The following is a 121,574-nucleotide window of genomic DNA, read 5'->3' on the forward strand; positions in this document are numbered from 1 at the left end:
AAGCAAAGCTATACGTGCCTCGGAACAGATACCAGGCCAAGGCATTGACCAAGTGACCAACTATTTTCTTGTATAAAATACGGTCAGTAAAACACAAGTCATTTTTATTTGACTGGAAAACAGTACCTTGTCTGTTAATCTGTTATCGGGCTTATTAGCTGTGTTGTAGCCGTGTTTCGTCTGTCAAGGACTGTGACTTCTAACTTTGATTTATTAGTCTGATGACAGAGACCCACTCCAGCCAAGAGTCTCTCTCGGGTTACAGTCTTAAAGATTTTTTCTCTCTCTCTCACGCACACACACAAAACACACGTACGCACACAAAACACACACATACAAAATACACACGCACACACACACGCACACATGTAATGTACCCTCGGTGTCACTACCAGCCACTCTGTCAATGACTAACTCTTCCGCTTCAGTCACTGATGTCATCCAATATATAACACCTGCATAGCAAGAATACATTTAAAGTTACACATGTACCCCGTTGCTTTCAAATGAATATTGAAACTGAATATTAATCTATTCTTCAATGTACAATATTTTACAATGCTGCATAGTTATCGGATAATACAAACAATTATAAAGTATTAGATTCGTTCCTCTCGCTCAACTTTAGGTTATATATTAGCTATGACTTAGTTTCAATTAATATTCTCATGTACTTCATTTAGTTTAACTGTCCTCTAATAAAACCTCATAAAAATGTCCCCTAAGTTCAGTAATTCTTCCTATTCTCACGTCTAAGACATGTACCGTAATGACACAACATATGTAAGATATCACATCGCAGACGCACGCTTGCACACACACACTCACACACACACGCACGCACGCACGCACGCACGCACGCACGCACGCACGCACGCACGCACACACACACACACACACACACACACACACACACACACACACACACACACACACACACACACACACACACACACACACACACATACACACACACACTATGTGTTATGCAGCCATGGTAACCATAAAATATCACTTCAGTTCAGGATTCCAATTGCAGAAACCTAGTAAGTCTCGAGGCATACTTCTGCAGTGAGATCATTCTACCTTTCCAAAAAACAGAACTAAATACATTATGACATTTGATAAGTCAATCAGTCTTTTTTTGACACTCACTCACCTCGCACATACAGTACATTAGTGACTGTCATATGAGTCAGTGTTACAGCTTTTTAATTCGCTTTGGTGCTATGTTCACAAATACAGTGGGGCAAAAAAGTTTTTAGTCAGCCACCAATTGTGCAAGTTCTCCCACTTAAAAAGATGAGAGAGGCCTGTAATTTTCATCATAGGTACACTTCAACTATGACAGACAAAATGAGAAAAGAAAATCCAGAAAATCACATTGTAGGATTTTTTATGAATTTATTTGCAAATTATGGTGGAAAATAAGTATTTGGTCAACAACAAAAGTTTATCTCAATACTTTGTTATATACCCTTTGTTGGCAATGACAGAGGTCAAACGTTTTCTGTAAGTCTTCACAAGGTTTTCACACACTGTTGCTGGTATTTTGGCCCATTCCTCATTGCAGATCTCCTCTAGAGCAGTGATGTTTTGGGGCTGTTGCTGGGCAACACGGACTTTCAACTCCCTCCAAATATTTTCTATGGGGTTGAGACCTGGAGATTGGCTAGGCCACTCCAGGACCTTGAAATGCTTCTTACGAGGCCACTCCTTCATTGCCTGGGCGGTGTGTTTGGGATCATTGTCATGCTGAAAGACCCAGCCATGTTTCATCTTCAATGCCCTTGCTGATGGAAGGAGGTTTTCACTCAAAATCTTACGATACATGGCCCCATTCATTCTTTCCTTTACACGGATCAGTCGTCCTGGTCCCTTTGCAGAAAAACAGCCCCAAATGTTTCCACCCCCATGCTTCACAGTAGGTATGGTGTTCTTTGGATGCAACTCAGCATTCTTTGTCCTCCAAACACGACGAGTTGAGTTTTTACCAAAAAGTAATATTTTTGTTTCATCTGACCATATGACATTCTCTCAATCTTCTTCTGGATCATCCAAATGCTCTCTAGCAAACTTCAGACGGGCCTGGACATGTACTGGCTTAAGCAGGGGGACATATCTGGCACTGCAGGATTTGAGTCCCTGGCGGCCTAGTGTGTAACGGCCTAGTGTGTAACTGATGGTAGGCTTTGTTACTTTGGTCCCAGCTCTCTGCAGGTCATTCACTAGGTCCCCCCGTGTGGTTCTGGGATTTTTGCTCACCGTTCTGGTGATCATTTTGACCCCACGAGGTGAGATCTTGCAAGGAGCCCCAGATCGAGGGAGATTATCAGTGGTCTTGAATGTCTTCCATTTCCTAATAATTGCTCCCACAGTTGATTTCTTCAAACCAAGCTGCTTACCTATTGCAGATTCAGTCTTCCCAACCTGGTGTCCTTTGACAGTTTCTGGTGTCCTTTGACAGCTCTTTGGTCTTGGTCATAGTGGAGTTTGGAGTGTGACTGTTTGAGGTTGTGGACAGGTGGCTTTGATACTGATAACAAGTTCAAACAGGTGCCATTAATACAGGTAACGAGTGGAGGACAGAGGAGCCTCTTAAAGTTACAGGTTTGTGAGAGCCAGAAATCTTGCTTGTTTGTAGGTGACCAAATACTTATTTTCCACCATAATTTGCAAATAAATATTTTTTTTTTATCTGGATTTTTTTTCTCATTTTGTCTGTCCTAGTTGAAGTGTACCTATGATGAAAATTACAGGCCTCTCTCATCTTTTTAAGTGGGAGAACTTGCACAATTGTGGTTTGTGGTATATTGTAAATTAGTCGATAGACCAAAATGAAAGAAAGTTCCAAACCTGTCTGCCAATAACAGCTAGTTTTCAGTTGTCGTCTCCTCACTCCAGACAGTGCTTGCAAAATTATTGCTTGAGAAATAGCTTTTTCCTAAGAAGCTTTTCTTGTTTATTTTTTTATTTTTTTATTTGAAATCAATCACAGCAAGTTATTTGTGAACCAGAAATAAAAATGGCTGCATGGGTTCTTTAAGCACACAACAACAACAACACAAGTCACATGTCTGGCGGGGACGCAGCTGCCTGACAGTAGGTGTGATAGGGACCCGCATGGGTACTCAAAGTTGCTCTGTTCATGGATTAATTGTGACGCCACTATTCTAATGAGGCCTTCGCTGTAGAAGTTCCCTAAGGGTGAGCAATGATAAGGTGATCCTGCCAGGCTGATCATTCCGTCCCCCTTCACAGTGCCAGGGAATGCTCTCTCTGTTACATAACTATACAATCAGCCTCAGCTGCTGGGAAGTGACACTTAAATGAACTGAGAGAGAGAGAGAGACAGAGACAGAGAGAGAAAGAGAGACAGAGAGAGAGCGAGAGACAGAGAGAGAGAGAGAGAAAAAAAAATGTTAAAACCAAGATCAGACAGAGGGAGGGATAATGATTGTGCTTGTGTGCATGTTCATAATGCATCCATTATTTTTTAGAGGGGGCACGAAGTATGTGATGGGGTGGTTGGAGAATATTGCATTTTTCAAACACACAAAACAACTTTTAAATACAGTTGAAGTCAGAAGTTTACATGCACCTTGTGAAATATCAGAATAATAGTAAAGAGAATGATTTATTTAAGCTTTTATTTCATCACATTCCCTGTGGGTCAGAAGTTTACATATATGCCATTAGTATTTGGTAGCATTGCCTATAAATTGTTTAACTTGGGTCAAATGTTGCTGGTAGCCTTACACAAACTTCGCACAATAAGTTGGGTGAATTTTGGCCCATTCCTCCTGACAGAGCTGGTGTAACTGAGTCAGGTTCGTAGGCCTCCTTGCTCGCACAGACTTTTTCAGTTCTGCCCACAAATATTCTATAGGATTGAGGTCAGGGCTTGGTGATGGCCACTCCAATACCTTGACTTTATTGTCCTTAAGTCATTTTGCCACAACTTTGGAAGTATGCTTTGGGTCATTGTCCATTTGGAAGACTAATTTGCAACCAAGCTTTAGACTTCCTGACTGATGTCTTGAGATGTTGCTTCAATATATTCACATTATTTTCTTGCCTCATGATGCCATCTATTTTGTGAAGTGCACCAGTCCCTGCTGCAGCAAAGCACCCCCACAACATGATGCTGCCACCACCGTGCTTCACGGTTGGGATGGTCTTCTTCGGCTTGCAAGCCTCCCCCTTTTTCCTCCAAACATAGCGATGGTCATTATGGCCAAACAGTTCTATTTTTGTTTCATCAGACCAGAGGACATTTCTCCAAAAAGTACGATCTTTCTCCCCATGTGCAGTTTCAAACCGTAGTCTGGCTTTTTTTAATGGCGGTTTTGGAGCAGTGGCTTCTTCCTTGCTGAGCGGCCTTTCAGGTTATGTCGATATAGGACTAGTTTTACTGTGGATATAGAAACTTTTGTACCTGTTTCCACCAGCATCTTCACAAGGTCCTTTGCTGTTGATCTGGGATTGATTTGCACTTTTCGCACCATAGTACATTCATCTCTAGGAGGCAGAACGCATCTCCTTCCTGAGCAGTATGACGGCTGCATGGTCCCATGGTGTTTATACTTGCGTACTATTGTTTGTACAGACAAACGTGGTACCTTCAGGCATTTGGAAATTGCTCCCAAAGATGAACCACACATGTGGAAGTCTACATGTTTTTTTTCTGAGGTCTTGGCTGATGTCTTTTGATTTTCCCATGATGTCAAGCAAAGAGGCAGTGAGTTTGAAGGTAGGCCTTTTAATACATCCACAGGTACACCTCCAATTGACTCAAATTATCTCAATTAGCCTATCAGAAGCTTCTCAAGCCATGACATCATTTTCTGGAATTTTCCAAGCTGTTTAAAGGCACAGTCAATTTAGTGTATGTGAACTTCTGACCCACTGGAATTGTGATACAGTGAATTTTCAGTTAAATAATCTGTCAGAAAACAATTGTTGGAAAAATGACTTGTGTCATGCACAAAGTAGATGTCCTAACCAACTTGCCAAAACTATAGTTTGTTAACAAGAAATGTGTGGAGTGGTTGAAAAATGAGTTTTAATGACTCCAACCTAAGTGTATGTAAACTTCTGACTTCAACTGTATGTGTGTACCTCTTTACCTGTTCAATTGTCATTTAAATGAACGATGGACATTGATTCTTTAAGAATCTTTATGCCTTTGGAGTACAACTGGCACACTGGTATATAGTGTCATAGCCAATAATTAAATACATTTTAGTCAATTGTGTATCTATTTATTGTCATTACATTTTTTTTAAAGAACAATCTAAATGTCTGTCAATCTTTGCATATATAGCTCTGTCTATGAATTTCCAACTTCATACAATTGATAGGTGGCTACGGATGTAGGATCTTAATTTGAACCAGTTTGCTACAGCAGGAATATATTCCTGAGCAACAGGAAATGTAAATTATGTGGATTGTAATTAATGGCCATTTTCGTTGGGGCAAATCAAGTCTGAAATTTCAAAGTGAAGATTAAACTTTTTAAAACTGAAAAGTTTGCATTTACTGAAAATTATCAACAACAAAAGAGTTATCAAAATAAGTATTACAGAGAAACAGCAAAACATTTGTTTATTTTTTCATCAAGAAGGAATCAATAGGCTACACAGCTTAATCAAATGAATTCACAAACATACCTCCTGCCCATCACTGGCAGCTAAAATCCAGTGTCACTCTACACTTTCTCTCCTCCACTGACGATACTGCAACTATTAGACTAGAGTATCTAGCATCTTGTCTAGGCACCTCTTTGCTCTGTGCACCTTGGAAGGAACCACTCACTAGGAGGAATAGAGGGGGGGGGGTACACTTTGCCTTGTCCAGTCAGTGTGCCCCCTCCACAAAATATATATTTTTTATAATTATGAACATGGGCTTAAAAATGAAGTTGAGTAATTAATTTAACATCTGAAAAATGTAAAAACAGGACAAATCTGAGGGAGCGTGTGGCTTTGCTCCCCCTATGGGCATGAATCCACCGTCTATGTTCAAAGAGACAGGCTGCTGCCGCGTTGAGAGATGTACCCTCACCAGTGTCATTCTCACGTAACATTACAGACAGCTGACCATCAAAACATCAACATCCTCATCCACACACCCCTGTGAACCCAGAGGGATGAGCACGCCCAGGACAGGCCAGGTCAGAGGCCATCTGTGTGGGGCGTGGCTCACAGCAGGCATGGCTGAGCCACAGTGTTGGAGCTGTGACCACACAATGCCGACATGTGACTGGGAGTTTAGAGCTCCCCGTGGACACATTAACCTTGCCAAACAAACAAACTGTAACGGTTTTCCTGTTGTGAAGGAGAAGCGGACCAAAATGCGGCGTGACTATACTGATTCATGTTTAATAACAAAAAAGGAATAAACACAAACACTACAAAAACAACAAACGTGGAAAACCAAAACAGTCCTATCTGGTGCAAACACAGAGACAGGAACAAATCACCCACAAACACACAGTGAAACCCAGGCTACCTAAATATGGTTCCCAATCAGAGACAATGACTAACACCTGCCTCTGATTGAGAACCATATCAGGCCAGACATAGAAATAGACAAACTAGACATGAAACATAGAATGCCCACTCAGCTCACACCCTGACCAACCAAAACATAGAAATATACAAAGTAATCTATGGTCAGGGTGTGACACAAACAAACAAACAAACTTGGTCTGCAGTATCAGGTTGCGACTTTATTTTCCATATCAACTTTACAATAGAACATAAGACACATGCTGCATCCCCTTCAACCCCTTCAACTCACGGAAACATCCCAAACGCTCTCACAATCTTGACATGTACTTAAAGTGACCTCCGCTGTTCATACAGACCCACACACTCACTCAAATTTGAGTCATTTTGTTACTAAACTCATCTCTGTAAACTTCATGAACTAAAACACACTAGTACCTCTTGATAAGCATGGTCCGTGAGGAAATTGACAACTCAAAAATGACTGAATTTGTTTACGACACATTTATTCCAAGGTAATCTCAACTACTGGTTTTAAAAGACTGTCTTGTGACTATATAAAACAAGTGCTGATAATCATGAGACAAAGTGCTGATGTGGAACAGGACAGCTGTGCCCTACGGGTTTCAGTGCTGTGTTTAACTGTGTCCACTGTGTTCCCTGGCGGAGACCCATAATGAACAGCCCAGGGAGTTGGGTAACTAACACGGTTTGGATGGATAAAAAAAAATGGCAGGGTGATAACCTCCAAAACTCTCCCTGATATACCCGAGGCCAGCTAAGTATGCCTAAACAGAAAAATAAGAAAACCAGAATCAAATTGGATCACGGTTCTGATGAGGAGAAAGGAAAGCTGTACATGTTTGTTCAAACCTCGGGCTCTACTAAATTTGAATGGCGGAAGTGCAGCGTTACAGAGTGATTGAAATGTAAAGGCAATGTTCCCGTGTTAGCAGAGACTGCTTTCACAGTAAACACTGCATATGTCTGTTCAATCAAAAATGACCTTTACATTTCTATTGCACAATTTGTAACACTTCAGCAACACAGATTGAATAGAGCCCCTAGTGTTTGTTGAAAATACTCTCCCAATTTGCACTGAGTACATTCAGAATCAGACATCCTAGTACTGCATACGCCCAACTCTGCAACATAAACTAAGCTCTGCCCCCTGTCTACTGTTTGAGGTCATTGCAGCTCCTGTTCTGTCTAGAAGTTGTCCTCTCTTCCGTTCCCATCTTCCTCATCCAGCCTCTCGTCCTCATCATCGCTCCCTTCTCCGTTCATGGTGCGGTTCACTCTGGCCAGTAGCAACGGCAGGTTGACGGCTAATGGGTTGTCCTCATCTTCATCATCAGTATCACGCTTGGGGTAGAAGCGTCTAGCCTTCGCCAAGAAGTCCTCAGCAGCATCCAGGTATATGAGACGATCCTATAGGAAAAGGAAAGAGAAGGGGAAGAGAGAGGAAGATGGAGGGTGAAAAACAAAGAGTGAAGGAAAAAGAGAAAAGACCCAAAGAGGGAAGGAAGAAAGAGTAAACAGAGGAAGAGGGGAGACATAAGAGTCATCATCATCAAACAGGAAGTGATTTGGAGAAAGAAGTGAAAGACATTATAACCATGAAACAAAATGAATGAATCTGTTAGATTCTGTTCTCACCAGGATGAAGAGGTATCTCTCAGGTGGGGCCTCCCGGGTGTTGAAGATCGATGTCTCAGAGTGGAGCGTGTGCAGTAGTGTGCGTGACGCCGAGGCGTTCTTCATACGGTCATACGACGCACTGGCAGACACCGTCAGCAGAGACTCCGCCTCCGCCATGAACCCTGAGCCAATGAAAGTTCACAGTTGCTGAGATGAGATTTCATTCATTTTGTCTTTCTCTCACTTACCCTTCCATTTGTTCTCCCTCATCCTCATTTTACCCTTCCATTTGTTCTCGCTCACCTAAATTCTCCAGGATCATCTTCCACTTGTCCCTGACCTCCCGACGCAGATCTCTCATACCCTCAATGTCCACACTCAGACGCCGGTGCGCCTACAGAGGGAAAGGGTGCAGGGTTACATACAAACAATATTAACCTAGTACACAACCATCACCACAAACACAGGTCAATCAACTAAGGTAAGCCTAACGTGAGATAGCAGCACACTCACCCAACAAACAGGAGACAACAGAGGACAGGCATGGTACCCAGTTGGATAATGTAGGTCTACATTATACTAGAGCGCATAAAATGCACCATCTCCTGGCTGATGGAGGTAAAGTGTTGTATGCTGCCCTACAAAAACCTTGTAGACAGAGTAGACAATCTAGCATAACTTCACGCTGCCTCTCTGTTCCCAAGATATCTCATTTTGTCCACCTCCCATTGGTCACAGACGTCAATTCAACGTCTATTCCATGTTGATTCAATGTAGTTTCATTGAAATTACATTGAAACAACGTTGATTCAACCAGTGTGTGCCTAGTGGGTTGTTCCCCCTCTTAGGAACCCAAACTCTCTGTTGTCATACAGTAAGTGTCCCCTGTCCCCCTCCCTGGGTCCCCCCTCTGGTACCAGCGAGCCCCTGCGGGTCTGGTTCCTGTTCTGGATGAGGTTGTACAGGATCCGGTCATCATCTCTCTCGGAGTGGCTCGGGTCGCCTGGCTCACTCCATAGGTTCTGTTCCTGTTCCCTTCGCTTCTTTGCCTCGCGGTCGAAGTACTCCAAAGTGTCAGGACTGAAACAAATAGACACACACACACACACACACACACAGAGGCGCGTGGTCTATCAGGGGAACATCAGGATGACTGAAGCTGTTATCAATTCAATAGATATAGAGAGGATCTTTGTTTGTTGGTTGGTTCCACACCTGTGTATTACACTAGTGTGACTAAATCTGGGGGCTGTGGATGGAGAGCATGACATCTCTCTCAAATCTATGGACTGGTGTGGAGAGACATAAGGAGGGGTGAGAAATCACATGAGGAATTGTGACTGTTTTTTTAAGCATCATATTGTGTGCCACGATAAGTGTGTGTAAGTCACAGGAGGTTGGTGTCCCCTTAATTGGGAGTAAGGACTCATGGTAATGGCAGGAGCAGAATAGATGGAATGATATCAAATACATCAAAACACGTTTGATGCCATTCCATTCACTCCGTTCCAGACATTACTATGAGCCGTCCTCCCCTCAGCAGCCTCCTGTAGTGGAAGTGTGTCAGGTTGTCATGGTGATGAGTGCGTATGTCATGGGCTGTCATGGCGATAAGTGTGAATGTCATGGCGATAAGTGTGAATGTCAGTGTGTCATGGCGATAAGTGTGTATGTCACTGTGTCATGGATTGCATACCTGATTAAAGGCTCCTTCTCCTCCTCACTTTCATCATCGCTACAGCAGCAGCAGCAACAGAACCGAGCACAGAACCTCTTGAAGGCAGCCCCCATCTCTGATGGAGAGACAGAGAGGGAAGTAGAGCAGTCGGAGAAGATAGTGTGAGAGCAGTTTGAGGTCTAGATAAGGTCTAGTGTCCAGATATGGTTAACATCTTCAAAACAAGAGGTGGCATACGGTACCGTTTTCCAAGTCCTATCCAGGTACAGGACAGGTAAGAAGGGGTAAAAAAAGGTCCTCTCCACCGGTGTAGTTGGTCCAACACACTATATCCACCTTTCTGTCTCCCAGTTCCCTGTTGTGGCTGCTGAGGATAGGTGACCCAGTGGTGTAGAATGAGGGCTCGGACCTGGAACCTTGGTCACACCCTCCGAGTTTGACTCCAAAACAATATCCACAGGAGTAAAGAGAAAAAGTTTGTCAAGCACTCACAGAGCTGTTGGAACACCCACGATTCTCACTCTGTTGATACCCTGCCTCCACACTGACAAAATTAGTTTCAATAAAAATATCTCAGTCAGACAGAAACCATTCTAAAGAGAGTCAAGAGTGAACAGGTCATTTTCAACTAGTTTCCAGACGCAAAAGTTACAGATCTATGGGCTCCAATCGACATCCACTCTGTATATACTGGTGTGGAATCCTCTTCTCATTCCAGGTCCTGATGTCTGAGGTACAGAAGAGGTAGCTAGCTAGGGTCTCCAAATCCTGGCCCAGAGACTTTCCTCCTGGATCAGAGAAGCTGGAAGAGAGGATGACCCGGGGAATGTCTCGCCACAAAGAGAGTACTGAGTAGCCTCTCCCCTCTTACTCAGATCACAGATCCACACAAGACCCAACTCAGTCACAGCCCAGTCATGTGAGCTGAACGATCCTCTGCCCCCAGCAGCAATAGCAAGGCCCTAGCTCCTGTACCCCCACTCTTATCTGCTTTATTCATCCAATCATATACACTTAAAACCACACACTCCACAGATGAAAGAAGCCTAGGCTACATATTTCAAACAAAACAAGCTTTTGTTTAGGGAATGTACTTCTTCGAAATAAAATATTTGTTGTAAGATGTCATCGCCCCTAGGCCAACAATCTTGATGTATTCTACACATAGTGGAAATGGTAAAATAGCAAATATATCAGAGAACCGTTTCATCAGTAAACAAGATATTCAGTGCCCCTATTATAAAAAGACTCTAGATTCTATCCATGCAGAATGGACCTCTTTTTATTCTAGACCTAAGGTACGCATGGTTCACAAAATTATATCTACCACACTCCAAAAGGCAAAAAAGGACAATATAGCAGATTGAAGTGGAACTGTTAACTTCTTATGGCTGGGAGGCGCTATTTCCACGTTCGGATAAAAAGCGTGCCCAGAGTAAACTGCCTGCTACTCAGGCCCAGAAGCTAAGATATGCATATTATTAGTAGATTTGGATAGAAAACACTCGGAAGTTTCTAAAATTGTTTGAATGATGTCTGTGAGTATAACAGAACTCATATGGCAGGTGAAAACCTGAGAAAAATCCAACCAGGAAGTGGGAAATCTGAGGTTTGTAGTTTTCCAAGTGATTGCCTATCCAAAATATAGTGTACATTTGGTCAAATTGCACTTCCTAAGGCCTCCACTAGATGTCAACAGTCTTTAGAACGTTGTTTCAGGCTTCTACTATGAAGGGGGAGCAAATAAGAGCGGTTTGAGTCAGGGGTCTGGCAGAAAGCCTTTAGTTTAGTCACGTGCCATGAATTTCAACCGGAATTGTCCGGTTGAAACATTATTGAAGTTTTAGGATAAAAACATCCTAAAGATTGATTCTATACATCATTTGACATGTTTCTTCGAGCTGCAATATAACTTTGACTTTTCGTCTGGACCTAGTGCTCGCGCCTTGTGCATTTGGATCACTGGACTAAACGCGCAAACAAAAATGAGGTATTTGGACATAAATGATGGACTTCATCGAACAACACAAACATTTATTGTTGAACTGGGATTCCTGGGAGTGCATTCCAATGAAGATCAACGGTAAGTGAATATTTATAATGCTATTTCTGACTTTTGTTGACTCCACAACATGGCGGGTATCTGTATGGTGGCTGAGCGCTGTACTCAGATTATTGCATGGTGTGCTTTTTCCATAAAGCTTTTTTGAAATCTGACACAGCGGTTGTATTAAGGAGAAGTATATCTTTAATTCTATGCATAACACTTGTATCTTTCATCAACATTTATGATGAGTATTCCTGTAAATTGATGTGGCTCTCTGCAAAATCACCGGATGTTTGAGGCAAAACATTACTGAACATAACGCGCCAATGTAGTTTGAGATTGTTGGATATAAATATGAACTTTATCGAACAAAACATACATGTATTGTGTAACATGATGTCCTATGAGTGCCATCTGATGAAGATCATCAAAGGTTAGCGATTCATTTTCTCTCTATTTCTGCTTTTTGTGACTCCTCTCTTTGGCTGGAAAATGGCTGTTTTTTTTGTGACTAGGCGCTGACCTAAAATAAATCGCATGGTATGCTTTCGTCGTAAAGCCTTTTTGAAATCGGACACTGTGGTGGGATTAACAAGTTTCTTTAAAATGGTGTATAATACTTGTATGTTTGAGGAATTTTAATTATGAGATTTCTGTTGTTTGAATTTGGCGCCCTGCACTTTCACTGGCTGTTGTCAAATCGATCCTGTTAACGGGATTTCAGCCGTAAGAAGTTAATGGACAGCTCCCATGACAGGGTGACTTTCATGTGAGGCCAACTTTAGTCAGTGTTATAATCATGATATAAAACACCTCAGCCTCAAGCATGAGCGCACAGAGAACCATACAAATTGTAGACATGGTGAGAAAGTGAGAGACTGGGAAATGGAGTGTGACCATGTTCATTAGGGAACGCAATAAGAAACTTAAAACAATAAGTGTTTCTTATTGAACATCCAGGTCTGACTAGGCGTAACATATTAAACGAAAATCCAGGATGATCATATCAGTATGACATGTCACGTTTGGTATGGTTACTTAACACCCAAGGTTACTTAAGCTAAAAATGAATGTAGTGTGGTTGGTTGGCCATATAACGTGAATGTCTAGCAAACCAAAGGTTGCTGTGGACAAGTCCAGGCAGTCTCTCCATGTTCTAGTCCTCTTTGTTCAGTTTGGCACCTAATGGACAAAACCCTGGATTTTGTATGCATCAACCCAATTAACAAACACAGTGGTTTAAAATCAACTGCTTGTGACCCCAGACACCTTCCCTGTGAAGTCTTCCTTTTAAGTGGAGTCACTCAACATCACAAGTGTACATTTTGTAAAATTGGGCCTTTCTATGTAGGCCTACAGGATAACCTACTCACCCAGGCATCTTGGACAGTTTGTTACAGGCTTGAGGGGGTTTACTGGAAAGGCTGAGAAATGGGAGTCAGGACGTTTCATCAATAACTAATTTCAACATTTTATTAGAGATTCGATGCGGCGTAATCTTCTGTTTAAAAAAAAGGTTTGTCAGTATCCTGTTAAAATTTTTGAAAACGATCATAAATTGACACTTTTGTAAATTATCTGCAGTTCGTATGATTTCAAAACATTATAACAATCACAGAAATGAAAACATACAAAACTGAAAAAGAAACGACCTTTAGCAAACAAGTGATATTGTATTAATAGACAAGTCCTAACAGTGAAAGAATAGTGTGGTCACAGTGACACTATGCCCATTTCTGTCACTGTGACAAAGGCACCAAACCAACCAACTGCTTTCTCAGCCCAATTATTAGTTAAGGGATTTACAGAACTAACTTAAGTGTGAAACTCCCACTCACACAGATGGCAAACTGTTCAAATTAACTTCAGACATTCTTTTTCTTCTTCATGGAAATCGAAGACCTTATTTTCACTTTCAGACAGCCCGTAAAAAAAATGTAACATTGTTTTTTTTTCCAACATGTTTTGTTTCTGTTCTGATACAATAATGATGTAGCTAAGCCTGTTAACTAGGGCCCTAAAATAGAGTGGAGCCAAAAACAGAACAAGTTCCAATTATGACTTTTTTTTTTACAGGAGTGCAATGCATGAGAGGGGAACATGAGTTCTCACACGTGTAATGTTCAATGACCTGACATACCAGACATTCAGCACTGCATCAACATGCACACAGCAGGCTGATGGCTGTGATATGCGAAGCAGCTTGCTTTGCCATCGAGGAGCTGGCATATTTTTTATTACATACAGACAGTAGAGAATCAGAACTCCAATTATAGTCAATTTCAATATTGCATCCACCACAATGATAAAATGTTTAACATAAATAATCATATTTAAATTTACTGACACTTCTCTATCTATAGTATGTCTGCAGTAAAGGCTTATTTCAGAAGGCTGCGATATATTTACCAATACAGTTACAACTTAGATCAACCATCATTAAGGGCAGATGGATTCCCTCTAGCTAAAAAGGCCACTAAAGGCTTGGCACAGACGAGTAGAGTATCTGAAACTCTTTATGAACCCATGAGCGACCGGTAAATCATCACAACCACCCATCTTGAGCTCCATTAAGTAGGTGGTCTCCTGTTGTTAGTAGATGAGTGGTGGTGGTGTCGCCCCCTACTGGCTGGAGGACCACAGCACTCCGACAGTCAGCTTCCAATGCAGTGAGGGTCAACGAGGACAAAAAGGGACACATTGTGGGTTCATCGTGTTCCAACAGCTCAATTTTTGTTCATAATGTGGTCATGTGTAGCGGTTTCCCCGGTTACAAGAGAAAGACAGTGAAGACAGTGTAAATAACAAGAAAAAAGCAAAACAGACAGTCTATGGCTAAAATAAATGTGCGGCAGAATAAGGCTCAGAGTTAGCGGTCTGATGCAGCAAACCCACAGTCATTGCACCAGTTCTCTCCCAGTGAGAGAGGAAAAAAAACCTACGCAGTCAAAAATACATCCACCTTCATCAAGTCTCATCAAGCATCGTCCTAATCCGACCACCATTACACTTTCAATACTGTTAGACTTCTTGGCTGGAGGGAGATGCATCCAGCACTAGTGTCCCAGTGAGAGAAACAGCAGAAATGTTACATAAAAATGTGTGTGACTATGTTTAAAAACAACATGGAGTACATGGGAGGGGAGGAACATCTCCTGTGACAGCCCCAGACCTCCTCACATCTAAAAGACCGGTGAAAGTGCAGACACAGCAGTCTCCCATTCGCTATGCTGTTGACTTTCCTCTAATCTAAGTAAGTTTGATTTCCACCATAATCTCAGGTGCACTTCCAAATGTAGGTGTTCATAAAAATCTGCAGTGACACCACCAAACCTGCGGTGGTGCTGTGGGTTGCAGGCATCAGCTTCCCTACAGGAAGAAAGTGAGAGGGCATCTAGTGAGTGGACCGTAGGTCAGCGATGCGCTGGCGTAGATGGGCCATAAACTCAAACATGGTGGCAGCCAGACTCTGGTGGATAAGGTAGCGGGGAAGTCGACCCTGAGACAAAACAAGATCAGACATGAAAGTTAAACTGCTTCTCCAGCCCACTGACAATACATCAAAGCAACAAGCACACACAAACCATCCTCAACAGGCTGTTCTTACCTTGAGGTCTGTGTTGAGCACCCAGATAAAGGTACAAACCGAGGGGTTACTGCTGGACTTCAGGACCACAAACCCTCCTGGACCATTCTCACCTCTAGGGAAGAGAAGAGAGAGGAGAGGGATGGATGGTAGGGAGGAGAGGAGAAGAGAGAGAGGGGGTAGGGATGGTAGTGTCACATATCAGCTAATTAGCATGAATGGTTTGGTTGACTTGATCTGCTTTCAGTATTGTTCCCAGTGAAATGAGTCTGTCTAGAAGCAAGGCCAGACCTGACATAGCGACTGTGTGGAGGCTTGGCGCCATGGTCGGTTGCCATGCCAGAAGAGATGTAGCAGTCTCGTTTGCGTTCCACCCGCCTCACATTCACAAAGTCCCTAAGGGATACAAGGGCATGAACTACTTTTACATTCAAAACATGGACAAAACGAGGATTGGCACCCTATATAAAATGGCACCCTATAGAATGTACTACTTCTGACCCAAAGTGCACCACATAGGGAACAGGGTGACTCCATATTCGAGGTAGTCCATGTTGTGTTGAGTTACCTGGCAGACACTACCCCCCCTGCTGCTCCGGAAGAAATATCGTACGACACCAGGGTGTTGTCATCCACCCTCTGGAGGATCTAAAGGAACAAAGTGAAAGCAATGTCAGCCTTTTGCATAATTTCTTTTTTCTCTCTCACCTTTATTTATTTAACCAGGTAGGCCAGTTGAGAACAAGTTCTCATTTACAACTGCGACCTGGCCAAGATAAAGCAAAGCAGTGCGACAAAAACAACAGAGTTACACATGGGATAAACAAAAGTAGTGAATAACACAATAGAAAAATCTGTATACAGTGTGTGCAAATGAAGTAAAGAGGTAAGGCAATAAATAGGCCATAGTGGCGAAGTAATTACAATTTAGCAATTTACACTGGAGTGATACATGTGCAGATGAGGATCTGCAAGTAGGATTACTGGTGTGCAAAAGAGCAGAAAAACAAAAACAAATATGGGGATGAGTTAGGTAGTTGGTAGGATGGGCTATTTACAGATGGGCTGTGTACAGCTGCAGAGATCGGTAAGCACTGGAAATGGAAGGCAGCCAATGAGGTGTTGGCTTTGGGGATGACCAGTGAAATATACCAGCTGGAGCACGTGCAACGGGTGGGTGTTGCTATGGTGACCAGTGAGCTGAGATAAGGCAGAGCTTTACCTAGCAAAGACTTACAGACGACTTGGAGCCAGTGGGTTTGGCATCGAATATTTTATTTTTTATTTTACCTTTATTTAACCAGGTAGGCTAGTTGAGAACAAGTTCTCATTTGCAACTGCGACCTGGCCAAGATAAAGCATAGCAGTGTGAACAGACAACACAGAGTTACACATGGAGTAAACAATTAACAAGTCAATAACACAGTAGAAAAAAAAGGGGGAGTCTATATACAATGTGTGCAAAAGGCATGAGGAGGTAGGCGAATAATTACAATTTTGCAGATTAACACTGGAGTGATAAATGATCAGATGGTCATGTACAGGTAGAGATATTGGTGTGCAAAAGAGCAGAAAAGTAAATAAATAAAAACAGTATGGGGATGAGGTAGGTGAAAATGGGTGGGCTATTTACCAATAGACTATGTACAGCTGCAGCGATCGGTTAGCTGCTCAGATAGCTGATGTTTGAAGTTGGTGAGGGAGATAAAAGTCTCCAACTTCAGCGATTTTTGCAATTCGTTCCAGTCACAGGCAGCAGAGTACTGGAACGAAAGGCGGCCAAATGAGGTGTTGGCTTTAGGGATGATCAGTGAGATACACCTGCTGGAGCGCGTGCTACGGATGGGTGTTGCCATCGTGACCAGTGAACTGAGATAAGGCGGAGCTTTACCTAGCATGGACTTGTAGATGACCTGGAGCCAGTGGGTCTGGCGACGAATATGTAGCGAGGGCCAGCCGACTAGAGCATACAAGTCGCAGTGGTGGGTAGTATATGTGCTTTAGTGACAAAACGGAGGGCACTGTGATAGACTGCATCCAATTTGCTGAGTAGAGTGTTGGAGGCTATTTTGTAAATGAAATCGCCGAAGTCAAGGATTGGTAAAATAGTCTGTTTTACGAGGGTGTTTGGCAGCATGAGTGAAGGAGGCTTTGTTATGAAATAGGAAGCCGATTCTAGATTTAATTTTGGATTGGAGATGCTTAATATGAGTCTGGAAGGAGAGTTTACAGACACCTAGGTATTTATAGTTGTTCACATATTCTAAGTCAGAACCGTCCAGAGTAGTGATGCTTGCCAGGCGAGCGGGCTGGAAGCGATCATTTCATTTTACTAGCATTTAAAAGCAGTTGGAGGCCACGGAAGGAGTGTTGTATGGTGTTGAAGCTCGTTTGGAGGTTTGTTAACACAGTGTCCAAAGAAGGGCCAGATGTATCCAGAATGGTATCGTCAGCGTAGAAGTCGATCAAAGAATCACCCACAGCAAGAGCAACATCATTGATATGTACAGAGAAAAGTGTCAGCCCAAGAATTGAACCCTGTGGCACCCCAATAGAGACTGAGAGAGGTCCGGACAACAGGCCCTCCGAGTTGACACACTGAACTCTGTCTGAGAAGAAGTTAGTGAACCAGGCGAGGCAGTCATTAAAGAAACCAAGGCTGTTGAGTCTGCCGATAAGAATACGGTGATTGACATAGTCGAAAGCCTTGGCCTGGTCGATGAAGACAGCAGCACAGTACTTACTGTCTTTTATCGATGGCGGTTATGATATCATTTAGTACCTTGAGCGTGGCTGAAGTGCACCTGTGACTAGCTCGGAAACCAGATTGCACAGTGGAGAAGGTACGGTGGGATTCGAAATGGTCGGTGATCTGTTTGTTCACTTAGCTTTCGAAGACTTTAGCAGAGCTGTTGATCGGGGTAGCCAGGTGGAAAGCATGGCCAGCTGTAGAGAAATGCTTATTGAAATTCTTGATTATCGTGGATTTATCAGTGGTGACAGTGTTTTCTAGTCTCTGGGAGGAGGTACTCTTATTCTCCATGGACTTTACAGTGTGCCAAAACTTTCGGAATTAGTGCTGCAGGATGCAAATTTCAGTTTGAAAAAGCTAGCCTTAGCTTTCCTAACTGACTGTGTGTTTTGGTTCCCGACTTCCCTGAACAGTTGCATATCACGGGGACAATTCGAAGTTAGTGCAGTACGCCACAGGGTGTTTTTGTGCTGGTCAAGGGCAGTCAAGTCTGAAGTGAACCAAGGGCTATATCTGTTCTTAGCTCTACATTTTTTGAAAGGAGCATGCTTATTTAAGATGGTGAGGAGAGCACTTTTAAAGAACAATCAGGCATCCTCTACTGACAGGATGAGGTCAATATCCTTCCAGGATACCCAGGCTAGGTCGTTTAGGAAGGCCTGCTCACAGAAGTGTTTTAGGGAGCTTTTAACAGTGATGAGGGGTGGTCATTTGACCACGGACCCATAACGGATACAATGACAGCTGAAATCCTGGTTGAAAACAGCAGAGGTGTATTTAGAGGGCAAATTGGTCAGGATGATATCTATGAGGGTGCCCATGTTTACAGATTTGGGGTTGTACCTGGTAGGTTCCTTGATAATTTGTGTGAGATTGAGGGCATCTAGCTTAGATTGTAGGACGACCAGGGTGTTAAGCATATCCCAATTTAGGTCACCTAGCAGTACGAACTCTGACAATAGATGGGGGGGGGGGGGGGGGCAATCAATTCACATATGGTGTCCAGGGCACAGCTGGGAGCTGAGGGGGGTCTATAACAAGTGGCAACAGTGAGGGACTTATTTCTGGAGAGATGGATCTTTAAAAGTAGAAGCTCGAACTGTTTGGACATAGACCTGGATAGTATGACAGAACTCTGCAGGCTCTCTCTACAGTAGATTGCAATTCTGCCCCCTTTAGCAGTTCTGTCTTGATGGAAAATGTAATTGGGGATGGAAATTTCGGAATTTTTGGTGGCCTTCCTAAGCCAGGATTCAGACACGGCTAGGACATCAGGGTTGGCAGAGTGTGCTAAAGCAGTGAATAAATCAAACTTAGGGAGGAGGCTTCTGATGTTAACATGCATGAAACCAAGGCTTTTACGGTTGCAGAAGTCAACAAATGAGAGCGCCTGGGGACACACAGGGCCTAGGTTAACCTCTACATCACCATCATACGGGCCACAACAACTTATTCAAATCATAACAAATTGGTTTTCACAGTAGGTCCACTGTACTAGGCTAAGCTTGTTTGTCTGATGACTGGTCATAAGAAAAAGAGGAGACAGGATAGTGCAGGTTACCTGGCAACCAGAAACAGTTTTGTTCCACTGGGCCATCTTCTCTGGCTGTAAGATCACCTCCTGGTACACCAGCTCTGCTGGACACTGCATGAAGGCCTGGGACAGACAACACACACAAACACATAGCTATAAATACAAAACCTATCAAACAGTCTAGTAAGACCTTGAATATACGATATACAGTGCCGTCGGAAAGTATTGAAACCCCTCAACGTTTTCCACATTTTGTTACATTACAGCCTTATTCTAAAATGGATTCAATCATTTATTCCCCTCATCATGCACTGTCAACTGTCAAAGTGTGTGCCTTTCCAAATCATGTCCAATCAATTGAATTGTAACCTTTATTTAACTAGGCAAGTCAGTTAAAGAACAAATTCTTATTTACAATGATGGCCTACACCGCCCAAACCTGGACGACGCTGGGGCAATTGTGCGCCGCCCTATGGGACTCCCAATCACGGCCAGTTGTGATAGAGCCTGGATTCGAACCAGAGTGCTGTAGTGACGTCTCTAGCACTGACATGCAGTGCCTTAGACCACTGCGCATCTAGAATTTACCACAGGTGGACTCAACTTCAAGTCTCATATTTATGTTTATCTTATATTTAAAAAAATAAAAGTCAAACAACCTGTTTTCGCTTTGTCATTATGGGGTAGTGTGTGTAGATTGCTGAGGAAAAATATGTATTTAATCCATTCTAGAATAAGGCTGTAACAAAATGTGGAAAAAGTCAAGGGGTGTGAATACTTTCTGAAGGCATATAGCCCAATGTGCCAAATACTTACACCAGACAAGCCACACGTTATGAAAGCAAAGGCCATACACAGAAATAAAGTGATGACCATGTACCTTGAGAATGAAGGTCTTTCCATGGAAGGGGATCTCCAGTGTGTACACAGAATCCCCCGCGTCCTGACAAAAGGAGAAACAACAACATATTAGTAACATCCAGTAAATCTGTCACTATTAAACCATCTTGTGTGTCCAACCCACAAACTAACAGCGTACAACAACAAGTAGCTAACTAGAAGCAACTGGCACACAGGTGTCACTCATTCCATGGAGGGCCAGGTGTCTGCTCCTCCCTTGTAAAGGTCACTGATTAGTTAGGAACTCCCCTCACCTGATTGTCTAGGTCTTAACCGGATACAAATTGAAAGGAAATAACAGAAACCAGCAGACACTCAGCCCTTCTTGGAATGAGTTTGACGCCCCTGAACTAGCCACTCACATTGTTCTTCTCAAACTTCCAGTTCTCCTCCTGGGCCAGGATCTGTTCCACCACGGCCATGGCCTCTTTACCCTGCCTCACCAGCTCCTTCTCCTGGGGGGAGACTGCCCTGCGACCCAGCCCCTCCTCATCCAGGTCCTCCTCAGACCCTGGCCAACATAATACAACAACACACACACACACACACACAGAGGTAGAATAGAGATTACAGTTAGGGAAGAGACAGCGTAAAGGTGAAACAAAGAGAAAGCGAGACATGGAAGATTGAGAAAGACATTGAGAATTATAAGGGAGAGAGAAAGGGAGATGTAGTGTGGTACCTGCGAGGGATTCAGGTGGAGAGTAGAACTGTCCTTCAGACACAGCACGTGGGTAGATCATGGAAGCTCGCTCCGACGCTGCGTTCACTGCTGCTAGGTAGGCTGAGGGAGATAGAGACCATAAAGGGAGACGTAAAAGACTATATATCTTCCTCTTCTCTTTGTCCATTCCATTATCCAATGCATCATTCCTTCCCTACTTGGGTCTGTCTACTACAACCCACTTCCTCATTCTGAGGGGATTTCCTGAGGGCACAAACCTTCTTCAAATCAAATGTATTTATAAAGCCCTTCTTACATCAGCTGATATCTCAAAGTGCAGAAACCTAGGAGGAACCAGGCTATGAGGGGTGGCCAGTCCTCTTCTTTTGAATATTCATGTGCTTTCTGGCAAAATGACTGAACAAACATGTCCAGGAGTTTCCACTGACCCATTCAAATGTATCCATCACTCTGTGACTCACCTCTCTCATCACCAGCCTCTATGGAGAGCACCTTGAAGTCCAGGAACCATGTCTCCAGCCACGCCACCACAAAGGAGGTGATGGGTAACACATAGCCAAAGGCATTCTGGGATAGCAGCTGTATGAGGAATGACATGTCAGTCTGAGACAAGTGGTATATATAGGCTACATCCCAAATGGCACCCTAATCCCTATTTAGTTCACTACTTTTGACCAGGGTCCATAAGGATCTAGTCAAAAGTAGTGCACTATAGAGGAAAGGGTGGCATTTGGGACTCTACCATACACTTGTGTGGACAGCCATATCCCATTTGAAGAAACACTACTACTTATGCCATTTCTGAGAAATTATGCTGAGCAGTATCTTGACAACAGCAACATTATGTCTGCTTCCCCTTCGTTATAAATAAATAGCGAAGAGATTGTAGGGGTGTGTGGCTTCAGGCTGTCGACACGGCGCGTAAACACAGAGGGCAGCAGAAAGGCTTAACTCAGATCAGAATAGATTTGAATGTATAATCCCCACCATGCTGAGTACACAGTAAAGGTCAACTGCAGACAAACTGACAATATATTAATGTTCTAATTGAATAGAGAAGTGAAAATGTGAAGTGGCTTTGAACACAAACAAGTGTGGAGCTCAGTCCAAACTGTTTCTGGTAAGAGGAGAGGGGGAGGCACTCACATTGGAGAGAATGACTTTGACTACAAGGAAGGAGCTGGTCACTAGAGTGGTGATCTATGAGAATGAAACACTGTTAAAAACAACAGCTGGTATTGGGTGAGAGCAGTCAGCCCACCACATATGACCATCAGTCCATTTAGGTACCAGTCTGTCGGTCCGTCTCGAGGAGCGCTCTTACCGCAATGACCCACCAGTGCCTCAGACGCAGAGCAGCATAGCCCAACTGGAGACACAGGAAACGAAACAAGGCAAGGAGCTATGGTGGAGAAAAAAGAAAAAAAAAGACAAACCAGAAAACAGTAAAACTAAAAAGTTATTCCCGTATGTGATCGTGAGAGCTGGCCATGACGACTTTGATTTCAATAAAGGCAAGCATCGGCAGGTGAATAACCGTGACAGTACGTTCAGTTCATTCAAACGTATGACTTTCTGACCCATTACAATTATAGCTTGATCGTTTACACTCACAAAGATGTCAAAGAAGGAGGACTGAAAGTTGTACTTGACAACCTCCAGCTCAAGGCTCTGCCAAATGGAGTTATCGATCTGCAGTGGGACAAAGCAAGAGTAGAACCATAGGTAAAACATGCAGCCAGAGGCAAGCTCTTTCTATTGCATACATACATACATACATACATACCATCATCATTAGGGGACCGCTGACATAATGAGAGAAAGTAACTGACACACACAGAGAGAAAATAACCAAAATAAACTGTTAACAGCTCTGCTGGGCATCTGACTAACAATCTTGTTCACATTTTTAAGGAAGTGGTAAAGAGATAAGAGCAATACACTGAGTATATAAAACATTAAGAACACCTGCTCTTTCCATGACAGACCGACCAGGTGAAAGCTATGATCCCTTGTTGATGTCACTTGTTAAATCCAGGTTAAAGAAGGATTTTTAAGCATTGAGACATGGATTGTGTATGTATGCTTTTTAAAGGGTGAATGGGCAAGAAAAAAAGATTTAAGTGCCTTTGAACAGGGTATGGTAGTAGGTGCCAGGCGTACCGGTTTGTGTCAAGAACTGCAACACTAGGGGCCTCCCGGGTGGCGCAGTGGTTAAGGGCGCTGTACTGCAGCGCCAGCTGTGCCACCAGAGACTCTGGGTTGGCGCCAAGGCTCTGTCATAACCGGCCGCGACCAGGAGGTCCGTGGGGCGACGCACAATTGGCCTAGCGTCGTCCGGGTTAGGGAGGGTTTGGCCGGTAGGGATATCCTTGACTCATCGCGCACCAGCGACTCCTGTGGCGGGCCGGGCGCAGTGCACGCTAACCAAGATTGCCAGGTGTACGGTGTTTCCTCCGACACATTGGTGCGGCTTGCTTCCGGGTTGGATGCGCGCTGTGTTAAGAAGCAGTGCGGCTTGGTTGAGTTGTGTATCGGAGGACGCATGACTTTCAACCTTCGTCTCTCCCGAGCCCGTACGGGAGTTGTAGAGATGAGACAAGATAGTAGCTACTAACAATTGGATACGACGAAATTGGGGAGAAAAAAGGGGGTAAAATTCAACAACAACAAAAAACACAAAAAAAGAACTGCAACACTGCTGTTTTTTTTTTTTACCCGTGTGTATCAAGAATGGTCCACTACCCAAAGGACATCCCGCCAACTTGACCGTGAACACGGGAAAGGGAAGGCCAGCATCCCTGTGGTCACTTTCGACACCTTGTAGAGGAAGGGGTTCTTAATGTTTGGTATACTCAGTATATACCCTGTGGTTCACACACACACAATATATACAATTGGCATAATATAGAACAGTGAACATAAGTACGGAGAGTGATACTGAGAAAGTAAAAAACAAGGGGCAGAGAACAACATGTGAGACACATGAGAGAAAGCAACAATAAAACAGGCTCCCAAGTGGTGCAGCGGTCTAAGGCTCTGCATCTCAGTGTTAGAGGCATCACTACAGACCATGGTTCAATTCCAGGCTGTATCACAACCGGCCGTGATTGGGAGTCCCATAGGGCAGCGCACAATTGGCCCAGCGTTGTCCAGGTTGTTCTTAAATGACTTGCCTAGTTAAATAAAGGTTACACTAAATAAAAAAATAAGAGAGTAGAAATAGATTGACAACGAGTGAACTCACATTGAGCTCGATGATCCACAGCAGGGAGATGAAGAGGAGGTCAAAGGTGACAAAGAGGCAAAAGGTGCGACGGACGTCCGAGATGACCTTCTTCTCCCCAGGTGGCACCACCAGGTAGTGGGGGGAGGGGAGGGATACAGTGGTGGAGTAGGACGCATTCAGAGAGGCGATGGCAGGAAGGCTCCCCCCAAACTCCCCATAGTCCACTCCGCCCGGCATTCCTACTGAGAAAGGGGCCAATCCACCTGAGACAGAGAGAGGGGGAGTAATGGTGAGGTGTGGCCAGTGAGATGATCTCTCAGAAGTGGATTAAGCCTAGTCCTGGACTAAAAAGCTAATTGAATGGAGTATATGTGTCTGGGAAACTGACACAGTGTTTAGGGATATAAGAAGAGGAAAATATTATCATGCACTACGTGGTCAAAAGTATGAGGACACCTGCATGTTGAACATCTCGTTCCAAAATCATGGGCATTAATATAGAGCTGGTCCCCCTTTTGCTGCTATAACAGGATATCTGGGAAGACTTTCCACCAGATGTTGGATCATTGCTGATGGGACATTCTTTCATTCAGCCACAAGAGCATCAGTGAGGTTGGGCGATTAGGCCTGGCTCGCAGTCGGCGTTACAATTCATCCCAAAGGTGTTCGATGGGGTTGTGGTCAGGGCTCTGTACAGGCCAGTCAAGTTCTTCCACACCGATCTCGACAAACCATTTCTGTATGGACCTCGCTTTGTGTACGGGGGCAATGTCATGCTGAAACAGGAAAGGGACTTCACTCGGCGGTCCCGTTCTGTGAGTTTGTGTGGCCCACCACTTCGCAGCTGAGCCGTTGTTGCTCCTAGACATTTCCACTTCACACTAACAGCACTTATAGCTGACCGAGGCAGCTCTAGGAGGGCAGAAATTTGACAAACTGACTTGTTGGAAAGGTGGTATCCTATGACAGTGTCACGTTGAAAGTCACCGAGCTCTTCAATAAGGCTCTTCAATACAATTGTCAATGTTTGTCTATGGAGATTGTGTGGCTTTGTGCTACATTTTATACACCAGGTCAGCAACTGGTATGGCTGAAATAGCTGAATCACTCATTTGAAGGGATGTCCAGTGGACTCCAATCAAGTTGTAGAAACATGTCAAGGATGATCAATGGAAGCAAGATGCACATGAGCTCAATTTCGAGGCTCATAGCAAAGGGTCTGAATAATTATGAAAATTAAGTATTTCTACTTAAATACATTTGCAAAAAATTCTAAAAACCTGTTTTTGCTTTGTCATTATAGGGTATTGTGTGTAGATTGATGAAGGGAAAAAATGAATTTAATCAATTTTAGAATAAGGCTGTAACAAAATGTGGAAATAGTAAAGGGGTCTGAATACTTTCCAAATGCACAGTACTGTATTCTAGTCAAGGCCATCTTATTCAACTATTGCTGTGCATATATTGTATCTTATGTTTTCTTCAAATATATAACATTTTCTATCCACATACTGCTTATACATCTCTCACACACACACACACACTTATTTATACTCCAGACTCAGACATGGCTTGTTCTAATATGTCTATATTTCTTAATTCCATTATTTTACTCTTAGGTTAGCTTGTATTGTTGTGTATTGTTAGATATTACAGCACTGTTGGAGCTAGGAACACACACATTTCGCTACACCAACAATAACATCTGCTAATTATGTGTATAGACGACCAGTAACATTATGATTTGGTCAGCATCAATGATGATATTCTATTCTAGACAGAAGATCATACTGAATTATTGCCCGATGATCTTCTGAATTTCCCAATACCCTGTTTGTAAGCTTTTAAATTGTATCAATCTGAACAGTTTTCTTTTCCAGTGATGAAGATATGGATGATGTCTCATAGTATGGTGGGGTATGCAAAAGTGGGTCAACTTTGAGCACCTTTATTTATCTCTTTGATGTTTTGGCATTCAGGTACAAAAAGTGCTGTCAAAAAGTGACTGAATTAAAATGTCAATACCGCACAAGGAAAACAGTGTTTTCAGTTTAAAAAAAGATGATAGATTTTGTCATAAGACAAGAGTTGATATTCACTGTGATGGCCGGTCCCACCCTCTAATAAAGTAAACAAGTTACTTTGAACAATCGACTGTTCGAGATAACAATAAATGCTGTTGATTTATCTGATTCTGAGTAGACCTATTTACACTATTGATTAACATGGAATTCATCAGTTGAAGACTAAACACAACACATTAGGCTAAATTACCCTCCTACAGACAAGCAACTTAACCCTGAGATCTGGCCTGTCAGATCCAAATTACATAAGTGACCAACTTGAATGAGTTATGCTCAGACAGTCATATCAAAACCAGTCGACATAAATCTCTGCAATAGAAATGGAACTAAAACTGTACAATAACTAGGTAACGTTATATAGCTAACTAGCTACCGTAGATAGCTAGCTGGTTAGCTAACTAGCTGACAGCTAAACTGAAACTGGCTAGCTACAACTGGCTTAGCAATACATGCAGGTTCCGTTTACGTACACACATGTAGAATTAGTACATAATACTGGGGGTGATATTTAATTGATATAGGCTTGCATTACAAGTGGAGCAAACAACAGTGCTAACGCTGTCTTTAGCATTACCATTAGCTAGCTAACAACATAGCCACAGTATACACCCCGTTATACACCCCATGAATATATTACAATTAAACATAAATAAATAGGATACAACTTTCACATCTGAACAATGACCACACAAAATTGGTTTGAATTTAAAAAAGGAACAACTGTAGTCCTGAGCCTTTAACTCACCTGATTTAGTACATCATCATCATCGACGTATCTTCCGGGAATACCTTCTACATGAAACGGGTCACTATCTCACTTCCGGTTTAGATTTGTGGTAATCTGGTTTTAATGTCTATGGTGGTACAATGTTAGCTATTTGTTTTTCATCTGACAGTAGCATTAGGCTGCTTAAGCTACAAATGCAATATTAAAGGACCTACCATTATATTTGTCTATTGTTGCAATAACTTATCAGTCCAATATAAATTAATTAGCATACTTTCTAGGAAGCCTATTTTTAATTTGTCAGTTGACTTTGCCAGTTTTGTTTTCCATGAGGGTGTTTTCTGGCATACTCCACTTGAAGAACATACCATCTGAGAAGCAACCATACAGACTTCCAAGTATCAGAATTCCTTCTGGAATGTGGGTCATGTTCATTCATTCCATCATAGGGTGTGAAATACTGACCATCTTGTGGCAATCATTTTGTGCGGTCATATATATTATTTTATAAAGTATATTTTCAAAGTTTTAGGATTTTAAGATTAGTTCCACACACCAGAACACACACACAAAGTAATTTCAAATCAGAAAAATGTGTTTATTTAGATAATGTTATTGTTGCTCACATTGAAATGTCTACATCTTTAACAAGTACAGAAAAAAGAATGAAGACAAAAAGTGGAATAAAGAAGAATAGTGCGATTAGAGTTCATTCTTGCCATGGCACTCGTCTATTGACCATAGAGGATAGATAGACTTGGAGAAGGAAAGTATGCTCACTCCAGCCAGACAATGGAGGGAGTAGGTGCCATATGTCTCAACACTTTGTCCAACAAAAAGAGAATCAAAACAACTACTATATATTAACAGTTGGTACAGATTGAGGCATTCAACTGTGACACTACAACAAAATGTATTCCGCTGACACAAGCAATCCTGCAGTTGGAGAACAGATGTGATGGAAATAAAGAAAACTGTTTATTAGGCTGACATTATCAATGAGTATATGATGATAATGACATTCTGAGGGTGAATATTTGCATATTCAAATGTGTCATTCCATTTCAGCAGGAAGAGAGAGAGAGAAAGAGAGTCACTATGTATTGTATTGTCTGTATTGTTTTTCATGAGAATATGAAAAACACTGTTTTCCAAGTCATGACTGAAAGGTTACTAAACATTGTGACAATTATTCAACAGAGAGAGACCATATACAGCTAAGTTGATTAATAGGTCTTTACACAGGAAATGATTTAAACAAACAAACATTAAGAATCTGATTCTGTATACAAAATTAATACATGTTTTTTTCTCACAAAAAAACTAAATTGGACTACTTTTACAAAAGCATGGCATCCTCACATACACCCCGAGTACATCATTGACACAAATAGCTTTGATGGGCACCAAAAATAACTTCAAATGCATCACAAATAAATGTTTCAAATGCATTACAAATCTAGATCATTTCAATTATATAGATGCATATTATCTGAAGGCCTATGCAGTGCACAGTTTATTGTATGTAAATCCATGTCGATATATACTCTCTGGTTATTCTACATCCCCTATCTTGCCACAAGATGGCAGCAGCTGCTCACTTCTTCCAAGAACAAGATCTCAATATGATTAGGCTGCAGAGATATCCAATCTAGGCCAGAGTGAAATTTGATACACATAATACAGGTCTTTGTGATTTAAAAGGAGCCTGTATTATCATATCTGCACAGTAATGGAGCAGCTTTAGAATATAGTCTGGACCGATAGTCAGAGACTAATGATATCTCCTCTGTGTGTGTGTGTGTGTGTGTGTGTGTGTGTGTGTGTGTGTGTGTGTGTGTGTGTGTGTGTGTGTGTGTGTGTGTGTGTGTGTGTGTGTGTGTGTGTGTGTGTGTGTGTGTGTGTGTGTGTGTGTGTGTGTGTGTGTGTTCTATACGGAAGCTGTTCATCAGCATTTGTCCGTTTACAGTTATTTTGAGTGTCATGTGTAGTTATTATTTCTAGCCATTATTCCATTGCTCTGTAACATTAATGAGCAAAGCTAGAAATTAAGAAGTGAATGAATGGTTCCCCTGACATGGAAGAGAAGACTAGCATTGTAGTGAGGGACCTCAAGGTCACAGTTACCTTGGTGATCTTGCCCTATCCACTAGTCTCATTAGTTCTAAGGAGCCACTCCTCACCTCTTCACAAGGGCAATATCTATTACACTCTCTCTCTCTCCCTCTCCCTCTCCTTCTCCCCTTCTAGAATAATGTACAGATTTTTTTGCTCACAGATTTGCTAACAGTACCTACATTCATTCAGTCATCCATTCATTTAATTTGAATATGCACCATTCAATCTTAGAAGCTCTCTTTCTCACTCACACGTTCACACATTAAACCACTCATTCATTCACTCAATCATTCACACATCTGCAACCATCCATCTCTCCCTTCATTTTTCTTTTGTTTAGTGTTAAAACTTTACACTTTTGCGCACTTTCTTTGCCTTCTCCTCTGTCTTTTCTTCTGTCTTTTCTTCTGTCTTTTCCTCTTCTTCCTCTTTCTCTTCCTCCTCTTCATCCAGCTTCTCTGATTGCTCTGTGGTGCTGGTCGCTTGGGGGTCTAAGGAGACAAGAGGTGATGTCAAAGAACAGCATCACACACTGGTCTCCTTCAAATCAAACCACTAACCTTTTACACAAGTAAGCTTGATGACTACTTAGATTTTGATGTTTCAGAAGACATGCAGGGAAGGTAAACAAACAGCACTAGGGAAAAGAGGTGAATCAATTTATGGGACATCATAATAACTCTACTCCCAAACCAGTCTATGGTAATCTGGTTCTACCTGTCATTTAATGGTCAGACATGTGCCTCCTGTGAGTGTGTGTGTAGAAATACATGTGTGTGGAACATGGTATACAGGTCTGAATCATACCAGTACATATGAAAGTTTCTTCTGCATAAATGTGCATGTGTATGCAGGCCTAATTAGGCAATTGCTCTCGTGAGGATAATCACACCCTACTTCAATGTATCTTTAAGAGTCCCTGTTTAGTGATGTGTGACACTACAGCCACTCTGCAGCCGTGTTTTGCTTTCAAACGACAGATTTACAGAAAAAAACGATGACAGTAATATCCAATGAAACAGCGTTTAACGATGCTACAGGAGAGATTTCACTCGGAAGCTCTGCCATCTGGGCTGGTAGCCCAGCATCAGTACTGATGCCAAAGAGAAAGCAGATAGACTGTTAGCTGTGGCTAAGCATCTCTGGCCCCCTGACTGGCACAGGGAGGTCTGCTGTGCTCTCTGATAGATTTGGTGGAGTGATGCTAATATGTGCTAATATAATACCACTGCTACTTGTCGCAGAGAAGAGTTTATCTGAGGCCCTGCTGTTTTGAACATGGCATAGTGCAACATTCATCCCATTTGACTTAAAAGTGGGCACTGAATAACAATGGCTATACACACAGCTAAACATGTAAGCCGGTTACACCATTGGTCAAAGCATCAATGTGATTATATGAGTGAGTGTATATAGTGTGTTACTAGTTGACAGTGTATGAAATCCCTATCTCACCAGCAGCTTTGGTGGGGAATCTCTCCTCCCTCTCCTCATGACAGGGGTAGTCGTCGTACTCCTCCCCCTCAAAGGGGTCTTCCAAGGGGGGGTAGACACCCAGGTTCTGCATGTGTGCCTCAGCCATCTTCTGGACGGCTGGACGCACACATACACATGATACACAGGAACACACACAGGGACAAAGGGAGAGAGGGATAGGTTGTTTTGGGTTTACCAGGCTTCAACACTGTCAACGTTACCATGTGTCATATGGGCTTTCAGATGCATGCCAGACAGACAGATAAGCAGCCAGCCAATCACCCAGCAAGACAGACAGACATACAGACAAATTTAAAGGCAGAATAGCCAGCACTTTCATGTTTTGTAGTAATGGACTGGTATAATACATGTGTGTCCTATATATACACGTCTTTACTCTTTCCTGCATTTGTTTTTATCCTGTCATTTCTCCTTTCTGGTCCTCTGTTCTTTTGCTCTCTAAAAAATGTTGACTCATCCTGCTCTCTCTTAATCCCACTCTGTCTAAGTCACCTTGGGGTGTCTCTCTCTCTCTCAGCTAATGAAGAATCGAATACTGATACAGGAATACCGACTGGGTTATTATAATAACACTCTACACGCATATAGTAATCCCCCTTTAATTCTTTAATTAACATCTACTGACAAGCCTCCAAATATATTTTTTTCTGGTCTTACTAGCACATGGTCTATGTTTATGGCTCGGCGTGAAACAACAAGTATGAAGCAACATTTAGAACTCACTCGGTCGGTCGGTCGGTCGGTCGGTCTGTACCCCTCTGTCTGTCTGTCTGTCGGTCTGTCTGTCTGTCTGTCTGTCTGTCTGTCTGTCTGTCTGTCTGTCTGTCTGTCTGTCTGTCTGTCTGTCTGTCTGTCTGTCTGTCTGTCTGTCTGTCTGTCTGTCTGTCTGTCTGTCTGTCTGTCTGTCCCCCTCTGTCTGTCTGTCTGTCTGTCTGTCTGTCTGTCGGTCTGTACCCCTCTGTCTGTCTGTCTGTCTGTCTGTCGGTCTGTCGGTCTGTACCCCTCTGTCTATCTGTCTGTCTGTCGGTCTGTCGGTCTGTACCCCTCTGTCTGTCTGTCTGTCTGTCTGTCTGTCTGTCTGTCTGTCTGTCTGTCTGTCTGTCTGTCTGTCTGTCTGTCTGTCTGTCTGTCTGTACCCCTCTGTCTGTCTGTCTGTCTGTCTGTCCCCCTGTCTGTCTGTCTGTCTGTCTGTACCCCTCTGTCTGTCTGTCTGTCTGTCTGTCTGTCTGTCTGTCTGTCTGTCTGTCTGTCTGTCTGTCTGTCTGTCTGTCGGTCTGTCGGTCTGTCGGTCTGTACCCCTCTGTCTGTCTGTCTGTCTGTCTGTCTGTCTGTCTGTCTGTCTGTCTGTCTGTCTGTCTGTCTGTCTGTCTGTCTGTCTGTCTGTCTGTCTGTCGGTCTGTCGGTCTGTACCCCTCTGTCTGTCTGTCTGTCTGTCTGTCTGTCTGTCTGTCTGTCTGTCTGTCTGTCTGTCTGTACCCCTCTGTCTATCTGTCTGTCTGTCGGTCTGTCGGTCTGTACCCCTCTCTCTGTCTGTCTGTCTGTCTGTCTGTCTGTCTGTCTGTCTGTCTGTCTGTCTGTCTGTCTGTCTGTCTGTCTGTCTGTACCCCTCTGTCTGTCTGTCTGTCTGTCGGTCTGTCGGTCTGTACCCCTCTGTCTGTCTGTCTGTCTGTCGGTCTGTCGGTCTGTACCCCTCTGTCTGTCTGTCTGTCTGTCTGTCTGTCTGTCTGTCTGTCTGTCTGTCTGTCTGTCTGTCTGTCTGTCTGTACCCCTCTGTCTATCTGTCTGTCTGTCGGTCTGTACCCCTCTGTCTGTCTGTCTGTCTGTCTGTCTGTCTGTCTGTCTGTCTGTCTGTCTGTCTGTCTGTCTGTCTGTCTGTCTGTCTGTCTGTACCCCTCTGTCTGTCTGTCTGTCTTGTCTGTCTGTCTGTCTGTCTGTCTGTCTGTCTGTCTGTCTGTCTGTCCCCCTGTCTGTCTGTCCCCCTGTCTGTCTGACCCCCTGTCTGTCTGTCTGTCTGTCCCCCTGTCTGTCCCCCTGTCTGTCTGTCTGTCCCCCTGTCTGTCTGTCCCCCTGTCCCCCTGTCCCCCTGTCCCCCTGTCTGTCTGTCTGTCTGTCTGTCTGTCTGTCTGTCTGTCTGTCTGTCTGTCTGTCTGTCTGTCTGTCTGTCTGTCTGTCTGTCTGTCTGTCTGTCCCCCTGTCTGTCTGTCTGTCTGTCTGTCTGTCTGTCTGTCTGTCTGTCTGTCTGTCTGTCTGTCTGTCTGTCTGTCTGTCTGTCTGTCTGTCTGTCTGTCTGTCTGTCTGTGTCTCTATCTGCAGCTGTATATGCTCCTTTGGTAATCCTGGATGATCCAGAGCTGCACAGACTCACACTCAGTGACTCACAGCTGTCTCTCTCTCTCTCTCTCTCTCTCTCTCTCTCTATACATATATATATATATGTGCATAGAAGCAAAACATGTGTATATAGTTCCATAGAAGAAATCCCTCTTGCACGTGTATACAGTATAGTACCTACTCTTATAAAGATACTCCAACTGATTGACATGACTTGTATTAATTATTTTGTCACGTGTGTCTTACCCCACTGCCCCCATTTCACAAAGAACATAATCAGGAGGCAACAGAACACTAAAGCAAGGTAAAGACAGTATCAACACAGGGAGAATTCACCACACAGAGGACATGTATACACTACTTACTCAGTCAGTTATACGCTTACCTTTCAGGGATGGTGGCTGATACACATTTGGGTTGACTCGCTTGGGCTTGAGTATCCCATTCTCTCCTACAATCCACTGTGGAAGGAAGAACCAGTTGAATGTAGCCTACAGTTTTGAAATAACGCAACCATTCACATGACTATAGGGTGACATGCAGTTATCCTCTGAGGCACTAGGGGGCGCTCTGTTACCTGATGGGTGGACTGATCATCCTCAGGGGAACACTGGTCTGCCACTCTGAACAGTGTTGCAGGTGTAGGCCGCCGGCGCCGGATCTAGACACGCACGAGAGAGAAGAAGAGAATCGGGTATTTGTTTTTTGGGGTGTAGTAAGCCATCTCATCAGCGCTTGTAATGTGTCCGGTTCTCCTAATTTGACTCCAGGCAAGGAGTCAAGTCTGAGTACTGTTGGGGTAGGCCAGGGGTCAGAGTTTAGGGGTCAACAAGAGATCATCAGAACAGAAGACATCCAATTATGTCACAAAGATCCCTTTTCTGCAGTCGATTGACCAAAGCGTCCTCTAGTGGCCTCATGGGTGCAATATTATTAGTATTTTTCATAATTTCATAAAAAACAGGGTTTTTTTCCACAAAAACTCCTGTGTTTCTATGTCAAATGGTTTTTGTTATATTTCAGTCTTCTGTGATGTTTATAAAGTGTAATATTGGGATGCAAACTCACATTTCAACTATATATATATATATATATATAAACTCTCTGTGTGACCCTGATTTAGCCCACTTAACAGAGCACCCCCCGGGAGAAATCAGTATCACTCTGAACTCTACTTTAGTCATTACATACATTGTACTTAGTACATGGTTGATATATACATTATATGGTACAAACATAGTTTGCCAATCAATATGCATGTGCCTGTGGCTATTCACTGCAGAACAGTAGTTTGATTCAAAACTATGTCACTCAAGCAAACAAGTCTGTGAGCATAAATTCACGCTTGCATATCTGCAAACAAAAATATGTAGAAATAAAACCTGCGACTAATTGATTTAAAAAAATTCCAGTGAGGGCCCTATAGTAGGTATTACTGCCCTCCTCTCTCCCCCTCTTCGCCCACCTCTTGCCACTCCTCTCTCCAGCCTCTCTAGACCAGTGGCAGGCAGACTGGAGCTCACTCCCCTTAGGCTTCCTGAGGCGGCAGGCAGCCTAGTGGTTAGAGTGTTGGGCCAGTAACCGAAAGGTTGCTGGATCGAATCTCTGAGCTGACAAGGTAAAACTCTGTTCTGCCCCTGAACAAGGTAGTTAAACCACTGTTCCCAGTAGGCTGTCATTGTAAATAAGAATTTGTTCTTAACTGACTTCCCTAAAATGACTATATGTACATTCTCTGTCCCAATGGGTAACCTGCTACCCACTCTAACTGGGTGCTCACAGTACGCTGCAGACGGCCCTCTCATTCTGTCAACACTGGCATTCTTAAGCTACAGTACAAGGTTCATTCATTTGACCATGGAAGGAATGCAGAGAGAGGGTCAAGGAGAACAGGGCCTTCTGTTCTGTAGTTTTAATTCCAGGTAGAACCCCACTGTGAAGGTTTGGCAACAACACTCACAGTGCATTGACTCGCGAACACAGTCTCCCACAGTCTAAATAGATCAAGCAGAAAACAGTTTGCAAACTAGCTGTGGTAAGTTGTTTTGGATACATGCATTCAGGTCAGATGAATAGTGCACTACTATAAGGATGGAAGCCTGGAAAGTCAAACAGAGAAGTTCATGACAAGTCTCCTCACTGGGCACACAATTGGGTAATATTTAGTACGTTGATTAATGAGATTCCAACCTATTTTCACCCACTCAAAAAGACAGCCAAAGGTTTGTTGAATTCCCAATGTGTTATCAATATTATTTTTAAACATCTAAAACAGAGGTTCTAATTTTTGGGGGGGAATATTACTAACAACAGATTAAATGACTTTTGGCCAAGGATCTGTGGAATACGGTAAACATATGTAAAACAACACAATGTAAAATGATGAATTAATCCAGTCAAATCAAATCAAATGTTATTTGTCACGTGCTTCGTAAACAACATGTGTAGACTAACAGTGAAATGCTTTCTTAATACTGGGCAACATAGGCCTGGGAGACTCACAGTGTTATTGGTATCCACGGTACTCCACCAATTGTACATTTTTCTATTCAATACTATTCCATAAATGCACTGTAATTTAAAACTGCAAAGTTGTCTCTCTGTGTTGAATTGCAGGATATTAGCTTTAGAGCAGCAACAGTAAAAAAAAACAACATCTGTCCCATGACAACATGTGTAGAATGACAGGAAATTAGATTGAAAACTGCTGAACATTTGAAATGTTCTTTCCCTGGGCCTGGGACTTGGTTCATCCAGCCATGTACTGCAGACGTCATAGTAAAACCTTTTGTAGGCTGTTGTTATCGCATTCCAGTTGTGTTCTGATTACGAACGGGTCTCTGATGAATTTGCAAACACAAAAGGGGTCCCCGGCCCCAAAAGGTACAACCAAATTCCAATGAAAAGATCAATGCCTTATATTTGGTTTAGTTGTCACTTATATTTGTGATCACTGCGCTTTCAACCATTTAAAAGCACATTCAAATTCAAAATGGGAATACAATGTTAGATGTTTTGTTTATTTCTACAACAAATGAATGTGTTATCACTGTGTTTGATCTAACAACATGACCAAATGACCTGGATTGCAGTTAGTTGAGAGGACATGGTGCAAGGGATCAATGCTGTTTGAGAGTCTATGCAGATTATTATAGCAGTTGTGAAGATTTCCACAGACCTGCAAACCTGAACATACACGCTTTCTATGATTACATAAAGAAGACATTTATTGTTACAGTAACCTCAAAATGTGGCCACTCATTTAAAGGTTGAAGAAATATTGTCACATTAGTTGGTAAGATAGCCTTCACATTAGGCTATTTGCTGTCTTACAAAAGTAATGTTGAATCGTGTTTGGTAGACAATGCAACCAAATATCAACTTTTTAAGGAGATGTATCTTCTGTATGGATAGCCCCATCGGTGCCACTGAGCCTGGTTTTAATTCCAGCTTGTCTTCAAATGAATTAACATATGTTGGATTCCCGTTTTCATTTCAACCAAAAATCAAAATACATATATTGATTTGACTTAATCTATAATCTTTAACTTTTATTTTTAGTTGAATGGAGAAGTGAATCTAACATATTTATTACTAGCACATTGGTAATAGACAGTGACAAATATTAAAGCTAAGCAGTGTTGGGCTTGGTTAAAACTCTGGATGGGAGAACTACGAGAAAGCTGTAGATCAAATCAAATCCAATGTTATTGGTCACATGCAGATGTTATTGCGGATGTAGTAAAATGCTTGTGTTTTTAGCTCCAACAGTGCAGTAATATCTAACAATTTCACAACAATACACACATATCTGAAGTAAAATGGAATTAAGAATATATAAATATATGGACGAGCAACGTCAGAGCGGCATTGACTAAGATACAGTAGAAAAGTATAGAATACAGTATATACATATAAGATGAGTAATGCAAAATATGTAAACATTATTTAAGTGACTAGTGTTCCTTGGTTAAAGTGGCCAGTGATTTTAAGTCCATGAACATAGGACAGCAGCCTCTAAGCTGCTCTCCAGTAGGAGGTGCTGCCCGGACTACTGCTTTCTATCTTATAGTGGATATTACGTCGAAGATGACGTTGCTTCAAAGGTGTAAATTAAACATATTTTATACAAGGTTTGTCTATGTTGAATATTGGTTACCATGACCACATAATCCTGTGGTTGAAATTTCACCTTCAAAACAACAGTTTACGCTGACGACTTTTTTCAAATCCAATGTATTTTCCACGTAGACAACAGCTCACAATACAGAAATAGAAAATCATAGACAAACTAACATAGACAACCCACCCAACTCACACCCTGACCATACTAAAACAAAAGACAAAACAAAGGAACTAAGGTCAGAACGTGACAGAAACCATGTTGATTTAACCCGTTTGTAACCAGCGGGTTCTCTCTAGACCAGCCAACCTTGGCCTGAACCTTTGCTCCTCTCTGTTTATGGTGCCACACAACATCAGTAGCACTTCTCTATTTTCCATGAAGTTGCTCTCTGGATGTGTTCGTGTTCGATCCTGTGGATCTCATTACTCTGGTTAACCAGGGCAGACAGGGTCTTCATCCCAAATGGCACCTTATTCCCTACATGCAGTAGAGCACTACGTTTGACCAGAGCCCCATGTGCCCCGGTCAAAACTCTGGTCAAAAGTAGCACACTATAGAGGGAATAGGGTTCCATTTGGTAAACATCCTGGGTCTGGGAGCTGTGCGTCGAAGCAAGCAGGTCACTGTTGCCAAAGCACAGGCTTGGTGGGCCACACAACACATCATAATCTCCTCATGAAGGTTCTGTATATGTATCCACACTTCCCCTCTATCCCTCACTCTCACTCTCACTCATCCCCCACTTCCAATTCCACCTCATCCTCTCCTCCCTTTATCCTGTTCACCCCACATATCATTCTTCATTCCTTGACAGTGACATGACATTATCCTCAACCCCACTCATCTGTTTCTTTACAACCTTCTCTCTCAACCTCCCCCTCTCTCTCCTATTGTTTTCCTCTTTGTCTCTCACCCATCTCTCTCCCCTTTCCCCACATCACCGGGCTGTGCGCACCGGGTTCTGTAATCTCATTATGGCGCTCAGTTTGAATGCCGTCTCTCCACACCTCCACACCCTCAGTGGGAGACATCCCAGCAGGGCCCCCTCACTGTGTGACCCCCTCCATCTCTCTCCACTGACATGGTGAGAGGCCCTGGTTGTTGCTGGGGCTGCTGCTGCTGCTGGTCAGCCTGGCTCATACCTGATATCTCTGCTGGGTAAAACCAACCCCCTTGCCTGCCCGCCTGCCTGAGGTAGTGGTGGAAGAGTGGGTAAGACAGAGCACAGCAGACCAGATGCTAACCAGGCCCATGTCCCAGCTACTATACTGGGATGCTTCGTGGTCTCATACATAGTACCAATCCAGGTATGTAGAGGACTCTGGTTTGACTCTCATAGTACCAATCCAGGTATCTTCCTAGGGCTCTGGTGTGACTCTCATAGTACCAATCCAGGTATCTTCCTAGGGCTCTGGTGTGAGCTCTGAGATGTCGCTGTTCTTTAGAGGAAGAGAGAGGAGAGAGAAAAGAACAGTGATGTAGACAGAGCAAGATAAATTAAAATAACAAATGTCAAGGGAGCCCAAAAAGGTAGAGAAGGCAAGCGGCATACACACACACAGAGAGAGAGAGAGAGAGAGAGAGAGAGAGAGAGAACGAGAGAGACAGGGGGATAGAGCAAGCGTATGTGTTTTTGCCCTAGAGCTGAAAGGGTGTTGCTGGATAATTGAGGTCATTATGGTATAATAAAAGGATTTATACAGTATGTGAGTGTGTGTGTGTGTGTGTGTGGACCCTCAGAGTGTGTGTGAGAGTGACTCAGCTCTTACTGACATCACAACTGGCCTTCCCGTGTTAATGAAGAGACGGTGACGTTTAACCCTAAACCTCTTTACCGTCACTACTACCTGTAGACTACTAGGACTGCTAGAGTGATTAATACTAGGGCTGCTAGAGTGATTAATGACTTCCTGTAATGGACCAATGAATGGCGTCAAGTTGCTTCCAGGAAAAGTTCACCATCGAGTATAGAGAAGGTGAGTATATACAGCTATAAACGCATAGAGGGGTCAGGGTGAGTAACAGCTATTGTGACAGGCATCAATGCACAGTGATTATGCACACATGCCATTTCCAAAGAATAATATGCACTGTATACGGGTCAAACACACAGACACACACCTGGCATTTCTCATACACACACACATCCGGCTGGGTGACGGTGGCAGCAGGGCAGATGACGGTGGGAAAGGCCAGATGACATAACACACAGCCACTTGTAATTTTCCAGTCTTTCAATCACCCCACTTCAGTAGTTACATAAGATCATCTGTGACCTTCACACTTATGCTTTTATACTGGGGCACAGCATGTGAGATTACTCCTGTTATACTTTACACCCCCACCCCTCTCCCCCCTCTCCAACTCTCCTCAGTTGCAGCCATTGTTCAGTATCCTTAAGTATCAGTCCCACTGTTTCTGGCCTCTCAGCAGCTATGCAGAGCAGGAATGCATCCCAAATGGCACCCTTTTCCATATTTAGTGCACCAGAGTGGGCCCTGGTCAAAGGTAGTCCACTATTTTGGAATAGGGTGCCATTTGGTACACAGACATGGGCTGATGATGAGCTGTCACAGGGCCACTCATGGGCTCCACAGGAGGGGCTACAGCCGGTATGTGTCCCCACAGGACTCTCTGTCCCCCACAGAGCCTACAAGCACAGGGGGAATATTACAGCTCTTAAGCTTCAAGAGAGCCAGGCCGTCATTATCAATAAGAAGGTGCTTGACTGACTCACCTGGTTAAACTAAGGTTAAATGAAAAGGAGACCTTATTTTAACAGAAGGTGGGTCAGATACATGCTGATCTAGGGTAGGTAGGTGTGTGTGTGTGTGTGTGTGTGTGTGTGTGTGTGTGTGTGTGTGTGTGTGTGTGTGTGTGTGTGTGTGTGTGTGTGTGTGTGTGTGTGTGTGTGTGTGTGTGTGTGTGTGTGTGCATCAGTGGAGGCTGCTGCGGGGAGGACGGCTCATAATAATAGCTGGAGTGGAGTCAATGGAATGGTATCCACCCCATTGACTCCATTCTAGCCATTATTATAAGCCACCCTCCCCTCAGCAGCAGTGTATATGTGTGTGTGTGTGTGTGTGTGTGTGTGTGTGTGTGTGTGTGTGTGTGTGTGTGTGTGTGTGTGTGTGTGTGTGTGTGTGTGTGTGTGTGTGTGTGTGTGTGTGTGTGTGTGTGTGTGTAGAGCTGTAGTGATGGTGAACGGAAAAAGAAAGCGTTTTGAACCTACTTAGATTTATGCGACTTTCACACCTCCCCCTTGGATGTGTCACATCTGCTCCTGCTACTCCCTCTGGTGTTCATCCGGTGTCTTCTTGACCTGCAGTTACTCCCCCTGTACACTCTCTCTGTCCCTCTCTGTGTGATTATGTGGTTGGAGACAGGTGGCCTAGAGTCAGAGCAGATCCCTACCAGCTGTAACTCGTTCCATAATCAAGACCTCTACAAATACTGTCCTGCCACTTCCACTCTGCCAGATCGTAAACTCTGCTCAGTCAGTTCATGATTCTAGCCAGTTATTATTACTCAAGATCCTGTTACTCTGCTGTGCCTGTTTCCCTGCCTGACACCGTTTATCCTCTCATTACAGTTACCGCTCTGTCTCTGGCTCCTGTTCCACATCTCACCACCCAACTACCTTGCTCTGGATTTTACTCATCACCACTACTATCTTGGATTCCCTTCAGGACCTGTTCTACTCAGCCAACTCCAACCTCAGTCTCCACATCTGGTTTTTCTGCAACTCATCCGAGCTAACCCAGATCTGCACTCCATATCTCTCTGTGCAACAATAAATATTTTGGTTAATTCATCCCTGTTTCCTCATCTGGGTCTGCTCTTGGGTTCCCCTGTGTCGCTCTGCTTAACAGTATGATCTGGCCAAGAGATGAACCCAGCAGACAGATTTTTTCCTGGGCCACTGTGGTGTGGGAGAGACAGTCACTTATCTGCTTCTTATACAGTGGATTCACAGATGAGATGAGGAAGGTCTGTGGAAAGGATGCTGCTAAACAACTTCTGTCCCTTTTGTCAAGGCTCCCAGAGTGTGGCTGAAATTACATGCGAGTTCCTGCAAACTCGCTGCAGAGAGCGGCTGGAATGACGAGGCCCTTCAGGGAGCATTCCGGAACGAACTCACTGAGACCCTCAAGGATGAGTTAGTGTCCAGAGAGAAGCCTGATGGACATGACAAACTCATTTCTCTCACTATCTGTATTGACAACCGTCTCCATGAGCGTTGGAGGGAGAGGGGAGGTAGGGTTGCATGTCCCATAACATCTGCTTCAGTGCCTTGCTCACTTTCTCCAACTGCATCACATCTCCAGGCATGTTCTAATCCTGAACCCATGCTGCTCGGCCGGACCCATCAATCTCCAGACGATAGGCAGTGGCGTATCAGTACTAGGAGCTGTCTATATTGTGGCCATGTTGGTCACCGGGTCTCCACTTGTTCCCTGTGTCCAGCAAAAGAGGGGGCTCAGCAGTAGTGGGGGATATACTATTGAGCCAAATCGCCTGCCCATTTCCCAGACACCTGCTTGAGGCCAATGTTGTGTGGCAGAGCCAGGCTTTTCCGCGGTCTGCTTTCATCGATTCCGGTGCCTACGAGCGCTTTCTGGACCGAGGGGTCGTTAATCAGTTGGGTCTGGACACTTTCGCTCACTTCACCTCTGGATGCCAATGCTCTCAATGGAAAGCTACTGTTCCTGTTATCCTGCGTCTCTCTGGAAATCACCAGGAAAATATCAGTTATCACATAATCGACTGTTCTCACTCACCTCTGGGCCATCCATGGTTAAAGCTACACAACCCACAGATTGACTGGTCCACCGGAAGGCTAATTACTTGGCGTACATTTTGTCATTCTAATTGTCTACATTCTGCCCTTCCTCCTGCCTTGTCTGCACCCCAGTCCATTCCAGAACCCCCAGACCTGTCTTCTGTTCCTCCAGAATATCACGGTCTAGCTCCTGTATTCAGTAAGCACCATCTCTGCCGCCTCATCGGCCATACGACTGTGCTATCGAGCTTAAGCCTGGAGCTCCCCTCCCTAGTAGCAGGTTGTATAACCTCTCTTGCCCTGAGCAAGAAGCCATGGAAGAATACATCCAGGACTCCCTGGCTGTCGGACATATCTGGCCTTCCTCTCCAGTGGGTGCTGTGTTTTTTTTTGTCAAGAAAAAGGATAGATCACTGAGGCCATGCATAGACTTCCATGGGTTGAACAGTATCACTGTCAAGAACAAGTATCCCTTGCCACTCATCAGTGCTGCTTTTGCCACCTCCATGGGGCCACAGTGTTTACTAAACTTGACCTCCGGAATGCCTACCATCTTGTCCGCATCAGAGAAGGGGATAAGTGGAAACCGGCGTTCAACACAACCACTTGGACATTTTGAGTATTTGGTCATGCCTTTTGGTCTCACTAACGCCCCTGCTCTTTTTCAGAGCCTTGTTAATGATGTCCTGAAAGATGTCATTGGGTGTTTTGTTTTTGTCTTTGTGGATGACATTCTTATTCTTTCGAAGGACCTTGAGGCTCACAAGCAACACGTTCTCCAAAGGATGTTGGAGAATAAGCTGTTAAGGTCGGAGAAATGTGAGTTTCATGTTTCCTCTGTCCTTCTTGGGTTACATTATTGCTCAAGGGCAGCTATGAATGGACCCTGCCAAGGTTAGGGCAGTCACAGAGTGGCCTGTACCTGGTAATCTGAAGCAGTTAGAGCGTTTCCTGGGGTTTGACCATTTTTATAGACTATTCATCCGTGACTACAGGCATTTGGCAGCTCCTCTCACCACTGACCTCCATTCCACTGGTCCCCTGAGGCAGAGGCAGCGTTCTTGGAACTCAAGCACCGCTTCACTTCTGCTCCAATCCTTACCCAGAACTCCAGTTCGCCAGAAGCTCCCACCTTGTGCCTTCTTGTCCCGCAAGCTCTCACCTGCAGAGAAATTGACATGGGTAACCGGGAACTCCTGGTTGTTAAGCTGGCTCTTGAGGAGTGGCGTCACTGGTTAGAGGGTTCGGTCATTCCCTTCATTGTGTGGACGGATCACAAAAATCTAGTCTACATCCAGACCGCCAATCGTCTTAACTCTCGGCAGGCCAGGTGGGCATTGTTTTTTTTTTGGGAAGATTCAACTTCACACTCACTTATCGCCCCGGATCTAAGAATACCAAGCCTGATGCCCTCTCCCGTCAGTTCACCGCAGAAAACACAAGTTCAGAGCTAGAAACATTATGGCATCGTTGCTGCTGTCTCCTGGGAGATTGAGTCCCCTGTTCGTCGGGCTCAGCTGAACCAGCCTGATCCTAGAAACGGTCCTTGTAAGGCTCTGTTTGTGCCAGATTCAGTTCGTTCTGATCTTCAATGGGCCCATTCTACTCACCTCACCTGTAACCCTGGCATGAACCGGACTGTCGCCTTCCTGCGTCAGCGATTTTGGTGGCCCACCATGGAGAGATACTTGGGAATTCATCTCAGCGTGCTTGGAACAAAACCTCCACCTGGTCTGCTTCAACCTCTTCCCATACCCAGTCGCCCCTGGTCACATACAGCTTTGGACTTAGTCACTGGCCTTCCCCCATCGAATGGTAACTCAGTCATCCTAACTATTATTGACTTTTTTTCTCAAAGCGGCTCACTTCATTCCCCTCTCCAAGCTTCCTTCATCCCGGGAGACTGTGGACCTGTTGGTGCCAACCAGGAGTTGGAAACTGAAACATGCTGTGTGAATTCGGCTAACCCTTCCTCCTGGAGTGCCAGCTACCCTGGGTGGAATATGCCCACAACACCCTCATCAACGCCTCATCAGGTATGTCTCCCTTTAAGTGTGGCTCTGAGTTACCAACCTCTCTAGTTCCCTGCCCAAGAGGTCGAAGTAGCAGTGCCCTCAGTCCATGATCACATGCGCTTTTGTCGCACCTGGAGGAGGGCCCAGGCTGACCTTTGTGCCTCCACCAGGACCCAATCTCAAGCTAACCGTCGACATGCTTCAGCCCCAGTCTACACTCCAGGTCAAAAGGTATGGCTTTCATCTAAGTACTTGCCCCTGAAAGTGGTTTCCAAAAAACTAGCTCCCCGATTCATTGGCCCCTTTAAGATTGATTGTGTCATAAACCCCTCAGCTGTTCATCTGAAACTCCCAGACTCTCTCAAAATTCATCCCACCTTCCATGTATCCTTAATTAAACCAGTCGGATCCTGTCCACTCCTGCAGCTGCTCCTCCACCCCCTCGGCTCATCAACGACCATCCTGCCTATACTATTCGGCGGCTTTTGGATGTGAGCCGTTGGGGCTGCAGTTGGCAGCATCTGGTGGACTGGGAGGGATACGGGCCTGAGGAGCCCTGCTGGGTGCCCCATCGTCACATTCTGGATCCCTCCCTCTTCCAGGATTTACATACCTCACACCAAGACAAGCCGGGCTGTGCGCCAGGTGTCGTCTGTGGAGGGGGGGGGTTACTGTCACATCTGCTCCTGCTACGCCCTCTGGTGTTCATCCGGTGTCTTCTTGACCTGCAGCTACTCCCCCTGTTCTCTCTCACCCTCTTTGTGTGGTTGGAGACAGGTGTGCTGGAGTCAGAGCAGATCCCTACCAGCTGCAACTCATTCCATAATCAAGACCTCTACAAATACTCAGTCCTGCCATTTCCACTCTGCTCAGTCAGTTCATGATTCTAGCCATTTATTATTACTCAAGATTCTGTTACTCTGCTGTGCCTGTTCCCGTGCCTGACACCATCATTGCAATTACTGCACTCCATATCTCTCTGTGTAACAAATATTTTGGTTCATGCATCCCTATTTCCTCATCTGGGTCTGCTCTTGGGTTTCCCTGTGTCACTCCGCTTAACAGGATGTTTCTATTCCGTTCTCCTAAAAAACCGTTGGCACAAATGGGCTGTGTGAGTCGACTCAGTGATGGTATTTTAATCAGTAGCATCGAGGTATGGAAGATTATACTGAGCTGGTAGGACCAAGTCAAACCTGCACTGGGCACAACAACCCTTCTCTGCTCCTCACTCCTGCATTCAATGTGTGACAATGACTCAGGTAGGATTCATATGCCATGGTTGACGTGTGTGTGTGTGTGTGATTTTGTGCTTGTGTGTGTGTCAATGCATTCAAAAGTTTGGACACCTACTCATTCAAAGGTTTCTTTATTTTTACTATTTTCTACATTGTAGAATAATAGTGAAGACATCTAAACTATGAAATAACACAGAATGTAGGAGTAACCAAAAAATGTTAAACAAACCTAAATAGTTTGTGAGATTCCTCAAAATAGCCATCCTTTGCCTTGACAACTTTGCACACACTTGGCATTCTCTCAACCAGCTTCATGAGGAAGTCACCTGGAATGCATTTCAAATAAAATTGTATTTGTCACATGTGCCGAATACAACAGTGAAATGCTTCCTTACAAGCCCCCAACAATGCAGTAAAGAAAAATTTAACAAATTAAAGAGCGCAGTAAAATAACATTAGCGAGGCTATATACAGGGGGTACCAGTACAGATTCAATGTGCAGGGGCACCGGTTAGTCGAGGTAATATATATATATATATATATATATGAGTTATGCATAGATAACAGAGTAGCAGCAGTGTAAATGGTGGGGAGGGGGGGGGGGGGGGGGCAATTCCAGTAGTCTGGGTAGCCATTTGATTAGATGTTCAGTAGTCTCATGGCTTGGGGTTAGAAGCTGTTTAGAAGCCTCTTGGACCTAGACTTGGCACTCCAGTACCACTTGCCGTGCAGTAGCAAAGAGAACAGTCTATGACTAGGGTGGCTGGAGCCTGACAATTTTTAGGACTTTCCTCTGACACCGCCTGGTATAGAGGTCCTGGATAGCAGGAAGCTTCGCCCCAGTGATGTACTGTGCCAAACGCACTACCCTCTGTAGTGTCTTGCGGTTGGAGGCCGAGCAGTTGCCATGCTCTCAATGGTGCAGCTGTAGAACCTTTTGAGGATCTGAGGACCCATGATAAATCTTTTGTCTCCTGAGGGGGAATAGGTTTTGTTGTGCCCTCTTCACGACTGTCTTGGTGTGCATTTTTGGACAAATAACGTCCCCAAAGTAAACAGGCTATTTTGTCAGGACAAGATGCTAGAATATGCATATTGACAGCTTAGGATAGAAAACTCTAAAGTTTCCAAAACTGTAAAAATATTGTCTGTGAGTATAACAGAACTGATATTACAGGCGAAAGCCTGAGAAAATCCAATCAGGAAGGGACTCTTATTTAGAAAGCTCTGCGTTCCTATGCGTCCCTATTGAGCAGTGAATGGGATATCAACCAGATTCCTTTTTCTATGGCTTCCCTAATGTGTCTAGTGTCACAATACATAGATTCAGGCTTTTATTTTGAAAAATGAGCCTGAACAACAACATTGTGTCAGTGGTCAGCTGGAGACTCTGTGTTTTGTGCGTAATAGACAAATGCGGCCATTGTTTCTCTCTTTCCCACCTGTCCCGGCTGATATATTATCGAATAGATATTTGAAAAACACCTTGAGGATTATTATTAAAAAAACGTTTGCCATGTTTCTGTCGATATTATGGATCTAATTTGGAATATTTTTCGCCGTTGTCGTGACCGCAGTTTCCGGTGGATTTCTCAACCAAACGTGAGGTACAAACGAAGGTATTACGGCTATAAAAATAATCTTTATGGGACAAAATGAACATTTGCTGTCTAACTGGGAGTCTCGTGAGTGAAAACGTCTGATTTTCGTGACCAAGCTGCCTGCTGCTAGCTAGGCATAATGCTATGCTATCGATAAACTTACACAAATGCTTGTCTTGCTTTTGGCTGTAAAGCATAATTTCAAAATCTGAGATGACAGGGTGATTAACAAAAGGCTAAGCTGTGTTTCAATATATTTCACTTGTGATTTCATGAATATGAATATTTTCTAGAAATATTTTTTGTCCGTTGCGTTATGCTAATTAGTCAGTTGATGACAATTCTTCCGGGTCCGGAGGGAGTTCCAAGAGGTTAACAAGAATGGAGCTTAGTGCGACTATCATTTGTTTTTCAACAGGACAATGACCCAACACACATTCAGGCTGTGTAAGGGCTATTTGACCAAGAAGGACAGTGATGGAGTGCTGCACCAGATGACCTGGCCTCCACAATCACCCAACCTCAACCAAATTGAGATGGTTTGGGATGAGTTGGATCACAGAGTGAAGGAAAAGCAGCCAACAAGTGCTCAGCATATGTGGGACCTCCTTCAAGACAGTTGGAAAAGCATTCCAGGTGAAGCTGGTTGAGAGAATGCCAAATGTGCAAATCTGTCATCAAGGCAAAGGGTGGCTACTTTGAAGAATCTGTTTTACACTTTTCTGGTTACTACATGATTCCATATCTGGTATTTCATAGTTTCTTCACTATTATTCTGCAATGTAGAAAATAGTAAAATAAATAAAAACTTTTGAATGAGTAGGTGTGTCCAAACTTTTGACTGGTACTGTATGTGTGTGGGTGTGTATAGAAAAAGAGAGAGTGTGAGGGTTAGCACCCCTTGCATTGCTGAGTGGGGTGCAGATCTGGCTGATGTGGGTTTGCTCTCCAGAGGCGGTCCTCGTAGATAGGCCAGCCTATTAAAAGACAGCAGTAGAACAGCCTAAACTAGATCTGAGGACCCCCAGTGGACCCTGCATAGGCGAGAGAGAGGCGCTCTCTAGCTAATGCTGCTAAAACTAAGCAGAGCTCTACTACATCATACCAGCCAACCATCTCTAAAGGGAGACACTATATCCACCCAGCACCTGTAATGCCAACACAACACAATGAGAGACACCCAACCATGTTATACTCCCCTGTCAACCCTAGGGGTCTGTCCTCCAGGTATATGGTAGGTACTACTTCATTACATTAGCCCATCTCATTAGCCCAGTGTGTGGCAGATCCCAGATATAGAGGTGGACACAGCACTTTGGTCCCATAAAACGGCATTCCATCCTTGTCTCTCTCACTGTAATGATTGGGCCATAATTAAACTCAAACGCATATAGATTTACAAGTGATTGATATACTATACAATTAGGATGCCCGGCCTCACACAGACACGCATGGGCTACACTGACCGGGAATAGTGTTTGCATATGTGCATAGCAACTTTTATGCAATTAAAAGTATACTTACGTGTGCAACCAGGCACACACTCACGACTGAGGAGTGACTAACCAGCCATCCAACCTAACACAACTCATTCAAATCTCTCTCTCCCACAAGCAGGTCAATATCCCATCTGCTACTATTTTCTCTCTCTCTCTATCTCTGTCTCTCTCTCTCTAATCCACACTTCAATCGCTGTCCCCCTCTCTCTCTTTAACCCCTTCATCTCTGCTCATCTCTGATTAAAAGCATATAGCTGCAAAGCCTCATTCACCCTCTGCTATCACAGCTCTGTGTCTGCCTGAACTCTAAGGCAGCAGGACTCACTCTATTCAATTCTTCAGTGGTATCACCCTTCCTCTCCGTGTCAGGCCCTGGAAGAGCCCAGACAAATGAAATGGTTGGACCTTTAGGTCGCGCTAAGTGCTAAAGGAAATGGACACAATAAAGTGACACGTAATCCTTCCCTTTGTGCGATTATTTTTCTATTAAGAGGCATTAGCAACGCGGCAACACTTCTGTCAAGAACAAAACCATCAAAGGTTTAAATCAAAAGCCTGGTGGTGCTGACGTGGTTTGGAAACTCAGCACAGACTGAAAAGTAATTAAATTATTTTGGTGACAGACAAAATATAATAGAGAAATAAAGAACATCTCTCTCCCTACTTGAACAGAATGCTGCTGGTATTATGAGCTTATGAACTAAAAAGAACTGAAACACAAGAGACATTGATGATCATCGTGTTTGAAGGAAGAGACGTACAGCACATGCGGGCTGCATGTGGATAGAAGATTGCAGGTTGGAACTTTGTGTAAACAAACTGAAATAGGGGGTCAAAGCATCCCTATAGCCAGAGCGGCACGTCTTGCTCTTCATTGTAGAGAGCTAATATTAATACTATGCATGCCAATCTGTCTTGGCTAAGAGTTGAGGAAAGACTGCCTCACTTCTTGTTTTCATAAGAAACATAAATTTTTTGGAAATTCCAAATGGTTTGCATAGTCGACATACACACAGCACTGACACACACACTTTGTAAGGATCGACACAGGAGATGAGAAGCAGGTACAGCGAGTGAAGGTTTATTAGCTAACAGACATGAAACGGAACAGGAACAGCGTCTGGACAGGAACACATAACAACAATTAATGCGGACACAGGGAACACCACAGAGGAAAACCTTAAGAGCCAGCTCGGGCGTGACAGCCCGCCGAGCCAGCTAGGGCGTGACAGCCCGACGAGCCAGCTTAGGCACCCCAGGTTCCATCGGCGGCAGCCCCCGGGTCCGACATCACCAACGGAAAAATAAAAAATCCCTGATGCTTCTTGTAGTGGTGTCTGCCTTCTGTAAGGAACGACGCAGAACATGAGAAGCAGGTACAGCGAGTGAAGGTTTAATAGTTGATGGACATGAAACGGAACAGGAACAGTGTCTGGACAGGAACACATAAGAACAATTCATGCGGACACAGGGAACACCACCGAGGAACAGACAGCTATACATGGGGTAATCAACAATGTGAAGGAGCCCAGGCGAGTCCAATGAGTGCTGCTGCGCGTAATGATGGTGACAGGTGCGTGTAAAGAAGGGTAGCCTGGCACCCTCGAGCGCCAGAGAGAGGGAGCGGGAGCAGGCGTGACACACTTACCCCACCAGACATGCCACCAGGGGTCTTTTCACAGTCCCCGGGTCCTGAACTAATTCAAGGAAATGTACAGTATTATTCAGAGCCATGAGTGCATGGAACTCCCATCTTAAATAGTGCAAGTGAACAGCAAACCTGGTTTCAAGAAACAAATAAAGCAACACCTCACGGCACAACGCCTCTCCCCCATGTGACCGACCTGTGTATGTACTGACATGTATGTCAGTGGAGGCTGCTGAGGGGAGGACGGCTCATAATAATGGCTGGAATGGAGTCAATGGAATGGTATCAACCACATGGAAACCACATCTTTGATGTGTTTGATGCCATTAATGTTTCATGTTTTTAAATGTAAATAAATTGGAAAGTATTTTGTCTGTAATGTATTTTTCGTTATGTGTCGGACCCCAGTAAGACGAGCTGTCGCCATTGATGTCGGCTAATGGGGATCCTAATAAATAAAACAAAACACCAGCATCCCCATACTGTCTCCATGTACCTCTTCTTAAACCTTAACACACCTACCTATAGGAACCTCAGCCCTTTTCTCTCTAGCTTCTCTAACATCTAAGAATCATATACAGTACAGTAGCTACACAGCTCTATTTTTATTTGTAATTTTTCATTTAACCTGTAATTAACTAGGCAAGTCAGTTAAGAACAAATTCTTATTGACAATGACGGCCTACCCGGGCGACGCTCTGCCAATTGTGCGCCGCCCTATGGGACTCCCAATCACGGACGGATGTGATACAGCCTGGATTCAAACCAGGGACTGTAGTGACGCATCTTGCACTGAGATGCAGTGCCTTAGACAGCTGCGCCACTCGGGAGCTCTATCATGTCACACCTCTGTCAGATCCACTCACACTCGTCACAGTGTCACAGTAGAATATATGATGATATCAGGCACCATTCACCGGGATTCGATGAGTAACCAGCAAACTTCAGAAGAGACAGGAAGTAATTATAGCTACTGGCAGTATGATGTCACACCTACCCCAGTGCCCATCATCACCCAACTGCCCACCCCACTACCCATCCTCACTGACCTGCCCACTGCACTACCCCACTGCTCAGTTAATTAGCCATCGGTCAACAGTCAGTTGAATACAAACACAGGACTGTTCCACTGTTTCACCTTCGTCCTTTCTTATACATACACTAAGGGGTCGATTCCATCCTCATCGTGGAAAATCTGCAGTATAGTGTGGTTGAAATGTAAGGGTTATTTCCGATTGAGCTGACATATGCATCGGGAACATTGCCTTTAAATTCCAATCGCGCTATACCTTGGATCAATCAATCAATCAAATGTATTTATAAAGGCCTTTTTACATCAGCCGATGTCACAAAGTGCTATACAGAAACCCAGCATAAAACAACAAACAGTAAGCAATGCAGATGTAGAAGCACTAGGAAAAACTCTAGAAAGGCAGGAACCTTGGAAGAAACCTAGAGAGGAACCAGGCTCTGAGGGGTGGCCAGTCCTCTTCTGGCTGTGCCTGGATGAGATTATAACAGTACATGGCCAAGATGTTCAAACGTTCATAGATAACCAGCAGGGTCCAAAATATTATTAGAATGATCACAGTGTTTGTAGAGGATGCATGAGTAAACATCCGTTGGCTTTTCATAGCCGAGCATTCAGAGTTAGAGACAGCAAGTGCGGTAGAGAGAGAGAGTCGAAAACAGCAGGTCCGGGACAAGGCCATGCCTTGAACAAAAGAGATCTCAGAGACCTAAGATGAAGAATTGTTGACTTGCATTAAGCTGGAAATGGTTACAAAAGTACCTCTAAAAGCCTTAATGTTCATCAGTCCACGGTAAGACAAATTGTCTATAAATGGAGAAAGTTCAGCACTGTCGCTACTCTCCCTAGGAGTGGCCATCCTGCAAAGATGACTGCTGGAGCTCAGCGCAGAATGCTCAATGAGGTTAAAAAGAATCCTAGAGTGTTAGCTAAAGACTTACAGAAATCTCTGGAAGATGCTAACATCTCTGTTTACGAGTCTACAATACGTAAAACACTAAACAAGAATGGTGTTCATGGGAGGACACCACGGAGAGCCTGTCCAAAGTAAACATTGCTGCATGTCTGAAGTTTGCAAAAGTGGATTTTCCACAGAGCTACTGGCAAAATATTCTGTGGACAGATGAAAATACAGTTGAGCTGTTTGGAAGGAACACACAACACTATGTGTGGAGAAAAAAAGGCACAGCACACCTAGATCAAAACCTCATCCCAACTGTAAAGTATGGTGGAGGGAGCATCATTGTTTGTGGCTGCTTTGCTGCCTCAGGGCCTGGATAGCTTCCTATCATCGATGGAAAAATGAATTTCCAAGTTTATCAAGACATTTTGCAGGAGAATGTTATGCTATCTGTCTGACAATTGAAGCTCAACAGAAGTTGGGTGATGCCACAGGACAACGACCCAAAACACAGAAGTAAATCAACAACAGAATTGCTTTAACAGAAGAAAATACACCTTCTGGAGTGGCCCAGTCAGTCCTGACCTCAACCAGATTGAGAAGCTGTGGCATGACTGCAAGAGAGCAGTTCACATCACATCCCAAGAATATTGCTGAACTGAAACAGTTTTGTAAAGAGGAATGGTCCAAAATTCCTCCTGACCGTTGTGCAAGTCTGATCCGCAACTACAGAAAACGTTTGGTTGAGGTTATTGCTACCAAAAGAGGGTCAATCAGTTATTACATCTAAGGGTTCACATACTTTTCCCACCCTGCACTGTGAGTGTTTACACGGTGTGTTCAATGAAGACATGAAAACGTATAATTGCTTATGTGTTATTTGTTTAATTAAGCAGACTGTGTTTCGTCTATTGTTCTGACCTAGATGAAGATCAGATCAAATTGTATGACCAATTTTGACAGAAATCCAGGTATTTCCAAAGGGTTCACATACTTTTTCTTGCTACTGTAAACCCAGACCCATGTAGGCAGTTATTGGTCCTGGTACTGACCCAACCCTCTGATCCACTCCTGGTAGGATCAGCATGACAGATCCAGAACCCCCACCACTGTTGTTTGCAACAGAGCTGTAAGATCATAATCCTTCTTCTCTCTCTCCCCTCAACGGAAATGGTACTGCTGTTATTGTCACAGCAGCAGGGTGCACTGCTGAGAGCCTGTAGCTCACAGGCTGACTGGCTGGCTGGCTGACTGACTGGAGTGGATGGGTAGTACAAGAGTGCACAAGACAACCTACTACGTAGATGTGCATGTTTAGAATAGGGCCTGAGATTATGTAAATTAATGCATTTTACTGAAATTATATTCAGAGGCATTGGGTCATAATTTCACAGGATATAATGTTAATTCCTATGGAGTTGACATTTAGATAGGCCGTGCTAGGTGTGATTTATGGAGAGCGCTGTTGCAGTGTTGTATATGTGTGTACCCAAATCCAACAGGCAACAGGGAACTCGTTTATCATAACACAGGGTTGGGTGGTGGCATTTTAACAGCACACACACACACACACACACACACACACACACACACACACACACACACAGACATGTTACATCATAATAAGCCCTCATGCTCTTGAAGTGCTCTCTGGTTGATCTTTTGATGACTGCGTACAGTGTCATCACACCACAAATCACTCTGCCTACTTTCAATATTTGTGCTTTACCTGTTTATACAACACCTGCAGACTCACAGAGGACAGGCACACACACACACAAGTATGAGTGCATACAGTCACACAAAAGGAATAGGTCTTCTATACTACACAAGAGAGAAACATTCATATTGACTACAGTTAAATAATGAGAGAGAGAAGCCACATGGAAAACATTGATCATAGGAAGCATGTAAAGGACAACAGAATGTCAATCAGCCTGAGTTTATTAATAGTCTATCAATGAGTTTCAATTAAAAAGAGGAGCAGTAGTAGTATGGGATTCAATTTCCTAATAGAATAAGATTGTATCTAGATATGCAAATGTACAACCTCACAGCCAGGGTTGGGGAGTAACTGATAACATGTAATCTGATTACAAACAAAATTATATTTTCAGTTACGTTGCCAGCAAAAAAGATTGTAATCAGATTACAGATGCTTTTTGAAAAAAGGATTACTTCTAAATTCTGAAAGGATGTTAGTGAAAAAATACATTATGACACCTTTCTGTTTTCTCAATGACATTCAATTCAGCACTGAAAAATGGCACAAGTTTGTTCCACCTGAGCGAGCGTGACCACAAGTCAGAGACCCCTAGGATGACACACCAAAATAATGTGTTTGATGGATCCTTTTTGTCTTCTTCGAATGCCTCTTAAAGGGAAAGTAATCTCAAAGTAATCTTAAAGTAATCAGATTACGTTACTGAGTTTGGGTATTCCAAAAGTTACCGATTACAATTTTGGACAGGTAACTAGTAACTGTAATGTATTACATTTAGAAAGTAACCTACCCAACCCTGCTCACAGCAGTGTGCACGCAAAACCCCATACAAGCTTGCACAAATACCTGCGCACACGTGCTGGACAGTAAACACACGCATGCTGAGGAACACTTGACAGTTGTAACAACAGACACAACCACAATACAACCAAATTACCTGGTCACTGTGGAGGGGAGTCGCATAGCCACTCCCTCCTAATCTATTTAAAGGACAACTGCACTTTGATTTGGCCTCACTTTAGATTTGGTTCATTAAGAAATGCTAGGTGCCATGACTGAATTGTCTTGTGTGTGTGTTCGCAGGTTGGAAGAGTTAGACAAATAATTTAGTCAATTAGCTTCAGTCGGCTGGTGTGCAATCGTGGCAAAATTGGTTTGACTTTGGATAGCCTATCTCCGGGGCTAGTTAGGGACCGTCGATAAATTACACAATGAAAATGAGACATTTTTATGTCGCAAACCTTGCAGTTTTGTCATGAAATGCTATCCAAATTTGTATAAGAATTTCTACAATTTATAGTTCGTTTGAGGTTTTAAGTCATTGAAATTTTGAGCTATTGGAATTTAATATATTGTCGCATGTACATTGTGTAATTTACCAATGGTCCGTATCCAGCCCCATAGTGATATCCAAAGTCAACCCAAATTTACCACTATCGGGTCACCTAAAGCTACACTCCGAATTGATGATTACTTGTGTGCTGCCAGCTGTGGGCAGGATTGAAACAAACCCAACCTTCATGTACGTTACGATGCAGTCAAGACCACAAGTCTCACAAAACTCAATTTTGGACGAGACTGACTTCATGACCAAAATGATCCTATTTACACTTTGTAGCGTGGCCAATTTTGACAGTAGAATAACGGTTTCTGACTCATATCTCATATCTAAATGAGAAGTTGTTTTTTAGGGGGCAGTTGCTCTTCAAGGTAGACATACGGACACACACTTCAAATTAACACAACAAAACAAAATGGTGGAGGTAAAAAAATAAATAAAGGCCTTATTGGTATGGACATGATTAAGCCATTGTTTCCTATATTTTTGTTGTGACCATAGTATATAATTAATAACAGCTGTTACTTTGTAAGGTATCACACAATTGGCCATCCATAGTGCTTTGATTACACCAGCCCAATCAATTCCACTGATGCTGTTATTGGTAACAAGACACTCCTCAACAAGAGCTCTGGTGATGATGTCACAGAGGGGGGGGGGGGGGGGGGGGGAGCACCGCCTTTGGTTGTGAATGAGGTAACTAATCTAACACCTTAATGAGCATAACATATTTCACTACTATTTTAATTGACTGGAATAGTCATCGTTAGAAACATCCCATTGGCAGATAAACTGCATCAACGAATCACCTCTGGATTAGAACCCACTCCGGTGACATGACGCACACATGCAGCCTAAATGACCATGATGTCTTACCAACTCAGAATGCTCTGTACTCTGGGCCCTCCACTGAGAAGCTCTGGTTGGGAGTGCATATTGACAGTCCATCAGATCCAGTGTTACCACACAAACACTCACTGAACCAAAGGTTGCTGTGTGATCCCCAGCCAGAGGAAGGGCACGTAACTCAGGAGAGTGAGATGGGGTGAGGGTTTTCACCCTTCCACCCCAACAGAGGCTCTCTATCCCATCTGCTGGATTCATTTTGATTGGACCTAAAATAGGTGACCGGGCGGTTGTTGCTCTTTGGTGTACTTTGATACCCTTGGTCCCCTGAGTTTATCTATCAATCCATAGGATCAGAGGTGGATTGACATTGGGATTAGTATGGAGAGGGCTCGTGTTGTGTGTTTAGTCCATAGACGGATGGGGCGGGCCGACTCACTGTGAGTGAATCAACTGGAGCCTCAGTCTGAACGATGACCCTAATCTGTGTCCATTATGAACATTCCCCCACACCAGTCCCTCCCAGAGCATTACATGGGGGAATACGGAGGTTAAACACACGCTGCCATGTGCTGTTGATCCAGTACTGTAGGCCACCACAATGACTTTTGTGACACAGGAGTTGCATTACATTTTTCCCTATTAAAATCGTATATTTCATTTGGGAAAATCTTAGAGCATGGATGAACACATCTAATGTTGAAACGACTGTCAATAAACACAAATCTTATCTGCATGAAGTTTCCCTAAAACAGATGTTGAGTGGTCATAGCCTACACGTGTACCAAGCCAGTGGACGTGCTGGGGTCTTGTCTAGTTGATCTGAGTGTTAAGTGTGAATGAGGCCATGGGGTAGGGCGACCAGACGTCCCCGATTTCTTGGGACAGTCCCCAATTTTAGTGAGCTGTCCCCAACCAGAGCTGTCCCCAGAAATGTCCCCGATTGGCCCTCAGAAAGAAAAAAGCAACTCTGGAGTTAAATTGAGTCTGATATTTCAATAATCCAACGCTGTATCCAATCAGATTTGCATGTAAAAATGTTGTCTGTCCCTGTACCAAACTTGTTTGCTCCCGTGGCTTCGCCATAGCCCTTTTATGAGAATGTTCAGCCAAACATTTGATCAGTGATACATTTTAACCACTGAACCAAACTTGAAAACTACTAGATAGTCTAGGATGGGTAATCCATCTCTGTGTTAAAATTACTACAAGTATTTGAAAGGACTATAGTGAAAATGTATTAAATATAGTTCCATGACATTGTTTTTATCATTTTTTTTCGCACCGCTAGCTACAACAGAATATGTACCCGGTTTTCATATCCAAAATGTGGTCACCTTACCGTGGGACATGTTTCTGTGCTCTTTCTCTCTCTCTCGCTCTCTCTCTGTGTGTTTGAGTCAGGTCCAGGGCACACTAGGTGTCAGCTATGGGAGCCGCTCTCACATTAAAACTCCCCAGGGCAGAAATCAGGATCCTGGACCCACTCCTACATTTACACATGTGCAAGCTAGCGCCTATGCAAACGACCCAACCACACAGAGACATTCCTCCATTAAAACAGTGACCTTTCAGAGGTGATCTGTGAGGGAGGCTGTGGAAAGTCGCTGTGCGGTCGGTCGTCATGGAAACAACCCTGCGGTAGTATGCAACCGGTCAGTGTGACCGTGCTGCTTGTTAAATCATGTTAGCTGTGCTTCAGGGTAAATGACTCCTATGGGCCTCTGCTAGTTTAGTATACTAACTGTACTGCAGTCTAGGTAGTTAGAGTTGAAAGCTGTCATTAAAACATAATTGAAGTGATTTGTGTATCAAACCCCTTTAGCAACCACTGGCCTTGAGTGTGTTTGTATACATGCGTGGATGTGTTTAATGCTAAGGGATAATGAGGGTCTCATTAACTATGCCCACCCCATTGTCCCTGGGGCCCCAAAACTAACCACTGCTAGATTGTATCTTCAGTAATACACACATCCTCCACTCTCCCCAAACTCCCTTTTGTCGTTCCTGTGACAGTATGTTTGTGTGGTATAGTAACTACACACACCTCTACACTCGCCCACAAACACACAAGTTAGCTCGTACACATGGGTACTTACATTAAATCACACACACACACGCACACACATGCGCACACACACACAAACAAACACAACTCACAGACAGCAGTCCCTGCATGGAGCCCCTCCCAGAGTAGAGTACAGTCAGCACCATTTAACCTGCACCTCTCTTTAGATGTGAATGTTACTGTGGACTTCACTGCAAACTATCTGAACTAGATGACCCCAGCCTCTGCTCTCCAGATGGGGGCACCAGCCAGACACGAAGCCCCATGGAGGGTGAGGGGGCAAGCCAGCCAGCTGCCCCCACAGGAGGCTCTGGCCAAAGGCAAAGGCCATGGTCAGCCTGCCTGCAGCTGCAGGCTGAGAGAAATAATCTATCACAACATCTGATGTAAGTGGAGATTGAGCAACAGTTCCTCTGAAGAAAAAGTCATAAAAACGTTGACTAACAGACTAGAGGGTTTTAACACTTCTCTAAGAGAGAGAGAGAGGGTTTCAGAGCTGAAGCAGAGAAGGCAGTTGGACAGGGAGAGGAGAGGGTCATGGGTTCACATCCCAAGATGTTTGAGTGCTGCAGTCGTGCCCTTGTGTCAGAGACTGTACAGTGTAAGTGATTCAATCAGGCTAAAGCATGGAGACGGTGCCCTGCCAAACTATTAGCTGATGTGAGATAGAGCTCTGTAACAGGGACAGCAGCTCAGGGAGCTGACACCAGACAGGTGAAAGTGAGAGAAAACAGGTTGTGCCTTTTTCTCTGCACTCCTTCATCGTATAGCGTTCTTGTCTTCCTCTCACTCTCTCTCACTCTCACTCTCTCTGCATCTTTTGAGGCTGAGCCACTGGCCTGGATCTCACACAGCACCAACCAACTCCTACTTTGACCCACTTTCTCCTGGACTAAAATGGAACACACCGTCAACAGGCTCCAGGGCCAAGGAGAAGAACCAGAATTGTCCCGTTCCATCTTTTATGACGACAGGCAAACGGCAGAAAAGAACCAGGGAAACAGACTCTACAAACTGAGCAGTGAATAGAAGAAGTGAAGTGAGAAGGACTAGCAGTCCAAAAGAAAAATCTGTCAGACCAAGACAAATATTAGTCACATGTATAATCATTAACTATAGTTCTGTGACTACAACGATATCACAAACCATGGTTGACTTTTATACGGTTTAACTGGCCAGAGTGATAACATTCAGCGACAACGGGACACGTAGTTAAATCGCCCGAAGAAAAAAGTATGAGAAACAGCCGAGAAGGAGACATGACAACACTTTATTCTCAACCATGTGGCAGAAGAAGACGGAGAGGATCAGGCCACAGATCAAGATACAAGAAAAAAAGAGAAGTCACAACGCAGTTAAGACTGACGGTCCAATATGGCATGGAACACGATGAACACACACACTCACACGCGTAGGTTAACTGAGGACAAGCTAAACACATACTGACTGTACACACACATACACTGTTCTACCCAGGTCAAACCAATTCTCTCACTTACCATCTCTACTTGCCGGGGGTCCAGTTGGGTGGGTGCCGAGGACTGCACAGCAAAGTGGATCTTCCTGCCCTCCTTGCACTCGTCCCCAACCTCATCCGACGCAGAGGGATCCATGGCTGTGTCTGTGTCCCAGGGGGGTCTCTCTCTCACCGGGCACCAAGCTCTGCTCCACTAGGCTCCCTGGAGGAAGGTCCCAACACAACACACTGTACAGCAGTCCTGCTTCTGCTGGGTCTACCTCTCACTCTCTCTATATATATATACACACACACCTCTCTCCCACTGTCTCCCTTCAAAAGCTCTCTTTGTTTATCTTTGTCGCTCTCCTCTTTCACTCACGGTCAGCTATTTCTCCTATCCTTTATCTCCCCTGTTCCCTCCCTTCTTCCTCTCTGCCTGTTTCTGTCTGACACTTACTCTTGTTTGACATTCTAGGTGGTGTGTGTTCATCTCTCTCTCTCCTCCCTCTCTTTCCCTCGCTCACAACCTGTGCAACAAGAGTAATTGAGACACGTCCTTACAGCTGGCAGAGAGAGAGAGAGAGAGAGAGAGAGAGAGAGAGAGAGAGAGATAGAGAGAGAGAGAGAGAGAGAGGGTGGGACAGAGGCAGGGAGGGGGCGGAGGAAGCTAGAGTGAGGGAGGGAAGAGAGAGGGGGAGGGATGGACCGGAGGGAGGGGAGTTGTGTTTTTGTATATATTTAAGCTGACGTTGATTTGTAATCAGAAAAAAAAAGATAATCTCATCCCATCAGCTGAGCCTCTTTTGGCCTCTGTTTGTGAATGAGAGATTTGTGCTCTCAGAGGGAGAGAGGGGGAGGAGAAAGAGAGAGAGCAGGGGGGGAGGAAACAGGGAGAAATAGAGACACAACGGGATATAGAGAGTGTAAAGGAAGAAAGAAAGGATGAAAAGAGAGGTGACCGAGCAAAACAAGGAATAAATAATGACAGATGCAGAGGAATCAGCATCAGGCATGGAGGCAGAGAGGCATGTGCTATGATTGGCTGGCTAATTGAGTGAACAGTGGTGCTGTGAATATCTGATGGTGACTCGTGGCATGCTGAGTACTCATCTAATGAATTTCCATAAAGAACAAAGATCTTAGGATGCAGGAAGAAGGTTAACACTCTCATTCCTGTTCTGTTCCACAGAGAGCTGCGAATCAGGCGCCGAGATGGTTCAACAGCGAACGTGCATAACGATGGGAGGAATTCCGATGTTACGTCATTGTTTTTACCACTGGTCCACAGAGTTCAACGTGCCGGTAAATTGTTTTTTTCAAATTGCCACTGTCTTGGAGCTAGATTCAGGATCATGTATACTGCGCAAAAGCCGGTGTACAATAACAAAAAAAGAGTAATGGAGAGCAATGTACAACATGGCGAACTGAGCAAACAAGGCATTCGTGGTAAGTACATGGGGGCTGCCATCTTTATGCACCTTTGCCACCAAAACAACATCTCGGACACATCAGCATGCAGCACGGGGAGAACCCACGACTTAGAAACATAACAAATAGTACATATTCCATTCATTACACAAGGCAGAGCGTAAAGTTCTGGCGGTTACAGGCAAGTCTAGAGTTAGAGTGGTGAGTGGGCTGGAACATAATGTTCATTAGAGGACTTAGTGTCTGGGGAAGCAGGAACAACAAGACGAGGCTGAAGCTTGGTAAAAGGTCGCAGTCACAGCATGGCAACAAAACCAGCTGTTCCAATGCCCAAGAGGAGAAAGGGAAATAGAGAGAGAGAGAGAGAGAGAGAGAGAGAGAGAGAGAGAGAGAGAGAGAGAGAGAGAAAACACGATAAAGGAGGGAGAGGGGGAAGTCCCAGTCAGGCCCAGGGTTATTTGTAGGACCATGCTGCAATTTCACTCGCAAGGCAGGAGGGGTTTTGGAAAGTGGAGAGTCAAGCTGGGTGTATTTGGCCCCTGGTCAGGGAAGGACTTTGGTTGTATTGGGTTGGGAGTGGGAGTGGGATGAGGGAGACAGCACGGCGGTTGGTGGAGGAGGAGTGCAACTAGGTGACAGGGGGGGGGCCAGTCAGAGGAGGAACGTTGCCAGTCATGTTATTCACTTTGCCTTGCTTACATGTGGGAGGACAGATCGGGAGTTCATCAGTGGGCTTTAGAGCAGCGATTCTCAACTGGTGGGTCAAGGGAGGTTTTGAACAGGTCACAGATGTCTGAGTAAAATATAAATATATATACTGTATATGTACACTGAACAAAAATATAAAAACGCAACATGCAATAATTTCAACGATTTTAACTGCATTACAGTTCATATAAGGAAATCAGTCAATTGATATAAATAAATTAGGCCCTAATCTATGGATTTCACATGACTGGGAATACAGATATGCATCTGTTGGTCACAGATACCGTCAAAGAAAGGTAGGGGCGTGGATCAGAAAGGTAGGGGCGTGGATCAGAAAGGTAGGGGCGTGGATCAGAAAGGTAGGGGCGTGGATCAGAAAGGTAGGGGCGTGGATCAGAAAGGTAGGGGCGTGGATCAGAAAGGTAGGGGCGTGGATCAGAAAGGTAGGGGCGTGGATCAGAAAGGTAGGGGCGTGGATCAGAAAGGTAGGGGCGTGGATCAGAAAGGTAGGGGCGTGGATCAGAAACCGGTCAGTATGTGGTGTGACCACCATTTGCCTCATGCAGCTCGATACATCTCCTTTGCATAGAGTTTATCAGGCTGTTGATTGTGGCCTGTGGAAGGTTGTCCCACTTCTCGTCGATGGCTGAAGTCTAGTAGTTGCTGCCTCTTGGATCCCCCTACGGGCCTTGGCCCAGGGGCTTCAGCCCCGGTAAGCCCCTGCATTACTCCTGCCCTGAGTTTGTTAACGTTCTTCATTAAGAATATCAGAAAACTTTTATTGGCCATGAACGAGGTGGGAATGTTGTTCCCATGTCATATAATTGCTACATTTACTATCAATATGGCATTACAAATAGTTTTCCAGACTGTATTTTGGCGATTATTTTTCATGATGCGAATATTGGGTCCAGCTGAGACAACCTGGTTCAATTTGGGTCCCGAGGCGAAAAATGTTGAGAAGCATGGCTTTAGAGGGGTTGGCTTCATCGCCTTCTCTGCACACATCTACCTCCTCTGTTAGCATGTAAGAGTGAAAGAGCCTGGGGCCATTCAGCTTTGATCTGGGCAAAATTAGAGAATACAAAAAAACAGAAATCCGCCATAAAACTCCTGGAATTGACCCTGGTAGCTGCAGGGCACACACATAAACACACACATAAACACACACATAAACACACACATAAACACACACAGAGAGAGAAGACTGCATCTCCTATGACAGACTGGACAAGTATGTAACTCTAACCTCTCCTAAAATGGGGCATCTCTGTCCATGTGACAGCCAATAGGGCAGGGGTTGACAGGGCTTCTCCCCAGAGTTATTACAGCCCCTCCAGAGGCAAGTTCAGCCATGCTCAGCTCAGCTCTGCTCTGGCTCAATGAGCTCAGACTAAGAAGAGTGGAGGTTTGAGAGCTGGTCCCATATAATGACGTAATAGTCAACTATAGAACCTCTGTGGCTGGTCCTGTTAACAGAGAAGATCATACGATGTAAAGAAATGTAGATACCTGCGTACATGGAGGTGGCAAGGCTATGGAAAGGTAATGGACCATTGAAACTATAATCCACAGCCCCACTCAGTCCGGTCCAAATCCTGCCCCACCCTAATTCCTCATGAGCGCCAGCCAAGTGTTCTGTTGGTAATAAGCTGAAGCACCTGGGGTTTGGACGTCAACAGCAAAGTAAAAATGTGAAATCATTCATTTCTAAGGATCACAGAGAGGCTTTGTCCCAGGACGGCAGGTGTTCTCATAATTCATAACAGGTCACACAGAAAGAGAGTGTTTATCAGTCCTCACTTAAACTCATCCCTCTGCTCTCCACCTACATTACCTACATCACTGACGCATCACAGCTGGCAAATACTAACCACGTGTTCACATCATACAATGATTCTGGTCATGTGGTCGTTATAGGGTTTGGGTAGGTAGCACTGGACAGGTGAGGCAGCTAGTTCAAATCCACCTGTGTATCTCCTGCCTTGCTCCTGGACTGAGGATGAGACAGACCATTGTTTAGGCACTATCTACTGGCCTGTCTGTCAGTACTGGGATGGCACTGTGGAAACCTGATGAATATGCATACGGTCATGCGTGCAAGTAGAAACACACACACACACACACACCATAATGGTATGTGATATGGTGACAATTGAGTACAAGCACCACTATGAGATCACAGACAGACGGACGGACGGACGGACGGACGGACGGAGAAGGGGAGAGCTAGAGAGAGGGAGTGAGAGAGAAGGGGAGAGCTAGAGAGAGGGAGTGAGAGAGAAGGGGAGAGCTAGAGAGAGGGAGTGAGAGAGAAGGGGAGAGCTAGAGAGAGGGAGTGAGAGAGAAGGGGAGAGCTAGAGAGAGGGAGTGAGAAGGAGAGAGACAAAGAAGGGGGGAGAGAAAGAAGGGGAGAGGAAGAGTGTGAGAGGGAGAGAGAGAGAACTAGAGAGAGTGAGATGGAGAGAGAGAGTGAGACGGAGAGAGAGAGAGTGAGAGAGTGTGAGACAGGGAGAGAGAGAGAGCGAGAGAGAGTGAGACAGGGAGAGAGAGAGAGCGAGAGAGAGTGAGACAGGGAGAGAGAGAGAGAGGGAGAGAGAGTGAGACAGGAAGAGAGAGAGAGAGCGAGACAGGGAGAGAGAGAGAGAGAGCAAGAGAGAGAGTGAGAGAGAGAGACAGGGAGAGAGAGAGAAGGAGTGAGAGAGAAAGATCTCAGATCTCAGGGAATTAGACCAAAGTTCTCAATTGGTACAAAATATATAGAGTACTGCACACACTACAACGACTTAGGTTTAAAAAATAAGCTCAACTGGACACCTTAATGAGGCAGTGAATGAACTGAGAGAGCGTATGCAATTCAAATTGAAATTTGGCTAAAACTAATTGAATGTGTCATTGAACCAATTGCACTTTATTGGCAGCGAGATGTGGATTCCACTTGCAAAACAAGATTTCACCAAATGGAACAAACACCCCATTTAAACCCTGCATGCAGAGTTCCGTAAGATTCTCCTATATGTCCAGAGGAAAACTACAAACAATGCATGCAGGGCAGAATTAGGCCAATATCCACTAATAATAAAAACTCAAAAAAGAGCAATTAAGTTTTGGAAACATCTAAAATACAGTGACTCCCTCTCATATCATTACCAAGCCCTGCAATACCAAGAGCTGAGCAAAGAAAAGAGCAAAGAAAAGAGTCCCCTCATCCAGCTGGTCCTGGGGCTGAGTTCACAAACCTGTTCTAACGCACTGAAGCCTCAGTCCCCTCATCCAGCTGGTCCTGGGGCTGAGTTCACAAACCTGTTCTAACGCACTGAAGCCTCAGTCCCCTCATCCAGCTGGTCCTGGGGCTGAGTTCACAAACCTGTTCTAACGCACTGAAGCCTCAGTCCCCTCATCCAGCTGGTCCTGGGGCTGAGTTCACAAACCTGTTCTAACGCACTGAAGCCTCAGTCCCCTCATCCAGCTGGTCCTGGGGCTGAGTTCACAAACCTGTTCTAACGCACTGAAGCCTCAGTCCCCTCATCCAGCTGGTCCTGGGGCTGAGTTCACAAACCTGTTCTAACGCACTGAAGCCTCAGTCCCCTCATCCAGCTGGTCCTGGGGCTGAGTTCACAAACCTGTTCTAACGCACTGAAGCCTCAGTCCCCTCATCCAGCTGGTCCTGGGGCTGAGTTCACAAACCTGTTCTAACGCACTGAAGCCTCAGGACCAGAACATCAAATCAATCAGAATAAAACAAATTACAACACAATCAAAACAAAACTACATTGCTTATTGGGAAACACAAACACAAGCACAAAGCAAAATGCAGTGCTATCTGGCCCTAAATCGACAATACACCGTGGCTAACTATTTGACCATGGTTACTGATCAAAACCTTAGAAAAAGTACAGGCTCAGTGAGCACAGCCTTGCCATTGAGAAGGGTAGACACAGGGAAAACTGGCTCAATGTAGAGGAAAGGCTATGCAACCACTGCACAACAGCAGAACCTGAGACAGAGCTGCATTTCCTGACAAAATGTCCAAAATATAGAAATATAAAACTACTAGAGTGTAATTTCCCCAAATTTGAAACACATATTTCAAGGTTCCAAAGACCTCTCTGATGAGAGTAGGCTACCCATCCTGTTGGGGGAGGACACAGAGAGCTGTGGGTTGGCAGCACACTAGATTGCTGCCTGCCATAAGATGAGGGACAGTGTCTGACAGACAAATCAACCTGCACATGTCCTCTACTGTATGCTTATTGTTATTTTGGTTATTTATGGTTAATGTTGTTACTGTTGTCCCGTTGACACCTTTGATTCTTATTATTTTCATATTGTAAATATCCAAAGTAAGCTTTGGTTATATGTACATTGTTAGGTCATGCCAATAAAACAAATTGAAATTTAAAAAATTGAGAGAGAGAGCATGAGAAAGAGAAAGCGAGAGAGAGATAAAGCGAGAGTGAGAGAGAGAGAGACAAACCCGATTTTGATAAACTCCCAAATATACATCACACCAGCAAGATTTGTGACCTGTTGCCACAAGGGCAACCAGTGAAGAACAAACACCTTTGTAAATACAACCCATATTTATGTTTATTTATTTTCCCTTTTGTACTTTAACCATTTCCTCATCGTTACAACACTGTATATATACATAATATGACATTTGTAATGTCTTTTGGAACGTCTGTGAGTGTAATGTTTACTGTTCATTTTTTCACTTTTGTATATTATCTACTTCACTTGCTTTGGCAATGTTAACATGTTTCCCATGCCAATAAAGCCCCTTGAATTGAATTGAATTGAGAGAGAGAGAATTAACAAAAAAACAGAGCAAACTAGAATGCTATTTGGCCCTACACAGAGAGTACACAGCGGCAGAATACCTGACCACTGTGACTGACCCAAAATTAAGGAAAGCCTTGACTATGTACAGACTCAGTGAGCATAGCCTTGCTATTGAGAAAGGCCGCCGTAGGCAGACATGGCTCTCAAGAGAAGACAGGCTATGTGCTCACTGCCCACAAAATGAGGTGGAAACTGAGCTGCACTTCCTAACCTCCTGCCCAATGTATGACCATATTAGAGAGACATATTTCCCTCAGATTACACAGATCCACAAAGAATTCGAAAACAAATCCAATTTTGAAAAACTCCCATATCTACTGGGTGAAATTCCAGTGTGCCATCACAGCAGCAAGATTTGTGACCTGTTGCCACGAGAAAAGGGCAACCAGTGAAGAACAAACACCATTGTAAATACAACCCATATTTATGCTTATTTATTTTATCTTGTGTCCTTTAGCCATTTGTACATTGTTAGAACACTGTATATATATATAATATGACATTTGTAATGTCTTTACTGTTTTGAAACTTCTGTATGTGTAATGTTTACTGTTAATTTTTGTTGTTTTTCACTTTATATATTCACTTTGTATGTTGTCTACCTCACTTGCTTTGGCAATGTTAACACATGTTTCCCATGCCAATAAAGCCCTTGAATTTAATTGAATTGAATTGAATTGAGAGAGAGAGAGAGAGAGAGAACGTGAGAGAGACAGAGATAGCTAGAGAAATTGAGACAGGGAGAGATAGAGAAAGAGAGCGAGAGAGAGACAGAGCGAGAGAGCGAGAGAGAGCAAGACAGAGCAGGAGACAGAGCGAGCGAGAGAGAGACAGAGAGAGACAGAGAGATAGAGAGAGTGCGAGAGAGAGACAGAGAGAGCGAGAGAGAGACAGACAGAGCGAGAGAGAGACAGAGCGAGAGACAGAGGCAGAGCGAGAGACAGAGAGAGAGAGAGAGGCAGAGCGAGAGGGAGAGAGAGAGAGGCAGAGCGAGAGGGAGAGAGGGAGAGAGGCAGAGCGAGAGGGAGAGAGAGAGAGGCAGAGCGAGAGGGAGAGAGAGAGAGAGGCAGAGTGAGAGAGAGAGAGGCAGAGAGAGAGAGAGAGCGAGAGAGAGAGAGAGAGCGAGAGAGAGAGAGAGAGAGAGAGAGAGAGAGAGAGAGAGAGAGAGAGAGAGAGAGAGAGAGAGAGAGAGAGAGAGAGAGAGAGAGAAAGAGATTATTGTACCATAAGGACTATTATGATGACAAAGCCAGACACTGAACATACTGAGAAAGTGAGCGCTCTGGCTCTGGCCTGGACCAATATCCATCTGGAATGTGTTAGGACAACAGGCACAACCGAATGATGGGATAATCCCTGGGAGACGGAGAAAGAGGGAGAGCGAGAGGAACAGAATAGGGAAAAAGGGAGAATCACAAAGCACATGTTGACATGGACCAGGTCCACTGTGAGAGGTGGATTACAGACGAGGCAGGGGGAAGAAGTGATGAAAAGATCCACGGCAGGAACACTTTGTGTCCAAAGTCCACCATCTACTGGTACAAAAGGAGATGCAGCAATGAAACAAACAGAAACCATGCCAGGATGCAGTGTCACTTAATATCCTACAGATGTCGCTTTTGCCTCATATTTGATCATTTGAATAAACCCCCGACACTGACATCTAGACATGGTACTGTAGCAGGCGGTGGACATTATGACAGAGGAGAGGAGGTGGCTGTGACTAAGGCAGTGATTTATTTAGCGCTCTCTCTCTCTCTCTCATTCTGTTCCTCTCTCTCTCCTTCTCTTTTTATCTCTCCCTCTCTCTCTACCTACCTCTCTCTCCCTCTCCTTCTCACTTTCTCTCTCTCTCCTCTTTTTCTCTCTCCCATTCTCTCTCTTTCTCCCTCCCTCCCTCTACACCCCCAAGCCCCTCACACATATCATCAATAATCTATGGGCCCTTGTTTCCACTGCCACAATTAATCCTCTATCGTTACTATAATTAAAAGGCAGAAATCCCATAAGATGGTTCAGCTTGGCCGGGCATGGTCTGGCACAGGAACTGATGAAGAATCCCTGAGCCACGCACACCCTGTAGCCACACACCCAGACACCCAGTCAGTCAGTCAGGCAGTCCAGACAGACACAGACAGACAGACAGACAGACAGACACGTAAGCAAAGCACAACGTAATGTGAGTACCTTTCACCACCTCCATACAGACACACATGGACCCACACACAGACAAATGTGGCTGGTATCCACGGCAGCCCGAGCCAGGCAGCACAGAGAGAGAGAGGTGGAGCTGTCTGATGCTGCAATTAGGACCACACTGTCTTGGTGAGCGGTGAGCGCACAGGGATGAATATTTCAGACTGGAGATCTCTATGGGCACCTATGATGTGTCCTGGCAGACCTACAAACACACAAACACAGACAGAGCTGCCAGGGCTGCCAGGTTTGTTGTATGCCTCTCAACTAGGCTACATTATCATTAGCGTCAAAACTGATACATGAGCTGAACCACAAACTCTGTATTCATAAACTCGCTCTTTTCTCTTCACTTCTTCAGTCTTTTAATGATTTTTAGGAAGCTCCAGTGCACACACACTCTTATGGGCACACAGAAACACACACACGCGCGCACATACACACAGATGAGCAGTAGCAGCACTCCCCCTGGTGTGTGTTCATTGTGGATGCTGGCTGCACACAGACCTCCTCCTGCCCCTTCATCCTCGGCCCCATCTCCACTTGATTTATCGCTCTCTAATACCACTGCACTAATTAGTCAAGTAATTAATTAATAGGCATTTGCATTTGTGCATATGCAATTAGGAGGCTGGAGAGAGGAGAGTGCAGATGGGGTCTGGGAGTCTGGCGGGGGAGGGTGTGTGTGTGTGTGTGTGTGTGTGTGTGTGTGTGTGTGTGTGTGTGTGTGTGTGTGTGTGTGTGTGAGTGAGTGAGTGAGTGAGTGAGTGAGTGAGTGAGTGAGTGAGTGAGTGAGTGAGTGAGTGAGTGAGTGAGTGAGTGAGTGAGTGAGTGAGTGAGTGAGTGAGTGAGTGAGTGAGTGCATGGAAGTTGCAGTGTAGGAGTTGCATCACAGACAGAAAAGTGAAATACGTGTAATGCACGTACAATGCAGCCAATGAGAGTCACAGTGTTGAAGTACATGTGAGTGTTGCACCTAAAGGACTACAACTAAAGGACTACACCTAAAGGACCACACCTTTATAGAGCAAACACCCATTGAAGTGTCTCTAAATTATAGTATATATTGGGTGGTCGTCAACAGACAATGATAACACCCAGGTGGTTCATAAGCTCGCACCACTGCATTTAACCATGGAAAGGTGACTGGGAATATGGCCGAATACAAACAGTGTAGTTATTCCCTCTGTAAGGCAATCAAACAAGGGAAATGTCAGTACAGAGACAAAGTGGAGTTGCAATTCAACGGCTCAGACACGAGACATATGTGGCAGGGTCTACAGTCAATCACGGACTACAAAAGGAAAACCAACCACGTCGTGGACACTGACGTCTTGCTTCCAGACAAACTAAACCCCAGGTGGGAAAGGTAGGAAACAACATCTCCACTTCGCTGATCCACAACACTGTGGCCCCACAAGGGTGTGTGCTCAGCCCCCTCCTGTACTCCCTGTTCACCCATGGCTGCGTAGCCATGCACGCCTCCAACTCAATCATCAAGTTTGTAGACAACACAACAGTAATAGGCTTGATCACCAACAACGACGAGACAGCCTGCGCTGTCAAGAGGCTGAAGAAATTTGGCTTGTCACCTAAAACCCTCACAAACTTTTACAGATGCACAATTAAGAGCATCCTGTCGGGCTGTATCACTGCCTGATACGGCAACATCACCACCCACAACCACAAGGCTCTCTCCAGAGGGTGGTGTGGTCTGCATAACGCATCACCGGGGACAAACTACCTGCCCTCCAGGACACCTATGCACCCGATGTTACAGGAAGGCCAAAAAGACCATCAAGGACGACAACCATCCGAGCCACTGCCTGTTCACCCCGCTACCATCCAGAAGGCGAGGTCAGTACAGGTGCATCAAAACTGGGACAGAGAGACTGAAAAAAAGCTAATATCTCAAGACCATTTTTATTTAACCTTTATTTAACTAGGCAAGATCAGTTAAGAACAAATTCTTATTTTCAATGACAGCCTAGGAACAGTGGGTTAACTGCCTGTTCAGGGGCAGAATGACAGATTTGTACCTTGACAGCACGGGGGTTTGAACTTGCAACCTTCCGGTTACTAGTCCAACTGTCTAACCACTAGGCTACCCTGCCGCCCCAGGATAGCCTGGACTGTTAAACAGCCATCACTAACACAGAGAGGCTGCTGTCTACATACAGACTTGAAATCATTGGCCACTTTAATAAATCAATCACTAGTCACTTTAATAATGCCACTTTAATAATATTTACATATCTTGCATTACTCATCTCATATGTATATACTGTATTTTATACCATCTATTGCATGTTGCCTATGCCACTCTGTCATTGCTCATCCAAATATTTATATGTATATATTCTTATTCCATTCCTCTACTTCGATTTGTGTGCATTAGGTAGTTGTTGTGGAATTGTTAGATTACATTTTAATATTGCTGCACTGTCGGAACTACAAGCACAAGCATTTCACTACACCCGCAATAACATCTGCTAACCATGTGTATGTGACCAATAAAATTCGATTTGATTTGATCTGACAAAATCCATACACACAAACACATTATTTTGCATAAACTCTTCCCAGTATTCTAATACCAATTTACAGCCACCATGTTTGTTGTCTCCTTTAGCCTGTCATTGGCTAAAACGATGCTGTTGACATTTGCCATTTCTTTTGGCAAGGTGATTTGAAGGACGATTGGGACTTGTTGAAATGCACGGGTAAGGCAAGCGTCCTCCATTCCGGCCTCACTAGTGCTGCTGAGGTAGGGCACCGATTTGGCTGGCAGCAGGGCGTGATGACGTGATGCCTTCCATCCCCCACCTTTGGAGTGGTGCCAGGATGCCATCCTCTCTCTCAGCCCGTCAGGGACTGGATGGGACACATTATCGAACGTGCAGAATCATGACCTCCGTAGCCACAGCTGTTGCCACACTACTGCTGACCCCACAGGTGACCCTCCCCTGGTGGGTGTCTAACTGGGATCTCTGGGGAGTTGGAGGAGAACCTGGTCCAAGGACATGAACCCATGGTGCTATTTTCTTGCTTCAAAATGTCCCTTTTCCCACCTCTCAATGGTGTGTCATTGCTGTGCCAATGGACAGACACACGCATGCCAACTTGGACCTGATGGTCACAGAGCTCGTTTTCCAGATTAAATTCACTAATGCCTGCCTAATGGTGAGATATTGGAGTTGGAACTTGGAATAGAGATAACTCAGAGATACCAATGACACAAGAAGTGGGGAAGAGAAAAGCAGGAATTCGCAGGCTTGCACCTCTCTTATTTATAACGCCATTGATTTGGTTAGTGTGCCAACGCTCCTCCCACTCTGGGCAACCGCACATATGCCAGCTCCAACCAACCCCTGGCCCCCTCCCTCACCGATCCCCGCCCTTATCCTGTCCCTGGTGGGGTCGCACACCTGGGCCCCATCGTTGTTGCTGTGCAGGAGGACTGGAGCTCGCTCGCCCCCAGGCCACCCTCAGCGTCTCACTCTGAAAACACCAGCGCTCAAACAACCTCGTCATCCCTCCTACACTTGCTCACGTCTAATCTCCGATCTCGTCTCACGAGCACCAATAAATAACAAACAATCAATAGGGTCTCAATAGCCTATATTTATCTGTATGTCTGTCTGTCTTTATTGAAGATGAGTGTCATAGATAATTCTGTCCGTAGAGTCTGCGCGCAATGCTATTTGTTTAGATTATTTCCCCCCCTGAATAGATCACTATAATGCCATTCAATTAGGTAAATAAATAGATGAACAATATCGCCTTCTGTTCCTAGGTCTGCAAATGCACCCCAACCCCCTCTCCTTCTCCTTGAGCACCGTTGTTTTATGCATGCTATCGTTTAACTTAACCCTTAGGTTAAATGTACAAAAATAAAAAATAAAGGCAAATACACTAATAATATCCGTTGTCTACAACAAACATTTTTGTTCGCCCACTTTTCTGTTTCCTCTCTTTCACTCGTATTGCCTCCGTCTCAGTTTCTCTCTTTTTCTGGCTGTGTGAGCGCGAGCGCAGTGACAGATGGCGGGGCCCTCTTCCCTCGGGAAGACAATCTCTCCGAATGCGGGCGCATGTCAATCACCGGCTCTCATGTGATGGTTCTTGCCAGTGACGTGCCAACCATATGGCCTGGCATCATAGCTGGTATGTAACCCTGCCTGGTAGCGATGCCACAGTCTCAGAGCGCGCGCGCGGATAGCACACTGAAAGCACCCTGCCGCACCTATAGGAGCGTTTGCTCGCGGTCCCAGAAGATGGTCTGAACTCACGCGCTTTCCACCCCTTCAAGAGCTCCCGCTGAGGTAAGTTGGAGTGTAAACAAATCGACGAGTGACCTTCCCAATATGGAAAGTAATTAATTTAATAAATAGAGATTAATAATGCAAGGTTAATTCGTGACCGTTTTTTTGGTGGATGTTTGTGCCTCTTGTAAACGTCTGTTTTGAATTCACTCAGCTATATGCCATTTTTGAACATTTGGATTATGGTGTAGCTCTGGTTCTTCGTTTGGCACGATGTTATGCTCCATTTGTCCTTCAACTTTTAACAGCGCGGACCTCCATTCTGTGTGTTAATTATAGGCTAGGAGTGCAATATAGTATTCCATGCTTATTTTGTTCAGAAAACAGCCATACACAAAGACAAGCTCTAGTTTACCGTCTATCTCTGCGACAATCGAAAAAATTGCAACAATCTTCCTCCTGAATTTAATTAATTTCTATAGTCAGACAGTATAAGGCATAAATTTGATTAGTGAAAAATACAAAATAAAACCTGTTTCCCATGCATGGACCCATGGACCCATGGACCCATGGAAACAGAGAGGTGAAGAGAAAGAGAGATACATAGGGAGAGAGAGGGGAGGCAGAATTATTCTTCACTGTCAGCTAATTATTTCTGCGTCTCATGGCTTAGAGAGAAGATTTATCGATGATTTTATCTGAATGTTCATCTTGGAGAAAAGGAAAGGGTGGATGGGGCGTTATTGAAAGTGAATGTACAGTAGGCTAATACGGACATTATTTATTTGTGTAGTTTTATCATCCATAATTATTCTATCAACAGCACAACCTTCTACATTCAAAATACATCGATATCTTCCCTAAATCACGCAAGCACAGGCCATGCAAGAGGAGATTATTGTTGCAACTTAAAGAAAATACAAATCTGTTTTCTGAAATGCATGTTTGATATATATTTAACGACTGCTAAAAGGATACAAGCAATTTCCATCTGTAATTGCAAACCTTTCCAACTAAAAGTGGTTTGGAATCGCTCAGTCGTGCATACTGAATTATGTGTGAAATATTTTTCTGGTAAGGTAGTCTACATGGTCTGTTAATTAAACGTTGTTTTTTTTTTTTTTTAAATGAGCAAATCTCCTGAGCCTGAAATTTCCAAACGAGATTTTGCCTCTGGCACACCCTCTAGATAATTAGCACCGTATTCCTCCTGGTTGACTTTGGGTCCACACAACATCACGTAGCCCAACCACAGTTCTCCAGCCTACCAGAGATACAAGAGATTTACAGTGATTTAGGGTGACAATTATGTTACTGGTTTGAGATGGTTTAAACTGTCCATCTATCATATCTTCGCACTGGTTATTTACATTCAAAATAATAATTGATAATTGGTGATAATTGATGCCATTTTCAAAAAGGCCTGGCTCAATCAACTTCGCATTTTTTGGGGATATAATATTTGGATGATATTCTAATTGGCGTTTCGGTAAGATATTTACACATTAAATCGTTATTGAGCGTCATAATAACAATGTACATTATTATGAATATTATTATTATTAGAATTATTTATTGGCAATCAAAATGGATCTTTGTGGATAATATTAACCCATGTTATATTATAGGGCTCTCTGGTAGGATATGTTGAGCGTGATTAGACAACAGCGGCTCTGCAGGTGTGGTAGAAGTCATCTCAATGTCACATTATACAAAACATACGATAGCCTATTAATTCAAATAATTTCCGATATCCACACACAATATTTTGTTATCTTCTGACACGATGATCAACACCGAGGTAGAGACACTGTACATATCCTCTTGCCAGGCTTTTTGTGGAGGTGGGTAGAGCGGTGGAATAGTGCTGGAATGTAGCCAGAAGTATGTGGGCGTCGGGGGGGAGTGAAAGTAGGGGCACGTTGCTTCACAGCGCGCCACACGGGTCTGTAATGTGGCCTCTGCTGTTGAGACCCGCTGCGCGAGGGCAAGGGGAGCACATGGACGACAGCAGGGAATTAAATAGGGGACCGGTTGGGCGATAGACCCGGGTGTTCACTGAAATGTTTCCGATGGCATGCTGTTTTAGTTCCTCCCAACACGTATAATTTCAGTCTTATTAGGCTATTCATGTCCTCTGCCTTTATCATGAAGAGATATTAATCCACATTTTAGTATTATCACATTGTTGTTGAATGCATTTCATTACATTCTTCTTTTTACCTTTAGCCCTTTTCTGATTTGAAATGTCCTCACACAACGTCCTTTATTTCTTTCAGTGCCGCAATGTTGACTAGGCTGTTCAGTGACCCGTCGCTGCTTCCCGACATGCATAAGTATTCGGCCTGGGCAGAGGACAGCGAGAGCGAGGACTCGAAGACCAAGGAGGATGAAGATCACTGCCGCGTGGGCGATGACGACATGGATGTCCCGGACCTGAGAAGCAGCCGGGCACATTCCGAGATCGGCGGTGAAGACGAGGACGACGACGAGGCGGATGAGGACGAAGGAGAGGACGGTGCAGAGGGGGACGGGCCCAAAAAACGGGGCCCTAAGAAGCGTAAAATGACACCTGCCCGTATCGAGCGCTCCAAGTTGCGTCGTCAGAAGGCAAACTCACGGGAGAGGACGCGCATGCACGATCTGAACTCTGCGCTCGACAATCTGCGCAAAGTCGTGCCCTGTTACTCCAAAACGCAAAAGCTCTCCAAAATCGAGACTCTCCGTTTGGCCAAGAACTATATCTGGGCCCTCTCTGAGATCCTGCGCTCCGGGAAGAAGCCTGATATTGTGTCCTACGTGCAGACGCTGTGTAAAGGATTGTCCCAACCCACGACCAACCTGGTTGCGGGTTGTCTGCAGCTCAACTCCCGAAACTTCTTAACGGAGCAGTGTCCGGAGGGGGGACGCTATCCCAGCTCCAACTCCTTCTCCATGCATCCTTACCCCTACCAGTGCTCCCGCCTCTCCAGCCCTCAGTATCAGTCTGGTTCCAACTCGCATCCCTTACGGACACAAGGGTACTGCTCAGCCTACGATTCACTGTACGGTGGCAGTGGATCTCCAGAATACAACAGCCCAGAGTATGAGGGGCCCATCTCCCCTCCCGTGTGCATCAATGGCAACTTTTCTCTGAAGCACCAGGGCACTACGTCCCCCGAGGTAGCCGAGAAAGGCTACCATTACTCTATGCATTACTCCGGCCTGGCCGGCTCTCGCCCCACTGCTGGCCACATATACGGTTCTTCAGGTGTGCGGAGCAGCATCCACTCTGAAAACGTATCGCCTTACCACGACATGCACCTGCACCACGAAAGGGCCCCCGTCCCCGTATACGATGAACTCAATGCGTTTTTCCACAACTGAAACGGCAGTAATATTGCCATGCGTGGGAGTCTTCTTGCAATCAACAATCAATTAGTTGCCCACCTTTGGCAAGGAGCGTGCACGGTCACCCCCCAGCCCCTACCCTAATACTTAGTCTTAAAGGACTATGACACCAGACACTGATCATTGCGGAAACAGCGTTTTATTTATTGTTTTTCTATGTCCTTTTATATAATTGTATTTATTTTGTTTCTATTCTGTGACGATGGGATGCTGTGAAAATGTTGCATTTGAAATGGAATGTGTACAGATTTGACGGTGATTGACGTATGGGTTATTATTGAAATTGCTAGATGAACAGAGTTAAAATGCAACCGCATAGTCACGTTTATAACATTGTAACAACCGATGATGCTGTAACTAATTTGGAAATAATAGCCTAATATGAAAATAGAGGATTCAATTAAGAAGCAAGCAGTGCACTTAAAAGCAAGCATGTCGCAGAGATAGGAAGATATATATTTTTTAAATGTCGGCAATTGGCAACAGCTATGTCAGAACATTAAACACATTTCACATCTATGCAAGAAATAGCCTACGCCAAACGAGTATACAAGGACCAACTATAGGCTATATCTAAAATAGTGTACATTAAATCATTCATTTAAATCTTCTCAACAATATACTTTCATTGCTTCTCAGCCCCTATTCTGACTTACCATAACACACACGGTGGGGAATTGCTTGACGTCTATTTTTGTTATTGAGGGACATGGATTCAAGTCACCATAATGACACAGAGAATACAATTGTCGATCCCTAGAATACCACCAATGGGTAAGGAAAAGCAAACACTACTTGGCAGAGTAGGCCTATAAGGCTAAAGCCAACATTTTAAATGAACGATTCTAAAGAAGCAGATATGGGCTCATGCTACCGGTTCCGGCTGGTCAAGTCCTTCTAATGTAAACGATTCGATGGTGTTTACGTTCATTAGATGAGGCTACCTTTAATGGATTTGCAAGTTTGCACTAGATTTTAGATTGCATTAAAATGCAATCGAAAATGGTTTAATGTAAGCCAATAGCCTTTGCCTTTATACATCTACTGGCCTTTATACATCTACAATCCTGTCAGTGACTGGACGGAAAATGGACAGGCCGACATTAAAATATGCTAAACACAATATTTCATGTCATACCACAGGAACAAATATGGCAAGTCAAGTAACTTTCTAAATCAATCGAGCACATTGACTTGTTGAATAGGACTATTTCTAAAAGTGTAAGGGCCAGGATTTAGCACTCAATTTCGAAATAGTCGAAGTTATATCAGAAGGTCTATATATTGCACTGAAATAACATGATTATTACCATTATTGTTATTATTATTTACAAACAGTTTTATTTAATGCATAATTTTGCCTATAATAACTAATCAATGCAAAAATTTCCACTAAGGGTCCCCAGAGTCGTCAATATGTGGTGCATTTTTAATTGAAAGTGAAAGTTGAAACTTTGTATTTAAACAATGTGTGTGTGGTTAAATAAAATGATAATACATGAACTTGCGCTACATCATTTCATTTTAAACCTATATCCAAGTTCTGTAAACGTTATCTTTTCTCGTTGAATTTGATCCATTACATAGTGTAAAACAAGTATATTCTGGCTAGCAGGTTAAATTATCAGCATAATAATCAACTACGTAAGGACTGTATTATATTCTTCCTATGATTATTCTCATCATTTGAAATGCTCTATGAAAAGATGACGCAGTGTGGCCTGGAAAAGAATGGGTTTACTATTTAACATCCCCATATCGTTCATGCTTTCGGTAAGTGCGTTGACGGATTACAAGAAGTAGCATCACTTGACATGTGACTCTAACAGGTTCGGCCGGCTATATCCAATGGTTTAATATGGCAGACATATCAATAAGTTGCTGTAAATCCCATTCTTCAATTAAGCTCACAAAAAGAGTTGCAGAATGAGTTCGAAACCATTTTCGAAAGACTTCCACTGTGGGAGATGCTAGCATTCCTAATGATTAGGCATGGAGGAAAGAACGGGCATTATAGGATCTAATCAACAGGCCAACACCATCTTTCCAGAACACAACGGACATATTACAAAGACAAATGTGTCAGCAAAGAAGCCCTGCAATGGACTCTAATGAGTTGAACAGCAAGATCTGGACAGATTGGGAAACGGCCCCCGGTTCTGCAGGCGAGCCAAAATCCCTAACAGTTACCAAAGGGCCTGCCTGAAGCTTTCGGGGATACCTAGGATGGTCAAATGATATGGTAACCGTTATAAGCCTAACAAATTCCTTTAAAGGGAGGGACTGCTATGACAACTAACTTCTAGATCAGGGGTGTGCAACTTTGATGTGGTTGGGGTCACAAAACATAGGAACTCATCATGAGGGGCCGCAGTGGCTCGCGGGTCTGCATACCCACATCCATACCCAGATGCAGTCAGAGCCGGTTCAAGTCTTTTGGCGCCCTCCCACCTTGCGAGCAATACATTTTAGCACCCGACTTTACAGCGAAGAGAAAAACTTTACGTTTTACAGTTCATTTCCTGAAATTTTACACATTTTGCCAGGGGGGTAGAGAAAATGTTGCCATTTTAAAGCAAGTTTGCGGGAATTCTACATATTTTCCAAGACAAATCTTTGCAGTTATGCAGTCTGATGATCAATGGTGCCCATCCCGGCTCTAGATCATGCGTTTGTGTGTTTTTCGGGCTTCTTTTGCGTTTGTGCATACAAGCAGCAGCCTGCTCCCTTTGAGCGCATGCCAGAATATTCTTGGCATCAAAGGTAAACTTGACTCAAACGGACACAAGAGTCACAATGCACGGGATAGAGGCAAATGGGCGGTGTATATGTATATGATATTATTTTTGAAAGGCGGAAGAAATACAGGAGACTAAAGCCCTATTCATTGACATTAAATTATCGAAAATTGTGGCCCAAAAAAAGCACGAAACACACGAGATTCCAAACTAGTAAAGGATACAATTTGTAATCAAAACACGGCATTGGAAAGAGGCTGAAATACTTCGGGCAGCCGAGGACCTTAATACAGCCCATGTACTCCATGTTGGAATGTTTTGGGAACAAGCAAAAGAAAGTCATGTATTTGCCACAGCGCATTTATTCAACCCCACCTTTATTTCTCCACACATTTCTCCATCATAACATCCATAACTTTCACACACACACACCGAGAGAGAAAGAGAGAGAGAGAGAGATAGAGAGGGACTTTTGTGAGTGCAATGTTTACTGTTAATTTGATATTGTTTATTTCACTTTTGTTTATTATCTATTTCACTTGCTTTGACAATGTTAACATGTGTTTGCCGTGCCAATAAAGCCCGTTGAATTGAGAGAGAACTCTGCAAAAATATCCTCCATGTACAACGTAAAACATCAAATAATGCATGCAGAGTAGAATTAGTAGAATTAGTAATTATCAAAATCCAGAAAAGAGCCTTTAAATTCTACAACCACGTAAAAGGAAGCGATTCCCAAACCTTCCATAACAAAGCCATCACCTACAGAGAGATGAACCTGGAGAAGAGGCCCCTAAGCAAGCTGGTACTGGGGCTCTGTTCACAAACACAAACAGACCCCACAGAGCCCCAGGACAGCAACACAATTAGACCCAACCAAATCACGAGAAAACAAAAATATAATTATGACACTTTGGAATGAATTAACAAAAAAAACTGAGTAAGCTAGACTGACCCAAACTTAAGAAAAGCTTTGACTATGTAAAGACTATTGAAAAAGGCTGCTGTAGGCATCCCTGGCTCTCAAGAGAAGACAGGCTATGTGCACACTGACCACAAAATAAGGTGTAAACTGAGCTGCACTTCCTAACCTCCTGCCAAATGTATGGCCATATTAGAGACACATATATCGCTCAGATTACACAGACCCACAAAGAATTAGAAAACATGCCCAATTTTGATGAACTCCCATATATACTGGGTGAAATACCACATTGTGCCATCACGGCAGCAACATTTGACCTGTTGTCACGAGAAAATGGCAACCAGTCAAGAACAAACACCATTGTAAATACCACCCATATTTATGTTTATATATTTTCCCTTTTGTAATTTAACTATTTGCCGATAATGTGACATTTGAAATGTGTATTTTTTTATTTTTGAACTTTTGTGAGTGTAATGTTTACTGTTAATTTGTATTGTTTATTTCACTTTTGTTTATTATTTAGTTCACTTGCTTTGGCAATGTTAACATATGTTTCCCATGCCAATAAATCCCTTAAATTGAAATTGTATTCCCTTGATGCAAAACTTTTTTCGTCGATTTTTGTTTGTCAGAAAATACAGTAGGCTTATTGTTTCAACTGAAATTATTTGTTTTTAATGAATATGGTGCATTCTTATGAGCTACATTTTGGGATTTTGAGTAAAATGCACTGAATGAACGTGTCTTTGAATGTGCAAACATGCTTTTCAAAATTGACTATCAACTAGTTGAATGGCCTCCCGCACTGTCTAATGCTTTTGGTATTGATGACTGCACTCAAATATTTATACGTTTCAGTTTTTAGCATAAGCACATTAACAACAGTAAAACATTCATATTCCTAAATATATATATCTTTTAATTCACACGGCTCCATCACTAGATAATAGCCAACTATCTCTCAAAATGTAATGGAGCATATAAGACATCGACTAAATTCACTGAGGGGATTATTTCCTGACTATCAACTATAATTAAAAACACATTGACATGTGCTGTAAAGTAAATATCGAAATGAGAAAATAAAATGTAATTTAAGAGACAACAGGCCTAGTCCCAAATACGATCATTGTCAGGCAGCTCGGGCGGTCTAATATTGTCGTCGCAACTCTTGAACTCTTCATGACGCTTATTCAATGCCATGATAACCTGAAGAAAAGAAAAAAAGAATGACATTCATTTGTATTATTTTTGAACACACGCGTGTGATTTTGAGGCAAGCCTTCTAGACGCACAATGCAAGGGGCAGCAGTTGCCCTCGCGCGTCCCTTGTGCATGAAACGATGCCACCCGGCTTGGTTTGGAGCGCTGCCCCGGGTCCCATATGTTCCTCAAAATGTCCAGGGTGCGATTAGCTGAGAACACTCCTGCTCACAGAAGAAAGGGAGCTGGACTTGGGCCGTGGAGTGATGATGACCGGCAGCAATGTAGGCCAGCACAGCCAACAGTATAAATTGAGAACAGCCTTGTTAAAAATATAATAAATAAAACACCATATATATGGACGAAATTCATTTTGTAGCCCCAGTTTTATCGTTATCCATTTGCATTAGAGGCTAGACTAAAACGGTGTGGCATTTGGACAGCAATCTTATTTGAACGTTTAGCTACATTTTACACAAATAGACTAAATACAAATATAAAAACGAACATTACTACATATCGGATATTAGCCTATAAAAATAGACAACTTTACTTAATCCCAAAAGCAGGCAATTTTGCACGCAGGAGATCTTCAGGTGCATGAAATGGGAATTAGTCTGATGTAGCCTAGGCTCAATCCAGTGCATTTATCTCAGTAATACTTGAGTTTGCTTATACAGTATATGTGTCTAAAATCATCTAGGCTATTTTTTAGGCTAGTCTATTCCTTTCTCTCGTTTCAAACCAAACACTGAGCACAATTCACTCGCGCGTTTCATTCTGCGATGACAGTGCGCGAGAGGACGTGAAATAAACCAAAGTCTAGGCTTCCTGGTCATTGATGCATTCCCTTACACGTGACTGTGATGTGACTAAATTGTTCCTTCACTCACTTTAGGATAATACAATTACCGGAACGATTTTGGCTATCTTGACAAACTGAATAAAACAGTTGTGTGCAGAAAGTTGAGTACTGCATGATGTATTGCATAAAAAGGGTTAAATAGCATATGATAATGCTATAGGCGTAGTCTATTCTTTAAAATGCGTTTTTAGGCAAATCAGCAAAAACCAAAGTGTGCTGGTGCGTTTATTGAGTCAGTGCAGGCGGTGGAGCAGGCTCGAGCCAGTTGGAGAGGGCATCTATCAAAATATTCCCCCGTCCGGCGTGAGGTGCGCGCTTTCCAGAGGCGGAAGTTGGCAGCCATGCAGAGCTGCGTGTGCCAAGTTCCTTAATGTTCCCCGGCACCAGCACGAGCTCTGGAGAGGACACCCGCGCGCCTCGCCGCTGCCTTGTGCCAGTTTGCTGGCCAAAGTGGCGCTGCTGGGAGGAGTCTGTATTTCTTTCCTAATTTCACGGCATCTGTTCATTATCCAGCACGTTTAAAAAGAAAGTTCTTATTCTGACTTCAAAACACACACACACCGAGTAAGTGCTGAATAAATTCTCTGGTGAAAATGTCTTCATGCTGTTTTTTGATCAATTGACATAGCAGGAATTTACATTTTGGGATTGTTAACGAATGTGTTATTTGGCTAAAACTTTGCATTACAATCATTCCCTTATTTCTGCTCGAACCACGACTGATGCCGACACCCTGTACAGAGTGGCAGTAGGCTACTCTTCTGCACAATGGAGAGAGCTCCTGATCTGGGCGAGTGCCTAGGCTATCCACGAGCTCGCACAGGTGATAGGATGGTTCCCACACGTCAATTCATATTCTTTCTAAACATTGATTTATTTTAAAAATATGTATGAAAATATTTTAGGCCAACGTAAACTGTGGCCTTACAGTAACTCCTCTCTGCCCAGGATGGTGTTTATTGTTGACCACCAGCAGCACAATCCTCAGCTCTGGGAGATTGAGGGAGTCACTGCAACAGAAATGGAATAGAGATCGTATTGAAGGCTACGAACTTCACAAACCGAACACACAGTATTCACGTGCCCTCTGCAAAGTGAGTGAATACATCTCGCTGTTTAAATTATCATGTGTGCCCACTCTTTTCTCGCTAAACTTGGTGGAAGATATCAAAGAAAAGTGTTTGTCCGACATAACAGGCAATATAGTGCGATTATCAAAATGTCACAAGTATCCTTAACTGGTGTGAATTCCAATTAACAAGTCTAAATATTAGAAAAGCAAATTAAACAGGAAACATTTAAGAACCTATTGGTCTACATATAATACTGTGTATCAATAAAATACAAATACATAATTGTTGTATGTCATTATCATAGGAGAGGGCTTTTTTTTTTTAGAAGAGACCATGATGCTGAAGGTAAGTAAAGAAAATCAACATCAGGTCATATCTAGTGCCATTGGACACACACACACACACACACACACACACACACACACACACACACACACACACACACACACACACACACACACACACACACACACACACACACACACACACACACACACACACACACACACACACACACACACACAGAGAGAGGGAGAGAGAGAAAGCTTACTTTAAATATCTTGCCTCTCACATAGTGAATACAAGCATGAACACAATCCGACACAGCCAGCCCCATGCATGCACTGCTCAGCCCCAGTGCCAGACTGTACGCCAGACAAGGAGGCAAGGCTGTCACTGGCAGGCGATTCAGTGGAAATTCCACAACATCTGTTTGTTATCGCACAATGGGGCACGGCGGTGGGGCACGGGGCGACGGGGGCAGACGAGGCAGAAGCTAAATGGAGAATCTGCTACTGTTGGACTGAATGCCAGTGGAGGAATGAGGAGGACAACAGGAAGGGTAGCAGGGTGGGTGACAGACAGGGGTGGAGATTAGGAGGGGTGCCAGGTAGGTTTGGAACCTTAGGGGGGTTGCCACATAGGTTTAGAGGTTTTGGGGACAATGCAGGCAGGGGTGTAGATTGGGAAGACACCAGGGAGGGTGAGGCCTATAGGGGACAATGGCTTGATAACTATAGTTTATTGTTTACTCTCTGCAGATGGATGCTTCCATCTGACAACTGTCAGTCATCTCTGTCGAGGGCAGTGTAGCTATGTTCTGGCTGGTCACCAGTTAGACCCTCCCTGAGATGGGCGTGTTTGAACCATGTTTAGGAGGTTAAGTAGGAGTGTGCATGGGGACACTGTTGGATCAGAGGGGGTAGCTGTGGGTTGTTGCTGGTCTGCACAGATGGCATGTGTTATAGGATTGTGTGTGAGTGTGCTCTTGCGTGCTTGTGTGTGTGTGTGTGTGATATGGTTGGATGATGCCACAGTCACATGGGTAGCAGTAATTGGCCTCCATATTGACCAGTTTGCAGTACTGGGGGGGCGGGCAGTCTCCCAGCTGGACCTGTCAGACAGCATCCCATCCACCTCACTGATCACCCCCCTGACGACCTCTCCACCATCTTCCTTTTCTCTTTTTCTCCATCCCTCCTGTCCTCTAGCACCTCTCCTTTCATCTCCTGTCTTCTCCTCCTCTCTTCTCCTCCCTTTCCTTTCCTCTCCTACCATTCACCACCTGTCCTTTCCACTCCTCTCCTCTACCATCTCAACTCTCCTCCTAGTCCTCTACCACCTCTTCACTCTTTAGTGTTCAGTTACATGTAGGTCACTAACAATAATATAAAAAACGTGTAATTAATGTTCCATGTATTACTGGACTAATACCGATGTCTCAGCTCTCTGAATACAGACAGATTGTGAAGGTTTGCTATGAGCAGTCTGAAGGCTCATCCCCAGCTAGAGGAAGCCATGCCCCGCCTTGGCAGCCGGGAGTCTCCAGGTACGTAGCAAGTCTCTCCATCGTCTCTCCTTCACTCTTATCAGCCAGGAAACATGGAGAGTTGGCACACACACCCTGGGAAAAGGGTGGGAACAACATGGGGTCGGGAAACACACACACAACCCTTCCCCTCGGCACAGACATGGGAGCCGATGCTGTCGCTAGGGATTCTGGGATGGCTGGCTGGCTTTGGGAGAGAGATGGGAGGACTACAGGAAAACAGTGCAGATGCAATAACTTAACAACAGGCCCACATGCTGTGTTACCTTCTGAGAGAGAGAGCGAGCGAGAGAGAGAGAAGAGGGGAGACATGGCTGGCAGACTGATACGAAGTCTTGTGCCAAGTAAAGTGCACATGGGAATAGGTGTGTGTGTGCTCTACATATGCATGTCAATGTATGTGTGTGCGTACGTGTGTGTGTGTTTCAGAGAGTGTTCATGTGAATATGGCCACCGAGTTGCGCTGTGTGTGTGAGTGTGTGATTGCACTAGTGCATCTGTATGTATGCTGTGTGTGCATGTGCAGGAAGGAAGGGGGGAGGAAGAGGGAGAGGATGGGGTGAGTGCACGTTTAAATTCTGTGACATCTGTTCATTACAAGTAGAGTGTGTTTATTTTTATACAGCGAGCCACAAGCAGAGAGCTCAATTGGCACCTCTGGTTAATGTAGCAGCCTGCCTCTACTGCACAGCAAATTAAATATTTAGTGGCAGACAGAAAGAATGAAGAAAGAGGCAAGGACGAAGGGAAAGAACGAGAGAAATGATAAGATAATGTGACAAAAATGCACACACACAAACAGGGATAAGCATTGCATCGCGCACTCAAAGTCCCTGTTCTAATTGAATTAAGCATGGAACAGAGTTTGACGAATCCAGAACTCACCCTAACACACTCCCATATGAGCAGTATGATGTGATGTGTCAGGACATAAATTACAGTTTGTGGTGAAAACAGGCCAGGGTGAACTAAAACAGGACAAAGGACGGAAAAGGCTAAACTATAGCTTGTGTTCTTGATTTGATTTCATATGATCATTCACATTCACACTCATTTACATGTGACTGATGCTCAACAGAGACAGACACTACAATGAACTGGGCCTCTACTTGCTTCTTCCAGCTTACAGGCCTTTCCTATAGGTGGATAGGAGCTGTTTGAATTGATGTCCCCTCTGCAGACTGGGGGACTGGAGAGAGGCCTGCTTGGCATGACTGAGGCTGATGCAAGCACCAACCACACCAGACAAACAATGTGGGACATTGTGGGGAGTTGGGACATTTCTCCCTAGATTGGTCCAGAACACACCCACTGACGGTGTGTGTGTGTGTGCCTGTGTATGTGTACGTGCATGTACTCACGTGTATGTGTGTGTGTAATGATGGGGTACATCAATGGGGATCTCTCCCTCCACTCAGGCTCCATCTACTCTAAGGAGCCTCTGCCCCCCCCCCCCCCCTGTCCAGTCCTACTCTCCTCCCCCCATGGGATGGCCTGCTCTGGAATGCCGCTCAAGGGGAAGAATCTCGCTGCAGGCACTCAATATGTCGCATGTGTCTGAGAGAAGGAGGAACAGAGAGAGGGAGAGAGAGAGACAACATGAGAGAGGAGGATGAAGAAGAAGAAGAGGGGTTATGATACAGGTAGTACCCTTAAAAGGACAATAATTAGGGTTGGGACAATACCAGTATCGCGATACTCGGTAGTATTGTGGCAAGGAACAAAACAGGAAGCAGATTTAACTTCTTTAGGAAAACAGCCATAAAGTTGGAAACAAACATGTTGTCATCCAGAGTCACATCACATGGTAGTAAACTGTAGCAGCAGCATATGTGATTAGTTAAACGGGTTAGTGCAAAAAGGGTCAATGCAGACAGTTATATAGTTAACCAAATAGCTACAGTTGAAGTCGGAAGTTTACATACATCCTAGCCACATACATTTAAAGTCAGTCTTTCACAATTTCTGACACTTAATCCTAGTAAATAATCCCTGTCTCAGGTCAGTTAGGATCACCACTTTATTTTAAGAATGTGAAAATGTCAGAATAATAGTAGAGATAATTATTTCTTTCAGCTTATTTCTTTCATCACATTCCCAGTGGGTTAGAAGTTAACATACAATCAATTAGTATTTAGTAGCATTGCATGAAAATTGTTTAACTTGGGTCAAACGTTTTGGGTAGCCTTCCACAAGCTTCCCACAATAAGTTGGGTGAATTTTGGCCCATTCCTACTGAATGAGCTTGTGTAACTGAGTCAGGTTTGTAGGCCTCCTTGCCCGCACACGCTTTTTTCAGTTCTGCCCACACATTTTCTGTAGGATTGAGGTCAGGGCTTTGCTATGGCCACTCCACTACCTTGACTTTGTTGTCCTTAAGCCATTTTGCCACAACTTTGGAATCATGCTTGGGGTCATTGTCCATTTGGAAGACCCATTTGCGACCATGCTTTAAACTTCCTGACTGATGTCTTGAGATGTTGCTTCAATATATCCACATAATTTTCCTACCTCACGATGTCATCTATTTTGTGAAGTGCACCAGTCCCTCCTGCAGCAAAGCACCCCCACAGTATGATGTTGCCACCCCTGTGCTTCACGGTTGGGATGGTGTTCTTCGGCTTGCAAGCCTTCAAACATAACAATGGTCATTATGGCCAAACAATTATATTTTTGTTTCATCAGACCAGAGGACATTTCTCCAAAAAGTACAATCTTTGTCACCATGTGCAGTTGTAAACCGTAGTCTGGATTTTTTATGGCAGTTTTGGAGCAGTGGCTTCTTCCTTGCTGAGCGGCCTTTCAGGTTATGTCGATATAGGACTCGGTTTACTGTGGATATAGATACTTTTTTACCTGTTTCCACCAGCATCTTCACAAGGTCCTTTGCTGTTGTTCTGGGATTGAGTTGCACTTTTCGCACCAAAGTACATTTATCTCTAGGATACAGAATGCGTCTCCTTCCTGAGCGGTATGACGGCTGCGTGGTCCCATGGTGTTTATACTTGCGTACTATTGTTTGTACAGATGAACATGGTACCTTCAGGCGTTTGGAAATTTCTCCCAAGGATGAACCAGGCTTGTGGAGGTCTACATTTTGATTTTCCCATGATGTCAAGCAAAGTGGCCCTGAGTTTGAAGGTAGGCCTTGAAATACATCCACAGGTACACCTCCAATTGAGTCAAATTATGTCAATTAGTCTATCAGAAGCTTTTAAAGCCATTAAATTTTCTGGAATTTTCCAAGCTGTTTAAAAACAGTCAAATTTGTGCATGTACACTTCTGAACCACTGGAATTGTGATACAGTGAACGATAAGTGAAATAATCTGTCTGTAAACAGTTGTTGGAAAAATGACTTGTGTCATGCACAAAGTAGATGTCCTAACCGACTTGCAAAAACTATAGTTCATTAACAATACATTTGTGGAGTGGTTGAAAAACAAGTTTTAATGACTCCAACCTAAGTGTATGTAAACTTCCAACTTCAGCTGTAACTGGACTAACAATTAAGCAGTCTTATGGCTTGGGGACAGAAGCTGTTCAGGGTCCTTTTAGTTCCAGACTTGGTGCATCGGTACCGATTGCTGTGCGGTAGAAGCGAGAACAGCCTATGACTTGGGTGGCTAAAGTATTTTACCATTTTAAGGTATAGAGGTCCTGGATGGCAGGGAGGCGTTGTCGTGCCTTCTTCACAACTGTGTTGGTGTCTGTGGACCATGAAAATCCCTTAGTGATATTGACACCGAGGAACTTGAAGCTCTCGACCCGTTTCACTTCAACACCGCCGATGTGGAATGGGGCGTGTTCGGCCCTCCATTTGCTGTAGTCCACGATCAGCTAATTTGTCTTGCTGACATTGAGGGAGAAGTTGTTGTCCTGGCATCACACTGCCAGGCCACTGACCACCTTCCTATAGGCTGTCTAATCGTCGCCGGTAATCAGGCTAACCACGTGGTGTCGTCAGCAAACTTAACAATGGTGTTGGAGTCGTGCGTGGCCACACGTAGGTGAACAGGGAGTACAGGAGGGTACTAAGCACGTACCCCTGAGGGGTCCCCGTATTGAGGGTCTGTGTGGCGGATGTGTTGTTGCCTTCCCTCGCCACCTGGGGGCGGACTGTCAAGAAGTCCAGGATCCAGTTGCAGGCAGAGGTGTTCAGCCCCAGAGCTTAGTGATGAGCTTGGAGTGCATTATGCTTTTGAATGGTGAGCTGAACAGCATTCTCACATACAGTGCATTCGGAAAGTATTCAGACCCCTTGACATGTTCTACATTTTGCTACGTTACAGCCTTATTCTAAAATGGATTACATTTCCACCCCCCTTATCAATCTACACACAATACCCCATAATGACAAAGCAAAAACAGGTTGAGAAATGTTTGCAAATTTATACTAAATAAAAAAAATACCGCATTTACATAAGCATTCAGACCCTTTACTCAGTACATTGTTGAAGCACCTTTGGCAGCAATTACAGCCTCGAGTCTTCTTGGGTATGACGCTACAAGCTTAGCATATCTGTATTTGGGTAGTTTCTCCCATTCTTCTCCTCAGATCCTCACAAGCTTTGCGAGGTCTGATGGGGAGCGTCGCTGCACAGCTATTTTCAGGTCTGTTTGATTGGGTTCAAGTCCGGGCTCTGGCTGTGCCACTCAAGGAAAATCAGATACTTGCCCCGAAGCATCTCCTGCATTGTCTTGGTTGTGTGCTTAGGGTCGTTGTCCTGCTGGAAGGTGAACCTTCACCCCAGTCTGAGGTCCTGAGCGCTCTGTAACTAGTTTTCAATAAGGATCTCTCTGTACTTTGCTCCATTCATCTTTCCCTCGATCCTGACTAGTCTCCCTGTCCCTGCCACTGATAAACATCCCCACAGCATGATGCCACCAACCACCATGCTTCACTGTAGGAATTGTGCTAGGTTTCCTCCAGACGTGACGCTTGGCATTCAGGCCAAAGAGTTAAATCTTGGTTTCATCAGCCCAGATAATCTTGTTTCTTTTGGCCTGAGAGTCCTTTAGATGCCTTTTGGCAAACTCCAAGCGGGCTGTCATGTGCCTTTTACTGAGGAGTGGCTTCCATCGGGCCACTCTACCATAAAGGCCTAATTGGTGGAATGCTGCAGAGATTGTTGTCCTTCTGGAAGGTTCTCCCATCTCCACAGAGGAACTCTCTAGCTCTGTCAGCGTGACCATCAGGTTCTTGGTCCCCTCCCTGACCAAGGCTCTTCTCCTCCTGATTGCTCAGTTTGGCCGGGCGGCCAGCTCTAGGAAGAGTCTTGCTGTTTTCAAACTTTTTCATTTAAGAATAATGTAGGCCACTGTATTCTTGGGGACCTTCAATGCTGTAGACATTTTTGGGTACCCTTCCCCAGATCTGTGTCTCGACACAATCTTGTCTCGGAGCTCTACGGACTATTCCTTCAAACTCATGGCTTGGTTTTTGCTCTGACATGCACTGTCAACTGTGGGACCTTATATGTACAGGTGTGTGCCTTTCCAAATCATGTCCAATCAATTGAATTTCCTACAGGTGGACTCCAATCAAGCTTTAGAAACATCTCAAGGATGAGCAATAGAAACAGGATGCAGCTCAATTTCGAGTCTCATAGCAAAGGGTCTGCATAAGGTATTTTTAATACATTTGCAAACATTTCTAAAATCTGTTTTTACTTTGATTATGGGTTATTGTGTGTTGAATGATGAGGATTTGTATTTATTTAATCAATTTTAGAATAAGGCTGTAATGTAACAAAATGTGGAAAAGGGGAAGGGGTCTGAATACTTTCCAAATGCAGTGTAAGTGTTCATCTTGTCCAGGTGGGAGAGGGCATTGTGGAGTGCAATAGAGATGGCATCATCTTTGGATCTGTTGGGGCGGTATGCGAATTCTAGTGAGTCCAGGGTGTCTGGGATGATGGTGTTGATGTGAGCCCTGACCAGTCTTTCAAAGCATTTCATAGCCACAGATATGAGTGCTACGGGGTAATAGTCATTTAGACAGGTTACCTTGACATTGTTGGGCACAGGAACTGTGGTGGTTTGCTGGAAACATGTAGGTATTACGGAATGGGTCAGTGAGAGGTTGAAAATGTCAGTGAAGACACTTGCCAGCTGGTCAGCACATTCTCTGAGTGCATGTCCTGAAAATCCGCCTGGCCTTGTGGCCTTGTAAATGTTAACCTTTTTTAAGGTCTTACTCACATCGGCTATGAAGAGCGAGATCACACAGTCGTCCGGAACAGCTGGTGTTCTCATGCATGGTTCAGTGTTGCTTGCCTTGAAGCGATTATAGAAGGCATTTAGCTTGTCTGGCAGGCTCGCATCACTGGGCAGCTCGCAGCTGGGTTTCCCTTTGTAATCCGTGATAGTTTGCAAGCTCTGCCACAGTGTCGGAGTCAGAGGTTGTAGTGGGATTTCTTATAAGCGTCTGGATTAGTGTCCTGCTCCTTGAAAGCGGCAGCTCTAGTCTTCAGCAGGTTTTTAAAGTACCAAAGGGTTTGGTCTGCTTCATGTTTTTATTTTTGCCATGGAAAAAAATATGCGATACTAGTATCGTCACAGCCCTAAATATAATATACATATATACTGTATATATTCCTTACCTGATCACATTACTAGATTAAAGGATTAAATGGATTAGATTAAAAGGGTTAGGACTTCAGTGGCAAGCTCCAAGAATCCAAGGACCATCGTTCCATGTTAATACACCTAATGTGTGTTGGGGTAATATTAAAGAAGACATTAGCATCCATCATTCACACAAGCAAGGCACCACTTAATTCATGCTCCCTCTTGCACTCTTCTCACACCACCCAAACACCTCCCACTTTCTCTCTGTAAATCAAAACAGGGCACAACTCACAACCTGGAACTTCCCTCCCCACTCTCTCCGTTAACTTTTCTCCCGTCATTGTGTCTCTACTGCCAGCCAGGACAGGAAATAGAAATGGGTTGAGAGAATGACAGGGTGTCAATCCTCGTCGCCACATCTCCCTGCAGCCCTTCTCTTCTTCAGAAGGCCAGATTAAGAGATTAGAGAGCAAGGCGAAGCGGTAAAGCTGGCTAATTCTCACCCAGACACAGAGAGCTAAACTAGCTAAACTACCCCGAGCCCCATGGACCCTCTCTGCACAGCGACATCTGTGATGGGATAGAGCATGTTCCCTTTACTCTCCAGGGTAGCAGGGAACCAACAGCCTTCATCCTCAATGCATTACTATCATGGGAACTTTGGTGTTTTATTGTCAGTTTCTCTCCATTGCGTTCTCTTGCTCTTTCAGACTGGTCCTGGTTTCTTTGACCCAAGCCAGCACCATGGGCTGAATAACTGTATTGTCCTACAGAACATTCATGTCGGAGGGATATTTGCACATACATTCAGGTTATGTGAGTGAGTGCATTTCAAGTTGTGATTCAATGTGATTTGGCCCTATGTCAGTTGAGTAGGCATACACATTGATGATGACCGAACAACCAAAACATTTCTATTTTTGCTCCTTTCCTCAATGAATAAACCAGCATAAAATAACTTTGAAGATTTCTTTTTTTTATGCAGACCCTCAGTTGAGTATGTGAGCTCAAAATAAAGTAAATATTGCTATAATGTTGGTATAGTATTGAATTGTCCTAATGGAGACATGCATATCAATTATGTGAGGAAGTACAGAGATTCATTTTGGCCGTTTGGGAAAGTAGAAAACAAAAAGAAAACAATGAGCTACCGGCATCGTCATGGGAAATAGGATTCCCCAATAGCACATAGTAACGCACAGATATTTATCTGAACTTTTTACAATTCAGAGACCAAAAGCTTGCCACCGCCATCCATCTCAGTAAGGGAAAGGGAAACGAGAGAAAAAGAGAGAAGGGGAAAGAGAGGGAGGAAAATAACAGTGGAATAGAGAAGGCGTGATCTGGGTGCCTGCTCTCCAGTCGGCAGAGGACAATGCAAAGCTGGAAGAGTGGGAGCATGGTGCCAGGGGGGAATGGAGTGCCACATGGTGCCCCCACGAGCAGTGCCAGTCTGGAGGGGGATGAGCGGTGTGTGTGTGTGTGTGTGTGTGCACGTGTGCATGCTTGTGTTTATGAGAGACGGACAGTGTACATCTGTGTGCTTTCTGTGTTAGTTATGTATGATAATGTTGTGCATGTATGTATGTGTGAGACGTGGGGTGGGGAGAGATGGTGGAGAGGGAGGGAGAGTCCCAGTTGCAGTTTGCATCTTAAATTCCTCAACATCTGTTCTGCTGAGCTAGGAAGTAGGAGCTGGTTATTTAAGTGTGTGTGTGTGTGTGTGTGTTCTGCGTCCTGCTACCGGACCTTTAATGAGAGGTAGACAGAGACTCATTTTCAACAATAACACCAGGTAACCTGTAGTGCTCTCAGACGCACCAAGAGAATACAAACATTCAACACCACGTCACTGAGTCCACAACCCCCTTGACAGACAGACAGACAGTTATTTTCTATGTATTGACTGATTATCTCATTTCTGTGCCTAAATCAACTGTTTAACACATAGGTGCGGTAGTGTGTAAGCCTATTTGTGTGTGTGTGTGTGTGAGCTAGACTGGGTGAGAGACGCAACGATAGATGTGTGTGTACGTGAGTTCACATCTGTATGTGAAATTACAGGCAAAGTTTTAACTATGAAATATTCAGCTGCTTTGTGTGCTGTCTCCTGAGTGACTGTGACAGGGAGAGTTCCTGCCATGTTCACACACAAATGCACGCACACACACGCACACACACGCACACACGCACACACACACACACACACACACACACACACACACACACACACACACACACACACACACACACACACACACACACACACACACACACAGTGCCAACTCTGGGCAAATCTTATGCCACCTCAACACCAGACCTCTGCCAAACAGACCCAGTGTCAAATCCATACCCTCCGCATGCCAACCCTATGCCACACACACGCCAACCTCGTGCCCCCTTAATGGCAGTCCTATATCAATCCTATGCCAGAGCACCCACCATCACCCCTCCTCTCTCCCAATCTGGTATGTGCGTATATAAATCACTTGTTCTGTGGGGGTTTAAGACACCTGACTATCTGTACGGAGCTGAGAAGGTCAAAAGTCACTAGTGAGCTTGGATTCCAGGCAGATCAGATCTGTCGTTCTGTTCTCCTTCAGTGGAGGCAATTAGCCCTGAAACCTCCACTGAAGCTCTAGTAAATCCCTCATTTCAGGGTTCAGCTTCCTGCTGCTGTCACCCGCTTCCCGCTCAATCTCTGTCTGTCTGTCACTCCATCTCCCACCAATCCTCTCGCCCCTCTCTCTCTTGGTCTCTCTTTCCCACTCTCCTGATGCCTGCTGGCACTTTGGAAGCAGTGCCCCTCCAATCCCTGTGCCCCCTTCCCCCTCCTCTGGATGCCAGCCGACGGCCCTCACAGTGTGGCATGCCATCTGCTGCCCCCCCCGCAGACAGCTACCCACAATTCCCCTCTGCCTTAGCCCCGCGCTACAGCAGAACAGGAGGCTTTCGCACAGATCACTTCACCCCTGATGCCCCCGCCAGAAATGAGGGGTGCTGGGGGGGCACGCACGCACAATATTCTCAAGCTTACACTCTCTCTTTCTTACACAGTCTCTCACGCGCGCAAACACACATGCACACACTTTTATATTGTACCCCATACATATTAAAACAGTGAAACAGGCCGCATACATGACTCCATTTTACAAAGCTGCATGATGCATGCACACACATGCTGCATTTGGGTTGTCCACGAGAAGGAGTTGAGTGTGATTTGTGATGGGGATTTTGATTGTGATCTGGATCTTTCTGTTATTTAGATTCGGTTGGGCCGAGAGAGAGAAAGAGAGAGAGGGAGGCTGGTCTTCCATCCATCTTGTGTGGGTAAGGAGCCTCGCGGCTGGCACTCTATCCATCAGTGATCGCAACATTAACTCTCTGGATCAGAACCAACATCCCCACATTCTCTACGTCTTTACACCCTTCTCTCTCTCTCCTCTTCTCTTCTCGCTTTTCTTTTTGTCACCCCTTTTATGAATTGATCCTCTTTACTCTTTTTTTCCCTCACTCATCTTCTGCCTATATGTCCCCTCTTCTTCTCCCTCCCTGCTTCTCTCCTCTCTTTGTCTCTCCCAGTTGATGTTAATAATTTAACTCCTGAGCTGCTGCAGATCTGGCTCCTCTCCAGGCCTCTGATTGTAGATGTGTGTATGTATGAGTGTGTGGCCGGGCATGTGTGTGGGATGTGGAAAAGAGAGAGAGACATGGGGTAGGGAATGAGAGAGGCAGAGAGAGAGAGAGAGAGAGAGAGGCAGAGAGAGAGATTAGGGTATGTTAGGTTGTGTGCGTGTGTGTGTGCATGGGGCCAGGGGTTTACAGTGGCTTGCGAAAGTATTCACCCCCCTTGGCATTTTTCCGACTTCATTGCCTTACAACCTGGAATTCAAATAGATTTTTTGGGGGGTTTGTATCATTTGATTTACACAACATGCCTACCACTTTGAAAATGCAAAATATTTTTTATTGTGAAACAAACAAGAAAAAAGACAAAAGAACAGAAAACTTGAGCGTGCATAACTATTCACCCCCCCCCCCCCCAAAGTCAATACTTTGTAGAGCCACCATTCCTCAAGGCAAAACTGCTCCAGCTCCTTCAAGTTGGATGGGTTCCGCTGGTATACAGCGATCTTTAAGTCATACCACAGATTCTCAATTGGATTGATGTCTGGGCTTTGACAAGAACATTCCAAGACATTTAAATGTTTCCCCTTAAACCACCAAAGTGTTGCTTTAGCAGTATGCTTAGGGTCATTGTCCTGCTGGAAGGTGAACCTTCGTCCCAGTCTTAAATCTTTGGAAGACTGAAACAGGTTTCCCCTCAAGAATTCCCCTATATTTAGCGGAATCCATCATTCTGACCAGTTTCCCAGTCCCTGCCGATGAAAAACATCCCCGCAGCATGATGCTGCCACCACCATGCTTCACTGTGGGGATGTGGTTCTCGGGCTGATGAGAAGTGTTGGGTTTGCGCCAGACATAGCATTTTCCTTGATGGCCAAAAAGCTACATTTTAGTCTCATCTGACCGGAGTACCTTCTTACATATGTTTGGGGAGTCTCCCACATGCCTGTTTTCTTTAAGCAATGGCTTTTTTTTTGGCCACTCTTCCGTAAAGCCCAGCTCTGTGGAGTGCAAGGCTTAAAGTGGTCCTATGGACAGATACTCCAATCTCCACTGTGAAGCTTTGCAGCTCCTTCAGGGTTATCTTTGGTCTCTTTGTTGCCTCTCTGATTAATGCGCTCCTTGCCTAGTCCGTGAGTTTGGTGGGCGGCCCTCTCTTGGCAGGTTTGTTGTGGTGTCATATTCTTTCCATTTGTTAATAATGGATTTAAATGGTGCTCCGTGGGATGTTCAAAGTTTCAGATATTTTTTTATAACCCAACCCTGATCTGTACTTATCCACAACTTTGTCCCTGACCTGTTTGGAGAGCTCCTTGGTCTTAATGCTGCCGCTTGCTTGGTGGTGCCCCTTGCTTAGTGGTGTTGCAGACTCTGGGGCCTTTCAGAACAGGTGTAATATATATATATATATATATATATATATACTGAGATCATGTGACAGATCATGTGACACTTAAAGTCCACCTGTGTGCAATCTAACTAATTATGTGACTTCTGAAGGTAATTGGTTGCAACATTTAGTGGCTTCATAGCAAAGGGGGTGAATACATACAGTTGAAGTTGGAAATTTACATTAGGTTGAAGTCATTAAAACGTGTTTTTCAACCACTCGACAGATTTCTTGTTTAACTATAGTTTTGGCAAGTTGGTTAGGACATCTACTTTGTACATGACATAAGTAATTTTTCCAACAATTGTTTACAGTTAGATTATTTCACTTATAATTCACTGTATCACAATTCCAATGGGTCAGAGGTTTACATACACTAAGTTGACTGTGCCTTTAAACAGCTTGGAAAATTCCAGAAAATTATGTCATGGCTTTAGAAGCTTCTGATAGGCTAATTGACATCATTTGAGTCAATTGGAGGTGTACCTGTGGATGTATTTCAAGGCCTACCTTCAAACTCAGTGCCTCTTTGCTTGACATTGTGGGGAAAATCAAATGAAATCAGCCAAGACCTCAGAAAGAAAATTGTAGACCTCCACAAGTCTGGTTCACCCTTGGGAGCAATTTCCGAAACGCCTGAAGGTACCATGTTCATCTGTACAAACAATAGTACGCAAGTATAAATACTATGGGACCACACAGCCATCATACCGCTCAGGAAGGAGATGCGTTCTGTATCCTAGAGATAAATGTACTTTGGTGCGAAAAGTGCAACTCAATCCCAGAACAACAGCAAAGGACCTTGTGAAGATGCTGGTGGAAACAGGTAAAAAAGTATCTATATTCACAGTAAAACGAGTCCTATATCGACATAACCTGAAAGGCCGCTCAGCAAGGAAGAAGCCACTGCTCCAAAACCGCCCTAAAAAAAAGTCAGACTACGGTTTGCAACTGCACATGGGGACCAATATCATACTTTTTGGAGAAATGTCCTCTGGTCTGATGAAACAAAAATATAACTTTTGGGCCAAAATGACCTTCGTTATGTTTGGAGGAAAAAGAGGGAGGCTTGCAAGCCAAAGAACACCATCCCAACCGTGAAGCACGGGAGTGGCAGCATCATGTTGTGGGGGTGATTTGTTGCAGGAGGGACTGGTGCACTTCACATATAGATGGCATCATGAGGGGAAATTATGGTGGAAATATTGAAGCAACATCTCAAGACATCAGCCAGGAAGTTAAAGCTTGGTCGCAAATGGATCTTCCAAATGGACAATGACTCCAAGCATACTTCCAAAGTTGTGGCAAAATGGCTTATGTCCATTACATGAAATCCAAATAAAAATCCAAATAAAAATCCAAAATTACAGGTTGTAATGCAACATAATAGGAAAAACGCCAAGGGGGATGAATACTTACAGTTCCACCTGGTCACTTTGAGGCGCCTCTCTCGGTCACTGCATCTCTACGTTCTGTCATTGGCATTCCTGCATGCTTCCTCTGATTGGACACGGACAAGGGCTTCCACAAGAGCGAGTGGGCAGCAAGGCACAAGGAGGGATGATGCCAATATCAAATGAATTTCTAAAGCCCTGAGACTGCCCCATAGAGCGGTACAAAACCATAGCTAATTTCACATTGCATTATGGCCTGATCTGCATAGTTAAACGACATGTGCAAGGTCACGCACTACACTACCATGTTTAAATTGAACCAGGCCCTTTCACATATACTGTACATAAAACAAAAACTAACCAATGGGTTCACACACACCAAACCTGCACTGTCATTAATGTAAGAGCTGGAGGGAGGTCAGTGTACCAACAGACGGTGTATGTGTGTTTTCGCACGTTTGTGCATACCGGCATGGTGTGTGTACTTCCATGCACATGCGCTAGCTTCTAACTGCTAATATGTGTGTGCACCCATACGTGTATGAGTAGAGTGTGTGCATGCAAATGGGAGTGGAACACATACACACACACACACATACATATACACACTCTGTTGTGTTGACAGGTGGCTCCAGTAAAGAGGTGGTCCCTGAGCTGGGCTCTGCCTGTCTCTGGCTGAGAGAGAGAGAGGAATAAAAAGCTCCCAGCAGCTGTCGCCCTAATTCCTCTAACACGCTGCTTGTGCTCTGATTATAAAACAGATCTGGCCCCTCATTTACTCCTGACACCAGCTAATGCTCTATATCTCAATCACTCCGGCCCTGCTAGCCACTGCCCTGCCAGGACACACGCACTTACATGTTTATAGTATCAGCACATCGCACAAACCCAAATTACAGAACCATATACATCATGTGAAGGAAAGGCATCATCCTCAGACATCGACAGACTGATACAGATTTTGATAAACACAAAGAACACACACATGCCTGCACGCGCACACGTGCACACACACACCTCCATAGAGTTCAGCCATATTAGAGTGATGACTCGGAGTGTTGGCTGAGCCACACCTCCTGGAGTTGAGCCCATTCATCTACCCATAAGGCAACAGGGCAGGCTAGCATATGTACAGATGACCCCACTGGTGATCCACAGTCAGACTGCAATTGGTGAGACTGTGATTGGCTTAAAGGGAAATTTCACCGCTGCTCTATTTCACTATATATGCCCATTAATATGTTACTAACATATCATATGTGTGATAAAATGTCGAATTTCCTCACAACATGCAAATACAAGCGTTTCTTCATTTCACCAGCAGAAACGGGACAGCTTACATTTCCTAGTTATAAGCATACCACAATATCCAGAATTCATAGCGATTTCAGGACATACCGCCCCATAGATGTGTATCCAGTAGAAAATGTCTGTGTTTGTAGCCAGCACTGTCAGCCAGAGGATTTCAAAACAGATGGGGCTGTCTCAACTGATGTCGTTGAATGTTGAAAGGTGATGCTATTCCATAGACTTTTCCCTTCACTTCAAAGAGGAAGGCATCAGAGCAGCAGAAAATAAGTCAAGCTGAGGTAACGTAGCTAACTTTACATGGATAACTAATGTTAGCTAGCGAGCTGGCAAACTACATTTGTTTGGCTGAACCAAAATCTAGCTAGCTAGCGTTCATAATATGCTGGCTAGACATTCCAAAGCATTTCAATGTAATTAGTCAGCTGCTATATGGCAATGTGAATTGTAACTTTGCAAGCTAACGTTAGCTTTGTTAGGTTACGTTAGCTAACAGTTAGAAAAATAACTCACTACCTACCGCAGAGGTCAATGTGACTATATGTTCTATTTAGTGTCCTATCAAATCAACATCAAGCTCAGCACCAGTAATTAGCGTAAGACGCTTTCTAAAATCGGACTAAAATCTACTAAATCTTTCCATGACTCCATGATGAGAAAATCAATATACTTGAGCTAGGAATAAACATGGTCAGTGTTGTTTTTTCTGTTGCAAGGCTTGAAGTCTCAATTGGAGAAAAGGAGGTATTAGTGAGGAGGGGATGGTGTTGGTGCCTGACGGGTGTCTGTTGGGGATGGTGTTGGTGCCTGACGGGTGTCTGTTGGGGATGGTGTTGGTGCCTGACGGGTGTCTGTTGGGGCCTGTTGGGGATGGGTATTGCGTGTGAAAGTTAGAATGCATGATCTATTGATATGAGGTGTGTGGGTGGATATAGTACCTTGTTTGAGTGTGTATTGATGGGGACAAAGTAGTCAAATCACTGACTACTAATCCTGCTGTTGATGTTGATGATGATCTTGACCCCAGCTTTAGTAGTACAGAGTTTGTAGACCCATTAGATGAAAGCTTTCAGCCTGGAATAAGCTCAACATCATCTGACTTTTAAACAAGCCGGGAAAGGGCTTGTTCGACTGAAATGTGTCTTCTGCATTTAACCCAGCTCTGAATCAGAGGTGCGGGGGGCTGCCGTAATCGACATCTACGGCGCCCGGGGAACAATGGGTTAACTGCCTTGCCCAGGGGCAGAAGGTCAGTTTCTTTTTTGTTTGTTTTTACCTTGTCAGCTCAGGGATTAGATCCAGCAACCTTTCGGTTACTGGCCCAACACTCTAACCACTAGGCTACCTGCACAGCCAACAGTATTTATGAAAGCACAATACCCTCTTGATAAAAATTTTAAAAAAAATCCCCAACACACTAAACTGTCAACAAGACAAGAGCTCCTCAAACTTTTCCCACTCTTGCAGTCAGTTCTTTGGCATAGGGGAGAGAGGCTGTTAATACACTATTCTAGCCTTTTCACTGTATAGGTGGCAGTGCTTGTCTACTCCACAGCACAACTGTAGGTGCTCATACACAACAATACACGACTATACTGTCTACAAGGCAAACCCCCCCCCTCAAACTTTTCACAAATAAAAAAAACAAATACCAGTCTACTGTACCCTTTTTTTGTTTAAAGATGAACATGGTTTATTGTACGGTTACACATCCTCGTGTTCAGTCTTCATGTTTTACACATCCTCGTGATCAGTCTTCATGTTTTACACATCCTCGTGATCATTCTTCATGTTTTACACATCCTCGTCATCAGTCTTCGTGTTTTAAACATCCTCGTGATCAGTCTTCATGTTTTACACATCCTCGTGTTCAGTCTTCATGTTTTACACATCCTCGTGTTCAGTCTTCATGTTTTACACATCCTCGTGATCAGTCTTCATGTTTTACACATCCTCGTGATCATTCTTCATGTTTTACACATCCTCGTCATCAGTCTTCGTGTTTTAAACATCCTCGTGATCAGTCTTCATGTTTTACACATCCTCGTGTTCAGTCTTCATGTTTTACACATCCTCGTGATCAGTCTTCATGTTTTACACATCCTCGTGTTCAGTCTTCATGTTTTACACATCCTCGTGTTCAGTCTTCATGTTTTACACATCCTCGTGATCAGTCTTCATGTTTTACACATCCTCGTGTTCAGTCTTCATGTCTTTCCAAGAGACTTGCAGTAGAAACAAATCTTCTGCAAGAGGTCCAAGCAGTGGGTGGAGAAGAAAGTGTACGAGAGGCTTGTACACCTGGCTATGGAGTTCAGAAAGGACCAGACGGTTGTCTACAAGGAGCCTGAATCACAGCTCCCCAAACTCAACATCTCTGCCAACATCGGCACAGTGCCAAAGCCTGCTAAACCAGCTGCCATTACCCAACACAAGAAGAGGTTCACCAGCTGAAGAACATTCTGGAACCTGCCTGGAACCAACACAACATCCATATTCAGTTGGACTGATGTTGTAGTATAATTATGAATGCCTATTATGCTCACCACTGCATTGTGGTATAGATATTGCTAGCTGTTGTACATATGTATAGAATTGTGTTTTATATAATATTTTTTACAAGTGTACTAACAAGTCACTAAATGGTTCCAGCTGCATCAGAAACCAATAAAGTGTTGACCTCAACTTCTGGATCAATTCATTGTGATATTCATGAAATGTACACTCTTCGAAAAAATGGGCTCTTCAGCTGTTTTTTATATTTTACCTTTATTTAACCAGGCAAGTCAGTTAAGAACAGTGGGTTAACTGCCTTGTTCAGGGGCAGTACGACAGATCTTTACCTGGTCAGCTCGGGGATTTGATCTTGCAACCTTCCGGTTACTAGTCCAACACTCTAACCACTAGGCTACCTGCCCCCGTTTCCATTCAGAAACCTTTTGGGTTCCATGTACAACTGGAGACCGAGGTGAGTTTACACAGCAGTATGTAGCAACAGTTATGGCAATGTATGACATACAATGTCCTCCGTAAGTATTGAGAGAGTGAAGCATTTTTTTCTATACTCAAAGTTTGGATTGGAAATCAAACAATGACTGAGGTTAGTGCAGCTTTAATTTGAGGGTATTTTCATCCATATCGGGTGAAGCGTTTAGATATTACAACACTTTTTGTATATTATACCCCTATTTTAGGGGACAAAAATTATTTGGACAAATTCAATTGTGTGTTAAAGTAATAAAGTAAAGTATTTAGTACCATATTCATAGCACGCAATGCCTAGATTAAACTTGTGACTGTTTGTTTTGGTTGTGTTTCAGATTATTTTGTGCCCAAGAGAAATGAATGGTAAATAATGTATTGTCATTTTGAGACACTGATTGTGAATAGAATATGTTTCTAAACACTTCTACATTAATGTGGATGCTACCATGATTACTGATATTCCTGAATGAATCTTGAATAATGATAAGTGAGAAAGTTAGACGCACAAATATCATAGCCTTAAGACATGCTAACCTCTAACCATTACAATAACAGGAGAGGTTACAGTGCCTTGCGAAAGTATTCGGCCCCCTTGAACTTTTCAACCTTTTGCCACATTTCAGGCTTCAAACATAAAGATATAGAACTGTATTTTTTTGTGAAGAATCAACAACAAGTGGGACACAATCATGAAGTGGAACGACATTTATTGGATATTTCAAACTTTTTTAACAAATCAAAAACTGAAAAATTGGGCATGCAAAATTATTCAGCCCCTTTACTTTCAGTGCAGCAAACTCTCTCCAGAAGTTCAGTGAGGATCTCTGAATGATCCAATGTTGACCTAAATGACTAATGATGATAAATACAATCCACCTGTGTGTAATCAAGTCTCCGTATAAATGCACCTGCACTGTGATAGTCTCAGAGGTCCGTTAAAAGCGCAGAGAGCATCATGAAGAACAAGGAACACACCAGGCAGGTCCGAGATACTGTTGTGAAGAAGTTTAAAGCCGTATTTGGATACAAAAAGATTTCCCAAGCTTTAAACATCCCAAGGAGCACTGTGCAAGCGATAATATTGAAATGAAAGGAGTATCAGACCACTGCAAATCTACCAAGACCTGGCCGTCACTTTCAGCTCATACAAGGAGAAGACTGATCAGAGATGCAGCCAAGAGGCCCATGATCACTCTGGATGAACTGCAGAGATCTACAGCTGAGGTGGGAGACTCTGTCCATAGGACAACAATCAGTCGTATATTGCACAAATCTGGCCTTTATGGAAGAGTGGCAAGAAGAAAGCCATTTCTTAAAGATATCCATAAAAAGTGTTGTTTAAAGTTTGCCACAAGCCACCTGGGAGACACACCAAACATGTGGGAGAAGGTGCTCTGGTCAGATGAAACCAAAATTGAACTTTTTGGCAACAATGCAAAATGTTATGTTTGGCGTAAAAGCAACACAGCTCATCACCCTGAACACACCATCCCCAGTGTCAAACATGGTGGTGGCAGCATCATGGTTTGGGCCTGCTTTTCTTCAGCAGGGACAGGGAAGATGGTTCAAATTGATGGGAAGATGGATGGAGCCAAATACAGGACCATTCTGGAAGAAAACCTGATGGAGTCTGCAAAAGACCTGAGACTGGGACGGAGATTTGTCTTCCAACAAGACAATGATCCAAAACATAAAGCAAAATCTACAATGGAATGGTTCAAAAATAAACATATCCAGGTGTTAGAATGGCCAAGTCAAAGTCCAGACCTGAATCCAATCGAGAATCTGTGGAAAGAACTGAAAACTGCTGTTCACAAATGCTCTCCATCCAACCTCACTGAGCTCGAGCTGTTTTGCAAGGAGGAATGGGAAAAAATGTCAGTCTCTCGATGTGCAAAACTGATGGAGACATACCCCAAGCGACTTACAGCTGTAATCGCAGCAAAAGGTGGCGCTACAAAGTATTAACTTAAGGGGGCTGAATAATTTTGCACGCCCAATTTTTCAGTTTTTGATTTGTTAAAAAAGTTTGAAATATCCAATAAATGTCGTTCCACTTCATGATTGTGTCCCACTTGTTGTTGATTCTTCACAAAAAAATACAGTTTTATATCTTTATGTTTGAAGCCTGAAATGTGGCAAAAGGTCGCAAAGTTCAAGGGGGCCGAATACTTTCGCAAGGCACTGTAGCATTTTGGTATTTGTGCATGTGTAACTTTCTCACGCATCAATATTCACGATTCATTCAGGATTATCAGTAATAATGGTAGCATCCACATTCATATAGAAATGTTAAGAAACAAATTGTATTCTTAATTATAATAAAAGAGACTCCAAAATGAAACAATACATTATTTACCATTCATTTCTATTGGACACAGTTGGCAGGCAGTGGGGGGAGGGAAGAAGGTCAGGTGCTGTGATGCGGCTAGCCCAGTAGGGGGCAGAGGTGTGAAGGCTGAGAGTAGTTGGAAGTCAAACCAGACCTCACCGTGTCACACTGCACACAATGTGTCACCACCCTCTGACAAAGAGTGGGAGAGAGAGGGATGGTAAAAGAAAGGATGGACTGCAAGTGTGTTTGTGTGTACTTGGCCTTCTCAGTGCTGATGTGTTGGTGTATGAATTGATGAAAGTATTCAAACGTTTGTTTGTAAATGAGTACAATTATGTGTTGGTGTGACTGTGTGCATTGTGTGTGTTAGATTGTTTGTATGTTCGACACAGCACATCTCTGGGTCTCTTTGTGTGTGTGTGTGTGTGTGTGTGTCTGAAATCCTATTTTATTTCCTCTTTCTTCTCTCTCTATCCCCTGAATTTGTCTCCTGGGACTCACTTGGCATCACTCCTCACTTTTTATTCTCGCTCCGCAAACTGCTGCTGTCTGAGCACAAGCTGGCACACCACACACACACACTCCCTGGCACACACTAAAACACAGACACTTACTTAAGATCCCACCCATACACATACAGATCTATACACACACACACACTCTCCCTGGCACACTAAAAACACAGACACTTACTTAAGATCCCACCCATACAAGTACAGATCTACACACACACACACACTTTCAATTTTAAACCACACACACTCATTCTTTCAAGCTCACAGATAAAGAACAAGCTGTATTTTGACATGCAATCTCCCAATACAAACACCACCAAATACAAGTTCCATCAAAGGCATTAACAGAAATACACAGACATCTATGCAAGCCCATGATGCGTGTACAGACTGAGGTAATACACACAAACAGTTCATCAGTGGCAACATCACATACAGAATCAGTGCCACTCAGAATACCAATGGAGACAGATAGATAGAACGTAAGCACACACACACATATCCTGTAAAAAGGAGAAGGTTCCACACGTTCACAAGCACAAAAAAAAAAACTGTCACAAGTGCTCACACAGTCAGCCACACAAACACACTCCCACAAACACGGACTGACAGGCAGACGAGAGAAACTTCAAAAAGCAACAAATAAATAAATAAAAGACAAGTATGTTAGAGATGAATTAATAACATGGAGAGAGAGATGCAAACAGGAAACAAGAGCAAGAGAGAGAGGGAGTGAGAGTGAAGACCGAGACAGCTGGGGAGGGTAGACCCCCATCTCACTTTCCTATTGAGCCTAATACCAATACTCACAGCTGTTGAAACTTAATAGACAGCAGGAACTACATTATTCACTGCATACACAACTAGCAGAAGCTCTAGTTAAACTGAACGTTTGAATGTGGGGTTGTGAGTACTGTAGGTACTGACTACATGTACCTGTGTGTATAGTATATGAAAGTGTACGTAAGTTTGAGCGACAGTATGAGTGTTCATGAGTGCGTCCTATTTCACCCGTTTTTTGAATTTCCTTCCCTCTCTCTTTTTTGGGGACGGGAGAGAGTAGTGTGATCGCAGTATGCAAATGAAATGGTTATTACCGCATTGCTCATCAAGCAGCGCAGAGCAGACATTAATAGGCTGATGAATATGCATGTGAATTTGTTAATTAAGTTAATTATTCTGCTGAAAATGCATTCGTCTTCCAAGGACATCTTCCCCAGGATTCCAACCACCTCTTCTCATTAGTCATGTGATATTTTACACTGGGCCTGGCTGGCGCCGGGACAAGTTGGGTCTGGGGTCAGGGGTCAGGGTGCAGCACACACTACATATAGTATGAGGCTTAAGTCTACTTAATAACAGTAACGACATTGTCAGAAAGGAGAATAATGACCTCAGATAATTTGTTATGTATTCAAAACTATGCTTTTCACATTCAGTCATGAGAGAGAGTTGAACTTGACCAATATATTTGATCAAAACATACACCTGCCTTTTGTGATCAGGTTTTCCCCTCCATCTCTATTTTTCCTCCTCCCTCCATCTCTCCTGTCCATCTCTCCTCTTTTCCAGTCTGGTAATTCCCTTTCTCTCCTGGTTTTCCTCTAATTGCTTATTAAAACCCTCTTAAATGAACTTTTTGTGCCAACTTTCCAACACATTAATTAATTGTTGTAGCCAATTAAGTGTCGCTGTGCAAATGAGCTTCAGCACAAATGGTCCTGCAGGGCCCCACCCCCCCCACCCCCCACCCCCCAACAGTCTGCCATCCCAGCAGCCTCTGCTCCCTTAAAGAGGCAGACCTGAGTGAGAAATAGAAAGTGGCAGAGCGATGGGTGACAACGGTCACTTTTATCCACCGGAAATGTGGGATTATGCAGTGACTTTACTTGGTCGATGGAGCTTTTTCTATTGACTCACCCCAGTCTTAACCCCCCACCCCTCAAACACTGTGAACACTGATCTGTTTCTCTCATCTATGTCTATACTTGGTCGATGGAGCTTTCTATTGACTCACCCCAGTCTTAACCCCCCCCCCCCCCCTCAAACACTGTGAATACTGATCTGTTTCTCTCATGTCTGTCTATACTTGGTCGATGGGGCTTTTTCTATTGACTCACCCCAGTCTTAACCCCCCACCCCTCAAACACTGTGAACACTGATCTGTTTCTCTCATCTATGTCTATACTTGGTCGATGGAGCTTTCTATTGACTCACCCCAGTCTTAACCCCCCCCCCCCTCAAACACTGTGAATACTGATCTGTTTCTCTCATGTCTGTCTATACTTGGTCGATGGGGCTTTTTCTATTGACTCACCCCAGTCTTAACCCCCCCCCCCCCCCTCAAACACTGTGAACACTGATCTGTTTCTCTCATCTCTGTCTAGTGGTTCGACTAGCGATTCTGTTACTGTCTTTCTGTGGCTGTTACTCATTATTGATGAAACGGCGAACAAGAAACTGTGGCACCATTTTGGCTGTGAACTATAAACTGAGGAGGATTAGTATTTGGTGTTTAAAACAGCAATAAAGCACTCTGCTGCAGCAGTAAAACATATATCACTGGAGGAATAAAGTCAACGGGGTTTTTCAAAGAGCCCATCAATAAATATGTAGCCATATCTGGAACGACTGACACACAATTTGGTTGCAAAGATGGTGAGAAGAGACAGCTAATTAAACATTGTGCTACATTTTCACCACGTGGCCTGAGTTGAATTCATAATTCAGACATTTTCCAACGTTTATAACTGTGTCTTAGCCATGAGCGCCCTTAGCGGCGTTGGCAGAAAGCAGATGTTTCTGGTTACAGTATTTTTGGATACAGTATTTTTCAACCTAACTTCCGTTTCCCCAGGAAAAAAGGAAGTAAGGACTCCGCAACGCTATAGGTTAAGCCATGAGAGGAGTGGTTCGTTGTAAGTGTTCAGCCATTAATAAACAAAATGTTGCAATTTTGCTGTTCATGCAACTCTATATGGGCTTTGAATGTGACACGTGCTCAGCAGCGATGCCTGTTCCCTTCTCTGTGTTCCAGTGGTGTGTGTGTGTGTGTGTGTGTGTACGTGTATCTGTGCGTGCGTATATATAACTATGTCTTAGCTCTGGGGCCGCAGGAGTCTGTCTCCGCTCCCTGAATCTACACAGCCTTGGATCAAAGAGCCTCAGTCATCAAACTGAACATCAAACTCTAGCAGGGCGCAGGAGGAAACTGTGGCCCAGACACAAGCAAACACTCAGGAGGAACAACAAGCATAAGCAACAACAAAAAAATACACACACACACAAACACCATATTGCAGACGAACATATAAAAGTATCTTGGTCTACTGTTCTATGGGTACAAAAAATTACTTGTGGTAGAATTAAGCAATAAGGCCGGGGGGCGGGGGTGGTATATGGCCAATATACCACGGCTAAGGGCTGTTCTTATGCACAATGCAACGCGGAGTGCCTGGATACAGCCTTTAGCCGTGGTATATTGACCATTTACCACAAACCTCAGAGGTGCCTTATTGCTATTATAAACTGGTTACCAACATAATTAGAGCAGTAAAAATACATGTTTTGTCATACCTGGGATATATGGTCAGATATACCACAGCTGTCAGCCAATCAGCATTCAGGGCTCGAACCACCCAGTTTATAATATTTCTTATTCCTCCAGAACCATATAAAAAAGAAGTGTGTGGAACAAGCTGTGGGATGAAACCGATGACGACAGTCAAAATGGAGGGTCTTAGCACAGACATAGTCCATGGGTTGTCTGGATGGGCCATACTGAGTATGAGAATCAAAATGGCAGGGTGCCACTTATGGGCATTCCCTGATTGATGGTAAAACCTTGTCTACCCCCGCTCCTCAATGTATTCCTCTTGTCTCTAAGACTTGGCACTGGCATGTCCAGTACTTCTCCTGTGGCAGCTCCCCGCGGGCACATTCACTATCATATAAAGCCCCTATAGGACAGACACACACACACACACAAGCATGGGAACGCACAAACAGACATATATATGCGCACACACACACACACACACACAACCCTCTCAGTCACACACTCTGCATTTGGGGCAGGTGAGCCCCCCACCATCACCACTCATAAAGGATCACTCACCCAGAGGGCTCAGCTGGGCCTGTGTCTGGCTGGTGGGGCAGGGGGTAAGCGTGTCTGTACGTGTGCCAAATGTAGAACTAGTCTGTGGGCAAAATAGGGCGAGAGGAGAACTCAACACCAACACACACAGCCTCCCATTAGACTGTTCAGCCCCACCTCTACATTTGCCCCATTCTTTACTTCCTCCTGTTCATTAGGCTACATGGGCTAGAATGATGTCCAGCAAAAACAAATTGGGGTTATTTAAGTTATTAGTTTAGTCCTTTTTTTAAATCAAACAAACACATTGTAAAGCCATAAAAAAACATTGAGCATGACATCCAGACATACCCTCCAGGATAACACGCATTCACAATCTAATACTACTTCAGCATCGCATAAGATACAATACAACATGGGTTCACAAGCACAGTATTAACATTCAACCTGGACTATCACCTCCCAGTCCCAGAAACGTCATGACCAAGAAAGTGTGTCCGGATTCTCTTAACGTTTTCATTTCTACCAGTGATTCCAGTAAGCTTTTGTTCATAAGATGCCACTTCCAGCATTGATTCTATCCACTGTTTCATAGTAGGAGTGGCATGGCTGTTCCAAAGTAGAAGGATCAATCTAGAAGCTGTAATGTTACCATCAGTGAAAATTCTTTATTTGATACATTAGGTAATTATGTTGTCACCTAAGAGACATATTATCGGTGAAACCAGGATCGTTGATTCTGACCATTCTCCCAAATGTTTCAGAATATCCTTCCAGAAACGCAACTATGCATTCCTATATAGCCTGTAAGGATGTCCCTGTGTCAAATGTACATTTCCAGCACAGATTATTGTCGACAAAACCCATTTTATGAAGCCTTGTTGGAGTCCAATATAACCTCATGTATGTAGTATCTTGTATTGAGTGACCTTCCCCCGGGCTTCCCTTATGTTCCTCCCTGAGTTAGACAAACTCTTTAACCAGGTATCATCCACACTTTCACGATGTCCAGCTACTTTTGAATTGCAACTAAATGTTTAAGCCATGGAGTTAAGAAAATGACAGACAATCTATTACAGTTTCGGCCTTTGGTTCTCCTCTCATGACTGAGCATAGCATGCTGTAGGTATTAATTGCGTACATGATGTACCATCTGTATTTACGTTGGGAGTCTATGAGATACAGTTTTGGCCTACCCAAATGACGCACCAGTCAATTGCTTATGTAATGTGCTCTTGACGATTCAAGTGTTGTCTTTGTCACGGTAAATAACACAGTTTCTCACGCTTCCCGCCTCATCAAAATGTGCTAATGGCCGTGCTGCCCATAAAGTGCTGGACAGGACAACGATATTTTTAGAAGACAAATAGTCTGTGGTTACAACCGAATAAACCGTGTTACCGTCTGGATAAAATATAGGTAGGTCTAGGCTGGATTACGTTTTAAGGTTTTTGCGCACCATTTTTTATTGCAACCGAAATGGGTTTGGTGTCTCAGAATTGTCCAAGGACTCTTTTCATGTGCATGCCCCCAGTGCCCCCACAGGAGGCATATGCGGAGCCGGCGTCTTCAACACAGTCCTTGCAACCTAATGTGCCAGTGCCACCCAGAAGACTAAACCCCATCCCTGTCCCTCAGGGTCCAAACATTGCCCTCCCTAGACTACGGAGGTCCCAACGGGTTGTCAACCTAAATCCGGAAGAGCGCGCAGGTTCAGTTTCTTATTCCCCTAGGACAAAGACGGGCAGCACCCTCTGTTGGACTGGTGTTAGTGAACGAGACCAGGCCTACTGAGAAGACACCCCAGTATAAGCGAAGGAGACGGAACAGGACCAGGGTGTGTCCTCCTCCGCTCTCATATGTAAGCAAAACTGTTTAAATGGATCTTCTCTTTTCTCAGTAGGCTAACTTATTTAATTTGGCTACTTCAATATATGAACTATATGAGCCTAATATTCAGATATCGTTACTTATGTTGAATGTGTCGTGGATTTGTCTAACCCCTTGCTATCTCTTCCACAGGGTATACCTACAGCACATTCAAGGCAAGGCAAGGACAGAGAGAGTCCAGCTCACCTGCCGCTCCACAGTCACAGTCAGTGGACACGAATGGACATCAACCTACTATGAGTAACGGCCCAGCTCCAGGCTAACACTGAGCTGCAGCTAGACTGGCATATTCAACACCTTATTCTGTCAGTGGACAACAGAACAACACCTTGAGCGAACTCCCAGTAATCAGAACTGAAATAGAGGATATATCTCAATTTAAAGCAATGTACAGTTGAAGTGGGAAGTTTACATACATTTTAGCCAAATACATTTAAACTCAATTTTTCACCATTCCTGACATTTAATCAGAGTAAAAATTCCCTGTTTTAGGTCAGTTAGGATCACCACTTTTTATTTTAAGAATGTGAAATGTCAGAATAATAGTTGAGAGAATAATTTATTTCAGCTTTTATTTCTTTCATCACATTCCCAGTGGGTCAGAAGTTTACATACACTCAATTACTATTTGGTAGCATTGCCTTCAGATTGTTTAACTTGGGTCAAACGTTTCGGGTAGCCTTCCACAAGCTTCCCACAATAAATTGGGTGAATTTTGGCCCATTCCTCCTGACAGAGCTTATTGCTCACACACTTTTTCAGTTCTGCCCACAAATTGTCTATAGGATTGAGGTCAGGGCTTTGTGATGGCCACTCCAATACCTTGACTTTGTTGTCCTTAAGCCATTTTGCCACAACTTTGGAAGGATGCTTGGGGTCATTGTCCATTTGGAAGACCCATATGCGACCAAGCTCTAAATTCCAGACTGATGTCTTGAGATGTTGCTTCAATATATCCACATAATTTTCCTACCAATGATGTCATCAATTTTGTGAAGTGCACCAGTCCCTCCTGCAACAAATCACCCCCACAACATGATGCTGCCACTCCCGTGCTTCACGGTTGGGATGGTGTTCTTTGGCTTGCAAGCCTCCCCCTTTTTCGATGGTCATTATAGTCAAACAGTTCTATTTTTGTTTCATCAGACCAGAGGACATTTCTCCAAAAAGTACGATCTTTGTCCCTATATGTAGTTACAAACCGTAGTCTGGCTTTTTTTATGGCAGTTTTGGAGCAGTTGTTTCTTCCTTGCTGAGCGGCCTTTCAGGTCATGTCAATATAGGACTCTGTTTACTGTGGATATAGATACTTTTGTACCGGTTTCCTCCAGCATCTTCACAAGGTCCTTTGCTGTTGTTCTGGGATTGATTTACACTTTTCGCACTAAAGTACGTTAATCTCTAGGAGACAGAACGCATCTCCTTCCTGAGCGGTATGACGGCTGCGTGGTCCCATGGTGTTTATACTTGCGTACTATTGTTTGTACAGATGAACACGGTACCTCCAGGCGTTTGGAAGGACAAACCAGACTTGTGGAGGCCTAAAAAAAGGCTATCAGAAGCTTCTAAAGCAACATCATTTTCTGGAATTTTCCAAGCTGTTTAAAAGCACAGTCAACTTAGTGTATGTAAACTTCTGACCCACTGGAATTGTGATACAGTGAACTATAAGTGAAATAATCTGTCTGTAAACAATTGTTGGGAAAATGCCTTGTGTCATGCATAAAGTAGATGTCCTAACCAACTTGCCAAAACTATAATTTGTTACCAAGAAATTTGTGGAGTGGTTGAAAAACAAGTTTCAATGACTCCAACCTAAGTGTGTGTAAACTTCCGACTTCAACTGTAAATGTTTGCTTGTTAGCAATACAGTACTGTAAACTACATGATTAATCATATCAAGTATTCCATGAAATCTGATTTTGTGTTTTAATGCAGTTTTTTTATTTCACCTTTATTTAACCAGGTAGGCTAGTTGAGAACAAGTTCTCATTTGCAACTGCAACTGGGCAAGAAAGCAAAGCAGAGTTACACATGGAATAAACAAACATACAGTAAATAATACAATATAAAAAGTATATTTAGTGTGTGCTAATGAGGTTGGATAAGGGTTGTAAGGCAATAAATAGGCCATAGTGGCAAAATAATTACAATATACCAATAAACACTGGAGTGACAGATGTGCAGAAGATGAGTGTGCAATTAGAGATACTGGGGTGCAAAGGAGCAAATTAAAATAAATAACAGTATGGGGGATGAGGTAGTTGGATGGGCTATTAACAGATGGGCTATGTACAGGTGCAGTGATCTGTGAGCTGCTCTGACTGCTGGTGAGGGAGATGTGAGTCTCCAGCTTCAGTGATTTTTGCAGTTCGTTCCAGTCATTGGCAGCAGAGAACTGGAAGGAAGGAAAGGCGGCCGAAGGAGGAATTGGCTTTGGGGGTGACCATTGAAATATACCTGCTGGAGTGGGTGCTGCTACATCATTGATGTATACAGAGAAAAGAGTTGAATGCATTTTGTGTGTGTGTGTGTGTGTGTGTGATGAAAATAATTTTCTGGGGCCTGTAGTTTTTCCTGATCTGATAAGCTAACCAGGTAAAACTCCGTACCTAATATGGTATGACATGATTAATCTGTTGTATAAAAGGTGACAGCTTTGCACACTCTTAGCATTCTCTTAACCAGCTTCACCTGGAATGCTTTTCCAACAGTCTTGAAGGAGTTCCCACATATGCTGAGCACTTGTTGGCTGCTTTTCCTTCACTCTGCCATCCAACTCATCCCAAACCATCTCAATTGTGTTGAGGTCGGGTGATTGTGGAGGCCAGGTCATCTGATGCAGCACTCCATCACTCTCCTTGGTCAAATAGCCCGGAGGTGTGTTGGGTCATTGTACTTTTGAGAAACAAATGATAGTCCCACTAAGTGCAAAACAGATGGACCACAGATTGAAGGGAATGTAGCCAACAGGTGCACAGCATATGTGGGAACTCCTTCAAGACAGTTGGAAATCTATTCCAGGTGAAGCTGGTTGAGAGAATGCCAAGAGTGCGCAAAGATGTCATCAAGGCAAAGGGTGGCTACTTTGAATAATTTTCGAACACTTTTTTGGTTACTACATGATTCCATATGTGTTATTTCATAGTTTCGATGTCTTCACTATTATCCTACAATGTAGAAAATAGTAAAAAATTAAGAAAAACCCTTGAATGAGTAGGCGTGTCCAAACTTTTGACTGGTGCTGTGTATCTTAAAGAAGGACTTGGGGGGTTCCTAAACACAGCCACTGTAGTCTGCTGAGGGGAGGACGGCTCATAATAGATGTCTGAAACCGAGTGAATAGAATCATCACATGGAAACCATGTGTTTGATAACATTCTGCTCCAGCCATTACCATGAGCCCGTTCTCCCCAATTAAGGTGCCACCAACCTCCTGTGACACACAGAGAAAGCAACATGATTGGACAGTAAAACTCACAGGGCTGAACTTGCATCATGCAGGTTTGCATCGCATAGTCCTGCCCTATGCAACTGTAGGTCTAATAAAACAATTACTCACAGTCTTGTCAGCTATTGCGTTTATTGATTAATTCCAGTTAATAATTTGGGATTGAAAAAGTCTAGCCTAGTCTGCCAAATTGGAATATACCCCGAATAAAAATATAAACGCAACATGTCAAGTGTTGGTCCCATGTTTCATGGGAAACTGCAATAAAAAAAATCCCAGACATTTGCACAAAAAGCTTATTTCTCAAAAATGTGATGCACAAATTTGTTTACATCCATGTTATTGAGCATTTCTCCTTTGCCAAGATAATCCATCCACCTGACAGGTGTGGCATATAAGAAGCTGATTAAACAGCATGATCATTACACAGGTGCACCTTGTGCTGGGGGCAGTAAAAGGCCACTTGAGAATGTGCACACAACAAAATGCCACAGATGTCTCAAGTTGAAGGGGCATGCAATTGGCATGCTGACTGCATGAATGTCCACCCGAGCTATTGACAGAGAACTGAATGTTCATTTCTCTACTGCAAGCTGCTTCCAACATAATTTTAGAGAATTTGTCAGTGCTTCCAACCACTCACTCTGATTGGCTGGGCCTGGTTGCCAAGTAGTTGGGGTTATGCCCTCCAAGACCCACCCATGGCTGCACCCCTGCCCAGCCATGTGAATTTCTCGAGACTGACTCATTTCCTTATATGAACTGTAACTCAGTAATATCTTTGAAATGATGACTTTTAAAAAAAAATCTGTATAAACCAAATTTGATCCCATTCACATTCTCACAAACAAATGGGCTATAAAATGCACAACTTTACCGCTTCGTTTACCTTGGCCAGAGGGACAGCTGCTGTTTGTAGCCTACAGTTGATCAGACTGAAAAATTGTCTCGTTTCCATCCAATAAAGCATGTCAGGTCACTAATGCTGCTACATTTATGTATGAGTTTTTGCTCATCGCGCTTTCTAAATAAATACCGGAAGAAAGGAGAGATTTGTGCCTGGTCCGCGCGAAACTGCAATTTCCGTGACTGATTGATCAAGACACGCACAGAGCCTGCAGCAGCACTCGATGTTTAGTACTGAAGTTGTGCATGAGTTGTCAAATCGATAAAAATACAAAATAAAAATAGGTTATTTGCCCCTCTTTTAAAAAATGTGCGGCAATACATTTTATTAAACTAAATCAATAGTAGCGCAACACCTGATTGAGAAGTCCTGTGGTAAAGTATGCCTTTTCACACGTTTTCCAGCGTCCCTGTGTGTATGTGTATGCATAGCCACACGTTTTCCAGCGGCCCTGTGTGTATGTGTAAGAGAGAGTGAGAGAAAGATGATTCAATGTGCCACCTAGTGGCCATTCTGAATTCTAACAAGCAAAATACACAGAGCATACAAAACATTAACATCAAATCAAAGTTTCTTTGTCACGTGCGCCGAATACAACAGGTGTAGAAAAATGCTTACTTACAGGCCCTAACCAACAGTGCAATTTTTAAGTCAAAAATAGCTATTAGGTGAACAATAGTTAAGTAAGGGAGAAAAAAACTGTAAAAACTGAATAGTAACAGTAGCGAGGTTACATACAGACACCGGTTAGTCAGGCTGATTGAGGTAGTATGTACATGTAGATATGGTTAAAGTGACTATGCATATATGATGAACAGAAAGTAGCAGTAGCGTAAAAGAGCGGTTGGCAGGTGGTGGGACACAATGCAGATATTCCGGGTAGCCAATGTCTGGGGGCACCGGTTAGTCGACCAATTGAGGTAGTATGTACAACAATGTATTGTTAAAGTGACTATGCATATATGGTAAACAGAGAGTAGCAGCAGTGTAAGAGGGGGTGGGGGGGAACACAATGCAAATAGTCCGGTAACCATTTGATTATCTGTTCAGGAGTCTTATGGCTTGGGAGTAAAAGCTGTTGAAAAGCCTTTTGGTCCTAGACTTGGGGCTTCGGTACAGCTTGCAATGCGGTAGTAGAGAGAACGGTCTATGACTGGGGTGGGTGGGGTCTTTGTCAATGTTTAGGGCCTTCCTCTGACACCACCTGGTGTAGAGGTCCTGGATGGCAGGCAGCTTAGCCCCAGTGATGTACTGGGCCGTACGCAGTACCCTCTGTAGTGCCTTGCGGTCGGAGGCCGAGCAGTTGCCGTACCAGGCAGTGATGCAACCAGTCAGTCATGCTCTCGATGTTGCAGCTGTAGAACCTTTTGAGGATCTGAGGACCCATGCCACATCTTTTTAGTTTCCTGAGGGGGAATAGGCTTTGTCGGGCCCTCTTTACAACTGTCTTGGTGTGTTTGTACCAGTCTAGTTTGTTGGTGATGTGGACACCAAGGAACTTGAAGCTCTCAACCTGCTCCACACCAAGGAACTTGAAGCTCTCAACCTGCTCCACTACAACCTGCTCTTTCCATGTTATAGACTGACCAGGTGAATCCAGGTAAAAACCTATGATACCTTTTTGATGTCCGTTGTTAAATCCACTTAAATCAGTATAGATGAAGGGGAGACAGGTTAAAGGATTTTTAAACCTTGAGACAATTGAGACATGGATTGTGTATGTGTGCCATTCAGAGGGTGAATGGGCAAGACAAACAATTTAAGTGCCTTTAACAGGGTATGGCAGTATGTGCCAGGCGCATTGGTTTGTTTCAAGAACTGCAAAGCTGCTGGGTTTTTCACACTCAAGAGTTTCCCATATGCATCAAGAATGGTCTACCACCCAAAAGACATCTACACAACTGTGGGAAGCATGAGAGTCAACATGGGACAGCATCCCTGTGGAATGCTTTCGACACCTTGTAGAGGCCATGCCATGACTAATTGAGGCTGTTCTGAGGGCAAAAAGGCTACAACTCAATATTGGGAAGGTGTTCCTAATCAAATCAAATCAAATGTATTTATATAGCCGATATCAGCTGATACTTCAGTGCTGTACAGAAACCCAGCCTAAAACCCCAAACAGCAAGCAGGTGTAGAAGCACGGTGGCTAGGAAAAACACCCTAGAAAACTCCCTAGAAAGGCCATAACCTAGGAAGAAACCTAGAGAGGAACCAGGCAATGAGGGGTGGCCAGTCCTCTTATGGCTATGCCAGGTGGAGATTATAACAGAACATGGCCAATATGTTCAAATGTTCATAAATGACCAGCATGGTCAAATAATAATAATCACAGTAGTTGTTGAGGGTGCAACAAGTCAGCACCACAGGGGTAAATGTCAGTTGGCTTTTCATAGCCGATCATTAAGAGTATCTCTACCGCTACTGCTGTCTCTAGAGAGTTGAAAACAGCAGGTCTGGGACAGGTAGCACGTCTGGTGAACAGGTCAGGGTTCCATAGCCGCAGGCAGAACAGTTGAAACTGGAGCAGCAGCACGGCCAGGTGGACTGGGGACAGCAAGGAGTCATCATGCCAGGTAGTCCTGGGGCATGGTCCTAGGGCTCAGGTCCTCCGAGAGAGAGAAAGAAAGAAAGAGAGAATTAGAGAGAGCATACTTAAATTCACACAGGACACCGGATAAGACAGGAGAAGTACTCCAGATATAACAGACTGACCCTAGCCCCCTGACACATAAACTACTTCAGCATAAATATTGGAGGCTGAGACAGGAGGGGTCAAGAGACACTGTGGCCCCATCCGATGATACCCCCGGACAGGGCCAAACAGGCAGGATATAACCCCACCCACTTTGCCAAAGCACAGCCCCCACACCACTAGAGGGATATCTTCTACCACCAACTTACCTGAGATAAGGCCGAGTATAGCCCACAAAGATCTCCGCCACGGCACAACCCAAGAGGGTGTGCCAACCCAGACAGGAAGACCACTGACTGAACCCACTCAAGTGACGCACCCCTCCTAGGGACGGCATGGAAGAGCACCAGTAAGCCAGTGATGCAGAGAATCCCAGTGGAGAGAGGGGAACCGGCCAGGCAGAGACAGCAAAGGCGGTTCGTTGCTCCAGAGCCTTTCCGTTCACCTTCACACTCCTGGGCCAGACTACACAATCATATGACCCACTAAAGAGATGAATCTTCAGTAAAGACTTAAAGGTTGAGACTGAGTCTGCGTCTCTCACATGGGTAGGCAGACCATTCCATAAAAATGGAGCTCTATAGGAGAAAGCCCTGCCTCCAGCTGTTTGCTTAGAAATTCTAGGGACAATTAGGAGGCCTGCGTCTTGTGACCGTAGCGTACGTGTAGGTATGTACGGCAGGACCAAATTGGAAAGATAGGTAGGAGCAAGCCCATGTAATGCTTTGTAGATTAGCAGTAAAACCTTGAAATCAGCCCTTGCCTTAACAGGAAGCCAGTGTAGGGAGGCTAGCACTGGAGTAAAATGATCAAATTTTTTGGTTCTAGTCAGGATTCTAGCAGCTGTATTTAGCAATAACTGAAGTTTATTTAGTGCTTTATCCGGGTAGCCGGAAAGTAGAGCATTGCAGTAGACTAACCTAGAAGTAACAAAATCATGGATTCATTTTTCTCCATAATTTTCAGACAGAAAGGTTCTGATTTTTGCAATGTTACGTAGATGGAAAAAAGCTGTCCTTGAAACAGTCTTGATATGTTCGTCAAAAGAGAGATCAGGGTCCAGAGTAACGCAGAGGTCCTTCACAGTTTTATTTGAGACAACTGTACAACCATCAAGATTAATTGTCAGATTCAACAAAATATCTCTTTCTTTCTTGGGACCTAGAACAAGCATCTCTGTTTTGTCCAAGTTTAAAAGTAGAAAGTTTGCAGCCATCCACTTCCTTATGTCTGAAACACAGGCTTCTAGCGAGGGCAATTTTGGGGCTTCACCATGTTTCATTGAAATGTACAGCTGTGTGTCATCCGCATAGCAGTGAAAGTTAACATTATGTTTTCGAATGACATCCCCCAAGAGGTAAATGATATAGTGAAAACAATAGTGGTCCTAAAACGGAACATTGAGGAACCCCGAACACCGAAAACCAGGCCAGAAATGATCCGTGTAGACCAATTTGGGTTTCCAATCTCTCCAAAAGAATGTAGTGATCGATGGTATCAAAAGCAGCACTAAGGTCTAGGAGCACGAGGACAGATGCAGAGCCTCGGTCTGACACCATTAAAAGGTAATTTACCACCTTCACAAGTGCAGTCTCAGTGCTATGATGGGATCTAAAACCAGACTGAAGCATTTCATATACATTGTTTGTCTTCAGGAAGGCAGTGAGTTGCTGCGCAGGAATCGAAGATTTGATATAGGCCAATAGTTTTTTATTTTTTCTGGGTCAAGGTTTGGCTTTTTCAAGAGAGGCTTTATTACTGCCACTTTTAGCGAGTTTGGTACACATCCGGTGGATAGAGAGCCATTTATTATGTTCAACATAAGAGGGCCAATTACAGGAAGCAGCTCTTTCAGTAGTTTAGTTGGAATAAGGTCCAGAATGCAGCTTGAAGGTTTAGAGACCATGATTATTTTCATCATTGTGTCAAGAGATTTAGTACTGAAACACTTGTGTCTCTCTTGATCCTAGGTCCTGGCAGAGTTGTGCAGACTCAGGACAACTGAGCTTTGGAGGAATACAGATTTAAAGAGGAGTCCATAATTTGCTTTCTAATGATCATGATCTTTTCCTCAAAGAAGTTCATGAATTTATTACTGCTGAAGTAAAAGCCATCCCTCTCTTGGGGAATGCTGCTTTTTAGTTAGCTTTGCGACAGTATCAAAAATACATTTTGGATTGTTCTTATTTTCCTCAATTAAGTTGGAAAAATCAGATGACCGAGCAGCAGTGAGGGCTCTTCGATACTGGACGGTACGGTCTTTCCAAGCTGGTCGGAAGACTTCCAGTTTGGTGTGGCGCCATTTCCGTTCCAATTTTCTGGAAGCTTGCTTCAGAGCTCGGGTATTTTCTGTGTACCAGGGAGCAAGTTTCTTAATTTGTTTTTGTTTTTAGGGGTGCAACTGCATCTAGGGTATTGCGCAAGGTTAAATTGAGTTCCTCAGTTAGGTGGTTAACTGATTTTTGTCCTCTGACGTCCTTGGGTAGGCAGAGGGAGTCTGGAACGGCATCAAGGAATCTTTGGGTTGTCTGAGAATTTATAGCACGACTTTTGATGCTCCTTGGTTGGGGTCTGAGCAGATTATTTGTTGCGATTGCAAATGTAATAAAATGGTGGTCCGATAGTCCAGGATTATGAGGAAAATTATTAAGATCTACAACATTTATTCCATGGGACAAAACTAGGTCCAGAGTATGACTGGGACAGTGAGTAGGTCCAGAGACATGTTGGATAAAACCCACTGAATCGATGATGGCTCCGAAAGCCTTTTGGAGTGGGTCTGTGGACTTTTCCATGTGAATATTAAAATCACCAAAAATTAGAATATTATCTGCTATGACTACAAGGTCCGATAGGAATTCAGGGAACTCAGTGAGGAACGCTGTATTATGGCCCAGGAGGCCTGTAAACAGTAGCTATAAAAAGTGATTGAGTAGGCTGCATAGATTTCATGATGTTTTTTTTTTTTTAATTGAAATTTGCTATCGTAAATGTTAGCAACACCTCCACCTTTGTGGGATGCATGGGGGATATGATCACTAGTGTAACCAGGAGGTGAGGCCTCATTTAACACAGTAAATTCATCAGGCTTAAGCCATGTTTCAGTCAGGCCTATCACATCAAGATTATGATCAGTGATTAGTTCATTGACTTTGAACTGCCTTTGAAGTGAGGGATCTAACATTAAGTAGCCCTATTTTGAGATGTGAAATATCACAATCTCTTTCAATAATGGCAGGAATGGAGGTCTTTATTCTAATGAGAATGCTAAGGCGAACCCCCCCCCATGTTTAGTTTTGCCCAATCTAGGTCGAGGCACAGACACAGTCTCAATGGGGATAGCTG

The 121,574-nt window shown here is 43.9% G+C and overlaps 4 protein-coding genes and 1 long non-coding RNA gene across 5 annotated transcripts; 2 read left to right on the forward strand and 3 right to left on the reverse strand.

Annotated features, from left to right (window-relative positions):
* Positions 1 to 6,713: 6,713 nt before the first annotated feature.
* LOC109892231 (melanoregulin) lies at positions 6,714 to 10,804 on the reverse strand. Its single transcript, XM_020484671.2, has 6 exons — positions 10,074 to 10,804; positions 9,850 to 9,946; positions 9,071 to 9,233; positions 8,457 to 8,547; positions 8,172 to 8,335; positions 6,714 to 7,943 (listed from the first exon to the last, which is right to left on the reverse strand). The coding sequence occupies exons 2-6, from the start codon at positions 9,942 to 9,944 to the stop codon at positions 7,722 to 7,724; spliced, it is 735 nt and encodes a 244-aa protein (XP_020340260.2). The 5' UTR covers positions 9,945 to 9,946; positions 10,074 to 10,804; the 3' UTR covers positions 6,714 to 7,721.
* A 2,527-nt stretch (positions 10,805 to 13,331) lies between these two features.
* Positions 13,332 to 27,456, reverse strand: LOC109893303 (stAR-related lipid transfer protein 3-like). The gene is made up of 14 exons (XM_020486476.2): positions 27,394 to 27,456; positions 24,583 to 24,827; positions 22,950 to 23,027; positions 22,660 to 22,737; positions 22,482 to 22,535; positions 21,797 to 21,914; positions 21,333 to 21,434; positions 21,013 to 21,161; positions 20,631 to 20,693; positions 19,778 to 19,873; positions 16,033 to 16,112; positions 15,756 to 15,860; positions 15,486 to 15,579; positions 13,332 to 15,377 (listed from the first exon to the last, which is right to left on the reverse strand). Exons 2-14 carry the CDS (start codon positions 24,799 to 24,801, stop codon positions 15,273 to 15,275), a joined length of 1,341 nt encoding a protein of 446 aa, XP_020342065.1. The 5' UTR covers positions 24,802 to 24,827; positions 27,394 to 27,456; the 3' UTR covers positions 13,332 to 15,272.
* Positions 27,457 to 27,949: 493 nt separating this feature from the next.
* LOC109893304 (protein phosphatase 1 regulatory subunit 1B-like) lies at positions 27,950 to 60,178 on the reverse strand. Its single transcript, XM_020486478.2, has 5 exons — positions 59,638 to 60,178; positions 33,899 to 33,982; positions 33,707 to 33,782; positions 30,949 to 31,086; positions 27,950 to 29,984 (listed from the first exon to the last, which is right to left on the reverse strand). The coding sequence occupies exons 1-5, from the start codon at positions 59,749 to 59,751 to the stop codon at positions 29,836 to 29,838; spliced, it is 561 nt and encodes a 186-aa protein (XP_020342067.1). The 5' UTR covers positions 59,752 to 60,178; the 3' UTR covers positions 27,950 to 29,835.
* A 12,593-nt stretch (positions 60,179 to 72,771) lies between these two features.
* On the forward strand, positions 72,772 to 77,932 carry LOC109892232 (neurogenic differentiation factor 2). Its single transcript, XM_020484672.2, has 2 exons — positions 72,772 to 73,099; positions 75,319 to 77,932. Exon 2 carries the CDS (start codon positions 75,326 to 75,328, stop codon positions 76,403 to 76,405), a length of 1,080 nt encoding a protein of 359 aa, XP_020340261.1. The 5' UTR covers positions 72,772 to 73,099; positions 75,319 to 75,325; the 3' UTR covers positions 76,406 to 77,932.
* A 21,547-nt stretch (positions 77,933 to 99,479) lies between these two features.
* LOC116374452 (uncharacterized) lies at positions 99,480 to 111,646 on the forward strand. The gene is made up of 3 exons (XR_004210384.1): positions 99,480 to 99,636; positions 110,925 to 111,147; positions 111,309 to 111,646. It is a non-coding gene; the product is annotated as an uncharacterized LOC116374452 (long non-coding RNA).
* The last annotated feature ends 9,928 nt before the right edge of the window (positions 111,647 to 121,574 follow it).

This window comes from Oncorhynchus kisutch, linkage group LG6 (genome assembly GCF_002021735.2).
Source record: "Oncorhynchus kisutch isolate 150728-3 linkage group LG6, Okis_V2, whole genome shotgun sequence".
In the NCBI taxonomy this organism is placed as follows: domain Eukaryota; kingdom Metazoa; phylum Chordata; class Actinopteri; order Salmoniformes; family Salmonidae; genus Oncorhynchus; species Oncorhynchus kisutch.

Coding starts and splice junctions, on each gene's coding strand:
- LOC109892231 (XM_020484671.2), bottom strand. CDS start 9,944: ATGGGGGCTGCCTTCAAGAGGTTCTGTGCTCGGTTCTGTTGCTGCTGC. Junction 8,548..9,070: donor AGACCCGCAGGGGCTCGCTG/GTACCAGAGGGG, acceptor TTCCCTCTGTAG/GCGCACCGGCGTCTGAGTGT. Junction 7,944..8,171: donor AGAGATACCTCTTCATCCTG/GTGAGAACAGAA, acceptor CTTTTCCTATAG/GATCGTCTCATATACCTGGA.
- LOC109893304 (XM_020486478.2), bottom strand. CDS start 59,751: ATGGATCCCTCTGCGTCGGATGAGGTTGGGGACGAGTGCAAGGAGGGC. Junction 33,783..33,898: donor ATGATCAGTCCACCCATCAG/GTAACAGAGCGC, acceptor TTCCTTCCACAG/TGGATTGTAGGAGAGAATGG. Junction 31,087..33,706: donor TCAGCCACCATCCCTGAAAG/GTAAGCGTATAA, acceptor GTGTGCGTCCAG/CCGTCCAGAAGATGGCTGAG.
- LOC109893303 (XM_020486476.2), bottom strand. CDS start 24,801: ATGCCGGGCGGAGTGGACTATGGGGAGTTTGGGGGGAGCCTTCCTGCC. Junction 20,694..21,012: donor GGAAGTTTGAGAAGAACAAT/GTGAGTGGCTAG, acceptor TCCTTTTGTCAG/GACGCGGGGGATTCTGTGTA. Junction 15,378..15,485: donor TGCTCAACACAGACCTCAAG/GTAAGAACAGCC, acceptor GTTTTGTCTCAG/GGTCGACTTCCCCGCTACCT.
- LOC109892232 (XM_020484672.2), top strand. CDS start 75,326: ATGTTGACTAGGCTGTTCAGTGACCCGTCGCTGCTTCCCGACATGCAT.